At 50.1% G+C, this 120,738-nt stretch overlaps 1 protein-coding gene across 1 annotated transcript; it reads left to right on the top strand.

Annotated features, from left to right (window-relative positions):
- Window positions 1–16,419: 16,419 nt before the first annotated feature.
- On the top strand, window positions 16,420–117,961 carry GALNT14 (polypeptide N-acetylgalactosaminyltransferase 14). The gene is made up of 15 exons (XM_082480851.1): window positions 16,420–16,651; window positions 54,340–54,509; window positions 77,206–77,304; window positions 86,524–86,591; window positions 89,131–89,196; window positions 90,955–91,076; window positions 95,603–95,690; window positions 96,370–96,454; window positions 98,473–98,576; window positions 103,168–103,294; window positions 105,896–105,988; window positions 107,326–107,409; window positions 108,589–108,733; window positions 116,269–116,388; window positions 116,966–117,961. Exons 1-15 carry the CDS (start codon window positions 16,526–16,528, stop codon window positions 117,122–117,124), a joined length of 1,656 nt encoding a protein of 551 aa, XP_082336977.1. The 5' UTR covers window positions 16,420–16,525; the 3' UTR covers window positions 117,125–117,961.
- Window positions 117,962–120,738: the final 2,777 nt, after the last annotated feature.

Here is a 120,738-nt window from a genome sequence, read left to right as displayed (position 1 = left end):
TGGCAACAGGACAGGTTCTACTCTCAAGCCTAGCAGGACTCAAAAAGCGGCCAAGACTTACAGGAATGACAGGCATGGCTGGAGTGGTCATAGCCTCAGTGAAGAGCTGTGGCAGAGACCTGACGTCTGGCTTCAGGCAAAAGGGAAAGAGCTGTCCTCTGGGGACAAGTTACCCCAAGACAAATCACCCCAAGATCATGGGGCTCTTGCCTTTGGACTGCTAGGGATGACCACATTTGGAGAAACACCAAGGTGGTCCAGGTTTGAGATCAAGTATTTCTGCCTGTATGTGTATTTCTTTCGGGGAAACCAATTAAACTGTGAAGGTCTACATGCTGTTGAGACACTGCAGCGTAGTTCTCTGTCTGAGGCCACATCTCTCCTTTTCACTAATTTTTGCAGTGGGGCCAACAAGACTCCTGCCTTACCTAAAAGCATGTTACAGTCTTTTGCTGGGAGGTATTGTATTAATCTAAGTAGCTACTGCACAAACCACCATCGTGGCTGGCCAAGCTGTGCCAGTGGACTTTGGCCGGATGCTCTGTGTAGAATGAATAAAGTTGCTTTGGTTTTAATTATTAAGCAGTACACGCTATCCTAACTCCATGACCCACAAAAGGGACCTCTAAAGGGCAAGTTGTTGTTGCGCTGGAGTTATAAAAATGAGGACTTTGAAGCTTTTGGAAGGAAAAGCCTGTTTCCTGGCCTAAAGGCTGGCCACTGAGCAGAGTGGGTGCAAGGAGTCCCAGTAGCGCAGACCTTTGCACAGGGCAGTGATGGGAATGAAGAGGCAACATAGGAACGTGGAGTCAAAGCCACTGCCAAATCCAAGTGTCCACCAGTCCTCGGTTACCCCCTCTGCAGTCCCACCAGGGGACCCAACTGAAACAATGGGATTTCAAAATTTGCAAAAGTTAAGTCTTTTTTAACTTCCTTTGCGAGCTTTTCAGGCCAATGTTTCAAGCTTTCTGCCCAAACACGGAGGACTGGGAGATTTTTCTCCTGATGTTAGTCCTGCTGGACTCTGGCTGAATGCAGCCCTGTGAAAAGCTGGAGTTTCCCACAGGTGTGACGTTTACATCCAGATTGAGAAAAATTAAGTGCAACGCCCCCCTTTGTTACTATTTACAGTGCCACAGTGCTGAGGGGAGGAAGACCAGGTCCCCAGGATGCTGGCTGCTGTGTGACCTGGAGAGCAGGACTTGCGGTCTACTTAGAACAAGAAGTACTTCTGCAGTGCCCGGGGCCGGGGTGATCTGTCTGTGCTCAGCCTGGGGCTCTGTAGACAAGACTTGATCTGAAGCTCAGCCCCCTGAAGCCCAGCCCACCAGCCCCTCTTCCCTTCGCGTACCGGAGCCTTGCTGCTGTGAGCCAGGTTTTTCCCATAAGCAAGACTTCTTTCCCGCTGGCACCTAGGAGCTCGAGTTATGATGATCCCCTCCTGAGGTTTGGGGCTTAGCAAGAATCCAGCGATCGCTGGGCAGTTCTCCTGCACCCCACTGTCTGCACGCACGCCCCCGCACAGACCCACGTGCACCGTGTCACCTCCCTCAAAAAATCGTTGCAATACTGTGCTGAAAGCAAAGGGAAAAAGACGACCTCTATTTTTTTTTTTATTTTTCTCCTGCTCAGGGAGCAGCTCCTTGCAGAATGAAATGCTAACGAGCGCCTCTGCCTTTCCTTCCTGCTGTGTCTTACACTGGATTAGACCTGAAAAGCAGTATCACCAAGCTTGAAGTTCAATTTATCAGTGCAGTCAGGATTGATTTGTTACACTACCTATTCTGGGGAAATGAATGTCTCCATCGCGCTCCCTTCCGTTGCAGGCAGACCTTTGTTTTGCTCAGATCAGCTATGTAATGTAGGAAGCTGACTTTCCACAGATAAAGGAAAAAAAAACCTACAAAATCCTGACTAATTCTACCCAGCCTGGAAGTGCTGAGACTGATGCCACTTGCAAAGCACCCGCCTGGCGTTATGGTGGCTGCAGATACCAGGCAGAAGAAGCGCTCTCCGCCTGGGCTTATCTCCCGCTTTTTTTTGTTGTTCAAGAAGTGACGAAAAGTGCCATAGAAAATTATTCCTGGTGAATTACACATCTCCTTTATCACTATTAATGTTATAGCTGGACGGTCAGGTTGGTCCTTGGAGCTGAAATTCATAGCAAGAGTCAGGTTGAAAACAAAGTTGGTTTTTGTACAAATTTTCAGCTGTTTTGTGAGACAGTGAAAATGGAATTTGCTACTGCTGTTGAGGAGGATAATTTTCACTTGTAATCTAGCACAGGGTATCTCCTTTAAGAAAGCATGCAATTAAAAATCCAGTTTTCTCCTGAAGCCCATTTTGATGGAATATTTACAGCGAACAATGTACAAATGTGGGAATTAGATTTTCAGATTCAAAAGACTCAGAACGTGGATTGCTATTAAGAGACGTATTTTAAAAAGACACATTTTTTTTTTTTTTTCTAACAATTCATGTACGCATCTTATGTTGAGGGAAGGGTTAAGAGCCCAGCACCCTGCGGGAACATGTGGAGATCCTCACGCTCCTGCAAACGTGGCTACGAGAAGGATGTCTATAGCTGGTGCTCATTAAGCGAGACGAAATGAAAGAGGTAGTTGCTCTAAAGTAGCTTTTTTTTCCTCAGGTAAAAGCAGGAATTCTTTCTCATAAATACGCTGCAGCTAGACATAAACCACTTATTGCTTGAAAGCAGCTCTGCGCTGCTGAAGAGCTGGAGCTCATGAGTGAGAAATTGGGTCTTAAGCAACCCTGACCCGGCTGCTCTCAGCCTGGCTGCTGGCAGCGGCGATGCTGCTTTTTGCCTGGGCTGAGGCTACAGCAGACTCCTGCCTCTGCAGCTGAAGGCCTTGGTGTTTTCCAGAGGACACGAGGAGCGGGGTTGTGCCTGAGATAGCCTCTGTACCACTGTCTCTCTCTTCCTGCTGCCCCCTTGAAAACCAAAGTCTTAGCTAGGAATACCACACCAGAAGTTGGGGCCATGCCTGCTCTGCAAATCTCTAGATCCAGACTTCTACTAGTGTGTTTCCCCTAAAAAAAGGCGATAAGAACTTTGGAGCACACAGCAAGGACACCCCTTCCAGAGAAAGGGTTATGGAAATGGCCACGGGCCATTCTGGATGCAGGGAATACCTTGGATGGCTGCACATCTTTGGGAATGAGATTCTTTGTTGCTCCTTCTCTGTAACTTGGGTGTTTGTTGTCATTTGTAGTGTTTGCTTTTAAAAGGAAAAAGAAAACAAACTCAATGTCACAGACTCTTCCTACCTGCTCCTTAATCTTACACGCAGCTCAGAAAACCCTAGTTGCAAAAACTACTACTCTTAGGGCATGGGTGCATATGTGTCAACAGACAAAAACTGAAGGGCTGGTGTGTTCCCCCCCTGCTCCCCTGAACAACATTAGCTCCAGTTGTTCATTAGCTCCAGCTCTTCAGGCTGAAGTCTGAATGACAGAATGAGAGAATGGTCAGGGTTGGAAGGGATCTTCGGAGATCATCCAGTCCAACCAAAGAAGGTTCGCTTAGAGCAGGTTGGACAGGAACGCATCTGAAGTCACGCAGGAACTGGCTCATGTCAGACCATGTGTCCCATCTCTGGGGTCTGACCACATCCATGAAAGTGGTGGGACAGACGACTGGAGATCTTATTTTGACTTGGAGCCATGCTGGTCACAGACTTCTTTTCTGAAGCCCAGGTGATGCCTGTGCTGAGCACATCCATTGTGCTCAACTTCTTTCACCCCAGAGGGCCGTGCTGCCATCCAGCATGACCTGGACAGGCTGGAGAGCTGGGCAGAGAAGAACCTAATGAGGTTCAACAAAAGCAAATGCAAGGTCCTGCACCTGGGGAGGAAGAATGCAAAGCACCAGTATAGGTTAGGGGCGGACCTGCTGGGAAGTAGCTCTGAGGAGAAGGATCTGGGGGTCCTAGTAGACAGTAAATTATCCATGAGCCAGCAATGTGCCCTTGTTGCCAAGAAGGCCAATGGAATCCTGGGCTGCATAGGGAAGAGTGTGGCCAGTAGGTCGAAGGAGGTCATTATCTCCCTCTACTGTGCACTGGTGAGGCCACAACTGGAATACTGTGTCCAGTTTTGGGCTCCCCAGTTCAAGAGGGACAGGGAACTGCTGGAGCGGGTCCAGCAAAGGGCAACTAAGATGATTAATGGATTGGAGCACCTCCCTTATGAGGAAAGGCTGAGAGAGCTGGGACTCTTTAGCCTGGAGAAGAGAAGGCTGAGGGGAGACCTTATTAATGCTTACAAGTATCTAAAGGGTGGGTTGAAGGAGGATGGAGCCAGGCTCTTTTCAATGGTTCCCAGTGACAGGACGAGGGGCAACAGGCACAAGTTAGAACACAGGAAGCTCCGTTCAAATACACGGAAACACATCTTTATGGTGAGGGTGACAGAGCACTGGCACAGGCTGCCCAGGGAGGTTGTGGAGTCCCCTTCTCTGGAGATTTTCAAGACCCGCCTGGATGCAGTCCTGAGTAATGTGCTCTGGGCAATCCTGCTTTGTCAGGGGAGTTGGACTAGATGATCTCTAGAGGTCCCTTCCAACTCTGAAACTCCGTGATTCCGTGATTCTGAAATGACTTCAAATTTGAATGGGAAATAACCTCAAAACAGAAAAGTAAAACTTCCCATCAAATGAAAGTTTGACTTCTGGACTGACTGCTCTCTACTGGAGAAATGTTAGCCTGCTGTTAAGATGCTCATCCTTGGGGACTGTGGAGAGCCATGACTCCTGGCCTCCCAATGCTCATCGGGCAAATACAGACAACAGAAATAACCCTGAGCACCTCTGAAGTAGTTTGATCTGAAGGGCTCGCGATTTTTGAACAGCATTACTGAGAACTCAATTTCCACTTCAGCCTGCGCTTCCCACTGGTGCAGGTCAGAGCGCAGAAACAAGGCCTGGGCACTTCACAGCCTCCACCGTCTGGATCAATATTTTCCAATGTGCACAAGTTTCCAAGAGTTTAAACCGCTGAGTTTTGCAGAACTTTAATTGTATCAAATGCAAAACAGAAAAGGGTACTCTATCAAACTAACACATAGCTAAGCACATAAAGAATGTAGGGGATGAATTAACAGAAAATAATTCATATGCTGCAAGAATAAATTGCTGAGTCCAGTCGAAGGAACACCTATTTCTTTTTAATCTATTTTTTTTTTTAATGGTGCATAAGTACTTGGAAATACAAAATAGCAGGAGAAATTTGGAGGAAAGGCCATGTGGGGGTGCCATTCCTCAATCGCACTCTTTAAATTATGTAAAACATTGCAATACATTTGAGGAATGTCAAAGAACTATCAGCTCCAACCACCTGAAACAGCTGAAGCAAGCTGAGAAGTCCACATCACCGTGCTGAATTAAGGTGCCAAAACCTGAGCTATGAACACAGCTGTCACTGGAGAGCTTACCGTGACAGGAAATCATGCCCTTCCCACTGTGAGGCAGACATTCATCCTTTCTCAAATTATTTAAAGCAACTAGAGGCAACAGATCCTCAGGTGGCCCAGACTGTTGCATACGCGTGAAAGTTAGGATCAGCTGAGAGTGTGTTATGGTTTGGGAGACCCATAACAATTTTGTTGTCATTTAGACAATCATTCTATCACCCAATGACCCCTCCCCGCCTGGGAAAGGGAAATTGGGAAAAACGAGGAAACCCGGGAGCTGAAGTATGAACAGATTTAATAGAATAAAATTAGATAATTAACATTAACAGCACTAAAGAACTGATATTGATCCCGACACCAATCCAGAATATGCAAAGATTATACTCAGCCAATTATATCAGTAGGAAGCTGTGCACTCCCAGCAGTGGACAGCAAATGTCGGACACTGCGAGCGCTATGGCTTCAGGAGGAAGGGAAGGCCTCAGGGCTCCGGCACCAGGGCACGAAGTTCTCAGGATGGCAGCCATCAAGGGAGAGAGAGAACTTCGCAGCAAACTTTCTAATTTATAATGAGTGTGACGTTGATGGTATGAAATAATCCTGTTGGCCAGCTTGGGTCAAGTGCCCGGGTCTCGCTTCTCCTCATCCCTGCACCTGGCTAGCTTGAAAATACTGAGACCTTGAGACCCACACACGATAGCTGGCTGTAAAGTAAATTTTTTCACAGATTCAGACACTGGAGTCTTCTAAAAGTGCAGTTTTCCCAAGTATTAGAAGAGAAATTAGTCCCGTGTCTCTCAAACCAGGACAGAGTGTTTCTCCTCAATGACTTGGCTTACAGAATCATAGAACAGCTTGGGTTGGAAGAGACCCTCAAAATCACCTAGTCCAACCCCCCTGCCATGCACAGGAACACCTTCAACTAGATCAGGTTGCTCAGATCCCTGTCCAGCCTGACCTTGAATGTTTCCAGGGATGGGGCATCTACCACCTCTCTGGGCAACCTGTGCCAGTGTTTTACCACCCTCAGCGTAAAAAACTTCTTCCTTGTATCTAGTCTAAATCTACCTTCTTTTAGTTTAAAACCATTACCACTTGTCCTATCGCAACAGGCCCTGCTAAAGAGTCTGTCCCCATCTTTCCTGTAAGGCCCCCTTTAAGTACTAAAAGGCCATGATAACGTCTCCCTGGACCCTTCTCCAGACTGAGCAACCCCAACTCTCTCAGCCTGTCCTCACAGGAGAGGTGCTCCAGCCCTCTGATCATTTTTGTGGCCCTCCTCTGGACCTGCTCCAACAGGTCCATGTCTTTCCTGTGCTGAGGGCTCCAGAGCTGGACGCAGTACTCCAGGTAGGATCTCACCAGAGTGGAATAGAGGGGCAGAATCCCCTCTCTTGACCTGCTGGCCACACTTCTTGTGATGCAGCCCAGGGTACGGTTGGCAATATAAGAAGAGCTGCCTCTAGTTAGCAGGTTCTTGAGGGCAAAGCCTAGTGAGAAGGTCTGATTGTTGGTAAAGCTGCATTTCTAAGAGGCTGTGGTGTGTGTGGGGGGGGTGCTTGTGCCCTTCCCAGCATGGGTCCTGGAGCTGAGCTGGCTGTTTTGCAGGGGTGAGTGGCAGGGTGAAGGTCCTGCAGCGTCAGCTAAGGCTGCTGTTTGTGTTAAGTCAGTGTTTCTCCCTTGCTGAATAACCCTGGGCTCGGGATCGCTGTGGTGAGGGATGAGGCTGTCCTGATGTTCGTAGGAGGTGGTTGCAATAGGGTTGCAACCCCTTTTGCATTGCTCTGGTGTCAGGGTGAAAGAACCCCAAAGGTGACCAGGCCATGGGACGGCACAGAGGGTGGGAGGTGGGCACGCGGTGTCTCTGTCAGTAGCCCGGCTCTTGGGCACTGCAAGGCTACGCTAGCCTGCCCTGACATACTGTTGCCCCCCAAAAAACTGAGGATACTCCTGGCTGCTTCTGGACTGTGCAGGGCAGAGCCAGCCTTGGACCTGAGCCCCTCCTTGCATCCAGCACACGGAGGAAGAAAACGAAAGGATCCGTCCTCCCAAGTCGGGCTTTTTGTACAGCTCTTCAAACCTAGAAACCGCTCCTCTTTCCCCCGCCGCTAGGCTCAGCTTGCGGCAACAAAGATTAAAAGCCTGAATTCCTGTAAAGGTACTTCAATGACAGCCAAAACAGGGTCTCTAGAGGAGATTGGCTCTTGCCTGGACTGAGGGGAGTTTGAGCCTTAGCAAAATGGACTGATGAGAAAAACATAGCTACTGCTGCAGAGATGAACTCGATAAAGGCAGGCAGAGCACAGGGAGGGCGTGAGACGCCGTTTCAGCATTAGCTTGTACGTATAGCTGAGTTCTAGGTCTTTAGACAAGACTTAATCTTTTCTATAAACAAATAACACATTCATTTACATGAATAATCCACATTTCTTATGCAAATCATTTCCCTGCTGCTGTTTCTACTGAGAATAATATTCAGTATAATTACCGCATTTATTTAGCGAATCTATTTACGCGGGGTAGCTCCCTGTCCGTGAACGCTCTTCACCAGAGAAGCCCAAAGAGCAACAGGGGAGCCCAAGCTGCCAGTCATGTGCGCCCTCCGCTTTCTATTTTCGTTCCGATGAAGCATTTTGGGACTGTTGGAGATGTCTCGGCAAGAGCAGAAGGATGTCAGCATCCTGCCTCCGTCCCGGGGAGAGCACCTGCTGCTAATGGAAGGCAGCCCTCCCCTGCTCGCCAGCCTGCTGTGCTTGAGCTCGAGCTAACTATAATGAGGCGAGGCACTTTGAATAATAACTTTCCTTTGGGTATAAGGCTATCTTAATTTTTTTGGTGTGTTTAAGTTGGTAATTGCCACGGAGTTTGAAAATCTTCCAGGTTTTACCACTCTTAATTATGTTCTCATGCATATGCATCGTCTGCTTGTTGCGCTCATTACTGCGAGGAGAGCAGAACCCGAAACGGCGGAGCGGTTTCCTCCAATTATCTCCCCTGAGCAGAATTTCCTGTGAAATACCCCTCCTGCGCGGGACTGCCCAAGCTGTTCGGAGCACATCTTGCTGTCCAGAGCACATTTTGCTCGGTGCGGTTGAATCAAGACCTGTTCCTTCCCTCGGGTGTCTCGCCTGGGTTGCTCCTGCCCGGGATGTCCCCTCGCTCGTAGCACCAGCTGCCAAAATGCTTGTTCAGGGGAAGTTATTGCGGTGTCCTAACGGAAAACGTTTCAACTTTCTAGGACCCCGATTGCCTCTTTACCTGCTCTGTTTGCATCTATTGATCGCTCTGGTTCAACAAGAGCCTCTGGGACTAACAAATTCTAACAGGTTTGAATGCATTAATGAGGTGTTATGCGGGGAAGGAAAAATAATGCTGTTGGGCTCCTAACTTGTTCTCGCTCAATAACAGCAAAACAAATGTGTGCAATTAAACATTACTTTGTTTTCTAAGCGGCAGCCTTGAAATTTTGTCCTGCTAGTTGGGGAAATCAAGCTGCTGCTTTGCTTTCTAACCAACAGCAACGATTTGGTGACGGGAAATGAGAAGTTAACCCACCTGAGCACGTTCAGGGTAGGACATTGTTCCCTTGTAGGTAGGCAGGATTTGTGGCGCCATGCGTGTTTCCCTGTAGGAGATCACAGTGGATCCCCCTGAACAGATCAACGTGGAGCAAGCGCAGACCTTGACATTATGCACTCTTTTTGCAGAGCGACTGCTCGCTTTTAACTGGTTTTCAAGGAGATGCGGGGTTAGTTGGTAGCCCCTTGGAGCTTTTGCACTGAAAGCAGGAGATTGCCCGATCAAATATAAATCACTCCGTCTTTATACTTAAAGTGTTGGATTGTATATGGAAGATATGCCTACTCCTAGACACTTCACCTAAATAATGGGATCGAAATCCTAAGAAGTTAGGTGGTCTGTGGCCCGCTCTCAGTTTTTGGATCCCTCAGGAGAGGGGAGGGATGAACAGTCAAGAATTTTTCCTGTGAAAAATATTCTAGGAAGAAGACAAGGGTAAAACTTTTCATCCAGCTGTGAAAATGCTCCTTCCCACGAAACGCCTGGTGCAATATTACATATTGCCAGCTGTGTTAATAGATGCCTAAATCCCAGCTGGCATCGGGCCACGCTTACATATCACAGAAGTAGGGATTTGGCTCCGAAGTCTGCTTAACACCTGCACACAAAAGGACAGAGGCATTAAAGGTGCTTTAAGGACAAAGCTTTATTTTGCCTAATGCGTTCTCTCACCCACCACCTGACTCGTTCTTTATTCTGTTGAGTGTCACCTGTCCAAACCGCTTGAATGTGTCTAAGGGACAAAGTCCTGCAGCTGGCTAAAAGGACTAACTTAGCACATTCAAAGTAACAAAAGGTTTTGGTCTGAATTCCGGCAGGGTTCTCCACTTTCTCAGAGGTGGATGGAGGGTGCGTGGGGTGGTGCGCACACGCGTGCGTTCACACGGGAGCACGTCTCCTTGGGAGGCAGCGGAGCAGCTCTCCTTCCCCTGTAGTGTTAGAGCAGCACTGGGGTCCCCGGGGGAGCGTGGGTGCTGAGGACTGCAGCGTCCCCAGGACCTTACAGGCTCAGGTGCTGCTGGTCAAGACTCATCTGCCCTGTGCTATTGTTTGCTTATTGATCGTTTGCTGCAATTTGGCCTGTAAAACTATCATCTGCTGCCTTTTGTCTCAAACGCCCTTTTGTGGCCATTTGCAGTGGCCGCCACTGGTTGCTGATGCAGGGATGGGGAACTGGTCAGCTGCCCCCCAGCCAAAACACTGAAAAAAACAGGTTGTGGGATCAGCAGCCACCGCTCATCCATGGGTTATTCCCAGAAAATGCCTGTGTTGGAGAGCATCAGGAGACACTATCGACTACCAGAGATATCTGGAGACAGACAGGACCCAGAAGATTTAACTCTATTGTGGCAATAAACTGAACAAAAGCAGGGCTGGTGAAAAGCAACCAGTGAACAGTACTGAAGGTGGTCACAGTGGAAGAGCGCAGTCCAAGGGATCTGTTCTTGTGGTCCCTAATATGTCCCCTAGCCACATGCTAAAGCCAACGTGTCTCCCTTCAAATCTCCCATTGCTCTGGCCCGTGTTCCCACACCTGCTTGTACTGGCACCATTGGGCACCTGGAACTGCTGGGAGCTAGTAAAAAGGCTGCATCTAATCCAGAAAAACCTGTGCTCCAGCAAATGGAGACAAAGACAGGGGACAATGTGAATTAAACACAAGTGCAGGTGGGTGGCCATTTGATTGCCGGCGCTAAAGATGCGAGACAAAATACCTGGTGGTAGGCAGGAATTCCCCCCCCCTCCCCTCAAATCTTACTATGGAGAAGTCTTTGCGTTTGTCCCAATGGTGAGGGAGCTTAGTGCTGCCTCATCCATTGGTGCCACACAAGCTAGGCCGAAGGTAGGACCCTGACTTGTAGGAAATGCAGGTGAATGTTGGGATCTGTGCTGGAGCCCATCTACTCAGGGAACAGCTTGCGATCCTGCAGCTGACTTGATGAGAACTTCAGTTAAATGCTATTAAAGTAGCTCTCCACTTTATTTTATTCTTTTTATGCATAGCATTTCCTGACAGCTTAAACCTTTAATTAACTGGAGATGCCATCGTGGAAAGTTTCTTCTAGAGAACACTTGTGGTTTAATTAAAAAGAAAAAAAATATCTTTTACAGTTACTGAAAAAGATCTGCTTGCAACTCCAAGAGTGGCAAAAAGCCTGCAGGAATTCCTCCATTTCCACTTCTGGTTGCAGCAGTAGGTGCGGAGGTGCAGAGCGATATCATCGCCCAAGTGGAGAAGGTGAGTGCTTCACGGTTTCGTGTTTGACCCTCCGGTTTAGGCTGCAGCCTAAGGACAAGATGCAGTTCTGTTATCTTATTGAGGGAAAGGAGACAGCCGGCTATAAAGCTTTTACTTTTTTAAAGAACTTTAACTTACAATTCTTCTGGTATTAGGCCAGAGCTGTCTCTAACATTTGTGGTCTTCTCTGAGGGCACACAGGGAGAACATTGTTCAGTGTAGGCACTGCTCTATTTTTTGGCAGAGCTTACCTGCCACAAAAATGTGGGATAATGTTCACAGTATCTTCAACAGCCTTCATGGAAGCTGCTTTTTGGACTTGCTGGCTTCTCCCCTTCTTCTGCCGACATTTACTGGATTAGGAACAGACCGAGTGAACTGGAGGCTTTTTGAACAGCTGCGGATCCCCAAAAAGGAATTTTTTGTTCCGGTATTAAATATAAACCTGGAAGGGTCACTGACATGACTGCTTGAACTCGAAGCACAGCTCCACCCCTAGACACGTAGCAAATGGTTTCTGAGTCATCCCCTGGGAGCAGGTCGGGGCTGTCGGGGTGCTGTCTGAGCCAAGGGCATGTGGTGGCTTGCTCTCCTGGAGGCCTGCACCCAGGCTGGCACCTCAGCTGCTGGGTGACGGCGGGACAGCTGGGCTTCTTGTGAAACATGCCAACGCTCAGCACTTGCCAAAACAGCTATTTGGGAGCAGCTTCGTGTGGTCTCCCTCCTCTCCTGGCCCTGTCCTCAGCGTGGTTAGATTCAGTAAGTGTAGCACACCCTCTTCTACGGGTGGGACGCGAACTTCTGGTTTAGCTTCTTTCCCCAAGCCTGGAGCAGGGACTGCAAGGGCACCATTGACCACTGAATGAAATCCATCTCCCTGCGTAACCACGTATTGCCGTGTTGACCCTTTCAAACACTGATTTCTTATTTTTGCAAACAAACATATTCTTTCTGCTATATCTGCTACCTCAAGCAGCACCTCTTTGTGGGGAAGCGGCACTGCCATCAACAGAAGTGAGAGCTGAGCTGCCCCAAACCACTGATCAGACCAGATCTTCCCCTGGCACCTGGACTCCCGTGTCCTAGAAGCCCTTTTCAGCCAGAGCTCAATGGGGTTGCCCCATCTTGCAATAATTAGTGATGTTCAGCTGAGACTCCTCCACATCCCAAGTTGGGGGTAGATTTTGATCCTTTCCTCTGATCACTTCTTGAGTGTATCTATTAAAGCCCCTTCCAACTTTCCCAGAACAAACTGCAAACTGTTTGCGATCCTTTTGGAAAAATAACGTGTTTTTTCTGTGTGGATGGGATCTTAGATATGAACTGAACTCAAACCCAGGAGTATTCCTAGTAAAAACTGCACTGAAGCAGTGCCCAGCTGGTTTGTAGACCTGGTGAGATGAAATTCCCTTGAAATGTGCTTTACAGATGCCCTTGAAATAGCAAGGAGAGCTACTTTCCCCTACCGCCCTCTCCTTAAAGGCAGGACCCCGAAGGGCCATTGCCTGCGGCTGTGATTGTGAAGAGTCCCCCTTCCACTCAGAAATAATGTCCTGTTTTTGCTCTCATGAAAAAAGCGCTTTCACAGAGTGAGAGAATGGCAGGGGTTGGCAGGAACCTGTGGAGATCATCTAGTCCAACCCCCCTGCCAAAGCAGGGTCACCTGGAGCAGGTTGGACAGGAATGCATCCGGGCGGGTTTTGAGTACGTCCAGAGAAGGAGACTCCACAGCCTCTCTGGGCAGCCTGTTCCAGTGCTCTGTCACCCTCAAAGTAAAGAAGTTTTTCCTTATGTTCAGCTGGAATTTCCTGTGTTCCAGTTTGTGCCTGTTGCCCCTTGTCCTGTCGCTGGGCACCACTGAAAGGAGTCTGACCCCATCCTCTTGACACCCGCCCTTCAGATATTTATAAGCATTGATGAGATGCCCTCTCACTCTTCTCCAGGCTAAACAGACCCAGGTCTCTCAGACTTTCCTCGTAAGAGAGGTGCTCCATTCCCTTGATCATCTCTGTAGCCCTCTGCTGGACTCACTCCAGCAGTTCTTGAACTGGAGAGCCCAGAACTGGACACAGTACTCCAGATGCAGCCTGACCAGGACAGAACAGAGAGGGAGGATGACCTCCCTCCACCTGCTGGCCACGCTCTTCTTAACGCACCCCGGCTTTGCAATGCCAATACCAACAAATGCTAAAGACCCATTTCCTAGACTGTTTTTTTTGTCTCTGGCTGTACTGTTGGCTCTGCTCTCTTGGAAACAGGTAGTATGTTATGGACCACACTGAGATTGGCAGATGAAAAATTAGAAAAATGGGGAAGATATGGGTATCAATAATACAACAGAAGATTTTTTTTTTTTATTATTGCCATGGTTTTAATGGAATTGCAGTAGGATTTTTATACAAGTCTCTGAAAGTCTATGACTTCAAACAACTCTGAACCTATGGATTTGTACTCTTGCTTCGTTCTTGTTTAAATAGCTGTGATGATCATCTGCTCGATATATTATCTGTCCCAGCACACAGGCACGCGGTCAGGAGGAGCAGCCTTTCTTGGGGATCGTATGCATTGCTAGAGCTCCTTGAATCTCTCGTCTCCTCATGGGACACCTACACAGAGCAGCCACAGAGCTCCAGCAGGCAGGGATTTGTACAGTGTCACCGTGGCGCCGGTGGTGTCACCTTCCTGGCTGGTGTAACGGCAGTGGCAGCGGAGAAGAGTCAGGCCTTTGCCCATTATCTCTGCCGGGCACAGCGGGTTATTCATCACCACGCCGAGCCCTGCCAATAAAGCTTTCCCTCAGCAGAGGGAGTTGTTTCTCAAGGTAATAAGATAGCATTATCTGATTGCATTTTCGTCAGGTATGTCCTATTTATTACCTTACCTGTAATCTAATTTGTAATGTATTTCCCTGATATTTTCTGTATTCCTTCCCCCCCGTATCTTGTAATAACTTCTGCTGAAAGTCTGACCTACAAAAAAGACAAGGTTTTTAATCCAGCTCTGAATGATAACATCCCCCCATTCCCCCCCCCCCCCCCAGGTGCGTTTATCGGGAAAAGCTTTCCTAGCATGGAGAGAGTTCTGGTAGGAAAAGCTCCGCACCCTCTGCAAACATGTCAGGGGGACACTGCATTACAGCAGCTGAGGTCACTTCATCCCAGCCAGGAAAACGCCAGCAGCTACTGTCTACCTGTGGCGAGATGATCTTTTTGGTCAGAAAGCCATTCCTGCCCCAAAGGGATTAGAGGGAGGTATGTGAGAGGCAGCAACCAGCCTCTGCCAATAGCTGGAGTGAGCACTATGTAAGAAGCCATGTGAAAAGCCACCACTGATGAGCCTCAGCTGCTGAAAGTTGCTCAGGTGCTTCACCTTAGCTTTCAGAAGAAAGCATAAAGCACCAGTCTGGGGAAAAGAGCAACACCTGCATCCACCTGCAGGTCTCCTGTAGGCTGGGCCTCATGGTAGCAGAGCTGGAGTGCAATGGTCCAGCTACCCTGAGTGTGGGGTCTGAGGAAGGCTAATTGGTGTGATAAATCATGCACATCATGGGAAGAGGTGGCATTTTCAGGCTAGCATGGGCTTCCCATGCAATGTCTGGCTGGTGGCTCACGAGGGCACAATGGCTTTCCACTCTCTTCCCACTTGGTTAGTTCTGGTCCTGCTTGCCTGCACCACTGCTGTTGCTGTGAAACCAAGTTCAACCTAAGCCTGCCTGCTGGACCTGGATTTCATTGTTCTGGTAAAGGCATTTCTAAGTCAGACGGCCTTAAAACAAAGAGAAATGTCCCTTTTTTGTGGATACTAATGAAATTTTTATCTGGGCATCTTTCTGTGAATGTTGGGCCTGAGAGGCATGGATTATGTTAGGGGAGAAGGGCTTACTGAGCCCTGGAAATAAATCAGAGGAGGACAGAGGATGAAGATCTCAAATGATAAATTAACAAGTGACAGAAAACAACCGCAGGAAATAATAAAACCAGGAGGAGCGTGTGGGAAATGCATAGGAGATGTTGTTTACAACATGTGCATTGGACTTACCAGCATTTGACATCTTATCTCCAATTCATTCCATATGTTACTTTATGTTTTTATGGGGTTTGTTCTATAGTTTTTGTACTAACGTGAATGACTCACATCTGCTCCAATACTTAATTTATTCTCTAATGTCTTCTGCAAGGGATTGCTCAGCTTGTGCAATACTTGACGGTGGCAGGATCGGAAGAGCTGCGAGTCAGGCAGGTGAGCAGGGACAGACTGGGCATGGCAGCTCTTTCCTGGAGTCCTACTCTGTTGGTTTTTTTCCCCCCTTAGCGATGTCTGTAATTCCCACTTTGGCTGCCCTGTGTGGCCAGGCTTGCTGTGCCGGAGCTGTGTGTGGGAACACCTCACGGGACAGGGATGACGGCTGAGGGCCATCCCCGCAGGACCACGGCCCGGTACAGAGCTGCTGCCGGCATACCGACAGCTGATGATTATGATTTTATTTTTTAAGTGTTCTGACAGCTCCGGAGACTCACGTCTTCTCTTCCAAATCCAGTAATTAAATTCCACCTACCTGAATTCCCCCTGCTGTTTCAATTGGATAAATTAATCTTCCCGTCATGTCTGAGCCTCCTCAGTGTGTTGTTGCACGGTGGCCTCCCCCTCGCCCCGGAGCCGGACGAGGACCGGGACCGGTCCAGGCCAACTTGGCGGCGGCGCTGCCCGGCCCCGAGCATCCTTTCGCGCTCGGCTCGGGGGCGCTGGGAAGTGGCCCGGACCCACGCACGGTGCGTGGGAGGGGAGAGAAATGGGCGTCCCCGCTTACAACCCCCCACCCCCCTTTCTAAACCGCTGTGCTCATTGTCCCCATCCCCGAGTGGCCGCATCCCCGCCGGCGCGGTGCGGTGCGGTACCCGGCGGAGCGGGCAGCGCAGCGGCGCGACCCCGCAGCTCCCCCCGCCGGGCCCGGGGTGGCAGCCCGGCTCTCCGCACCTTCCCCCGGCGAGCGGCTCCGGCACCGGCTCCAGCCCCCTCTCCTGCCGGCGCCTCCTCCTCTTCCTCCTCCTCCTCCTCCTCCTCCCTTCCCCTCCCCTCCCCTGCAGAGCATGCACAGCCCGGGACTCGCATCGCCGGCTCCGCGGCGGGCGGGCGAGACCCTCCTCCCCGCCTAGCCCGGCTCCCGCTGACCCCGGAGGCGCCCACCGCCCTCCCTACCCCATTCCCGGCCCTTCATCCCACTCCCCCCGCCTCCCCCCTCGCATCCCCACCGGACTTTTCCCAGCCCTCCCGAGGATGAGGCGGCCGACGCGGCGGCTGGCGCTGTCGGTGCTGGGGGTGCTCTGGCTGGCCGCCCTCCTCCTCTTCTTCGGGGCGCGGAGGAAGTTGGAGGCGGCGGGAGCCGAGGGGCGCCCGTCGGAGGTAAGGAAGGGGCGGCGGGGCCGGGCCGGGGCCGTCCCGGCGGGGCGCGGGCGGGACGCAGCCGCCCGGGGAAGAAGTTGCCGGCGGTTTTCGGGATTCCCCCCACTCCCCCACCCCATCGCGCTGCCCATAAAGTTTTGCACCGGCTCTGTGTCTTGTGTGTGTGGGGGGTCAGGCCCTTTCTTTGCCCCCTTCCCTCCCCCGCCCCGCCCCCCCCTCCCCCCGGTGAATTAACCCCCTTCAGTCGCGGTGCCCCTTCCTCCGCACGCCCTCGGGCAGCGACGATACCAGCCGTCCGTGTCCCTCCCCCCCGCCCCGGTTCACCGGGGGCTGCAGCCGTCGGGGGTGGCGGGGCGCCGGCGGTACCAGCCCTCTGCCCCGCCGCCAACTTCGAGCATCCCCTCGCTTCGGGCGAGCGAAGGAGCGGGGCGCTCCCCGAGAAAACGAAGCGAGTGTTTTGTTGTCACGCGTGGAGCGCGGGGGGCTCCTTTCCCCCGTGGGTCACGCAGCGTTTCCGAGCCCTCTCCTAAACCAGAAGGGCTCGGTCCCGTCCCCTGGCCGAGACGCGAGGGGAGCAGGCGGAGAGCGTTTAGGTGGTCCGCGGTTGGGGCACGTCGTGTGGCAGAGCCGCAGGTCCAACAGCCGGGTTAAATCACTGGGGCTTTTGATGACTGGCGGTGTTTGAAGACAGGTAGCACGGGTAGGAGTGCTGCCCTGTAAGCCTCAGCCTGGGTGGGAGGAGGGCGCATTTGCAATCGCGTGTTTCTGTGTCATGTGCGAGACCCCAGAGTACATTGGAGTGACAGGACAGGGAGAGATGCGAAGAGCATCCCGTTCGACACAGGGAGGGAAACGGCGGAGTTTCGCTGCCCAAAGGCTGTGAAAAGCAGGGAGCTGCAAGCAGCTTCGTTTGAACAAGGTCCTGTGTCCTCTCCTCTCTAACGGCTGAGAGCAGCCTGAGCTTAGCCGAGGGTTAACTTTCCAAAGGGCACGGATTAGATGCTGCTCTTAGTTATACTGCTGTAAATCTCGAATAAAGTAATCGGGGTTAGAGCCCAGGTCTCGAAAATCTGCTGAGATTAAGGGTTACCACAGCAGAGGAAGGGTGCAAGCCCTCAGCCCTGTTTTTGCACCAGTGACGCCCAACAGAGCGTTTGGCCCGTGACTTAGAGTAACTATACGTGTTGGCCAGGTCTTCGGAGAGTCTCGTGTGTTTGCCACCTCTACAGCTGAATTAACGACCTGATTGGAAAAAAAAAAAAAAAGTCAGAACTCATAAAGCTTCCTTTGATTTTTTCATCCGGAGGAATTATTGGTTTTCCATGTTTTTTAAATAAAAATGATTGAGGAGGTTTTTTCAGGCTTTCAGAAATCTTTCAATCCTAGCAGAGGGGAATGAATCTGTGCAATTTCAGGTCCCAAAATAAATAATTATATATACATTTATTTATTTATTTAAGCAGGGAAAGGTAATAAGTCACTGAAAACAGAGTTAGACGGCAAGCGCTTTCTTAACCGTAACTATGCTTTGGTGCCAATAGGTTTCTATTGGAACTGCATTCTTAAAAATTGCAAAATGAGACCTCCCCTGTTTGATGTGAGCTCCTACATTCTCCTTGAAATGAACCTTGCTTCTTGCTCAGCACCAGCTGCAGCTGAGTTGCTGCTTCATTTTGTGGCTTGTTTTGACTCTCCGCTCCCGTTCACGGCTCTCCCCTACCCCGAGGTGAGGGTTGCTGATGCTGTTGGGGGCTGGGCTGGGCTCCCACAGCTGGCAAAGCAAATTTCTCCCATCACACAGGATCAGGCCCTGAGTTTCGAAGCTGCAACCTCCGAGTTGCCATAACTCTAGCAATTTGACTGCTAAAATTGCCTCTCCTTCATTTTCTCTGATTTTTCCATCAAAACAGTTGCATCCCCTTGAGATCCATAGAGTGCAGATTCATTTTTTTTTTTTTACATTACATTTTTTGGCTTCGGAAACTGCTTTTGAGCAGTATGAATTATAAGCTGGTTGCGAGCGCGGGGACGTGGTGTCACTTGAGTTAACCCCTCTGAACGGCTGCAGAGCTGACTTGGGTACCAGAGGTACCAGAGAGGAGCCTGGCAGTGTGTCCCATTCCCCTGGCCAGCAGGATCGCCTGCCGATGATGAAAACTTGAGCAGTTAGAGTTGTCCTCCCAAATTCCTTGAGAATCTGGAGGTAGTAGGTTGCTAACAGCAGTGCAAACTTTGTATCACAGCTACGGTGGAGAAATGGAGCAAATCCACATCAAGTTTCCTGGCAGCGCTTTCCGACCTGGTTTTTTGGGTTTTTTTAGCTTCCCCCCCCTTCTCTCTCAGTTGAGCTTTATTTCTGCAGCCATATGCACACCATATATCATGCCTCATGTGGATTTAACCTTTAGACCCTTCTAGTTAGACTCCAGCTGGTAATGCCTCCTCCTGCCCGTGCTTGTCTCCCGGCAGGGCTCACAGCACGTGGCCGGTGCTGGAAGGCTGCGGTGCCCGAGCTCGCCGGCCGGCTGCGGCACCTTGGTGGCTTGCCAAGGGCTAGCGGCAGAGCTGCTGCTCATGGAGCTGCTGCCCTTGGCTGCGGGGAGGGCTTGTCCATATTTTGGTCTGTCGTCCCCGTCCCCCCCCGCCCTTTACCCTGTGCCCGATCCAGCGCTCAGCTTCCCGAAAGGAATGTGATGTTTTTCCTATAGCCGGAGAACCCTGTGTTGGGGTTGGCAAGGTCTCCAAGGAGCAGGTCCTCGGCGTGAGGGGGCTGCTGTGGTCTTTGAGTCCTGCCTACCCCCAAAACATGCTGCCGGCTTGGTGGCTCACGGCCCCGGCAGAGGTCGGCGTCGGGGCAGGTCTGACAGCGGTAGCTGAGCTTTCCCGAGCTGCTTGTGCCCAAAGAGGTAGACACAGCCGTGCATTGTAATTAACTTGGCTTCACCCCCTCTTTCTTTTTTTTCCTTTTGTTTGTTTTTTTCCCTCTAATCCCATCTCCATGGATCTCTCTCTCCCCACTGCCTGGTGGCAGGCAGGCTCACAGGGCTCCCCTTCTTGCCAGCCCTTGCTCCCTGCAATCCCTGCTGCCTCCTTTCCCTCCTCCTCCTCCTCCCTGCAGCCGCTGGCGGTGCGTGCTGGGGCTGCCCGAGCAGGCTGAGGCTGGATTTTAGGGTGTGGGACTCCCTCCCGGCGGTGGGCTGTAGTAACCTTGCAGGGCTGGTAGCATGTAGAAGAACATAACTCGCTCCATTCAGGACCTTGAAGCTGTTCCTGGGATGACTTCCCTGGTCCCTCCGGTGCCGTTAGTACTGCTGTCACTTAGGGTTTGTGTGTTTTGTTTTTGTTTTTTTTTGTTTGTTTGTTTTTTTTTTTTCTTTTCCAAAGGGCAGATCAAGCCCTATTAGTGCAGTAAGCAAAACTTGCCCTTGCCCTGCCCTCTGTAAAGCCCTATACATTGGCTGAGAAGAGGAAGAAGAGGAGCCGTAGCGGCGTGCCGGCCTCTGCCGGGGCGCCGTGGCCTCGTGGCCCGGCCGGGTGCCTGGTTAGCAGCCGTGGGCTCAGCCCGCAGGAATGCCGAGTCTGACGGATGAGGGGTGTAAGGACACGGGGCCGTTGGGGTTACGGATCAGCTGGGACTCGTTGATGCATCCTGCCCTCCTTGCCTTTTGGCCGAGGATTTCGAAACACTTTGCAAGCATTAATTAGTTCCAGCCTGTCTCCCTGCCCCGGTAGTTTTCCGGCTGGATAAACTGGGACCCGGAGAGGTTAATTGAACTTTGTATCCTTCTGGCTCTTGTTGATTCCAGAGGAATTGGAGTCACTCAACCCTCTTGGAAAGTCAGGCTGCCGGTGACCCACCTGAAGTCACACAGGGAGGTGGCGTCGGCGCTTAGCACGTGCTCCCCTAATTTGGACTCGTGGCCCCGCACTGCCGCCCGGCATCTCCCCCGCCTCCCTCCGATCCGGCCCTTTGCTTTGCTTTGGGAAGGGGGGACACATGCACATATAAATTAATAACTTAATTACATTAAGAAATAATGAGAGGAACTGATACGCGGGATTAATTACAAGCAAATTCCCCAATTGATTTGTGAGGAGTATGTGTCGCTGGCTCTGCAGGGATGTTCCGTGCTCGTGCCGGTGCCCTGTGCCAGGCTGCAGCTGCGGGGACCTGGGTGATGCTCAGGAGGGAGCAGGAGAGGGGTGGGTGACAACCCCATGGTCATCTCATCATCTCATCTCATCTTCTCCACATGGGGAATCCGTATCAGACCGGCGCGGGGAGCTGGCTGTACAGCAGAGCCCTGTTGCGGTGAGGGGCTTGCAAAGGGCCTGGGCTCCGGCGCTCGGGGCCAGCGGTGCGTGCAGGAGGGGCAGGAGGATGTTTTTTTTGTTGGGTTTGGGGTTTTTATTTCTCTTCTTTCCCTCCTGCGTGCTGGCTTGCTCCCTTGGATGAATGGCTGAAGCGCAGCTGACAGCCTCCGGAGGGAAAGCGGGTCCGTCGTGGGCTGGATTGCAGGAGAAAGGCTACGGGGGAAAAGTTCCTTTTATAAAAAAAAATGACCCGATGTACTTGACTTGTACTACCGTTTGCAATGCAATGCAACAGCTCCTTTCTGAGCGTGTTCAAATGCAGCGGGGGGATGGCTCCGGGATGGGAGGCTCAGCACCCTCGCTGCCTGCGGGAAGTGCTCCGAGGTGCTCAGCACCCTGCAGGATCAGACCTCCGTGCGAAGGGACGCTTGCCAGCTCTGCGCTTCTGTGCCTCGCACCAGCCTGCGCCTCCTTCTGCATCATCCCCGTCTAGAAAGCCTCAGCACCTGGAGCTCAGCTGACAGTCTCCAGATATTAAATTCCTGTCAGTTTTACAGCAGCAGAGCCACTTAACAGATTAAAATAACTGTGTATCCTGCAAAAATTCAGATCTTAACAATTAAGGGATTGAAGTGGCAAAGCTGTCGGGAACAAAAAGGCAGAGCGTTTAATACCAGGGAAGCTCGGGTTGGCTGCGGGCTCGGCTGGCGGCATCGGTAGGGTCGGGATGGGAGAGAAGAGGAAACTTCTGTCATACTTTACCAGTGAGACGTCTAGGAGCAAACCCAGGCTTTCTAGGACGTCCGAAGCTTTGATAGTGCAAGAGATGGGGTGGGATTCAGATGCTGTTTCCTGCCGGTGTATTTTGTGATGGCTGTGGAAATATAAAACACAAACCCATGCCCAAGCTGTCCCCGTCTGTGGGACCAGATGGGACAGGTCTGATGCATCAATGGGTGCCGTTTCTCAGATGTTCACCTTCCTTCTGGTGGGCCTGGGAAAGGGGTTTTCTCAGCACAGCCACCGCCTCCTCCTGCAAACGCCTGTGTCCTCGTGGAGCAGGAGCCGGGAGAGAAGTCCTGCCAAAGGCAGCACCCAGTCACCTTGCCTACTCAATCAGCCATGGACAAACAGGCTGCCTTGTACATCTCATTTAATTAATCTACCGGCTGCGCATCAAGGCGCGTTCTGAGATACCTGTGAAACAATAGGCACTCAGTGAAAACCCTGTTAATTTTACCCCCGTTACGTTCTCATAGAGCTCCGTGTTGCAGCTGTGACTGATGGGGGGCATAAATATTGATTGAACAAGACCTGTTGGCTTTGCATAAGCGGTGGGTGTCGGGATGTCCAGGCGCCTTTCCGAGCTCAGTGCTTTTAAAAAAACGCCAGGGAAGGATGGAGAGGATGGAAGGATTACGCTGCTTTGCTTGTAAGAATCTAAATAAATTTCTGTGCAGCTGGCATGTGGCTTGTTGACAAGAGGTGTTGAGCACCAGAAGAGGAAAAATACTTTTTATTCTGCTCTAGAAGAGTAGAAATAGCTGGAAAAGTCCCGCTGCTGCGCTCTGAAGGGGTGTCAGAGGTGGTGATGCTCCTGGGGTGAGCTGGGCTCAGGAGTGTCACGCTCTCTCTTGTAATCAGCTTTCCCTGGCAAAATCCCTGCGGAGCACCCTGTGTGCTGCCGGCGGGATCCCTCTGGGCTGCAGCGTCCTTCACCAGCTGGTGTGGCGTGGTGGTGTCCCCTCGGCAGGGGATGGGGAAAGGCCCTTGCCCCTGCAGCTGGGTTTTTAGGAGGGCTTAGCTCTGGCTTGTGGCCCTGAGCCCTTGGTGACCCTCAGGGATGGGCTCGACAAAAGAAAGTCCTGCGTTTGAGCAGGGGGGGTCTCCAAAATCAGCTCTGTGTCCGCGTGCTGAGGTGTCATAGGCACAGCACCTATGTTGTGAAGTGTTGAGAAAGATGCTGACTATCAAGGAACATGTTTTTTTTCCCATTTATCCTTCCACTACCTCGGATACGTACAGGGGTGGATTATTTACTCAAAAGGCTGTTGTCTCCTCCTCGCTCTTCCTTTCTATAAGAGAACATCATCCTGATTTATTTTGATGTGCTCAGAGCCCAGGGCCTGCCTCAGCTGGGTTTGCTTCCTTGTGCTCAGCTGAGACATGCCTTGTCCCTTGCTCTGCAGCCTGATCCGTGCCTCCCCGCGCGGGCAGGGGGACGTGGCACACGGGGTGGCTGCGGGGTAAGGGCTATAAATGGCTGCGCCTGGGGAAGGCTGGTCTGCGGAGCGTTTTATGGCGCTGGGACTGGAGTTTTTCTTTCCCTGCGGAAGCCGAGTGGTTGGTTGCAGGCGTAGGAACCAGGGCAGGGCACGCTCTGCTGAGCTGCTGTGGTTTGGCAGGCGTGAGCAGGGTGAGCACACGCACTGGAAGGGCAGCGCTGGGAGAGGCAGCCTTGCAAATAGAATCATAGAATGGTTTAGGTTGGAAAGGATCTTGAAGATCATTGAGTTCCAACCCCCCTGCCATAGACAGGGACACCTCCCACTAGACCAGGTTGCCCAAGGCCACGTCCAGCCTGGCCTTGAACACCTCCAGGGATGGGGCCTCAACAGCCTCTCTGGACAACCTGTTCCAGTACCGCACCTCCCTCAAAGTGAAAAACTCCTGCCTAATGTTCAATCTGAACCTGCCGCCTTCTAGTTTAAAGCCATTCCCCCTCTTCCTATCGCTACATGCTCTAGTAAAAAGTCCTTCCCCAGCTCTCCTGTAGGCCCCCTTTAGGTACTGGAAGGCCGCAATAAGATCTCCCCAGAGCCTTCTCTTCTCCAGCCTGAACAGCCCCAACTCTTTCAGCCTCTTCTCATAGGAGAGGTGCTCCAGCCCTCGGATCATCCTCGTGGCTCTCCTCTGGACATGCTCCAGCAGGTCCATGTCCTTCTTATGTTGGGGACTCCAGAGCTGGATGCAGTACTCCAGGTGGGGTCTCACGAGAGTGGAGTAGAGGGGCAGAATCACCTCCTTTGACCTGCTGGCCACATGTCTTCTGATGCAGCCCAGGATGCAGTTGGCCTTCTGGGCTGCGATCGCACACTGGTGGCTCATGTTGAGCTTCTCGTCAATCAGCACCCCCAGGTCCTTCTCCTCAGGGCTTCACTCCAGCCGTTCCCCGCTGAGCCTGTATTTGTGCTTGGGATTGCCCTGACCCAGATGTAGGACCTTGCACTTGGCCTTGTTGAACTGCATGAGGTTGGCTTGGGCCCACCTCTCCAGCCTGTCCAGGTCCCCAAATAGCATCATCTTATATGCCCCTATAAGTGCGGGTGCGGTGTGATTGTCCCAGGCTGGCAAATCCCTGGGTAGCTGAATATGGCGTTTAAGCAGAGGTGTTGTGAGCTGGGTGTTTTTCGGATGCGTGTGGCCAGTGCGCACAGCCCACGGGATGCCGGTTTGGTACTTCTGGGTGTGTTTGCCTGTGCTCTGGTCTCTTTGCCAGTGGGAAAAGCAAGCTTGGGAGAAGCCGTGGAAACGCAAAAGCAGCCTACTGCAGCTGAGAAAGAGGAGGCACGGTTATAACCATTCCCTTCTGTGAGGGCAGCCCAGCATTTGGTGCGATAAAACCAATTACGGGGAATGTATCTGCGGAAAAAGCAAAAGTAGGATCTGTTTAAGAAAGACGTTTGCATGAAGGGGTAATTATGTGTAGCCTAACGACAAAGGGTGCAGTGGATTGACTATTAATTGGAGTAGCGTGAGCGGGAGATTGCTTGCGTTAGCTGTGTGTTTCTTGCTGGCTTCCTCCTGTTTAAAGAAGGAAGGGGTGAGGAGCAGATGATGGGGGGGGGGGGTGTTTGCTCTCAATCCACTTTCCCGTGCAATGAAAAGACCATTTCCCCCCCCTTTCTCTCGCAGCGAAATGTTCAGATTTTGCCAGCGACACTTAGCACAGTTGCTTACTAAGCTGCAATTAAATTGATTTCCCACCCTCTTTCCCCTTTTTGGTTCCAAAATCTCAGCAGGAGTCAGCGTTGCGGGAAGAGTGAGCCAAGGAGGAGATCTTGGGCCCCATCCTCTGCTTGTCTAAATCAGTGTTGCTGCATTCTTCCTATGTATTTCCATAGGAGCTGGGGAAGGCGGGCTTCCTAGGTAGAGGTTTTCTCATATAACCGCTGCTCTGATGGGGTGGGCAGCTCTGGGTCGGGCTGGATCAGTCTATAGGGTACCCGGGAAGGCGCCTGCCGTGGGATGGGTGTTGAGTTTCCCAGGGGGGCTGGGGCTCTGGGTGCCCGTGGCATAGGGGCGCTGGGAGGTGGAAGATGATGATTTCTTATCATTAAAGCGTGCCTTTGGAAAATGATCGGTGGCGACAGGTTCAGCAGGAGTTCACTGCTTTGTTTATGGAGGCGGCATTAGTAGTACTAGTAATTTGCCTTCAATGCTGCTGTTTGGAAGCTCCTTGTGAGCCTTAATTAACCCTTACTGCGGCCCCGAGGGAGCGAGAGAGGTGCAGCGGTCCTTTGCATGTCACGGAGAAGCATTTCGGGAAGGGACAGTGTGCCTGTTTCACTTCTCCATGGGGAGGACATGCTGGGTTGGGGACTGTCCCCAGCCAGAAGGGATGCAGAGGCGTTGATGGTGGCAGCCATAGGGCTGGGGGGAGGGGGGTGGCAGAATGTGTCCCCTGCCAAAACCTGCCTTGCCACACATACGCAGAAATTAGTGATGATTTACCACAAAGCAGCGCGATCTCAGGCTTTGTGATATTATTTGGAGGAGCAAGTGAGCTAATGATTGCATCTCGTCTCGGAAAGGACCATGGGAAGTGCAGTGCCAGAATAGAATTGATTCAGCAACCAAATAGGTTCATTTACAGACCAGGCTGAAAGACAAGGGAAAGATAGATTTTTTTTTTTTTTTTTTAAATTATTATTATTATTCCTCCCCCCCATCTCAAGTGCGACTGAGGGTTTTAGCCTTTTCCTCCTTGGTTTTCTAGTGGAAATACCAACAATAAACCAGATTGGAAAGTGATACGAGGAGAGCAGGGTTTGTGCAGTGCAAAAACAAACGAGCTCTGAAATCACCTTCTATTCTCTAAACATTATTTGCGGAGCCAAGGAAATTGAGACAGATTATTCTTTTTTTTTTTGAAGCCGTTGAAGGAGTAAGTCCAAAGGATGTAATTTGGCCCAAGCCAGGAGAGCAAGGCTGCTTTGTCCTGGCTTTCTAAATAGCTTTGCCTGCATTTAGACACACACCATTTCCTCCTCAAGGACCACTGTTGGCATCCGCCGGTTACAAACACACCTCATAACGCATTATGGAGGCACATGGCTCGCAAATAAGACACGACTATGTTCAGTGGCGCGGGCCTCTGTTGCAGCCCTCCCCCCCTCTCCCCCCGAGCCAGGGGGAGTTTGTGCACATCTTTTCTTTCCTGTGCATTGAATTTTTAGTTGCTTGTCATTATGTGAGACAGAGAAAAGATGGGAGGGAGGAGTTACAGGTGCGAGCAGGTTAATTCTCAATGGCTTGGGTCAGTTCTTTTTATTAAACATTGATTTTTTTTATTTTATTATTTTTTTAAAGAGTTTTTTCCTCTGAGACAGGGTAATCTGCTCTACCCAATGGGTTGATTTGGAGTCCTTCAGGATGGAATAATATCTTCTGATATCCTTTGGGGTCTGCCTCAGGGGATGTTTGGGATACAGCCCCTTTTGCACTTTGACCTCACCCACACGAAGTGGGGAAACTCGGGGGCTGGGTGGGGAAGGCAAGTGGTTTTTCCAGTGGGGTGGGCAGCGGGAAGATGCCGGGGGGCTGCTGGAGCAGTCTGGGAGCTGAGCTGGAAGGGAAGCTGTCGTCTCGCATGGTCCTGCCTTTCGGCAAGAGCGGAGCTGGCCAGGGAGGGAGCGGGGAAGAGCCGTGGCGTTTATAATGCCCATTGCATTTTCCCGGCGTGATAATACGGTGTAATTTGGAGAGAGAGAGACTCAAACATGCATTAACCAGCCATCTGCTCCTGCGACCGGGATCAGAACGGATGAATATCCCTACAGCGCTCAGAGGTAAACTGTGTACGGTGTGTCGGCTGCGTACGGCGTGCTTCTCATGGTATTGCGAAACACTTCATGACGCACCCTCCCATCCCACCCTCCCATCCCGCAGGAAGATCTCTGGTTTAGGTCTCTTAAGTACGAGGAAAGAACTGACCACTGCGCAGCCCTGGGGGATTGGTGCGCAGCCCAGAGGTGCCCCAGTGGTCCTGTCTGCTGGCCACGGCACGGGAGGAGCCAATTTTGGGGTGGAGGAGATGACGAGCGTTACCTGGGGCTGGTCAGCAGTGGCTCTCCCTGCCCCGCTGCCATGGCATGGAGCAAGGGAGGGATGGATGGACGGAATGACACCTTCTGCAGCAGAGGGTATGGCATATGTCTTGGGACGTTGTTAGCAACTATTCTGCTGTGGGGCTGAAATTCTGGGAAGCGAGAAGGAAAATCAATTTGCCTTTTTTTTTCTTAAGTTTTCACATTTTTTACCATTTAATTAAGTACCCTTGAAAATACTGTTCTGGGTGTTTGAAGACCAGGACTAAAGTTTTGAAGTGGAGCGTGCTGCTGTACCTATCACCGCTTTAATTTAGCCCCTGTGAAGAGGGTGTAGTTTGAATCCTGCCTGATGCAGGGAGGTACAAGGCTACCCACACCTTGTGCTGGTTGGCCTCTGCTCTCTTTTCAAGCAACTATTTTGTTTTACTCTTTACTGCTCCCTGCTGACCCCAAGCCCATAGATGGAGGACGACGTTACGCACTTCCACTCAGACTTCTCTGTTGTGCTCGAAATCCGCTGAGACTTCAGTTGCTGCGGTCTTAGGAAGTGTCAGGTATTTGTGCAAAATTAGGCTTTGCAAAGGCTTCTCTCTTGGCTTGGTTTGGTAGCGTTCTAGGGGGGAAAGTGGAATATCTGAGCCTGTTAGGCTGTCATCTGCCTGATTTGAAGTCCCAGCCGCAGAGCTTGGAGAAGGAAGGACGTCTCAAAATGGAGGTCGCCAGGATTTCGTAACGAGACCAAAACTCATTTTTTCTTCCCTGGTTTTGTTATTTGAAAGACAGCCTGGTTCTCCCCGCCCAACCCTCAATCCCCCTGCAGTAGAAAACCAGCCAGGACATTTTTGAGTGAAATAGCTGAAATTGGAAATTAGACTTGCAAGTGACAAAAACCGAGAATCGGATGATGAGTGGTACATTGGTGGTCCCTGCTGCTGCTGCAGGGGACGAGGCCCCCATTACTGTGCACAGATACAGATGTAGCTCCTCAGCTGGGACTTCCTGGATGCACCCGTGCTCTCAAGAAACGTGACGTTTCCAAAATCAAACGTAAAATACAAACGCAGTCTACCTTGCAAGGTGAGAGCGAGCTCCAGCAGGAGTCTGAATGCTGGGGAAAGTCGTTCAGATCTTGTTCTTTCCCTGAGGCAGTATGAGGCCCGGGGAGGTGAGGACACCTTGCCTTCCGGGGGCAATGGCAGAGAAGGAAAGTCAGCTCCAATTTGGCCTTTGCAAGCAGAAGCTCTGCTGGCGCGTGTGAGGCAGGAGGAAAATGCGTCGGCACTCGAGGGCACCGACCGGCTGCTGGGAGGTGAAGTGCGGTCAGCCTTCCCCAACAGGCACGAGTGGCGTTCCGCAAAGCGGGATTTCTTTGCTCTCGGTGCTTTACGGCATCCTTCGGAGATCAGCTCCTGCTGCCGGCATCAGGGCCAAATCCAGCGTCCCAGAAGTGAAGAAACGTCTCTGCTATTTAACCAAACCCTCATACGTCCGCTGTTTAAGCGGGGCGTTGTACTTAGGCGGCGGTGGCAGAAGGAGGGCAGAAGGTGGTGTCGAGGCACTTTGCCGTAGGTGGAGCAGCACGTGCAGGTCCGGCACAGGGGTTTGTTTGCCTGTGCGATAGCTGGAAATGAGCTCATTAAATAAAGTGTAATTCGCACCTTTTAATCTCGGCGATGCCTGCGTGCGGGCACCTGTGTTTTGGATAAAAGCTTATTCTGCTTCAATTAATTTTATATCAATATAAGATGAATAATTAAAGGTGTGAATGAAAGGCCAGGTAGTTATTTCCCTTCCCTCTGTGCTGAGATAATGGGGAAGGTGGGAGCACCCGGCAAGGCGGGTGTTAGTCCAGCCGAAACCCGCCAGCACCGTCTCACAGCCAAACGACTCTGAGTTTCTCGATGTAAATATCAACTGGGTTCAACTAATTTTTTGATGCAGATCTCCTGGTGTTAACACCGGTTTGGGCGTTAGCACCAGCTGTGCGTATGGCCTTGGGCAAGCCAGTGTCTCGCTTTCTGAATGCAGGTTTGGGTCTCAAGATGTTCTCCCCCTCTTCAGGCAGAACTATCGGCCATTATGGTATCTGAAGGATAAAGCAGGTGAATTTCCACATTTTTTTTCCTTATTTCCAGAAACTGTGTTTCAAGTCTGTAGGGCAGGAGCGGCTGCATTTCGTAGGCATTTTGTTACAGTAGGCTGCAATAGATAACTGGCCATTTCTGCATCAAAATCACGGGGAACTTTTCAGAATGACACCAATCCAATAAAAGAGTGAAAACTTTTAAAGTTTTTTAAAGCTGGGGAACTTCTTCCTTTGAGAACGGACTAATGCTTGACCTGAAAAGTATGATACACCTCCAGTTCTGAGGTGCAGCTGAACTCATGCTGTGCTCAGGATTCCTTTTCGTCCCCCACTAATCCTTTCCCAGTGCATGAAACGCAGGAACGGGAGATTAATTTGCTGAAGGTCTTTATGTTTGCTTTGTGTTACAGGGACCCGAATTCCACACGGGGCCAGCTTTCACTGAAGGAGGCTTTAAAGCCACCCGGTTCATCCCAGCACGTGCTTAAGGGCTTTTGCCGCGTGGGATTCGGTTTTGAGAGAACGTACTGGGAAGCCAATGCTCGCTTTTCTGTAAGTGGGGCTGATTTTGGATGCCGTAAAGAGGATGGTGAAGTTTGATAACCTGGCAGCGTGGTTTTAGTGCCTTCCCTCGTGCTGCCCGGCTGTGCTCTTGCAAGGAGCCACAGCGTGATTACAAGGGCTGTTAAATGCCCTTAATATTCATGCTGTTAGAGAGAGCGTTACCCCTGCAGGCTCTGCTGTCTGCTGCTGTTTGCAATAGCTTCGCACTGATGATTAAATCACCGATGCCGCATTGAATAGTGTGTGAAGCCCCTCCAGCCAGGAGATTCAAAGGCAGAGTTAAATCTCTCCCGTTTGCCCACCTCCTTTTTTTTTTTTTTTTTTTTTCTCCATCTCTTAAGTGACAGCGTTGTTTAAGCAAACAAAATGCAGAGGGAAGGGTTCAGAGCCATGAAATGAGATGGGAAATGAGCCTCTTGCAGTGAGGTTAAGAGAACAGGGCACGGGCGCTGCGAGGGAAAGGAGCCGGGGGGTCAGGGCAACCCACGCATGATGCACACGCCGCTTCTCCTGCTCTTTTCAAATTTGAATGGGAAAAGCAGTGTGCTGAGTAAGAGAGAGAGATATTTATCTATATGTCTCCTGATATATACTTGGTAGGGCAGCAAATGGGGGAGCGGCACAGGATGCTACGGCAGGGACACGGGGAGGCTTTTGGAGCTGAAGCCAGCAGCTGCTTGTCGGGAAAGGGCCCCAATCCATCCTGGTCTCTTCTGGGTGATAGGGGGATGCTGCTCCCTGTTGTTTTTTTCTCTATGGATCAGTCGGCCTTGGGCTTGGGGAGCGTCCATTCCCTGTCATGCCCGTGCTGTTGTCTCATCTCCCGGATCTCCTTGGCTGGCACCAGGACACAGCCGTTTCCCCATCAAAGTGGGGGCTTCAGCCTGCTGGGTATTTTAGGGAAAAGAGCCAAAAGCAGTTTCTTGGTACCCTGCTTCACTCGTTCGGCGGCTCCCCATCCCTCTCAGTCCTCTGAGGCCGTGTCCTCTCTTCCCTGCCTGCTTCCCTGCTCAACCGCAGGTATCGCAAGTGGGTGGCTTGTCTCGGAGGTGTCCTGTTGCTTCCTGTTCTGCCCCAAAATGTGCAGCATCCATCTGGCAATAAAGACTCTGATGGAGCTCATGGGGCTGGGGGCTTTGAAAGCCCCATGGGCGTCTGTGAGAGGGGTGCTGAGCCGAACATCCTTGTCCATGGAGAAACACTGGGGGCTTTTCCGAGGCCGCTTCCCGGAGGTGCCGCAGTGGCCTCAGCAGCCCCTCTCTTCTGCGGCGGTATTGGCAGGGAGAAGGCTGACACCTCCACAAATGACTCCTTTACGTGGCTTGCTTTCACGGGGTCTCGGTGAGAAGAGTCCTGACGGAGTGGCCATTAACGAACCTGTCGGTTAATCGCTCCCCCGTCGGTTTCGGTTAGAGAGAGCAGCGCGGAGGGGACGCCTGGCTGAGCGCTGGCAGGAGGCTTTACTCAGGGTTCACCGAGCCTCCATTGATTTTTGAGCTTGTCACGCTGTTCATTAGGAGAAGGAGAGCGAATTAGGTGCTTAGCAGAAATGCTCCAAGTTGGTCCTGATGGAGCAGGTTTCTCCGCTGCCTGGTTAGGGGGGAAAAAATCATCTTGCCTAAATCTCCGCTCCTTGAGCACTCGGCCTCAAACCTTCCAGGGTGCCCAGTAGGACGTCTGTCCCAGCATCGCCGCATCCTCCCAGATTTGCCACAATAAGAATGAAGAAAATTGCGCTGTTGGTGCTCTTGGTTCGTGGTTTTGTGCCCCGTCCCTCCCTCTTGTCCTGCCAGGATCCCGTGGCTGGGTCCCCGTTGCACGTTGGACTTGATGCGTCCCTTTTTCACACGGCTCATGCTGGAGCTGCACTGATCGAGGCAGTAAATCAGGCTGCCGGTGCTGTGGAGATAAATGATGGCTGTAATGTGAACCGAGGGGGAGCAGATAAAAAAAGGAAAAAAAAAAAAAAAGGGAAAAATGGGGAGAAAAAAGTGTACTCAGCAATGGATGGATTAGGAAATGACATACCTACCTCGACCAAGGCCCCTCGGCACAGCAGCATCGTCCCAGTGATGACTCAAGTTGCTGCAATGGGACCTGCTGGGGAAGGAAAAGGGGGTTCCCATGTGTGCAGAGCTGTGCTGGCCCCCCCGCCTTCACCCCCCCTCGCTTGCTGACAGTAGCTAATGGATGGAGAAGATAAGGATGAAAGCCGGTATCCGCAGCGTGTGCCGAGGCGCGGGACTGAATAGAGGGCACCAAATGGAGCTAAATCGTAGACCAATTTATAGTCTCGCCGTCTACAGCTGCAAAGAAGGTTTGAGCTGAGATACTATTGTTTGAATGTCTCTGCAGCTCTTAAGGTTGCAACCTCTCCATTTGCTGCCTGCCTTAGCTGGGTTTCCCTTTTTTTTTTTTTTTTTTTTTTTTTTTAAATTTTAAAGCTCTTTCCTGCTGGTGAAAGGCTGACAGCCCCCAGGGCTTAAGTCTTCTACTGCTTTCTATAGGCAGCGGCGGTTTCTGGGTCCCTGGGCTGCCCAGACCGTGTCCCTCAGCCCTGGCCCACACTTTGGGGTTGGAGAAGGGGTTTGCAGCTGAGTCGGTGGTATCCCCACTGGTGGATAATTATCCACTTGGAGCTGAACGGAGCCCGCAGCTCCCCGTGGGCTGCACACCAGATGTCGGGTGGCAGTGATTTAAAGCCTCTGTCATCTGGAGACAAACTGGTGATAATGATTCTCTTTTTATAGACAGGGACTTCGAGGCACGGGGAGATTTAATGGGAGGATGCTTTGTAAAATAAGCTACTTAGCTAAGTTTAGTGAAATCTTAGCCAAATTAACTAAAACTGAGCTAAATTTAGCTAAAATCATGGGAGAATTGTCATTCTTGATGGGGAAAAGGAGAAATCAGAGGAGAAAGCAAAAAGTTAGTAAGGTTGATGAAGTTGTAACACTGGTCAGTAATTCAGGAGCTTGCCCCCAGCTTGAGTATGCTGCTGAGTTTTGGGCATCTCACCGGGCTGGATCCTGGGTTGGAATAAATTAAGGTGGCTCATGGAAAGTTCTTTGCAGGGAGAGAGAGGGATTTCACCAGTGGACTTTGTTGCTGCCGGACATCTGCAGGGTTGAGCACCTGATGGCTGGCAGCAGGAGGATTTGACACCTACGTGGCCAACCTCTGGCACAGTTTTAATAATAAGAAGAGAAGAGATGGCAAAAAAGAAGTCCCGTGACTCGGGATGGTCTCTTGCTGGCAAAAAAAAATGGGGGGAAACCATCACTCATAAGGGAGCTGCTTGTAGCTAACCAGTGTGAGGATGTGTGCATCTTCCTGGACAGTGTTGGAGGCAAGGTACTGGGTGAGGTGTCTGGTTGGTACTGAGGTTGGATATGGAGGAAAAACCAATGCTGCTGTAGTCCTGTGCCCTTGGAAGCAAAATGTAAGGAAGGCGAGATGAAAAGCCTCTGTAGCTGAAGGAGGAGGTGAAAGAGGATGAGGTGAAATTCAATTCTACAAGGCTGGCTGTCGGCCAGGAGGCTGTGGTGAACTTCTGCCATGTTCCTTGGGATCTGTCACGACCGGGAGCACTTAGGAGCTATTTTTCCTACAGCAGAGCTACGTCTTTCTGGAGGTGTTAAGCTGTGAGAGACAAGACGGATTGCTGCAGATGTACAAAGGGCTTGGATGTACGATTTCCCCTTTATCCCAGTTTATATTGAAGATAGTTGTAAGCCCTGTGGAAAATTATGCCGGGTAGAGAATCCAGTCATGTGTTAGTGGCTTTCTGCCTTTTAGCTTTTCCCAGAGGCAGTCCCAGTGAACTAGCGAAGGGGAGTCCGTCTTACTGGCCGGCAGTGGTGAAGCCCATCCGTGGGGTCACCGTCTCCTCCTCCTCCTCCGCTGAGGAAAGCTGGGGAGCTGATGTCCCCTGTGGATCAGGGGGGACTGGAGACGTGGGTTTGTGGACCGTGGCATGCCTGACCTGGCTCTTATCTGCCGGTCTGTTTTCAGCCCTTGGAGCCGGCAGAGTTGTTGCATCTGAGTGGTACCGATGAAATCAGAGCCAGGGGGGCTGATGCCCGGTGAAGGTGCGTGGCAGCATCCCTGCCTGCAGCAGGGGGGGTGGGGACCACAAAATGGGACCTAAGGCTGACCCCAGAGCCTGCACTGCTCTGGAGAAGGGAGAAGGTGATGCAGAGCTGTGAGCAATGCAGGGGTTTGCCCGGCATCCCCAGCTCGCTTCTGGGGCAGGAATTATTGCAGCGCTTTTGGGAAAGTGGTCTCGGAAGAAATACCCTGGTGCAGGCAGAAATCTGAATAATCTATCAGTTTTCGGGCTGCTCTGATAAATTTTTGTTTTCAGAAGTGAGAAACAGGACACGCAGTCTTTTTGCTTCCTCCAAAAACAGTCAACCCCCAAAGCCTCCCCCTGCCATTAACACAGTGGGTAGGGCAAGGAAGAATTATTATTATTTTTTTTTTAATTCACTTTCATTAAATATTTTATTAAGAAACATTCACCTTGGCCTGCCCAAAAGCACTCTGTTTCAGTTAATGAATTTATTTCTCCCATTTGGAAACGCTCCACCGACAGCAGTCCCCTGCCAGCAGGGCAGAGCCCGGCGCTGCTTTCTTGGGGTCCCCGGGGGTGAGCCCGGGCAGCGTTTTGCCGTCGGCAGTGTTCTTTTGCGGGTGCGGCGGCTGCTTGAGAAGGGACAGAGGTACTGGTGGACAACCACATGTCGTTTCAGTTCAGGAGCTCCTGTGTTGGGAGTGGGGCTCAGTTCCCGCATCCTGTCGGGAGCACAGCGCAGTCGGGGCAGCTCTCGTGGGTGTCGCTCTTTTAGGTTTGTGGGTAATAACGAGCTGCGGTGTGAAAGAGCAGTTTCTTTTAAAGCAGTCTTTTCTACAAAAATTCCCTTGAACTTAATGAAGACTTAGAAAAGTTGTTCCTGAAATTTTTACGCCAGCATATAGATATCCATAAAAGAGCCCTCCCTTAAGCTGAAGAGAAAGGAAACCATTCATTTTAGCGTCTGTGCATTTATGGATTGATTTTTACAGAATCCTATTAGTTTCACTGCCAGTAAATGGCACTAGGACTCTATTTCAAACCAGAGACTGTCAAGGGAAAGAGGTGGCATTAAATATTATCCCACCTGTTGCTGTTTGGATATAGCTCCTGCTTGTGTCTGAGCAGAATATAATTGCGGAGACCAGGAATGCCAAGTTGATCTCCTTTCAGCTCTTTGGTTAATGAAATCATTAGGAACCAGGGTAACATAAGAGGCTGGCATTACACTGTTTCAACAGTCTGTTAAATAGATCTGATCATTTTTGTGCAATGCATCCTTAAAAGCAAAGAAATGCTCTGCTGTAGCCATTACCTGGTGCCCACTTTTGAGAAAACGATGATTTATAAACCTCTTCCTAAATAGACAAGTTCCATAGAACGAAAAAAAAGCAACCCACCCTGTAAACCACAGACCGCTACTCCTCCCCATATTGCAGATGATTTCTGTTTTTTTTTTCTCCTCTCCCCCCACCTCCCCCCTTCCCCCTCCCCAGGGTAGAAGACAGAGCATCCTCTCCCTGCCCAGAGGGCTGCTGCCAGCCCGGCTCTACCTGACCGCGGCTGGCACAGCGACGTGTTGCAGTGGCCATTTACACTTTACCTTCTCACGGTGTTCGAGTGGCTGACAGCCAGATGGTTTCATAAACAGCCACGTCTCCTTGGGCTGAGGGTAGCTCACCTTCCAGTGTCATTACCAGTCTCTCAGATTATAACAAATGAAAACATGCTATTAATGTAATTTCCATTTTTCCTCTCCCTATTTAAGCTCCCTGCTTTGTGCATGTCACTCAGCTTTGGTACTGCAGTGCTTTGATTTTTGTTGATAGGTGGTTTTACTTTTCAATTTCAGCTACATTTGGTTTGCAGAATGTGGGGACTTCGCAATTAATACCAAAGCTGAGTCGCACACATTGAAGAGAGGCAGGAAAAGCAACAGGCTAACACTTTAATAGAATCATAGAATAGTTTGGGTTGGAAGGGACCTTTAAAGGTCATCTAGTCCAACCCCTCTGCAACGAGCAGGGACGTCTTCAACTAGACCTGGTTGCTCAGATCCCTGCCCAACCTGACCTTGAATGTTTCCAGGGATGGGGCATCTACCACCTCTCTGGGCAACCTGTGCCAGTGTTTTACCACCCTCAGCGTAAAAAACTTCTCCCTTGTATCTAGACTAAATCTACCTTCTTTTAGTTTAAAGCCATTACCCCTTGTCCTATCACAAGAGGCCCTGCTAAAAAGTTTGTCTCCGTCTTTCCTGTAGGTCCCCTTTAATTACTGAAAGGCCACAGTTAGGTCTCCCCGGAGCCTTGTCTTCTCCAGACTGAGCAACCCCAACTCTCTCAGCCTGTCCTCACAGGTGAGGTGCTCCAGCTCTCTGATCATTTTTGTGGCCTTCCTCTGGACCCGCTCCAACAGATCCATGTATTTCCTGTGGTTCCAGCAGCACCGGTAGAGAAGAGAAGGTGCCTGGGGCTCGATGGAGAGGCATGTGGCACGGCGAGTGGGGGACACTGCTTCTCCGTGGGCGTGTCAGTCTCCCTCTTGGGAAAAGTGTATCTGCTATCCTTTACCGGACTGTTTAGAACAGGCAAAATAATATGAAAGTAATATATATATATGTATGTATGTATGTTTTCCTATATATAGGTTTTCTGTAGCTGGAAGGGAGAGGATTGTTGCCAAGATCAGCGGTGTAGCCTCAGATGCCGTGTGTTATTTAGGGAGCTGATGCCGCTGGTTTTCAGCCTCCTGATCACAGACACAGACACGTGTCTTAAAGTCGCTTCTCCCGTTTCACCTCTGTGGGCTGCCCAGGTTGCCCCTGCATTGAGGCAGTGGAGGCCCTGAAGATGTCACTCCAGAAGGAGGAAAGGACCTTTTTATAGGGGGGATTGGAGGAAGAAAGGGAAGGGATGTTAGGAAAAGAGCCTGGCTCTGAGCTTATCCTCTCCCTGGCTCTTACCCTACTGCTCGAATCCTTCACCCACTGCGTCTTGTGGGCTGTGGAAGGAGACAGCCGTGGGGGTGGATGGCAGTGTGCGACCGACAGCCTCGCCGGTGCCCCGGCCACAGCAGGCACCTGCCAGCGCAGCCTTGCCACGAGTTTTTCCTGCTTTTAGTATTAGGGAATTGTTTCTGGGAGGGGAGGAACACGTGGCTCTCTTATTCCTGGGCAGCCTCGGGCTTCCCCGCTGGCCTGAGCGAGGAGTTCCCCTGCTCTGCCTGGGGACCGGTAAAAGCCTCGGTAAGCCAGATCAGCGCTGAGCTCTCAAAAGCGGTGCAGACGCTTCGAGCTCACCCTTTTTGCCGTGTGTAATTTACGAGTGCAGCGGCGACCGGGAGCCGCGTATTGAGTGGGTTAGTGCCAAGGCACCTTTTAATTGCAGGGCTTCACTCCTGGCAATAACAGGATCTGGCTGTAACATTCGTAGCCTAAATTTAAGCCTCTCCCAAGACCTCTGAGTCTATTTGGAGCTGGGATTTTTTTTAAAAATATTTTATTTTTTTTTTTAAGCTTGAATTGGGCTGTACCCAAAAAGCTGCCACATACACCCGCAGCTCTGGGAGAAGCCAGCGGTTGGGCTAACAGTTTATAGCACATTCCCAGTGGGTTTGCATCCCATGGAGAGTTTCTGAGCTGCTGTGGGCAAAGCAGTCACTGTCTCTACACTTTAGCTGCCCCATCAGGACGTGGAGGAGGGATGGGGAGCCCTGGGTGAGGCTGTGCTGTGCCCTGGGGGCACAGGGCAGCGGCCGAGGGGGACCCCCTGCACTAGCCCCGCTGCTCTGTGCTTCCCGACTGTGGGGAAAAATGGCCCGGGAGCATGGCAAAAGCTTGCTTTGCCATCTGCTTCACCCACTCCGAGGGTTAAAAGCAGCTTGGTAGCTCCCCGTATGAGGCTGTAATGAAAATTATGCTCAAAGCAGGGCTAAAATCCCATTCCTTTTGCCCTTTAATTATTTAATTTATTTTCTATATTTAACACGCTTGCTCTTCGTGAGTCAACTGAATTCTTCTGTAATATTTTTTTTCGCTCAAATATTTATCCGTGTTGGCGGAGGGAACATTTTAAAATGAGCCTTGCAGAACTTGCCCTAGGTGCCCTAGTGTTTCTTCTGGCTTCTCCTGCTATTGAGCCGGAGCCGTTACTCGCTCCACATTTCCCACGTGTTTTCCCTGCTGCTTCTGATAACAGATAAAATGTTAAATCGAAACACAAAGAAGAATTTTAATTTTATTCCCCGTGTTCACCACTTCTGTTCTGGAAGGCAAGGGGCCAGTGGGCTTAGCCTGGTGCTGGTGGCAGAGCCCCGCTCCAGTAGCGCTGGGTGCCTGTTCCCATTCGGCATCGCTGGTGCTGGGCGGAGGGTGAGTGATAAACCACAGCGAGCCTGCCGGAGCTCGGCCGTGGTGCTGGAAATAGCAGAGCCCCCGCCAAACCCCTTGTGGTTTTGTTTCCCGTCTCAGTGTGGAAGAGCATCTTGTCCTGATGTACCTTCCTCCCACAACCCCCGTGCCTTTTAGCAGCCTGGACTCATATTTTAGAATAACGAGGCTTTTGCTGCTTGTCCTTTTGTAGATATTTAAGTAGCGAGGCGGAGGACAGGACTGTTGAACAGCCTCTCCCAGGTGATTTGGGTTTGTGCTTGGGTTTTACCGTGCTGCTGGTGGAGGTGAGTGATGCTCGGGAAGCGCAGCCGGCCCCGTAGCAAGCACCGAGGGCTGGAGCGCGGTGAGCAGGTCGGTTGTGTCGCTGGTGAGCCATGGGGTGGTCAAGCGGTGAGGGCAAGCAGGGTGCTGCCACATGAATCCCTGGTGAATCTTGCCTGCTGTTTGTTCCCTGCCATCTCAGAGAGGTGGAAACGGTGCAGAGGGGGGACACGGGGTGATCGAGGCTTCTCTGCGAGAAGTAGGCTTGGGCTGCTTAACCTGGGATGGAGGAGCGGGGTTGTGTTGAAGATCTGGAAGATCGTTAATGGCAGAGAAAGGGTGGATGGGAAATACCTCCCATCTCTTCCTGGACAAAAGCTGGAGTCATCAAAGGAAGCTGTCAGGGGCAGGTTCAGTGCGGATGGATGCGGGGTGGTTGTGGAGCGCCCTGCAGCAACATCTTCTGGGCGCTGAAAGCTTGCGTGGGTTCAGCGGTGGCTGGGCAGATGCATGGGAGAAAGGTCCGTGCAGGTGTTAAACAAGAAGATGGAGTGTGCTGGCAGCCACGGGGCGCTCAGAATTGGTGTCCCTGTGCTCACTTGCCTGTAGGTTGCCCCAGGTCTTTGCTGTCGAGACTCGATCAGAGATGGAGTATTTAGGCAGACGTGACCCTGCACCGCTGCCTTTCTGAGCAGCCCTTCTGTGCATGGCTGTCACCCTGCTCCCCAGGGGCCAGATTTCCCGCTCCATGCCACCAGCGCATCCCCATGGCAGCTCTAGCAGTTCAGTTTGGAGGCTCTTTGCAGGGAAGGGTGCGTAAACGAGCAGGAAAAACATGGTTTGCAGGCATATACATGCACGTACACGGATATATTTAATTTACCACATCCCTGTAAGGAAACTGGGGTCTGGAAAGCTGAGGGTGGATGCGGGAACGAGCAGCTTTGGCAGGGAGGGAGCTGTGGGCACACCGGTCCTTTCCACCTGGGCAGGAGGGAAGTCTGCCATGGGGCCAGATGGGTACCCTCATCCCTCCCCCTGCTGTTCTGTACCTTTTTGGCTGGCTGCGTTACACCCAGCTGGGTCTGCGCGGTGGCTTCAACCAGGACACACTAACCCCTGGGCAGGGGCTGCTGCACTGTGCCCTGCCTGCACCTCACCCTGCCTGCGCTGTGCCCTGCCTGATGCTGCTCACCGGGCAGAGAGCCCAGGAGGAGGTCAAAAGTTGGCTGAGAGGAGGAAGCCTTTTAAAATAACTTGTTTCTGTTAGCTTCACTCTTTTTTTTTTTTTTTTTTTTTTTTTTTCCCCTCCTACTTTTTCCCTGCTCCTCTGAACACCACCACGTTCCTCAGCTCAGCGGTTTTAGAGCCAGGTGGTACAAAGGGGTACAACCGCGGCGGCTGTGCCTGGCTGGGATGAGACCCCCGGCGGAATGCAGGGAACCGGGCAGATGCTGCCAGTGCCCATCCGGGGCAGGAGGAGGGTGCACCCCTGCTGCCGGGGCTGCCGTGCATCCTCCTCCAAAGCGCTAAGCGGTGTTAGAGACAGCTTACCGGGGACCGTAGCACTGCACAGACCATTAGTCTTGCTGAGTACCGCTATGATCGTACTTAGTGCTGCCTTCCTATCTCTCGTTGCTGAACCGTAGAGCACTTTGCAACGATTAATTCAGCGTGAGACTCTTAAGTGAGCATTATTGCCCCTGTTTTAGAGCAGACATAAAGGTCACTGGCAGACCAAGAGTGGAAACTCTCTGCCGTACAGATGTTCACCAGCACAGTTTTCACAAGCCACCGGTACCTCCCCCTGGCTGCCTTTTGTCTTGGCACTTTTTTAGGTCCATTTCATTGCCTTTGAGATGTTCCTTCTGCTGCGAAAAGAGGGGATGCGTTCAGCTGCTCAGCTGTACCCGGTAGTTTGGGATTAAGACTCTCTTTGCCTGCGTAGGAGAAAAAGTCCTGGCTTGTGTAACCAGTTATTTCTGGTGTGTCTCTCCAGGCGTCTGCGTTGATGTGGGCAGCAGCAGCATATGCTGCCGGCTGCAGAGGGACCAGTCCCGTCCCCATCTGCGTGCAGCCTTGCTGGGGCTGCGGTGGGCGACGCAGCTGGAGCTCTGCGTCCCTGCCTTTACTGGGACCGTGCACGAGCCGGTGGCAGGTCACCCAGCTCTGAGCTGGGAGCCTGCGGTGGTGTGTCCAGAGCTCTTCGGTGTCTCATGAGAATTTCTTCTCCTTTGGGCTCCATCAAGGGCAGAAAGAGTATGAAAACGCTCAGCCGGAGCTTGTGCTCTGGAGGTGCCTTTACAAGTAGTAAATCAAATATAAAAGCAGTCGGGTGGGGTTTTTTTAGAGCCATCTAGACCGGTGCTGGTTGAGGTGCTCAATCCTGCCTGCCTTGTGGCTGGTAGGATGTCTGCACTGACTTCTGTGTTTCTGGGAAGGGTCTGTGGAGCAGCACATCTGCTCCTTGGCAAGTCTTCTCCATCCACAGGGTTTCTGCTCCCCACCCTTCCTTCCATGAGGTGGTGTGGCTTTTGCTTGCTCTGGTGTGTCTCTCAAAGCCTGAATGTACCCCCGAGCCCTTTCTATCACCATCTTCTCCCCTGTGTTTGAAGGCATGCCATGGCTGGTGCTAAGGCCTCGGGGGAGCGAGGGGAGGTAGAGGCATGCCTGTGGCTGGGAGGAGAGAGCTGCTGAGGGATGTAGGAGGAGGTGAGGATGGAGAAGTGAGCCAGTGGATGCCCACCACTAAGGGAAACAGTGTCACCAATTTGGACCTCAACTTGTGCTTTCAGGACCACCCAGACAACAAAAGGGTTTTATTTCATCTCCAGTTATACAGACTCGTGCAGGAGTGGTGCAAGAGACTTTCCTCCGGCTGCGGAGACCCTCCCTGCTGCTTCCACTCCCCACCACTCCTGCTTTCCACTGGCAAGCCCAACTGGAGATGTGGCTCCTCTGCAAGGAGAGTCCATTCCCCCTGCAGCTGGGGGCCATTGGACACTCTGTGGTATATCCAAACTTGTGGGCAGAAAAGCCACGTTAGCCTGGTCTCAGCCATACCCTTCCTTTCCTCTTCTGCCCGGCTGGAGTTTAACAGCATCTCATATTCCTCCAGCTGGGAAGACTGGCTCCTCATTTCTTTGCTGCTCCTGTCAGCAGCAAACGTGACCTCATTTGTATTATCCCAGCCCTGATCCCACCTAATCCTTAATGCAGGGCGCTGCCAGCAAGGGGAGTGTGTTGCTGTGGGAGCAAGGGGGATCAAAGGCATGTGGGATGGACTGTGGCCCAGCCGGGTGGTGGGGCTGCTTAAAAGTGGGTCCAGCCTTTGCTCTCCACTCCTCGTGTTGTGTGGGGCACTGCCCTTCTGCCCGCCATGGCTTTCTGAGAGCAGGGACCTTCACCTGTGGTAGATATTGCACAGCTTCTGGTGGGGCTAACGTGTTCACCCAGTGCAGAATGCTCTTAGTTGAAGAGAGCATCAGGCTGTTTCGGTGCTGACTCTTTGAGTTTGGAGGTCTTGGAGGTGTTGCCTGTCAGGTTGTTGCTGGTAGATGGGTGGGCAAGCCTTGGGTGATGACACCTCCATGCTGCTATGGTCAACGAGTGGAGCATGCGTTGACTTGCCACTCAACTGAGCTGTCAGAAGCTGTACCATGCCCGCAGCTGTCACTCCTTTCGAGGCTGGTACCACTGAAGCATCAAGAGCCAACAGACTTAGGGGATCTTATTTCTGCCTTGATTTGAGCCCTGCCACAGGCTTCTATCGTGCTTGCTCTGCTTACCCGCATGCGTGGTGCCTTGTCACATCGTGCGCTAATACGAAATGCCATCTACAGGAGTGCTTTACTGTCTGCATTAAAGAGGACGAGGTTTGGGGGTTTGCATTGAGGTATGTAGCAAAGCTTGCTGTCTCCGGGTGTGGGTTAGCCGCGGTGTGCGGGGTCGTGGTGGAGCTGAGCAGGAGCGTGCCGGGAGCTGTTAGCCATGCCACCTTGCTGTGGCAGAAGAAACATCTTCTAGCGTCAGCCAAGGGGGCTGGTGCATGCCCGGGCAGGAGCATCATCAAGACTTCCACACTACGTTTTCATGACTGATGACTCCAAAAATCCTCTTTTCCTTATTGCAGTGAAATGTGTGTGTATGTGTGAGAGAGAATCGGTGCCAAAGGCAGATTTTGTTGTTTTTTTTTTTTCCCCGATAATAACAGCAAAGCTTGGTGCCTGGTTGCTGGTTTCCATCCAAATCCCAATGCTTTCAGGAGGTGTTTTGAGTTTGCTGCAGCAGGTGATTTAGCAGTGGGTTTGGTTTTTATTTTTATTTTGAGTGGGTTTTGTACAAATTTCCTTTTTTTTAGGGGGGGGGGGGCTTCTAGAGATGTGCAGAAATACTGATCAGATGTTGCCAATGTGTTAGGGAAAGGGGGAAGAGAAGGTTGTCCTGTGTCTCTGGGCTGTGACATAGCAGTGCTTTTTGAACCAGCGTCCTCCTGGGTGTGAGAGCTCCAGTGACAGGCCTTGGTGGTAACACAGCTGTCCTGCATATTACAGATGTTGTTTGCTACAAGCCCAATTACAGCTTTGGTTTGGGGTTTTTGTGGTTTGGTTTTTTTTTTTCTTCTTCTTTTTTTTCCCTCCCTCCTGTTTCCCTTTTGCAACTCCGACCTTCTTAGCAAAGTGGGGAGCTGTGCTCATGCCTTCACAGGAGCGCAGCAGGAGGGGGCAGTGGGGTGCGTGTCTCCATGCTCATTTGCCTGCTTCTTTTTGGGAAGGACGATGCTGCTCAAGCCTGTCCCTCAAGGGAAGCAGGTGGCTTTTGTGGTGGCAGAAGGGGGGCTTTGCTCCAGATGAAGCTGTGATTTTTTCCCATCACCGTCTCTTCTCTCCCTGTGGGGATGATTCTGGGGGCAAATTTACCCTAAAACGTTGCTCGATACGAGCTTTGGACCCTGCTGCCAACTCTGTGTTGTCCTCAGGCTGTCCCTGCTGTGTGGACCTGGGGTGTCCCACGCCGCTGCTCCCATGCCTGGTCACAGCTCTGCTCAGGGTTTGTTTGTGCGAGCAGCAGCGCTGTGTGCTGCTGGAAGGTGGCCAGGCTCTGGAAATCTGCCTGTGATCTGCCCGGCCAGGTCACACCAGCCGTGCCCTGCCTCTGGTCTCCCCCAGCCCCAGCTAAGCCCGCATCGTCCCAAGGCGCAGCACTTTTTTGAGGCTCCCGCAGCGCACGTTCTTGCGGCCGGCAGGGACCAGCAGTCCTTCCTCAACAGGCTTATTTATTTTCTAACTCACCGTACCTTGCTATGGTGCGTTTCTCACTAGCCAGGGTTTGGGTTTTTTTTTTAATTCCTATTACTGAGCTGAGATAGGAGAAGGTTGGGCTGACACATATGCTCTAAATTATGCAGCTGTATCTCCGGTGCTGTCAGTCATGTTGCTCCCAGGCTCGGGAGCTTGCAGACGCTCCAGCAGCAGGTACCTAAGGATCAAAGGTTTAGATCAGTTCTTGCTGTCACAAATGTTTTATATCTAATTTCTCCTTGAGGAGAGTTGGGGGGAGGATGGGCTGGTGGCTGGGTAGTACACGCACCCTGGAGCATCATCGCTGTGACCTGAGCTTCATCTCCCTCCGTCTGCATGTTGAGGACCAGCTCTGGGTTACAGAAACACCTGCTTCTCTGCGAAATGAGTGTGTGTGTATGAGATGAGGAGGTGGGTCACATTGAAGCCTTGGTGCTTTTTGTTGGTGGGATGTCATCTGACAGGCGGGCACTGGCGGGTCCCGCACTGAGGGTTTGCAGGATACCCCACAGGTCAGTACCCCACGGGTTGGTACCCCACAGCCTGTGCTGCCCCTGCCAGCTGCAGGCAGCCTACCCCTGGCTCCTGCATCCTCTCCATGCAGGGTAGGGCAGCCCACACGTTTTCTGGTGGTGCTTCTAAATATGTCGGAGAGGTCGTGCTCTGACCAAGATTTTCTCTGCTAGTACCAGGGTAGCTCCACCGACGCAGCTGCTTGGCATTGTTTGGGCTGGGCTGGTCCGTAGCACGTTACTACATGGTGTGCATCCACCCGGAAAGCTCTCCAAGAGGATTTGGGGGATTTTGGTTAGTCACCAGCAGTGGTTTGTCCTCCGCTCTGCAAAGAGTGAGAGGTGGGAAAGGAAAAAGAGCCCTTGTGCCGGAGTTGCTCAGGGCACATGATGCTCCCTGGGGAGCCTCCCACCAAGCGGGAGCCTTGTGAGTGAATTGTAGGAGCAGGGAAACTGAGGCATAGCTGGGGGGAGCCCAGGGCTTTTCCAGAGCTGGAAATTGAGTGCAGGAATGGGGTTTTGACTTTTCTTGTCCTTGCCGAGATCCTTCCTTGGAACAGCTTGTGCCTTGGTGCCCGCTTGGTAAAGCTCTGCTCCTCAAAAGCAGTTAGCTGACAGAGGGCAGGGAAAGGCAGGCTGGTGGCTTCCTGGAGACAGCTAAAGCCATGCCTATAACTGCCTTGTGTATTTGCAATTACTGTATTTTGCTCAAATATCTATTTTTCTAATCTGTAGGTTTTTTTTTTCCCCATGTTAGTGTAAACCAAGGTAAAATAAAGGCTGAGCTTTCCCTCCCTTGGCACTTTTCCCTTCACGTTAACACGCTGCTGTTATCCATCGCCCCTCATTGCTGTTTGGTTTGGAAGGGTGGCTGCTCAGGGAAGGATAGTAGCATTAGTTTCTAAAGCTGTGTAAAAATCCCCATGGAAGCAATTACCAGATGGATTACCCCTGGCTTTGCTGCTGCGGAAAGGCCGTGTCGGGTCGAGGATGCCGAGTGTATTAACAGCACGATCCCTTCCTTGCTCGGGAGGTGCGGTTCGGATTAGCCGCCTGCTTTTTAAAGGGCTGGGTTCAGGGCAGGACTCCGGCTGCGGGCTCTTTTACCCTCCCCTCCCTGCTCCCCTTTCCTCCTCCTTTTCTCCCCGATGTGCCCCATCCCGGGCTGTCCTCTGGCATGTGGGACACGCAGCTCTGTGAGGAAGGGAGAGACCTTCTCCGACCTCCGAGATGCTCAAGCTCTGTGGTTTGGTAGGAGCTTTGGCTTTTACGCAGAAGGATGAGCAAAGCTCAGCTGGAGACCGAGCGCAGCTATGGGCTCCTAAGTACTAAATCATCTGCTGCTCCTGCTGAAGCCTGGGCAGGCTGGTTTGACCTTCATGGCTGGGAAGCAGCTCATGTCTGTCCTGAAAAGGCACAGAAGGAAGACAAAACACTGTCCGTGCAGGAGCTTCCTTTCGCCGCTCTATTTACCCGCCGTGGGTCAGGGCTCTTCCCAAATGTGCCTGACCTCTGATGATCCTGAGGATGAGCTGAACCTGGCTGGTGTGCGGGGGGACATGGAATGCTGCCTTTGTTTCTTTCTCAATTAGTGCCCCGTGTAACTGCCGCTGACCTTCAGGGTAGCAGCTCTCGGGCTCGTCCACGCTATGCAGCCAATGGGTGGTTGGCACTGAGTGGTGGCAACGGGCTGTGGAGGGACTGCCCGTGGTGCTCCGGTTAATGCGGCACAATGGCTGCAAAGATGCTCTCTGCCATCTCCTGGCACCCCAGCAAGCCCAGAGCAGGGTGACAAGGGGACCCGCTCTGGTAGGGCCAATGGCGCTTGGGGGAGCTGGCATTAGGGAAGGATGGAGAGAGCAGGTGTCCCACCGCTGATGGGAGCAGCAGCAGCGGCACCAGTGGGAGACTATTGACATCGACATGGGGAGCTCACCACGGAGCAGAGCCATTGCCAGACCAGCGGTTTTCCACCCTTTCTTTTATTTCTTAAAACCTATTTGGTCTTGTTTGCTGTCCAGAATTACTGTTTGCAGACCCATTAGAAGAGTTGGCAGGCGCCAATGGGCTTGAGCTGACCTCGCTCATCCTTTCTTGGGGGGGCTGTGGGGGAAGGCAGAACATTTTTGATGATGGCTTGGGAAGACCAATGCAGCCTGAGCACAAGCAGTTGAGAGCGGGGGAGCTGCAGGCAGGGGGAGGAGAAGATGACCAAAAATCCTCTCCATCCTCCCGCTTGGCTCCCGGCACAGACAGAGCTGGGTCTTCCCTTTGCTCCAGTCAGCAGCTTGGTTTGTGCTGACCTCCTAAATATTCAGCTCATTATACAGTGTAACGTATAAATAAAACAGAAGCAGGCAGCAATATTCTCCAGGAGGATATAATCGGCTTCCTTTCCTTTTTAATTATACAGGATTTGTCTCCATGTGTCAGGCTATCCTATGAGCTAATGTATTATTTTAAAGAATTAAAGTCTATGTTCTTTATGCAGCGAGGCGCTTCTGTACAGCTGCGTGCGTGCACCTGATTTTGGGGGTCCGAGAAGGAAGAGCATCTTTCTAAGTGGGAACACAGGGAATTTTGTAGCTGGATATTGTTTCTAGAGGTCAGTGGCCTGGATCCTGTGCTCCTCTCCAGCATCGCAGGGAGGCAGGAGGTTCCTCAGCATATTGGAGATGATGGAGGTCACCACGGGGATTCCTTGGGACCTGGCTGGGGCTTGTGATGCTGGCCGGGAGCGTGCATTGCCTCTCCTCCCGCAGAGGCAGGACGGTGTGCTGATGCTATGGCCAGCAGATAGGAGCATTGTCCATGTGTGAAGCTCGGGCCCAGGCTGCCTGTGGGATGTGGGGGTATATTTTAACCTGGCACTGCTGCCGGCACAGCGAGTGCTTGCTGATAAGCACGGTGTGAACTCTGAGCTGACTTGCTTTCTCCTAAGGGAAGCCCTGGAAACAAAATTTGGCTTTTCATCAAAGCGATGAATCTGTCATCTTTCTCTCCTTACAAGTCGGAGTCCCCTGCTCCTGATTTACAAATAAATTCCCCATTTTGGTGGCGGCCCTGGCCATCCGTTTTAAAATTAAAGCTTTGGTGCCCTTACTGGAAAAAGCAGCAATAATTCTCCAGCGGCTTTTCATGCTGTTTGTGTTTGTCTGGAGACTTAAACAGATTTAAACCTCTGGAGGGTGTTTCGGACCCTGTACATCGTTTACCGCAGATGCGGACAAGAAGATACACAAAGAGCTGGTTCTAGCTGTGATCAGCTTAACAATGACACAGCTGCCGTTGCCCTCGGTCAGCGCCTTGCACTGAACCAGTGGCCAACAGCCTGTGCTGGTGCTAGTTGAGGATGGGGACGTTCAGAGGAAGGCACTGGAGACCCTTCTCCAGAGCCTGAATGGGGATGTTTCCACCCAGGCAGAGGTTGCAGCTGTAGTTCTTGAAGATCAAGTCTTCTTCCAGTTCCTGAAGGTCAGGTCTTTTCCATGGCCGCTTTCCAGCCTTTGTCAGTCCTGTTGCCTGATGCAGCATGTGTCTTGATTGTGTAAACTTATGTGTGTGACACAGGAGAGGTCCAGACAGTGCCCACACAAGAGTGTGCATTAGAGGGTAGGTTGGAGAGAGACAGGTAAAGGGAACTGGGCAGTGGGCAGGGAGGGCAGCAAGGGTGGTGATAGCATGGTCTTGGCCTCAGGGCCAAGTGAGAAACTGGGAAACTTGCTAGAAGGTCCTCAGGGATTCGTGTTCCCTGCTGAGCTAGCAGAGGAAGAGGCAATGCTTCATCCTTTGAAGATGGAGCAGCGTGCCTGTGGATGTGCGTGAGCAGGGAAAGGTTGTTGGCAGTGAGAAGCTTAATGGTGAGTGCTCAGAGCTTCTCCAGGGACCCCAGCTGCAGGACAGGCTTTTCTGAAGAAGTGCTTTGCTTTAATTAGGTATCCGCATTAATATTTTATTCAATTTTTTTTTTGTTCTTTCTTCCCCCAGTAAGAGGGGTCAGAGCAAACTGAGATCTGCAAGCCTCCCTTGAGAGGCATTAAATCACCTCCAGGCAGTGGGAGATGCCGGTTCTCCTTGGGATAGGGTGGGATCCTGGCAGACATGGGTTTGCTGTGCATCCCTGTAGGGTCCTGGAGGAGCTGCCACCAAGGTGCACCTGGGTGTTGTGCCCAGGTACCAGTGCAAGAGGAAGAGGAGCTTTGCAGCCCTCAAGTAAAGCAACTGGAGCTAAAATCCCCATGGAACAAAAGACTAATTAAAGGTGGATGATAGCCGGGGCCCAGAGCTACCTCCGTTTCCGATACGTGGTTGATGTTAGCACAAAGCTGGAGAAGACGGCACTGAGCCAGTGAAGCACTTAAGCAAGTACTTAACTTCAAGCATTTAAACAGGGATTTCTGTGGGCTCCTCCAAATGCCTGGAGTCACTTAGGTTTGTATTTATCCGCTGGATTGCCTTGGGGGCTCTGCAGTTTAGGGAAGGAGATAAGAGAAAGGAGGTATGGGATGTGACCCTTCCAGGGTCTGTGCCGGTTTGGTGTTGAGCTGTACCTGATGCACTGGAGGACATGCTGCAGGATGGGTATGAAGCCTGTCCTCCAGAGACCCACAGCCTGATTTTGGCACCACCACATACTTTTCAGACAGAGCAAAGGGCACGGCCATGGTGCTCTTTCTGTCTCCCCCTTGTATTTTGGGGATGAGGCCATCGGGATGCACTGCACTGGGTGCACGGGGCTAAGCCAAGCTGCTGGGCTCTGGCATCGGGAAAACTGCACCAAAGCTTGACTGAAGGATTGTGTATCTTGATGCTCCATCTGGGCTGTTTGGGGAGACAGGGAAGAGGATGGAGGCAGCGTGTTCTTTCTCCTCTGGGACTGCTGACCCTCTTAGTGCATGCACTGGCACCAGGGGACAGGGAGGGATGAGCCCTACCATGTTTGAAGTATTATAATCCTTTCAGATGGCATTAGCGCCTCGGCCAGTAACAGCTCTATAATTGAGCCTCCTGCTTGCAGGGGCCTCGTGCTTCAGCGAGACGTTTAAATCTCATTTGTATAATGCCTGGTTGCAATTCCCACTGAAAGATTGCCCTCCGCCTCCGGTGCCCCTGAGCTGTGCCGAACATGCACACGTGCTCCAACTGTCTGTCGGCAGAAGAGCGGCCGAGCACGGCCGGGCAGCAATGTGCCGGCTGGCATCTGAGTTTCTGGGTTTTTGCTTGTTTATTGGAGCTTTTGCTAGGCTGAGGTATTTTTTAATTTCACCTTCCCCTCCTATTTTTTTAATGCCTGAATCCCAGGGAAGGCAGGATGGAGGCTCAGTAGCAAGTGTTCCATCTGGGATTGTGTAGGGATGAGGTTTTCCAGGGGAAGCTGAGTGTGAGGGGGGCCGAGGCAGAAGAAGATTTGGCTGCTGCCAGGCTCCCTTGGGGTCATCATTGCACCTGCCCAGGCAAAACCCCTTTGCCTGGCCAAAAATTGGGGCTCCCTGGCAAACCCCATCGGCTCTGCCCTCCCGCCGGGCTGCTTTGGGTTTGCTGCCTCCTGAAAGGATGCGCATGGTGTCGGGCCGGTTCACCTCGGTCTGATGGCAACACCCAGCAGCCCCAAAAGGAAAATGGCTTTTATTTTAGCAAAGGCTTAAGTTCTATGTTTTAAAACAGTGCCACAAAAGAAGAAAGAGTCCGCTTTTGGCTTGTGCCGCCCACTCCTTTTCTTCCTGGGCAGCTGGAGGCTGGCCCTGGGGACCAGCATGACCTGCCTGTCCCTGGTCACCACCGGCTCCGCTTGGGCCAGGCTTTTCACCTGAAATGTCCTTTCCCCACCAGGCCACCTCACGGCGACCAGGGAATGCATGGGACCCCTGCACGGTGTCCAGCCTGCTCTGGCCTCTGGTGCTGGCGAGGGGTGCCGGGGGCTGCCTGTGGGGACAGGCAGGAGGGGGCCGAGCATCCCGTGGGGACGCTGCGGGCCTGCAGCAGCCGCCGCCGGCTGGGCCGCTCGTTCCTCCTTCCCGCTCCAGCGATCCCCGCTGTACTGTAATCACACAATTATTATGCCATTAAAATGTCATATTCGCAGAAATCCACATAAACAAGGCATTAGCAGTTGCCAGAAAATTGTAGTTTTACTGCTAATGACCTGCTCTCCCCCCGCAGCACCACTCCTCTGTTTTTTTTTTTAATATTATTTTTTCCCTTTTTTTTTTTTTTGTTTCTGAGCTGTGATTTAAGAGGCAGATGACGAATTACATCTTCGCACCGAGAGGCTTTCAATCTTTAATGTACAGTTGTGGTGAAAAGCTGCCTCCGTGCTTGTTCTGGGGGTTTGCCCTTTGCTGGCGAAGCGGTGGGCAGTTTGGTTTTGGGGGATGCCTTTAGCGAGTGGTTTTTGGGGGGTGCTTTTAGGGGGCTGGTAAAGGAGAAGGCAAGCCCTGCTCTCGGCTGGGCGCTGGTGTGAGACGGGGGGTCCTCTCCATGATGAGTTTTCTCACTGTCTCCTTTCCTGGGGGGCGTCCCTCTCGTTGACCCCTTGGGGATCCCCCCGATACAGCGTCTGAAGGGGCAGCGCTTGTTTGCCCAGAATGGCCGGTTACCCCTTGGATATTTTTTTCCTCTCTTGGCTGCAGACTCATTGAGTCTCTCGAACTCTTTAAGCATTGACTGTGTTTCTTGTAATTAATATCGGCCATTAAACTGCAATGTTGAAAGAGAAATTACCTAATTCCAAGAAAAAAAATGAAAATTTATTACCAGTACATGAGAGAAAATGAATATGAAAGTTTGAGAGAGGAGCCCCGTAGAAGATAAATAGAAAGGCAAGTGGAGTATTGACTTGATCCTTTTCTAGTGCAGGGTAATTTGGCTTCTAAAGTGAGTTAGATCATAATAAATTAAATTTAGATTTCTGCACATCAGTTAAATAACTCCCAAGACAGAGTTCTGGTGTGAGGAAAAGGTGATAATACATGGCGGAAATATTATAATGAAGACCTTATCCAGTAACCCGTACCTGATGTGCTGTCCCTGGGTGAGCAAAGGGGATTTCTCCCACCGCTTTAACTCGCTTTTCCCGACCCTGATCAAGAGCTGAGAAACAGGCGAGTCCCTGTGTGCGGGTTGGGAGGTCTCCTGCCTCCCACCGCTTGTGTAGCTGGGAGCTTTTCATCCGAGGCTGCTGCCTTGCTTACCCTCACTGCTTTGTGCAGGTATTTTTTTTGCAGAGGTCGGTGCATGCCGGTGTCTGAGCATGCCTTTCAGTTACCTTTGCGGGGAGCTCAGGATGGAAAGCTGAAGAATGCCTAGTCTTCAGAAGATTTGGACAGGAGATGTGGATTGAAAGCAAATGACCAAACCCAGGCACCTACTTCTGTCTGAGAAAGTTAACCCCATCCCTGGGCTTGTTTTGTAACTAAAGCTCTTTGGCCAGGTAGTGGTTAAAATAACTCTTTAATCTCTCTTTGACATCTATTTGCTATTGATCTCAGATGTGTATTTAGCTATCGATATTTAGAAACCATCCTACTGATAGCTTTCCTTGACCGAAAAAGGAGTGCCTAGGTGAATCAAGGTGGGCTGATGTCTCTCAGATGGAGATTTCATGGGGGTATTAGTTATTCACTGCACTGTGAACCAAGAATGCAGTCCTTGGAGGCAAGGTATATCCAGGGCAGGGTAAGAAGCAAATTCTGTGGGATAGGGCACTGGTATTGGCCCGTGTATCCATTTACCACTGGGATCCCCCAGGATGGTAGTGGGGGTAGATGGATGCTGGAGAAATGCTGCCCCAGACCTCGAAGCATGTGCCAGGACCCTCCCGCACGCCGAGCCCTGCTTCTGCTGGCCTGGCCAGAGCCTCGCTGCCCTTGCAGCATGTGCAGAAGCTCTGGTTTTCCTGGAGCCACGACTGCCTGCGGGAATTCACCAGCCCTCCTGCTTGAGCCATCGGATGCTTGCCCCAGTGCACCCTTCTAGCTGATCCAAGGCTATTGGGTTTAGCTGACATTAAAAAAATATATGTACGTATACATCCAACAGCCTTAAGTGCTATGTGGCTGCTTTCAAAAGCCATTTCTCTTCTTATTAAGTTTGATAAAAACAACTTTTACTTTTCTTCGCAGCATTAAAATTTAGGGACTGCAACTGCGCGGTGGTTGTTTTAACAGTGCCAGACCCCCCAGGGTCATCATGAAATCTTATAAACGTCAGGCTGTTGGTGACTCCACGATGCAATCGGCTCACTTTTCCCTGATCTTTTACTGCAGCAGTAAATCACATTTTGCAAGATGCCTTAGAAAAAACATAAAAAATATTTATCACCCTGTGTACATCGGTCCTCCTGAAAGCCCGCGAGCAGGTTACGTACATCCTCCTTGTAAACCTCCTGCAGTGACCTTACTGGTTTCATAACTTTCTCTCAGCTTTGAATAACTTTCTCCCAGTCCTGAATAACTTTCTCCCAGTTGGGCTGATGGCTCAGGGGTTTCTCCTGATCTTCCATGTACTGGGGTATGTGCAGGAGGAGTTCCTGCGAAGATCATGAGGTCGCCCCAGGGGAGGATGAATATGGCCCTGTATCTGGAACCCCCTGCGTCCCTGGGCTCTGTCGGCTTTTTGGGGGTGCTCGTGTCGCTGTGACCCAGGACGGTGTGGGGCATTGTGTGGCTGGAGGCACCTGTTTTGGTCCTGCTGCTTTTCACTTGCAGGAGCCGGTGCTCCCTCCTCCCCTTCCTATGAGTAGAGAAAGCGCGCTGCCAGATGCAAGTAAAATCAATTACAGGATAAAAATCGCCCGTTTCAAAAGCTTCATTTTGCGCTATTAGCAGGCAAAATCGGCTTTGAGACCGTGTGAACTGAGGAGGGGGAAAAAAAAAGAAAAGAAGAAGAAAAGATCAATTATTGGATAAGATCACAATTTTCTTTAGGGCTGAGATGTCTGTAAATGTTTGCATCTCTCCGTGTTACACGTAGGCTGAGATCAAAGAGGTTGTGCTGCTGTAACGATGAGATCTTATCGGCGCTGCATTGTGCTCGCTGGCTCAGGCACTGTGCCGCCAAGGGATGCTCAAACCCCTGACAGCATCACGCTGCTGAGGGATGCTTAAACCCCCCGACAGCACCACACTGCTGAGGGATGCTAAAACCCCCTGATGGCACTGAGCCACCAATGGATGCTTAAACACCCCAACAGCTGCTGGAGCTGTTGGGTAACCCCAAAATGCAGCTCCTCCATCCTTTTAGAGCGGGGGTGGCCTGCATGGGCACGTGCTTGCCCGCTCTTCTCCCAGCGGTGGGGCTGAAGAGCTCTGTGGGAGAATTGTTGTGGCAGAGATGGACTGAAATCAGGCTGGGAGGACCATGGACCCCTTCTTCCAAGGTCCCATTGCTGGAGCCAGCCCTGGGGCCAGGGTGTGGCTGTGGAAACGTGGGATTTTGCTTGATGAAACTGCTCCTGTCTGATGGCTTTTTCCCACCTGAAGGTTTACAGGGGAGAGGGGGCTTGTGTTGTAAAGTGGCTGGAGAGAGATTAAAACCCTAACAAGACCTTTGCGCTTTTATATTTCATGAGACCATGCTGTTTGAGAGGGGGATCCACCAGAGACCTGAATTTGGTTTCAAATTAGTCATTTTAAATTCAAATTGGCAGGCTCTTTTTGACATGCTGTTTGAAGACCTAGGAAAAAAACAAAGCCTGAAGACCTAATGAGGATCCTTGTTAGCCTGCTCTTGTGATGCTTGCCCATGCTGTGGGGCCAACTGACCCTCCAGTGGGGCTTGGGAGGACCTCCAGAGCGGGGTCAGGCATCCTCTGGTCTCTCCTCTCTCTAACGGGGCTGACTTTGTGCGCACAGGGCTCAGACGTGGACTGGGACGACCTTTGGGATCAGTTTGAAGAGCGGAGATACCTGAGCGCCCGGAGGTGGAAGGGCGGCGAGGACCCATACCGGCTCCATGCTTTTAACCAGCGGGAGAGCGAGAGGATCCCCAGTGACCGCGCCGTCCGCGACACCCGCCATCACAGGTTCTGCCTCCCCCCTGGTTTCTCCTGATCTTCCTCACGAAACTTCATTATATGGGTGGATAGTCCCATTCCTCTTCAGGGCCGTGATTTTGGGATGCTAGGTGGGTCTGGGCCCTTCCCCCACGCCCAGTGGGTGCACTTGGGATTGTGTCTGCCTGGATTGTATTTTTAGGATTGAATCTTTTGCTTTACTTGATTTCTCGGCATGTCTAGCAGTCCTAAACCTATTAATTAAAACCTGTATAAATTATTCCAGGACCATAGGGAAAGAAAGGAAAAGCCTTTTTTTTTTTTTCTTTCCTCCAGAAAAGTAATGGCTGTGCGAGAGCGCATCTCCACGGTGGGCGAAGTCTTCACTGATGCTGGGAACACTTGCTCTGCATAGGATGCAATTAGACAGTGCAAGGGGGATAAAGTGACAGTTGAGCACTTATTTTGCTCTGCAGAGAGAGGAGTTAGTGTGGGGAATAAGGGACTATTGGTGAGTGAGGGGGAGAGGAAGGTAAGAACTTGTTGTGTTATGGCTGCTCCAGCACCATTGGTGTCAAAAGTATCCTTCGACACCCGAAGGACCTTTTGGGAGAGGCAGGGAGGATTGCGGTGAGGGTTGCCCTGTGGCACCCACGCTCCCTTGCTGCTGTCAGCGTGAGAAGGGCAGGGTGGGAGTTTTGGTGCACCCTCACTTGCTGTGAGTGCAGCTGTAACTTCCCTCTGGTCACCACTCCAAAGTCATTGGGGAGAAGCTGCCCTTTGCAGCTACAGGTTGTTGATGGTTGGTGGGGTTAATTGTTAGTCTGCTGGATGGAGCGATGCCGAGTGTCCCACTGGTGTAGAAAATACCCCCAGGGTTCCCTCAATGCAGTTTTCCTCCTCGTCCTCTGAGGGCACAGTGTATGCCTGACGCCCACCGGAGGTCCCCAGCCCACAGCCAGTGCAAGCCCTTCCCAAGGAGCTGTGCCTGGCATTACATCCCAGCCCATGGGCGGCAGCCATCCTCCCCTGCCTTCTCCTGGGAGCCTTCTGGGGGAAGTCCTGCTCTGGTGGGAGCTCCGTGCTGGACCCAACCATGGCACCTTGCTGCCCAGGCTGCACCTTGATCCCAGGTCAGAGCGACTCGACACCTGGCATCTGACCCGACTCTGAATTTCCCTTCTTCTAGGCCAAAAGCAGTACTTAGGTTGAGGTGCTCAAAGAGCACCAGTGCTCCAGCCCTATAGCAAGCAATGCGCTTATTTATTTATTTATTCTTTTAGCTCCTTTTCATAGTAAGGACCAGATGCTCCTTTCTCCAGAGAGGAGCTGTCAGCCCTGATGGACGCCTGTTATAGCTGAGCAGAGAGCGAGTGTGCTATTCCTGGAGAGAATTAATGCCAGGGATATTAACCATCTGCCCTATTAAAAGTGAAGACTGACTCGGTTGCCCCCTCGCCATACCCCTGCTGTGCGGTGGCACCCACCTTGTTCCCAGGCGGGTGGATGCGGTGCTGAGTGCTCCCACGAAAGAAAAGTTCTCATTAAGGAGGAAGCGAGGGCACAGCATGTGGGAGGGGCTGGGGCTAATTGCATTTGCTTCCAATTTCCTTAACCCGGTAATTGGATTCTGATTTATTGAATATGTCTGAACAATGCTGCGATGATGCACCATTAGCCGAGCATTAGAGTGGCCACAGAGGAAATGGGGCTGCTGGGAGATCTGGGGGAGGCAGGCACTGATGGGTGGGATGGAGGAGGGAGAAGGGTCTGGGCATGGTGGTCAAAAGGGAGAGGAAGGTGCAGAGTTTGCAAAGCCGTCTCTGGAAGGAAATCCTTGCTCATGGTGCAGGTGTCCGGGGAGCTGCTGCAGGCGATGCTCTGGCACTATCATGCAACCTGGAAGCGGGTCCTGAATTGCCCTGTGGAGCTGGGTGGGAAAGTATGGATGACCATGGCTTGCTCTTGGAGCAGGAAGAAATTGCTGGTGGCTGTTTAAGAAGAACATGCAAAGAGAGTCCAGCTTGTGGTTGACTAGGAGACGTCCCTCCTGCAAAGGGGAGAGCAGAGTAAGGCACACCGGGTTAGCGTGAGAGGTGGGGAAACCCCCAGGGCTCACGCTGTATGATCTGAAGGCTGTGCTTAGAGACTTGGTTCCGATGGCAAACCTGGCGTAGGCCGCTTTGTGTGAGCCAGACTGGAGGCGCTCGGGCTTTCTTGTATGATAGTGAAGCCTGAGAGTTGGACCTTGATTCTGCTCCAGCTGACCTGGGGGGAGGAGCATCCTAGCACGGACCCCACAGCAAGGGGCACCACCGTGCCAGGAGCTGTGCCGAGGTGCTTCTGCCCAGCTGCTATTCCCCAAAAGAGTTCATGAGGGGCAGGAGACTTTGGAGGGGGTCTTACCCACCTCTTGAGCACATCCCCGTGGGCAAGTAGGCTCTCCTTCAGCTTCTCAGCCAGATGTTGCCTGAAACCGTTTGCTCTGCTCTCCAACCAGGTTTTCAGTGTGTTTGCTCTCCATCTCTTATCCCCTCTGTACAACATTTGGCAGAACCAAGACTCAGAGACCTGCAGACCACAGTAATGCCCAGAGACCAGCACCTCGCAGTACTGATGCTCATGCTGGGGGTGCTGCTCCTCACAGCACCTCTGTGGGCTGTTTTTCACCAGGATGGTTGCAGAAGATTTCCTGGAGTTTTATTTGCTAATCCAGCCAAGCATCTGGACTTGCCAACAATAGCTGAATATACAAAATCTGGCAAGGGCTGAGCAGCAAGCTCCTTGCCAGAAGGTCATGGAGAGGGCAAATACTTTCGGCAGGGTGGGATATGGCACTGACAGCCAGTTGCTTAGCAATGTTTGCTGGATTGATTTTGTTTTTAAATTGCAGCTAATGGGATGGTTTCAGATGGAGGGGAATCACGGTGTGCCAAGGAATCGGAGCTGGAGAAACCATGGTGGCTCTCCTTGCCTGACTCTGGCCAGCACAGGGCTGCAACCTCATACTCGGTTTATGTGTGATTTCAGCCAGGGAAATGCCATGGCTGCTGTGGACTGCGTCATGTCCCTCAGCCTGGAAGATCTCATAGCTGGAGCATTGCTCCTGGTGAGCTTCCTGTATCTCCCTGCTGTTGACTGCATCCTGGTTGGATGTTGATGAAGCCCTTGGACTGCATGAAGGGATGTCTTTTTCCAAGAGAGGACCATGTACGGTCCTATCGTGGTATATCACATCCCCACCAAAAGTCAAGGTTAAAAAGTCCCCGTGACCACAGCAGCAGGCTGGACCCATATCTAGCTGGTGCATCCACGGCATGCACAGCCGGCTCATGCCGCTGGAGTGGGTGGCTAGCCCCGCTCTGCTGCGGTAGCCACATGCCATTGGGATTACCTCATTGCTACATCCCACCTTCTAAAACTCCCACCGGCAAACCGCAGGACCAAAACAGCAGCGCGTGAGTCAGTGCCAGGCGGGTGCGCGTAGGGAGAGGAGCTGAGGTTTCCAGTATTGCTCAGTGGCTTGGAAAGCCAACAGGGAGGATGCGTTGCCTCCAGCCAGAAGATTTCGTCATGATGGCTCCTGGGCTTTTTCCATCAGCAGCAGACAGCTCCCGGGGAGGCCGGTATTCACCATGCGGTTGCTCCATATGCTGCTTAGGCTGACCTCCGCCTCCCAAACGCTCTGTTGGGTTTAATAGATGTGCAGATGCTGTTGTGGCTGCCAGGCTAGGCTGGGAACACGAGTAACGGCCAGCACTGGCCTGAGCTGGGGTTTGCATTCACTGGCGGCAGCGAAGCAGAGAGCTGAAACTGGGGACGAGGAGAGTAGATGAGAGGGTAGTGGCCAGAGGAGAGGTAGGAGCCTCCAGCAGACTGCTCTAGCTATTGCAAATCACGTCAGCCAGCCTCAGGCATCCCCCGCTGCCTGTTTTCCTCTATTCGTCTTGCTTTTTTCCTCCGCGGCACCGGTGTGAGTTTAGCAGTGCTGTCTCAAGAGCTGTTAGAGCAAGGAGGCCAGTGATGGAGCCCTCTCAAATCCCGGCATAAGGCAATAATCGTGTGAATTTTTGAAGCTCCCTCCCTCCCCAAGTCCCAAGTGCTTTACAAGAGGCCCTACCTACCCAGCTAAGCTTGAATTTTAAAGCTGCTTGAGGGGCTGCGTTTGTGTGCATATGTGCGTGTCTGAGAGAGAGAAAACAGCTGCTAAAATCATGTTGCGATTGAAATGTGAGGCTGGCAGGCATACTGGCAGATACGAAGATCAGGGGTTGCATCGTCTGCTGAGGATGAGATTATCCTGGCAGCCTGGCATCCTGGTCACGCCAACTTGCGCCCCCTAGAAAAGCTTTGCCCTTGTAGTCTGTCCTGTTGCCTTTGCAAGGAACAATACCACACCGTAAGGCTTCCTCCAGGTTTCCTCACTCACACCGCAGTGCGGTGCCAGCTGGAGAGTGTCTCTCGGGTGGGAGAGCTGCCCAGGGCTGGTGGCTCTGCTCACGGGCACAGTTCATAGAGGGATGGTAAGAGGTGATGCCTGTGACGTTCCCCTGGGGCAGAGAGCCGCTGCCTTGAGTTCTCAAGATCCAGAAAAGTCAGGATTTCAGCCCTGAAGCACTGCATGCTGCAGCGTTGTGTTGACCCATTAATTGCCTGGTGCATCACAAGGGTGCAGAGGCTGCACGTTCAGCATTACGTTTGAGGAGCTCTAGTTGGGGTAGTTGAAAATACCTGACTGCTTTGCATGGAGATGGCCACGAGGAACACATGGTCCTGTGAGTGGTCCTACCTCTGCCAGGTGTGGTACCTGTGTACATGGGTACGTGGGGCTGAGCGTGCATCTCTGCCACTGCACACCTTCCCCGTGTCCCGTGTGAATGTGTTTGGTGAGCAGCACGTGAAAGCCTGTGTAGATATCCGCATACAGATTGCGTGAGGGCTGCGCTATCACGTGCGGGTTTTGAAGTGGCTCCGTTTTTGGCTGGGTTGATGATTGCATCCCAGGAGTGGCAAGCAGTCAAGTGCACTGAGAATATTGTAATATCTTCTTGGAAGTGAAGAGTCGAAGAGGAGAAAAGTAGATTTTGACAGCATTACCTTTGGCTTAGCGTGTTTATGATCCCCCTGGACTTCTCACATTGCCTTGTCTTCCTTCAACTTCTTTGCCCATTAGACCAAAACCACTTCGAGATGAATCAAGGTGAACACTAGGTCTCAGCAGCTAGGAATGCGTTTTGTACCCCACATAGGGATTTAGGCATCTTATCTTTCTTGCCTGGTTTCTTGAGCGTCCCCAGAGGAGGAACTTAATGTCTGGAGAATGACATGTGTGGAAAACCCCATCTTATTCCACAGGCAGGACAGAGGTGAGGCTCTGTTCTGCTCTGCTGTACTCAGCCGTACCTAAACATTAGACCTGAAGAAGCAGGTAGGTACCTAGCAGGTGGCCCAACACCCTTTGAATTTGAGGGAAGGTTTGCAGGGATGTTGCCGGGATGGATGTCGAACAGTTGAGAGCGGAACTGAAACTAGAGGTTTTCCTGGTCTGCTGTTGCCCTTCCCTTTGCTGACTCCATACATTTCTCACTGTGGCCTCTGGATTGTAGCTGAGCTAATCTGGTTTCCTGCGTAATGCAGACTAAGTCCCGAGGGATTCTGTTATTTTTAAAATTTGCTTATTCAGGCAGTGTCTTGCGAGTTGCTGACTCAGGATGTGCTGTGTTGTAGACCAGGACAAGAAGTGGTACGGGTGTGTGTGCACGTGGTCTCCGTGTGCCTGATGCTGCTGGGTGCATCTGCTCGGGGCGGAGGGGTGGTGGGACAGTAGGGAGCGGGGGATGTCTGAGCAGAGGTGCCCAGTGTGCAGGGGGTGTGGGTGGACCTCTCTCCATGAGGATGGATGGAGCTGTACACTCTAAGGCATGAAGGAGGGAGCCTGGCGAGGAGGATGGGGGAGAGGGTGTGCTCAAATGCTTCCATGCCTCCGGACTCAGCATGGGCAAAAGTTGGAGGAGGTGTCCCCACACTGCCAATGCGTGTGCTGCTGGCTTTGCTCTGCCCTGCACTCTCTTGTGTGGGCTGAGAGGTCCCCGTGTGGGAGCTCCCCCAGGAGACGTGCATGGTGCTCAGGGAAGAACAGGCTGGCAGAGCTTTGCACAGGCTGGAGGGGGCTGGATGCAAGGGGGTACGGGTCTCTTCTTGCTTTTGGGGTTCGTTATTAGCTGCTCTGTGACTGCCGGCAATATCCCAAAAAGCTTTTCTGTCCCTTGATCTGTCATTCCAGTGGTTACACTGTTCTCTGGGCAAAGCCAGGACATTTGTGATTTCATTACAAATAAGATTTATCACATTTTGGCAAAATGCAGTATGGGTGAGGGCTGTCCCTGCATCTCTTGCCAGCAGAGGATACTCTGAGGGTGAATTAGCCAGGTAAGAGGAGATCACCCCTGCCTTTGGTCTTGGTACCCTTATTCCTAGACAGGAAGATCACAGCGTGGCCCTGCAGGTGAGCAGTTACACAAATAAATGGTGGAAAACACATCTGAGATGAAAGTATCTCCATTAGGAAACAGCATGATTGCTTTTGTCTCTTGGACACCAGACCCCAAGAGGTTAGACCTCGACATTGTGTTTTTCCATCATCTCCTTAGGCTGCGATCTCTGGGGATGAAGATATGAGAACAATCCATCAAGTAGGGCGTAGGTTGGCGTGTGTCTTGGGGATAAACTGGAACGGCCTGAAGTGGCCAAGGTTTTGTTTCTGCCGTCAATCAGCTGGCTTTTGTGGCTTAAGTTTGAAACTTTCACAGGCTGGGCAATGTCTTAAGAGAGAATTGCTCGTGCCTCTTCTGTGGAACCTGGTAGCCCTTTGGCAGCAGTAGAAATAGCTAGCACAGGTTGGTTATGTCAGGGAAAGTATCTTAATACGTTTTGTATCTTCTCTTAATGCAGTTCAGCAGCTGAAAGTCAGTAAAAGAGATGGCTTTGGGCAATTAGCTCGCCAATCACCAATCAACCATTTGAGGTCCAGCCGTATCATCTGTGCGGTAGGGGATCGTCATGTGCTGGGATTAATTTTCTTTTTTAGGGAACTGTCATTATTATCTCTTCTGGTCATAGTTACCCTGTTTGCAAGCTCTTCAGCCCACCAGGAATTCAGATGTTTGTTATACAGGCTGGTAACTAGCACAGTCAGTTGCCCTAGCTGGGAAAATTTGCTGTCTGCTAACAAAGGACACAGTATGGAGCTCCTTTTATCAAAACCCACTACCTATAGTTTTGTGCTAGAGTTTATACCTGCTGTCACTCACAGTTTGGACCTACGTGTTGCTGGAGACCTGAGGCTTTTGAACGAACTGAAGTGTGAAGCCCAAAGTGCAATTTAGAGGATACAAACTGGGACGGTCACATCTGGCCAAAGACGTAAGGGTGAGGCGTTGTTTGAGTAAGGATGTGCACTGTGTCCCCCAGGCTACCATGCAGTGGTTATTTTGGCCTCCCAGCCCTTGTCAGACAGCTGTACCAGCATCTCATGGTTGTGATGGCCAGTTTGTTCCCCGTTGCTCCTGGGCCAACACTGGCTTTTGCACGCCGGTTGAATAAACCTGACCCACCTATAGGTGGGCTAAAATCTGAATCTTTCATTCAAAAGAGCTCAGTTCTGCACTTTGTACATTCAGTCCATCTGGAGTGCTCACCACACATAGTGGCATTTTGCACGTGGTTTTCTGGGTGTATTTGAACTTGAAACTCCAAGGAGATTTGAGGAACAGGTATGTGATCAGAACCCAGAAAGATTGTTTTCAGGTAGCAGAGAGAACAAGGAGTACTGAGATTTGCAATTGTTGGCAGCTAAGAAAGGAGAGCAAGACAGGTCTTCCTTGCTATTAATCAGAAACAGGTGCTTCATAAAATCATAGAATAATTCAGGTTGGAAGAGACCACAGGAGGTCTCTGATCTAGCCTCCTGCTCAAAGCAGGGTCATCTATGAAATCAGACCAGGTTTCTCTCTCGTTGCAGAAACCACTGAGCCCTCTGGGGCTACTGCCTCTCAGGCTTGGCCCAGCATTTTGTAAGATCTGACATGATTTACAAACCTTGATTGCAGCACACGTCATTTGTAGTTCTCCCACAGCTGCCTGTGTTTGTGTAATGAGCTTGGAAGGTGCTTGAGTAGCCGTCCTTGCAGCACTTATGTTACCCATATCTTTCCTGTCTTGCAGACACAATAGGCCTAATTCACTCATAGAGGGTGCATTTAAATGAGAGGAGGAGTAGGTGCACATTGAAGCACGCTTGCTAAAGCCTCCTGTCCTCGCTGCCTGCCATCTTTACCGGGATTGATTGTTATGTCAGTAGCAAATCTGTGTTTCAAATCTGTGTACTGCTGTCTAGTCACCCTGATAGAGGTGCTGAGGCGACTGGAGACCTTTGTCCATGTGATCAACAAGCAAGAGTCTGTGCTGCTGCTTGGGTGATGTTGGTATGTCTGGTAGCCACAGGTCATTCTTGGTGGGACAGCAGTGAGGGGAGTTCTCTCTTCTCCTCTTTTGGAGTTCATGACCTGAGAACAGTACACTTAACTACCACACTCATGTATCTCTTCTGGCTTGACATTGCAAGGCTCTGCTTGTGGTGAGGTTGCTTGGACTTCAGCACAGTCCCCACAGTGTTTCAGTATCCACTTTTCATGCTTGCTCATGCTCTGCAGCTGTTTTCATGCCCTACTTTCCACTGTGCATCCTCTGCAGTGCATCCAGTGTGAGATGTGGTGACCCTGATTCCTTGTTTCAAGTTGGAACTGAACTCCTAAACTTTTCTCTTCCCTAAGGCTTGAGAAAACTTGGTCAGAGACAAAAATCCCATGGAGTCTCTACTCCATGATGTTGCCTGAAAGTGGAGAAAAATATTCATTGGACCATTTTAGCACTTCAAAATAAGTGTTTCATGTTCTCCTGCTTCTGCTGGAGCTGGCGTCTTGTATAGATACGGAGACACCTGGTAAGAAGTCAGTAGCTGCACCTACACTTTCTGGAGAGCTCATGCAGGAAGTGTGATGGGTCTCTCTGGGGACTCACCGGCTGCAAACTGGGCTGGAAATGCACCATCCTGGGAAATTGCTGGTGTGTGTCTCAAGTCCCCATTCTGGGAATGACTGTGGCCACCCCGACATGTGACAGCGTCTGTGGTGTTTTCTGCCCCATGTTTGTTGTCTGGTGACCCACGGAGGTGGAAGGCTGGAGGACCAAGCCAGCTAGACCTGATGACAGAGGCTGGTGGCTTCAGGGGACAAAGCTTGATGAATGTGATGATCTTTTTTCAAATATCTCTTTGTTTTTAATGCCCTCTTCTGAAGCTTTTTGTTTTGTTTTGTTTGTTTGTTTGTTTTTAATTTGGGGGGGGGGGAGTAATGATGAAAAGGGGCAGCATAAAATGGGATTATGGTGGGCTTGTGGACTGAGAGGGATTGCATCTCCCCTGATGTGGCTGCCTTTGTCTGGGCTGGGGATTGTCCTTGGGTAGCACTGCTGGCCAGAGTGTCATCCCAACATCCCCTTGTCCTGAAGAACATGTTATTCCCTCCTCAGATGTGATGGGGCTTCTGCCACACGGTTAATGTGTTCCCCAGGCCCCACTGACATCTGGACTGCCCTGTGTGACTTGCACAGACCTCACTGGGGAGGAGAGAGGCTTCAAAGTGCCAAGACCCCAGCCCAACCTCAGATTTTGCTCTGACGTCTGTGGCAGCCTGCAACGCCTCTATGCCCTCCAGCCCCTGCCTGATTGCTCCTGGAGCTGGAGGTGGTGGGTCAGGTCAGCCAACAAGCGACTCCTAGGCAGAAATGGAGGGTAATCGTTACCACCAAGCTACTTGCATCACAGCAAAAGGACTGACACCCTGTTGATTTTGGAGGTGTTATGTCTTCCTCATCCCATCAGCGCAATGGCTCCCCTCAGGTTTTCGGACCACAGCTCAACTGATCCCAGGTTGTGAACTCTGCCCTGGTGTCACAGGCTCTGATGCTGGATGTTTGCGACCACCAAGTGGGGCAGGATCTGAAGCACCATGAGATGCCACGGTTTTGCATCTGGAGGGGTTGCCTAGAGAAAGGCAGGCTGAGAAGCTTTAATTAAAAATGGTGCTGGGAAGGGATGGTGGGGGTGGGGGGCAGGGGCTGGTGTTTCTTCAGAAGCAGGGTTGGTTGTGTCTCGGTCATGGATGCTGTAGGGAAATGGCAAAAGTGATGGTGCTTATTCTGCAGCCGTGGATTTGCAGCCCTATTCCTCCCCCTCCTTTTTCTTGAGTGAGAAAGATGAGGGCGACGGAGTTGAGGAGTGAGCTAGACGGTATAAGAAGCTGATGGAAACGTATAGGCGGGTGTTTTGAATGCAGGAGGATGTGTCAGCTAAGTGGCTGCGTTGCTAATTTTTTTTCTGGAGGGCAAAACTAGTTATATCTGAAAGAGCTGTGCTAGGAGTGTGAGTTATGGCACCTGTCTGCACAGTGAGCAGAAATGGTTCCCGAGATGTGTTTTCAGCTAAGAGGTGTTTGCAGGGCAAAGGGGATCGGCAGCACAGGTACTGGGGGAGCCCATAGGACCTCGATGTCTCTGTGACTCTGGACTGTTCCAGCAAACACCATGGTATAATATTAAATTTCCTACTTGCTCTGCTTTGTTTCTCCAAGTTGTCCCTTATCCTAGCCCCACAGTGCCTTGCTGGGTAGGAAGAGCATCCACATGGGACGGGCATTCTCCCTAGAAGGTTCCGAGGAGCTCACTCAGGAGCAGGCACAGCCTCCATCCTAGTTTTCTTTTCCCTGGAGAACACCTTTATTTTGTTTGGACTGATGTTTTGCTTGCCAAAAATTGCTGTTTCAGAGGGAAAAAAAAGCTGAAAACAGTTTCTCCCCTCTCTCCAAGTGATAGATTTCCTTCACCTAAATTATGTTGGTTTTGTTTCCCCGTGAGACAGTTCTGGAAATAACCCACCCACCCGTCCATTGCATTTTGCCAAGAAAAACGTGTGCAAAAAATAGTTCTAGGTCGATCTGAAATGACTCTTCCCTCGTCCTTTTCCAGTTCCTCCATTTACTCTGCTTGCATCCCAGCCCTGTTCTTAGCAGCCTCATGGGGAGATGTTGTGTGCTGTACCCCGCGATGAGGACTTCTGTGCAGGCACTGGGGGAACCTTCTTCTCTGCAGTCCCTGTGGGAATTTGCTTCAGCGGTCGGTTGCCTCCATGAGAACTGGTTTGTTGCCAGGGTGGAAGAGTTGGGGAGCCCTTGGGGTTTCCCTCTTGTTTTGTAGACCGGGGCATTGGGACAATGAGGGAAGAGACTGGCTCAGAGCTGGTGCTGGCAGCGGTGCCTGGGGAAAAGGTGCTCCAGTGCCAGAGCTCCTGTGAAGCTCTTGGCTGAGTCTCAGTGCCTTCATTTAAAGCATCCCCTGGACCTGAGAGTGTAGACTAGGCCGAGCAGAATACGTACAGCCTTTGGAGCAGGGTTTTGCCTCTGTTAATATTCTACGGCAGGTTAGTTTGTGTTGAGAAGTAACCGCTGGTTAGATGTACTGTTAGCCCAGAGTTGAGATGCTGTCTATCCATCAATACCACGTGTCTCTCTCCAGCCTCCAGTCTCTCACTCGGTCCCTTGGGAAATGGCAGAGCTAGTACTGCCAGGGCTAATTATTCCTCAAGACAGAAGACATGTGATAAAATATTAACCTTTTTCAAAAACAGAACCCCAGTTAATTAGCTCCACTTCTGTGACACGCTCACCCAGAGATAAAAGCTTGTTCCCCAGATATCTGTCTGTGGCGCGGTGATCTTTCCGCATGTCCCTGTGACAATGGGGGAGAGCTAGGAATTTAATAAAAGGCAGTGACCTGCCAGTTGCTGAGCCCCGAGGATGAACTGCTCCATTTCAAGGTGAGTGATGTCCGGGCACAGGCACCGCTGCTTTCATTCCAGAGGCTGAAGCTGGAAATGGAGACTGAGCAAGTAGCGGGATTCAATCCGCTCTGCTCCACTCCCCACACCTGGGTTACATCCGTGTTGTTGGTGCCACATCTCTGGAGCCTGAATTTGGGGGCTATGTGGGTGGGCAGGGCTTGGTAGAGCTGAGTGAATAACCATGTTTTGGTTCTTTGGTTGTTTAAGAAAAAGAAAAGCCAGGAGTTAGCAGTTTCAGGATAAAGCAAAAGCAAAACTCTCAGTGAATCTAAAAGTGAAAACACAGGAAAACTTAAGGCCAAAGGGATCTGTTTTTCTCATCCTGAAAAGGAAAAAATTTCATTTAGATCTCAAATGTTTTTGACACTTCTAGTCATCTAAAAATGACAAGCTGTATTTAAAAGCAAGTGATTTTGAGTATCAGATGAAAAGTACAGGTTGGGCTCCTCTGGAACAAATGATGTGCTGGAGTGGAAGTGATGCTGGGATGCGCGTCGGCGGCTACCGGAGCCGCCGGTGGGATGATGTAGCACTGCCGCAGCGGTTGCTGCAAGGGAAGGGGGGGTGTCTTCCCACCAGAGGGAGGGATGGGGGTCTCTGATAGACCAGGATTGACCGTAGCCCTGGCTGTGGCCCTCAGGATGGGGGTGCCAACACCAGTCGATATATGGAGGCATTGGGTCTCCTCTTTAAACTTCACTTGCCTCCTTCCCTGCAATGGACAGAGAGGATCCTGGGGTTTTTATAGGGAAGAGAAAACCTTGCTTGTCTCGGTCCTCATTGCAGAGAGCAATGTGATGCCCTCCTGAATCATACTGGGGCCCGCTGGTGACTTCATGATGGACATCGCTTCATCACCAAGTGCTTTGGCGTTCTGAGGTGCCATTGATCACTCTCTGCAAAAGCCATCCTCTGCCTTTGACGGCTATAACATATTGACCACCTGTCTTATAGTTATTACGTGCCATCGATTACTTTGATAACTTGCTCCAAGTAATTCTGACAGAATGAAGTTGTTTGTTTAACTTTCACGCTTGTCTCAGTATTTCTATTGACCCAATATGTTTGCATAGGTTGAAATCGAAGTCGAGTATTAGTAAGCGATGGAACTAATTCTCCAAGGCTCACTACTATTGATAATTAAGGCCGTGAGACAGTTTCTTCCATCAAACTCTTGTTTGTTTTTTCAGCTACCCACCACCTTAAAGTCCTACTCCATCAACTGTAGCAAAAGGGTGATCACAGGCAATGTTTCAGGGCCTTTTGGGTGGATTTTTGCTGTAAGTGCTGCAGATCCCCACATGCTTAAAGTATTTTTGAGCTGTCACAGTGTGGAGTTGGGTTTGTGCTGTTCCAGTTATGACTAAGGAGGCGTTGTAAGGATGGGGACTTTCACTGCTTTGCTTTGCCACATGGTGCAGGAAGCTCTGGTCAGAAAGCATCCTCCCTAATGAATCTTTACAACTGTGATTCTGGCCCTCTGAAATGTAATTTCAGGTTGTCCTGGCTTATAAAGATCTTTAATAAAGGATTGGTGGCTTTCCAGGAAGGTGCAAGGTGCCAGATTTTGATTTTACTTTCACCAAGTGAAAACCTTTGATATCAGCTCTGGTATTCCAGTAAAAGTGGCATCAGAAATTTGGCCGTGATTTAAAATTCTTCTGAAAACAAAGAAGGTTCTTTTTTTTTTTTTTTTGTTTTCTTTTTTTTTTTTTTACTTTTGTCGGCTTCTTTTTTCTGTTTGCCTCAGTTCTGAGGAAGGAAGGGTGGAGGGAGTCAAGAAGCAAGACAGACCCTCAATCTGTGTGGAGGGCCCTAGAAGTCTGAATTATTCATGAGCTGCTTTGAAAATAAAGACACACAATCTAGTTTAACTTGTTTTTAAATGCAGCCGTGCTATTCTCTCCTTCCTTTTTAGTAGGTTCTTTTTTTCCTCTCCCCTTTTCCAAAGACAAAAATTCTGCAAATTTTTAATAAATTATAAATGCATCATCTCGTTGGTTTTGAGGTTTGCAGGCAGCAGCAAGTCATGTGCACAGAAGGTTATTTTTGCCTTCTTGCATTTCCTCCTTTCTTCAAATTTAGCTGTTTGATTAATTTTTTAGATATCTATCTTGCAGGGAAAAGAAAGAAAGAAAGAAACCGAAAGAGGCAGTGAGTTAGAGAAAATACTAATTGTGCACTAGCCAAATATAGCACTATTTCAATTTCCAGAAGCTATGTTGAAAAATGTCCTTCTTGGTCAACCCAAGAAGGCTGACCTCCTCTGATCAACCCACAGTTGAGTTGAACCCGGGTTCCTGTTTGCAAGTCCCTGCCCTGGTGGGCAGCGTGTGTGGTGGTCCCCTGCTAAGGCTTGGAGCTGCTTGCCTTCAGACAAGCAGCAGCTGTGACCATCACATTGAGGGTAGCACATCGACTTCAGAAGAACACAGAGCCTGAGAAACCCTCTTTCATCAGCAGCTGCATCTTCTCCTGCCCTTGGGAGGGCTCTTCTCTTTTGATCGTTTTCTAATATTTTTGTGGTATCGTGCTGAGGAGGGGAGAGGTGGGGACTTGGACAGGTTCCTCTGGGAGTCTAATCTACAGCCAGAACTGGTTCAGCGCCCTGGCAGCGTTTTCTTGTTGGTCTTCCTTACAGTTTTATCCAATTACATCTAGTTAAAGCCTGCTAAATAATTCCTTGTCAGCTCTGATGCTAACCACCACTAAGTATTTGTTGCAGATGTGCCTCCTCACCTTCAGTCAAGCCCTGGCACAACCCCAAGTCATCTGCTTAACTGGTGGTTCCTCTCTTTGAATCGACCCCTTTTCTCCCTGCCCCAGCAGCCACTCAGGATGTTGCATGCGACCCTGGGGATTTTTCAGTCCCTTTTTGGGAATGCAAACCTGGGGTGTGTGCCAGTCCAGCACAGAGAAATCCTACCGACCTTTCTCAAGGATATTTTTTCACTTTGGCAAGCTGAACTTCAGCTGGCGTTCCCTGCAATCACATGGCATCACCAGCTGACATCTGACTCCTCATCCCTTCTTCTTTCCTTTTGGCACCGCTGCTTTCCAAAGTCCTCTGCCTTCCAGCTGTTTTTTCAGCCTTTCTTTGCTCTGGGCTTTTTGGTGTTTTGGTAGCACCAACCTGCCCACGGTCATGGCCAATCTGAGGTGGACCTTCAGGACCAGGATAGATTTAGAGAGTCTGTAGCTGGTGGCAATCTCTGCAGCCACTGCTCTTCCTATAGTGCCACAAAGGTCATGTATGTGCTCTGAGCAGTTTCATTCACACTCAAATTGTTGTGTGTCCTGGTGGAGCACTCAGCATCAAAGCTCTTGGTGTTCCAGAAGAAACCCCAGAGCTTTCTTGGCGGGTTTTTGTTCCAGATCTGACTCCAAGTGCAGGACGTGCAACCAGCGGGTGCTGGAGCCATGCAGCAAAGTCAGCCCTCCTTCCAGTTGGCAGCCTTGCTAGTAATTGTCCTGATTGAAGGGGTGCAAAGCGTACCTGGAGAAGGAGATGCTGGCATGTCTTGGGAAGACAAAGTAGGATTTTGAAGGTCTCTCAAAGCTGGGTGACAAAATATTTTGAGGTAACGTGCGGGAAGGATGGCTTGGGAAAAGCCAAGAAGAACTGAGGGTGGTGATGGGAGGTGAATGTCATGAAGAAGGCCACTGCCCCCTCTGTGTGCTCCGGTCATGCAAATACTGAATTGTCGTATCCCATTTATACTGTCGTATGAGACTGATGTATTGACTGTAACGTGAACAGCACTCCTTGGATTTTCCACCTCTGGAGGGCATGAAGTAATGATTTTTTGAAAGGTACTCTGCAGTCAGACACAAGTCACTGGGCTTAATGCATGGATGACTGAGAAATGCATGGATAACTGGGAAAAATGCCAAAGACCGTGTTACCCAGAGGTCAGGTGAGACAGTGTATGGTCCTGTCCAGCAGTAAGATCTATGAACTCGTTAGCTTCCATACAATTTGACACATACATTGCTGTATAGCTCTAAATCCCATCTCTATTTTTAGAGTATTTTCATAGAAGTCGCCTGTAATTTTGCTTCAGTTCGAACCAGGGTTTAGGCACAATGGTTTCCCACTGGCTGGGGGCTCTGCCACCCTGAGAGGTTGTCCTGAGAGGTATGACCAAGGTGTCCATATGTCCTGCCATCCCTACAGGCGTGCAGAGCCTGGGCATGTTCAGTACTGGCTGTGGCAAGGCAGCTGGGGCTCTAATCCCTTCCCTCCCACCGGTGACCGTTTGCTTGCTTATGGTGGGTGGCTTTCTCCCTCCCTAGGGCAGTAATTTTTGTTTTCCTCCGAGAGAGTAATTTTTCACACCTGGTTGGTTGTCAAGAATCGTTCCAGTTTCCTCTGGGGTCCCGGAGGGAGGAATTGCAGTGACTACACCAAGAACGCCCTGCTGTAATAGGTGAAGCAACTCAGCCCAGAGAGGGCTGACCTGATTTTCATGATAAAAAAAGGAAAATGATAAAAGAAAGTTCTCCTTGTTTTTTCTTTCCTGGACTTCCTCCCATTTCCAGAAGCAGACTGGCTTCTGTCCCTTTGGTAAAGTACTGATGTTTTCAATATCTCCGGTCTTTCTGCTCCCCGCGCCCTGCTGCTCTGTCTCTCCGGCTAAGTGGGGTAAGAGCAAAGTCCCTGGTAATCATTGACTTACTGGTGTGTAGCCTGAGCAAAGCTGTAGAGGCTTCTCTCAGGCATGGATGACTCCGTCCAGCCCAAGACCAGGTTGAAGCACAGGCTTGCTCTGGTGCTGACTGGCTGAGTCCCTTCAGAAGTGTGCACGAGGCTGTTAAGACCTCTTCTTTCAGCATGGGTATGAGTTTGGAGCTTTGACATTAGTATTAACTCTTTCTTGAAGTTGCTGTGAAGGTTTGTGTAATATGGGTCACTCTTTCTGTGAGATAAAAGGAGTTTATATGTTTTTCCTCTTTCTCCACCAAGTTCTTCTCTGCTTCTAGAGGAGTGTCCAAATCCATAAAATGCAGCTCATGGCAGTTACACTGCTGTGGTGTGACTCTTGCATGTGTCTTCACGAGTTAGTCAGACTTGAAGAAAGTCATCTGAAACCCAAAGTGCTTTTAGGTTTGTCCCTCGGTGGTGGTGTGAACCCATACTGTTCCTGATGGCAGGTGCCTGTCCTGTGGGTCGATGTGAGACGGAGAGCCCTGTGGCTGTGGAGTGGAGACAAACCCAAATACTCTTGGTTTAGATGTGTAGTGATGAGAGCGGTCTCCCATGTGTTTGCAAGGAGGAGAGAGGAGCCAGGAGGGAGTTTGAAAGATGGTGTAGCTCCATCTGATGTGGCTGGCTGTTCAAAATAAATATGCAGAGAGTGCTTTGGAAGTGGTGAGCTGTGTTGAGAGAGAGTTTGGACTTCATGGAAAACGTTAAAAATTCAAAGCAGAGCTGCTGGCAAGTGATGGCTGCTGAAGCAGAAAAGAGGGATGAGCAGAAGCCTGGCAGGGAGGGCTGTGGCTGCGGGATGAGGATAATCATCTCTTGAAGGATATTAACGAGGCACAGGAAAGAGTGAGCCTGAGAGGCGGGTTTGAGGAGACACAGTGCAGCTCTGGGGGCACTTGATGGCAAATGTCAAGGAAAAAGCATGCTCTGGATGAGTCCAGTGATGGACCCAGGAGGGGCTGGGGAACCGGGTCCCTCTCTGTTCACACCGTTAGTCTTTACCATGGTGCTGCATAGTGGTGTTTCCAAGATGGGCTTTCCAGGATGGTTGGGTGAGCGGTACTATGAATAAAGTCTGCCACTTTAAACATAAGACAGGTTGAAATACCCTGGGAATGGGTGTGCATTGCCGCATCGGGAGGACCTCTAGGGATGCAGGGGTGGCTGTGTGCAGAGGCCACCAGGGTGTGATACCACATCACTCACCAGGAGCACCAGGGTCAAAGCAGCCCAAGGAAAGTCTTCAGAGTGAGGGACTTTGGAGGACTGTGAGGAACACTGGAGTGGCCAAAGTTTGGGACTTTGTGGGAGGGCTTTGCAATTCCTGCAAAGAGTGCAGGGCTCTGTCTGTCTACTTCCTGTCCCTGCAAATGGGTGCGCCATAATTTATTCCTGAGCTGCTAATGGCATATTGGGAGCACAGAGATGAGATGTGCTGCTCCTTCCACCTTGAAGGAAGTAAAGCAAGCAGCCAGTCCAGGCTGGGATTTTCCACGGGTGATTCCTAAGGTGTCTGCAGCCAGAATGCCCTGGTCATAACTTTCTGATTCTTTCAGAGGGCCGTGCTGCCATCCAGCGTGACCTGGACAGGCTGGAGAACTGGGCAGAGAAGAACCTAATGAGGTTCAACAAAAGCAAGTGCAAGGTCCTGCACCTGGGGAGGAAGAATGCAAAGCACCAGTATAGGTTAGGGGCGGACCTGCTGGGAAGTAGTTCTGAGGAGAAGGATCTGGAGGTCCTAGTAGACAGTAAATTATCCATGAGCCAGCAATGTGCCCTTGTTGCCAAGAAGGCCAATGGAATCCTGGGCTGCATAGGGAAGAGTGTGGCCAGTAGGTCGAGGGAGGTCATCCTCTCCCTCTACTGTGCACTGGTGAGGCCACAACTGGAATACTGTGTCCAGTTTTGGGCTTCCCAGTTCAAGAGGGACAGGGAACTGCTGGAGCGAGTCCAGCAAAGGGCAGCTAAGATGATTAAGGGATTGGAGCACCTCCCTTATGAAGAAAGGCTGAGAGAGCTGGGACTCTCTAGCCTGGAGAAGAGAAGGCTGAGGGGAGACCTTATTAATGCTTACAAGTATCTAAAGGGTGGGTTGAAGGAGGATGGAGCCAGGCTCTTTTCAATGGTTCCAAGTAACAGGACGAGGGGCAATGGGCACAAGTTAGAACATTGGAAGTTCCGTTCAAATACACGGAAACACTTCTTTACGGTGAGGGTGACAGAGCACTGGCACAGGCTGCCCAGGGAGGTTGTGGAGTCCCCTTCTCTGGAGATTTTCAAGACCCGCCTGGATGCAGTCCTGAGTAATGTGCTCTGGGCAATCCTGCTTTGGCAGGGGAGTTGGACTAGATGATCTCTAGAGGTCCCTTCCAACTCTGAAACTCCGTGATTCCGTGATTCGGAAATGACTTCAAATTTGAATGGGAAATAACCTCAAAACAGAAAAGTGAAACTTCCCATCAAATGAAAGTTTGACTTGTGGATTTGCAGGAGGAAATAATAATTGTTTCTCCAGCTGGATGCTCTCTCTGGGCTTTATAGGGCAGGCCAGCCTAGCTTCTGTCTTGTTTGGGTCCCCCAGCTGCTGTGAGCTGGTGGAGCAGCCCGCGTTGCAGGCGCTTCAGCCTGGCAGCGTTCCTGCTAGTACTCACGTCTGCGAAGATTGCTGCCCAGTCCTGCTGCAAGGTTTCAAAGTATGCAGCTTTGCAGGACTTCAGCCTGTGAGTTTCCACACGCTGCAACTCTGAGTAAGGCAGTTATCACTCCCCCCCTGTCTTTTTTTTTTTTTTTTTTTTTTGAACAATCTAAAAAACAAACCAACCCTCCAAATTTCATTGGTTTCCTGAAAATGTTGTAGGGGTTGGTTTTGTGTTGTGTGGTTTTTTTTTTCTTGTTGGCAATTGGGTGACCTATGAAATACCATAAGCAGCACAAAGCGTTTATCCAGTGACAGCCCGAGGTAGCACAGGCAGCTCTTAGCGGGTTTATTTTCATTATTACAGCAATTTTAGGGCTGCATGCTGCAATTTTCACTTGCAGTGAGGTATTAAATTGAAATTACCCCAGATGTAATTGTCACACAAAATAATTCTGGACATGCTGGATTTAATGCTTTTCCAAGCTGTGGTTTTTATTACCCAAGCAAGTGCCAAAAAAACACTTGTAGTCAACAACTTATACTGAAATCTGCCTTCTGAGGAGCCAGGATGTTTAGCTGCAGTTACACTGGGGAAGGAAAGTAAAAAAAAAATAAGGGACCAACTGGAGGAAAGTTTGGGAGCGCTCCCGAAGGAAGGGCCCAGGGGTAAAATCCTGGGCAAGGGCAGATTCAGGGCCCCGTAGGGACCCCGGAGGAGCCCTGGCAGATGCAGCAGCCCAACCTAACCCTTTTCGGGCTGTTTTTTGGGGAGGCGAGTCCCACCTGCGGTGCAGTGCTGGTCACAGAGGCGAAGCGAGGCTGGGGGTGCTGCCAGGTCCCTGCCCGCTCCGTAGCGGCAGTGCGGTCATCAGTTCCGACTTTGGGATGCAACGAGCCTCATTAGACAGAAGTCCAGGGGTGAGCCACAGAGCCAGGGACCACACTCTGGAGGTGCTCATATACGAAGTTTCAGTGTTTTCCTTACATGTATTATATAATTAGGCGGATCGGGTGCGTAGACATCTGGAGTTTTAAAATCAGGTTGTTGTCACACACGAGAAGCCTTCGCCACAGCGCTGGCAGGCTCAGCCAGCGTGCCGTATCCCCGGCACTCCCACTGGTGGGTGATACAGCACGCATCTGCTGAGGCTTTACTTATTAGCTTCTTAACTATTGTAGTAACGTAAGTAAAGTATTGATGACTTTATGTTTTCCACACTCTTTCGTTCTTTTCCAGAAATAGCTTCCCTTGTTTGCTCCACGCAACCCTTCCTGATGCCGTGCTGGAAGTGGGTGGAAGGACACGCATCTGGGAACGGTTAGGGAGATAAATGGTGTATAAATAGCACGGGGAGAGCAATCGTCGTCGTCTGTCCCTGCAGCTCCACAAAGCAAGCGAGAGCTGAGCCTGAGCGCGGCAGACCAGGCACCGAGCAGCAGCAGCGGCTTCTTTCTCATCATTTCAAGTTGGGAAAGCTCAGTTGAAGTTGGTTACCGCATGATAGAAGGGGCCACAGTGACCCAGCTCAGGGCATGACCCGGTGCTGTTTAGTAATTCAGAATCCCTCTGCTTTTAGCATCCCTGAGATGTAACTTTGATGAATGAGGGTGTTGTCGCACGGGGCAATGTCACTGAATTTTCTCCTGCATGCGGAGTGGCCGTGCAACTTTAGTGTCCTTTGAGGATGGACCTAGAATTAGAATTGGTTGAATGATGAAGTTTGGGGGTTGGTGACTATGATGAAAGAACAGGGTTGTAATGAGAAATCTGCTTTGGTCAAGTTGAGGCAGGATTTGGGAAAGGTTTTGATGAGAGAAGGCAGCGACCAATTTAGTGTGAGCTTGCAAATATTTTGTCCCACCCAAGATGTCTTTTTTTTCTTATCTTTGGAAGTATTTCGCACTCTTTTTTCCTTTCATTTATGTCTCTTTGTAAGTAATCAGAAATGCAATTTCAATTGCAAAATTCAAAAAAGGTGAAAAAGCTCATTAAAAAGAGTATCTCAAGCATTTGGGCATTTCTGAGGTGCAACATGCTGTGCTGATAGCATAAACCAGCAACATTTGGCTACTGCTGCTTGCTTTCTCCTCCCCATCCCCGCCTTAATTTTTCCATCTGTTTTTACTTCACCTCTAAGGTACTGTTGTCCAGGGCTTTGGGGGAGCAAACTGATGGCATGTTGAAAGAGTGGTTGCTCGGTGCCCTTTCCTGCTTCATTTGAGGGTGATAATGGTAGCACCTGGGCAGTGAAACAACAACAGGCGAGTGGTGCATGGATGGGAAGGGGCACAATGGCTGTGATGAGGAGCTCCTCAGGCTAGGCACAGGGTGACCTACTGCCACTGGTGTGTCATCTTAGGCCATCACAGGGGCTGACAGGGACCTGGAAAGAGCAGCACAGATATAAGATGTATATCTGGATTTCCTGAGCTAGGAATATGTTGGTGTCGGTCTATAAAAGCCACGAATTTCATCAGCTAAAAGTCAAAGTAATTACAGAGTCTACGACGTTTTCTCCTGGGAAGGAGGCAGCAGGGACTGTGGTTGCAGTTGTGGGTTTTCACCTTCTGCAGGCTGGCTTGGAAAGTGTTAAATCCCAATCTTCCCTGTAGTCAGGTTATGCCATTAAGCCAGAATGAATAAGGAAACAATCAATTTAGAAGCGGGACTTGGCTTACTTTGCAGCCAGCTGGTGGAAATTGCTGCCTCGGGAGGTGGGAGTGAGGCAGCTCAGAGCTGGAGCTGCAATGATGCTCTTACCTCTGCTGCTGCCACCAGCCGGGTGGGTGCAAGAGTGCTCGGGCCCTTGCCTCAATTTAAGAAAGAAAAAGACCTTGTCATGATAACCCGGTACTTCTGATGACACCGAGAGCCCCATGAAGCTCAGAAAGCCACTGAGGCAGCGTAAGACTTGCAGCTGGCCTTCTGCAAGCACCTCACCTGTGCCTTACCTTTGGTGTGAAGGACCTGTTTCTCATCCCATCATGCTAACATCAGTGAGGAGTATCTTTGCTGAAGGTGGCATTGCCCCAACTAATATAAAAAGGGAGGGCCTTTATCTTCAAAGGGAGGGCCTTTATCTTCCCACTGCCTGTTGATGTGGGAGGCTGGTGGCAGCAGGAGGGTGGGCTAGCTGGGGAGCAATAGTTAGAGAAAAGGGCTGCAAGCTGGGTGCCTCCTTTCTCATCCCTTCCTATTAATGACAGTTAAGCTCTTCTTGCTGCTTTAATCCTCCATGACTGACTTGGCAGTTTCTGGACTCCTTCGGAAAGGATTCATGCAGAAAAACTTTTTTTTTTTTTTTTTTTTTTTCAAAATAGCGGCTGGAGAACCATCTACTGATGGACTCTGCTGCCTGCGTTAATGAAGTGAGCTCCTACTTTGAATTCCAGTGCCTGAACGGCCTTTTCCTTTCTCCCTCCCCAGGTGTACAACTTTGCACTATCGCCAGGACCTCCCGCCAACCAGCATCGTTATCACCTTCCACAACGAGGCCAGGTCGACCCTGCTAAGGACAATTCGGAGGTAAGAGCTCCCAGTCTGCTGGATATGCTCTTATTTATAAAAGCTCTTAAAAAAAGAACTAGCAGGCTAGAGGTTTTCATGAATAAAGGCAGAATCTGTTTGCACTCACTGCAGCTATGGGGCTGGATGTACCAGCTGTGGTCTCAAATGATTACCGGGAAAAATTAGCACGAAAGGTCCTCTCTGAGAAGTAGGTTTTGCAGTGGGATGCTTAGGAAAATAAGTAGCAGGGTCTAGCACGGGGTACTCTTGGGGCAGCAGCAGAAGATTAGACAGAGTCAGGGATAAGAGATTTTATATCCAGCTGGGTATCAGTGCTCAGCTGTATTTTGTCCCAGTCCTCTAGGGACGGCTATTATTCTGCAGATGTCTGCTCCGGCACTGCTGTTTGAGCTTCTCCAGTGACCCATCAAGTGCCAGAAAGGCTTGCTAATTGAGAAACCCTAATGGTGCACATGCAGACTAGATTTTTCAAGGACGGTTTCTGTACTCCTCTGGATACACGGTGGAGCGCTCTGGGCATGCGGCCATTCCTTCATTTGTCGGTTTGTTCTTGGCTGTGTTTTGCTGTAGTGGATAGACTAAAGGCTTCATTTTCACTGCAGGTTTTTGAAATCAGTGTTTAATCCCAATGTGTGCCTCGAATCTGCAAGTTCTCGTGTCTCGTGAGGTCTATCTCCAGGTCTCGGCTGGTGGGTTCCTCCATAGCGAGCTTGGGTGTGCTCTGCTCTGTGCCAGTAATAAGTGTTTTGCAGGTGTGTTTCATGCCCACATAGCAAAGGTTTGTGCTGTGCTTCAAGCCATGTCAGTTAAACTCTGGCATCCCCAGGGACCTCTTGCCGTTGTTGGTACTGGTCAGTCTGGGGTTGCTGGCTGCAAAGAGACCGCAGCTCTGCCCTGTTCACCATCATGTCCTCACTGAGCTCTTTTCTGCAAACAGCATCCCTCCTCAGGTGAACACGCCCAGTGCCACAAGTGAGTTTGACAGTCCTGAAATTGAATTCCTGCTTTGCTTTATGGTTTCATGCCCAATCCCATCTCCTTCGCTTTATACTTAATAACCTATCACTGCTTTGTCTCTCTAGGGTGTGTGGATTTTGAGTGTCATAGCACTGACGCTTGGTGCTGTGTACAAGCTTCTTGATCCTGGACCTTCTCCTTTATCTTTACAGTGCCTTGCATGGGTTTCCCGTCCTCCAGAACCCATTGTAACAGAGAGGTCAAGGCAAAGTGAAGTGCACTCCTCTAGCCCCTGAGATACAGGATGCTTATAACATGTAAAGGGCAGAGATGGACTTTAATCTCATTTCTTCCCATAACTCGGTACTTGGCTGTCCTGGCAGGTATGATCATGAGTGATGTCACCTGAGAGATGTTAGACCCATGGTACTGCTCGTATGCCTGGATCCCCCATATCTGGCTTCATTAAGGAACTGTCCATTGCAATGATGGCAAGGTTAGAAATACAGGTAGTTTGAATTTTTCCTTCTTCCTCTAGCATATTGTCCTCTGAAGCTTCTGATTTCCAGGTATAAAAAGACTTTCTTGCTTGCTCCTCCTCTTTTCTTTGCTTGACTTGATTAGTTGGCTTTACTGCATTCCTTACCTGGTTGCGTGTGATTTCCACCACAGCTTTGCCACTGTGCACTGCTCCTCCCCACTCACGTGCCCTGGCGATTCCAGCACTCGTGGTTTGTCTGTGGGGAGGTTTTTCCCCAGCTCTGGGGACCCTTCTGAGCCCTCTTTCTTGGAGACTGCTCTCCAAACGGTGCCAGAGCCCTGCAGAGCATCCCACTGAGCTGCACCACAGAGATGAGTCTGGGCAGGGAGGAACCGAGATGACAGCCTGTGGGTCCCCATCTCCCCTGCCTCTCCCTGGGCTGGGATCTTGAGCTCTCCTGAGCTGACCATCCATTTTCTGTTTCCCATGGTTTGGAGGTGGCCTCCTGGAATCAGGGTTTGAAGTTTTCCTCCTGGATGCAGTACTTAGAGGCTTGCTTTGATCCAACCGGCCCTAAGGGTACGAGCCCTTGGTGGCAAGTTGTGACGGTGATGTGGCTCCTGCTCTGCTCCTCTCCAGCTGTGACTGTGCACATACTGCCATCTCCCTGCCTGTTTTTGGACCCAGCTGAGAGCTCATCTGCCTTTTCAGCCTCTGTAGATTAATTTGCTGTGCCTTCTGACTGCTCTGGTCCCCCGTTCCCCCCCCCCCCCCCTCCCCTCACTCAGCAAACATTTAGTTTAATTAGATCTTCCAGATAACTCCATCCCACGATGGCTGTAACAACATGGATCATTTTCCATGGCTAGTCACAACAAACTCTGTCCTCCTGACACTGCTTTGTGCCTTTTGGAGCAGTCTGTGGCCACGTGTCTCCAAGTGTTTTGAGCACAGCAGTGAGTAAGATGGGTACCTCTTCCACCCTGTTCTTCCCAGTACATCTCCACGGTGCGCTCTGGGTATAACCCAGGTGACAGATGGACAGACCGAGGAACAGAGAGGTGATTTGTCTGTGCTGGTGGAAGATTTTGGGTTGGAAACCTGGTTTCCTGAGTTCCAGCGAGTTGGATTTTCCAGCCCCATTGCAAAAAGAATGTTCTCAGTTAACCACCGTGGTAAGAGCAAGAAACAGGGCAGAGGGACATTGCTTGGGTTGTCCAAAGCCATGGGGTGAGGGGGCACCATCCCTCCAAAGGGAGCACTTCTTACTGGACCCCATGTAAACACAGAGGGGTGGCAGAGGGAAATGCTGGTGAAGGCACCTTGTAGCAAGGATAGACATCAGCTCCCACAGGAAGGACCACATACGTGATGAACAGGGGGGATTTTGCTATTCCTGCGCTTTTCTTAGGTGCTCGAGAGCTTTAATTCTCACTGAGGGCTGAGGCTGAGCTGTATCGCAGGCTCAGTATGTTGCCGTCGTTTCTTGGAGAGGATGAGAGTGCTCTGACCGGTGAAGCAGAGGCACCAACACGTGGCCTCTGTAGCACCCCTTACGCAAGTCACGTTGCGAGCATTTGTGACAGTTCATTTATGAGCAATTTGCGTCGTCAGAGCTATTGAGAAAAGCTACTGGACTGTGTTGAATAATGAATTAATTTAAAAGTTTCACAATCTTTTCTCTGACCATTTGCCAGCTGGAAGAAAAGGAGGAAAAAGAAAAACTGAATTAATCGAATGCCCAGATCTCTGCAAATGATGTAGTCAGCGTTTATAAATGCGTATGTAACTATGCTTGTGAATATGTACAAGTGTCCGGGTAGTAGGGGCTGGATGTCATGAGAAAGAAAAATAGAAAAGGAGAGAAGAGGCCAGAAAGGAGCAGATGGTGAATAGCAAAGTAGCTCTTGAGATATGTTTTTTTTTTTTTTAAACTGTGCAGACAGCGAAGAAACTGCCATTGGGTTGTTGTTTCAGCTACTCACTTTTTGAATGACCTTGGTCAAGTTTCTTATCCCTCTGTGGTTTGGTTTCATGTATTTCAAGCTCTGAGGCTCAGTGTGTTTGAGACGGTGAGTCTCCAACAGTATGGGGATGGGACCGTGCAAGTAAATCCAAGGAGGGAAGGCAGGACCAAGGGAGAGAATAAGCAATACAGAGGCATTTGTTTTTAAAAAAACACCACAATTTCTCCTTTTCTCTCTTTCTATCTTGCGCTAGCCTGGATTTAGGAAGGGAATACAGCTCATTGCCCAGCTCTAGCTACCCAGCTCCTCCAGAGGCAGAGCTTCAGGATTTTCCCAAGGCCATAGCAGTCACTGGAGAGGAAGGAGCAGCGTGGCCAGGAAAGATGTGTTCCTCGTCACCTGGGGCTGGGCTGGGTGCTGGGGTTCTCAACAGTGATGGGTAATAGTGCCTCCCCATCATGTAATCCCATGTGGTTAGGGGGATATACTCCATGCCTTGCTTATGAGAATATCATCCTCTTTCCTTCCCATCCCTCCTCTGCAGGCATCAGCATGCTGACATGCTGAGATGCAGCCACCACTGGGTGGGCAGTCGTGCTTTCAGGGCTTGACGCAGTGTTGGCATCCCCTGCCGAGGTCTGCAGGGAGCAAGGCTTGGTGTGTGTCCCTGAGAGCATCCCTGGGAGCGGTGGGGAGAGAAACACTGCCTGCCCTGGGAGGCAGAACTGCAGGCAGCCTGGGGTGACGCTCTGCTCCTGGACCATTCCAGAGCATCATGCTGTGACTTTCTCCAGCAAGGAAATTTTGGGAGCTTGACGGCAGGTCAGCGCTGGCGCAGGCTGGGCAGGAGAGGAGTGTAGGAGGCTGTTGGGCCGGCAACCTGCTGGTCAGAGGGTGAGACAGTTCCATTTACTCTGCTGAGTGGTCTTTATTTATTTATTCTTCAAACTTGCAGCTGGGGAGCTCGGAACAGAAATAAGGAGACTTAATTATTTACCTCTCACTGACAAACCAAAACACATCCTTTGGCAAAAGTCCTGGTGCGAGTGCTGTAAATACTGCATCAAATATTTAGATGATTAATTAGTGAGGAGAATATCATGCCTTTCATTTTCTAGTGCTGGTAAGTGAGAGAAGTGATGCCCTGGACAGCCAGCACCTCGCAACCTTCCCTTCGTGCCACAACCTTGTCTGCATCCAGACACATCTGAGGGAGCGAAATGACAAAGCCACGCACCTCCTTCCTTAGGCAGCAGTGGCACTGTATAGAGTCTGTGCCATAACTGAAACGAGCCTGATTAAAGAAGCAAAAACAAGCCAGGTGTTGCGCAGAAACTGTATAATTAGCACTTTGTGCCAACTATTTTTTTTTTCTTCTTTTTACTTAAACCCAGGGATTTTTTTTTTTCTTAATTTGCTAATCATCTCTCGAGGTGACTAAGTACACAGCCCTCCATGCGCTTTTACCTTTTGATGTTAACATAAGAGAACTCTTGAATTTCAAAGAGCTTGGTGGGTATTTGAAAGAATAAAATGCGAAAGCCGCAGTGTAATCAAAGCTCATTATGGTTATTCTTGGTGTGATGTCTCTCTTCCTACATAATTAGCCATTTTGGGTTGTTGAAGCAGTTCATTTTGGCGGGCATTTTCTCTCTGCGTTCTCAGTCTGATTTTGATAATTGTGACCCTTGGCCCTTTCTACACTTTATTATACTCCCAAAGGTTTGTTTTTTTTTCCCCCCTTAACAAGTCCCAGTATGTTGCCATGGAGAGAATTAATGGGTTCATGAGTTCCCGAGGATGGATGTCCACAGTCACATCTCTAAAGCAACTGGTATTCTGGGCAATGACCAAAAGCATACTGACCTTTGGTCAGAAGAACTGAACTCCTTCCTGCAAATGTTTCCCATGTCTTACACGTCAGGGTGGCTTTTGCACTGGTATTTATTTGGAGATGAAATTGTTGAATCCAGTGCTTGCCTCTGGGTAGGTAGAAAAGGATCCCAACAAACTGTTGATGAGGATTAAAGAAGAACCATGCGATGAAAATTTAAGGTGAAATTCTCTGTTGTTACATCTGCATAACATCTGCTAAATCCTTTGAAACAAAGAAAAATTCAGCATTAACTTTTCAAGATATTTCAGCAACGAATCTGTTTTTATGGGATTGAATAAGCGTAAGCACTTTCTGGACTAGAGGCATGAGTTTTCATTTTGATGGTAACAGGTCTTTCGGCGATTTAAGGGAGAAAGTGTTGTAATCTCTGGCTCAACAGATTAAAAGCTGTTTTGATTTGTTAAAATATGCCTATTGCTGTGGTATATCTACCTATGTTTGATTTGGGGGAAAAAATTCTATAAATAACAGGGGGACTTCAAAGCACTGTAATATTAATTGTCTTTTGATTTTATCCATATAAAAGGAAAAAAAAAGCCATGCACACACACAAAGAAAGAAAAGAAAGTATAAAAAAAAATCAAAGCTGAGCAAAGGCACAAGTAATAGAAAAAACTCTGATTTTTTAGAAGTGTTTTTATAGTTTAACTGGAAAAAAAAAATCCCTGTAACATTGAAAACGTGCTGTATTCGGTGCCTGTTTCCTGTCCTCCCTGAGGAGCACCGCAGGAGGGGTGTTTATAATCTCCTGTGTTTCCAGCAGCATGGGTGCGTTATCCTGTGATTAATAGAGCATAGGTAGAAAATGCATTGGAGACGTGAATTTGGCTTTGCTGAAAAGCCAGGGTGCTTGCTCTGGGCTGTGTTGGGAAGCCGGCTGCGGTCACAGTCTCTTTGCGCCTGCATCAAGCGTCCCTTAGCTTGGTGGCAGTTTTGGGGCTTGCAGGTGTCTGTGCATAGATTTGCAATGAGCTCAAAGCCTGCTGAAATCAGTGGACACCAAATCCCTTGGAGCTGTGGTAGACCCAGCCTTTGGACCACCCTCACCAGGGCTTTGTTCACTCGGGATTTGGGATAGTGTCATGCTGTGGTTGAGTCCCACAAGGGAAGTGATGGGAGAGGGCTGTGATGGTGCTGAGTGAGGATGCTTTTGGTACTGTGGTGTCTGTCATTAACCCCATGGAAGGATGATGGTTCATGGAACTGGGGTAAGCCTTGGAGAGGTCCCTCCCTCATTAGCATGTGCGCTGACCTTTTCCTGCTTGCTCTGGTCAGCCCTCACCATCCCACAAATGGCCATTGTTGGACATCTTCCCTGATTGATGGGTTGGCAAGCCGAGGCACAGAGTTGGCAACAAACGGCTTGACCTGGGAACAGTGGTAGCCTGCAGCCAAGCTGAGACCATGCTGCACGTCTCAGTAGCCCAGCACCTTGAAAACGGTCCATGCTGAATTTTCTTCCATAAGAGGTGCCCTGGGTGAAATTCCTCCAAGTCGCTGAGTACCGCTATGAGCCCAGGTCTGAGTCTACAGCCCGGTGCAGCGGTTTTGGTTGAGTTTTTCTTGCTGCTACCAGCAAAAGCAGAATCGGCCCCTTTGGACCGCCTTCCTGTAGAGTTAAGCCCTGCATTGCACTTCTGGCAGGCGAATCTATAGGGGAGGCTGGGCGGAGGCAGGCTTTGAATATTCGGGTTGCCCGCTGCCTCCCCCTCTCCTGCTCTCAGCAGGTTATTTATTTATTTTGCTGGCTTTGTTACAAGTCTGCTTCTTTCCTGCAGGTTTCACCAAGTTAGGTTTCCAGGCAATCAGCGCTTGTTAAATATTCCACTGAGCGTGATATTGCTCTCCTGTCTCTCTGTACTGACGCTCAGCTGCGGTAATTTGCTGAACTCAGCTCTCACATATGGGGATTTTTTAAAAATAACAAACCTATTAATAATAATAATTAAAAAACACTTGACAGGTGGGAACAGCACATCTAAATTGCTCTGTGTGCCCCAGCGGGAGGAGGGGCATTCAGCCACTTCTTCTAATACTTTGTGCGGGCTGCGGGCGTTGGCGAGGCAGTGTTGTCTAACCCTGCGTGGTGCAAGCCTTAGTGATGCTGGGGTGGCCACAGCAGCTCCTGGCTTGTTAGGGCTCCCACTGTAGCTGTTGCTTAGGGGGCAGAGGCTTTCTTCTCCTCCTCACCCCAACCTTAACGTGCAAAGCATCTGAAGCAGGGAGGGAACCATGGCTTTTGCCAAGATCCTGAAACGGGAGGAGGCTGGGATTGTGTTTCCAGGGAAGGTAGTTCTGAGCTTGGAAGTGACGTTGAGGAGCTCCACAAGGGACATGCCAGCCTTACCTGCTCTGGTCTGAGATAAACCCCTCTTTTTCCAGGATTTCTGCTGGGGAAAAAAAACAAAAACAAAAACATAACAAAACATGGAGGGAGGATCGATTTCAAGCATCTGCCTTGGGATGTACTGTTCTTCTTCCAAAAAAATCTGGCTCAACTCTTTCTCTCTCTGGAGAGTTGTAATTCCAGCACCTGGTGGGGTGGCGGTACACCAGCGCAGGCAGCGGGCACCTGGCTGTGGTCATAGATACTCCGAGTCCTCCTGGGTGGGGCGGGCTTGTGATTTTTCATCAAGAAGGTTTCATCAGAGAAATGCAGCCCTTTGGCTGAATGTCCTCAGATATCCGAGGATGATGCTGTGAGACCCCTTTGGGTCTCTGCCAGCTGGGCTGGTGGCTCCCAGGCCCTTCAGAGCCCCCTTGACCGGTGTCTGGGCCAGTGACATGTTTTTCCAGACTTTGAGGCTTTTTACTGGAGCTTTGGGAGCCTGAGAGGCCGGGGAAACCTGATGATAAGCATCTGGAGGTGTCAGTGGCTTCAGTGGTTGTCTCTCCTCTTATGCCAGCTGTAGGTTTGAAGGTTTATCCTATCCCAGACCAGAAGGCAGACTCAGGTGTGAAATCTGTGAGGCTTTTAAATCCTGTTTGAAAAAGGAACCGCGCTCAGGATGAAGGCAAAGGACTTTAAATTCTGGAATGGCTCGTGCCATAACTGGCGTTATCAAAGTCATTGTGAAGCCTTTAGGAGATTTTTGGGATACCCTGGGGTTTCTGCTTCAAGAAACCAGCCTTTACCCTTTGATGGGGCAGGATTTTACGCAGATGTAATTCTGCCCACCTCTGTGCTTTGCGAGAAAGGGGAAGAACAGGTCTAGACTTTTTAATAATAATAATAAGAAATACCTCAGTGGCATAATTAAGGGAAGATTGTAGCTTTCAGCCACGTTTCACACTGTCTGCTCACCTGGAGGGAGCTGTGAACCACATCCTTCAGCCCCTCTCTTTCATTAAATAGGCAGGCTCCAACCCTGCTCTTATCCTCTCGGCAGTCTCCGAAGCGCAGTCAGCTCACGGATGAAAACAGGAGTTGTCCTGCCACGGCTGTGAGCACTGTAAAGATGGGTTTGAGCTGGGTAATTTTCTCTCTGTTGGCCCTGCTGTCGGCAGACACCATATCATTAGCCCCGGCAGAAGGTGGTGGGGTGACGGCAGGAGAGCTGTAAGCCCCGTTAGAAAACTTGGTGCAGTGTGCACGTTGCTGAAAAGCCTGTTTCTCCTGGCTTTACGTAGTGCTCTGCTTTTGCTCACAAAGGTGGTAAAGGGTGAATCTCAGCTATTTCCCAGGAATACCAGGGGCTCAGCTCTTAGATCAGGCTACAGGAACCTGATAGCTGGGCACTGTAGGTTACTGGCGGGGTGATGGTTTCTGGGTCTCATCTAGTATGTCCTTTCTGGAAATCCGACCCTGGTCTTCTGTGCTTTGGCAGGGATCAGTTCCTAGGCTTTTCCGCTCCATATGCTGGGTTGTTGAGTTGGTCAAGCACTGTCACGGATTTTCTCTCTCCATTCTTTAGCGTGCTGAACCGCACCCCAGTGCACCTCGTCCATGAAATCATACTTGTGGATGACTTCAGTGATGATCGTAAGTGACCCTTTCTTTATTTAAAGTGAGGGGCCAAACCGAAAGAGACTACAAGAGGTGGGGGTTTACACAGAGAAGGGGGAAGAGTTTATCAAAGCAAAAGGAAATTTAAAGCTCTGTAGGTGTGAAGCGCAAACCCCGCTGTGCCAGGTTTGCATCACGGCGTGGAAAATTCAAATTCCAAATGATCAAACCTCTTCTCGTGAAAATAATACAAGAGAAGTGCATGGCAAATCATTTTTACGCCCAGTAGACATAAATCCAATCCTTACCCGGTCGTATCCTGCTGCAGCCATGGTGTGTTTGATCTGGCTTTCAGCTGCAGCCGGGAGCAGTTCTGGGTTGACACCACTGGAATTGCACAGGATACTGATAGTCTGACCCTCCTAATGTATGCATACATTCTGCATATGTTTACGTAGGTGGCCGGCAACTCTTCACTGATTTCTTTTTCATCCTCTTTTTCACCCGTGTAAAGCGAATTTCCTGCATGGGTTGCCCATTTCTGAGATGCGCCGTAAATAGCGCTGTACACCACAGACAGCCCACGTCCTCCTGCCATTCCCTCTCGGTTAATAGTGTGACTCAAGTGAAATCGATAGGTCCAATCTCTAGCAGAAGGTGGTAGCTGAAGCCCCGGGGGCTCCCAGGGAACTACCCCAGGTAAAGACCTTGCCCGGAGAGATGGGGGAATGGAAGAGCCAGGGGTGGAGAGTAAGTGCTCAAAAAAACTGACTTGGGCATAAAGGAAGATGATAAAATACACTTCGGCTGAGCGGTCCGTGGCACTTACATTTCAAGGAGCTGCAAAATGTAGCCATTTCCTAGGAAATATGAAAACACAGCCAGAGAGGTTTAAAAAAAAATATGGATCTACGCTTTGCTCTTGAGTGTTATAAATAGGCAATGCCTCAGAGAGCATTAGGGACAGATTTCACATGAGACCCACTTCTCGGCATCAATGCCTCCCTGGGGAGTCGCTGAAGCCAGTGGAAGGGGTTGCAGTGATTACGGTGAGCTTTGGAGCTGCTCCAGTGCCAGGGGGGCCGGGCTGGGGAAGCCTGGGGACCGGCAGAGCGTCTGTGCCGGAGACGAGGAGCAGGTGGCAAGGGCTGGAGCTGCCCTGGCCTACAGCAGAGCAGGTTTTTTGAAGGTGGAGGATGTAAGTACCTGGTATTTGGCCACACAGGCAAAGCCTTGCCTTCCTGAAAGGAGAAAGGTTTGTAGAAAGGCAGCTCCTCTGTCGCAGCGTGCCCAGTGGCGTGACCTGGGGAGAAGAGCGGGGCTGGGTTTAAACTGGTCCCGGGGCGCCAGGGGGGAGCCTGTTCCCTGCATAACTTAAACCAGCCCCTCAGCTACTCAAAACCAGTGCTTCTCAGCTGTCTTACATCTTCTTTCCTGTGATAGTTTGAGCCTGCTGGCATCTATTCTGCATGCATTTACATAAAATACATGTATTTGCATAATACGCTATACACACATGGTCAGTTTTCTCCCTGCAACCCACCCCAAGCAATCGGTGCTTTTATCTCGTGCCCGGTTGTGTCTCGTTTCTCACCCCTCTCTGCCCGCTGACCTTTTATTCACTGGGATGCAGTTGTTCTGCACGCGGGTTCCCGCTCTTCCCAGCAAATCTCCATCGTAGGTCCGTAGCCGACCCCTGCCACTTCTGCTGCCCTGGGGTATGCGGAGCAGCGCAGCTCTGTGCATGAGTTGTTGGGGGTACGGATACGGCCTGTCTCTTGTCAACAAATATTGCTGGAGGGGGTGAAAGTGCTGGGAGCTGCGTGCGGGTGCAGGGGGTGGGCAGAAGGGATGGGACACACGTGTACGTGGTTATAGTGCTGAGGAAGAAGAGGCAGAGAGGCACGAAAGGGTTGCAGTGGTCACGGCATGGGCGTGCGGAGGTGGAGGGGGCTCTGCTGGGTGTACCTGCCTCTGCACCCAGCTCTTGATGGGAGAATTCAGGGGGAGGAGGGATACTGGGGCAAAAGCAATGGCAGCAATTGTGTGTGGGATCACAGGACCTCCCGAGCGTGTGGGTGGTTGTGGGGCCTCTCTGCCCCATGGAGCTGCTGCTGCCCAGGGCATGAGGAGCCCCCAGCTGCTCCACACGGCTCTCTGACCATCACTTTCTCCTCGCTGAGGGGTCACAGGACCGCCTCAGGTGGCTGCTGCCCCAGCGCGCAGACATGCATCAAATGGCTTGTGTGTTGCTTTGCAGCTACCAAAAATAGTAATTTGCATTAACGTGCAAAAACTCCGACTCTGATCCCAACCACAGCTCTTCTATGCTGACTTTACAGCATAATTTAGCTGTTCAAGGTGTAAATCTGCTGGGTCTACACTAGTGTTACGAAAACTGCTGCTCTGCCAGTGCTGATTTACACTGCGCGAGCTGAGGGGTAAGATGGTGTTGGCCATCAGCCAGTCCACAAGAGGGTCTTTTCCCTGCTCCCAGTTTCCCCTGGGACCATTTCTGCTGCCAGAGCCACCATGAGGGCTGAGGGTGACATGTCCTCCCTTTGTGTTTCCCAAGCTGACGACTGCCGCTTGTTGGGCAAGCTCCCCAAGGTGAAGTGCTTGCGGAACGGACGGCGAGAAGGTAAGAGCTGCCTGCCCATGACCAGGGTGGGAAACCCAGATTTCAGGAGGTACGACAGCGATGGAATGGTGGGGGACCTTGGGGGTGTGGTTGACGTGGGAGGTCAGCAGGTCCTAGGGATAGGGGCCCTGATAAAAGGAGATGTGATAAAGGGCTGGGATTTTAAATGGATTCCCCCTCTCTTCCTGAAAAAGATGGGACTATTAAGATATCCAATGAGGCTCAGCTGTAGCTTATTAGCCAGAAAATTAGAACAGCCAAAACAAAGCCCCGGGTCTTATTTTTAAAGATGTTTGCTCTAATGAAAGAGAGGAGATCTGCTCCTGCTGCTTCTGTGGAATACTTTTTTTTTTTTAGTTAATTAATTATATTTGAATGATTAAGAAGGGCTACATGGAGGATGAATGTATGTCCTACTGGGCTGCTGCTGGCAACCTTTTGAGACATTTTCCAGCTCCACATAGTCTGAATGGGTGTTTTCAAGTCCTGCTTTGCAGTATTAGGAAAACAAGAAACAAAGAAGTTTTTTCATGCTGAAAATCCAAGGCATGAGTCCAGGTGTGTATCAGGTTGGAGAGACTGTGGAGCGGAGAGAGTTTGTCTGTGGATCCTTCTGCAGAGGTTTTCAGCTCTGCAGGTCTGGTGTCAGGGTGGCACCTGTGGGTGTAAGAGACATGTCTATGTTGGCAGGATAGGGGAGGTCTTCATGTGTATACACCTCCTTCTCGCCCTTCTCTCCTGTATTATTGGGCTACATGTATGCTCACCCCTGGCACTGGATGAACCTGGAGGTGTTGGTACTCTATAAAGCAGTTGGGATTTGGGAACCCAGCCTGGAGGGCTTACCTCACTTAATACATCGCTGAAGCTGTGTTCCTCAGGATCTGCCAGGGTTTGGGGAGGGCTGGGGTGGATACAGCAGACCATGCCTACCCACAAGATCATACAAGTTGCAGAGAGATACAGGGACCACCTGCATTGCAGGAGGTGACCTCAGCAAACACTGCATTGCTCCAGGCTTTGTTATTCTGCCCCTCTTTCTTCTGCTCAGAGGCTGTTCCTTGGCCCCTTTCCTCTAAGGAATTTTAATATGAAATCAGTGACATCCTCCTGCGTGGACCTGATGTGTGGCTGCTCCCTGAAACCCTTCTGTCTCTCTCTATCTGTTCCTATCTCCCCTTGTATTACCACTGTTTCTTCTTCACCAAGAAGTTCTGCTCCCCTTCCCCTTGAGCAACCTGCATGTCCTGTTTACCAACAGACCACCTCCTGTCTTACACTGCAGTTCACTTGAGCATCGGCCGCAGGCAAGAGGGGTGTTGGAAAGCCAGTTGACTCCTGTCTAAATAGGCGGTTTCCCAGAGAAAAGCCACCCTCAGCTCCCCTGGCCCATTCCCCACTGACTTAAATCTATGTTAGATTTATTACCTGCAGGGGGTTATGAAAGCGTTTTGAATTGTGTTTTGCCCCAGAAGGTGACAGCAGAAATAATTGTGCAAATTAAAGATTGGCATAAATGCCATAAATCATTAGCCTTGGTGGAGCCATTTATTTGCTTTGGTGACCTTGGGAAATGGTTGGCGTGCCTTGCAGAGCTGGGAAGGAGGCAGCGAACCCAAGCCATGTCTTGTCCAAATGGGATTTAGATGGGCCAAAACTCAGGAGATGCATGAGAGAGTGCAGAAGACTGTGCTGGAGGAGCCTGGGGACATTGCCCAGCCATCTGCGTGGCAGCTGACGTGGTGTGTCCCTGAACAGGTCTGATCCGGTCCCGAATCCGGGGGGCAGATGTGGCACAAGCAGGAGTCCTGACCTTCCTCGACAGTCACTGTGAGGTGAATAAGGACTGGCTGCTCCCTCTGCTGCAGAGGATCAAAGAGGTGAGTGCTCCTGAGAGACCAGGGCCACCCTCGAGGGATGCATCGCTGATGTCCACCTTCTCTTCCCTCTCAATGAGCATGACCACCCAACTGTAACCATCTTGCATGCAGGCATCTGAGTAAGAAAGTGATGAGCTTTTGGCTTGCAAAGTGGCCTTTGCTGGTCTTCCTCCACCCAGCAGCCAGGTGGGGTTGTCCCTGTGACAGGGAGAGCATGTGGGTGGGTGGGACAACGTGCCTCCCAGGGCAGTGGGGCTCTAACCTGCAAACGCAGGTTGAGTGATGGAAGGGGAATACGTGGGCAGTGCTCCAGCAGAGTTTTTAATTAGGATCATGTAAAATGCTCGGTGCTGATGATTTAAGGGAGTGACGGCTCCTTGAATAGGGGCCGAATTTAATTTCATGCAAATTAAGCGCTAATAAATTGATTTAATAGGATTTAAATTCTGCTGATTTCAGAGCAGACAATGACATTCGCCTTTTGCCGGCGGCGACTCTCTTGCCAGACGTGCGCACAGAGGCTCCCGGCGTCTTGTCACTTGAGTCGGGGAGCTCTGTGCTGGTGACCTGCTGGCACGATGCAGGGGGTGACACCTGCAGCTCTGACATGGACGCATGGTCCTTTCCCTTCACTGTGCCTCATTTACCCGTCCTTGCTACACCTCTGGCTCCCGATTGCTAGTATTTATTACTCAGTAATTTTAAAACTACTGAATTATGTTGAAATAAGGGCAGCTGAGGAGCAAGGGGAAGCCAAGGTGGTGGGTTACGGAGAAACCTGCCTGGCTGGTGTTCGCGCTGCCTGTCGTCCAAGTCATCCTGCTTTTCACACCTCCATACGTGATAGCTGTGCTGGATGGGCTGTGCGTCCCCTGTGGACAGCAGTGATGGGACAGGGGGAAGTAGGGGCACAGCACCCAGTCAGGTCCCTCGGTGGTGGGTGAGGACAGTCGGTGCTGCTGGTGCTTGTAGCGCAGCCAGCACTGGAGAGGTCCCAGCCTGGATTTGCAGGTTTGCTGGGCCACAGCGCTGCTGATAAACGGTAATATAACGAAGATGGCCTTTTCATAATATCGATCACAGCTCCAGTGGAATTATGAGAACATGTGCTATGAAACCCCACTTGAGCCTTGTAGCTGGCCTGGCCCAGGGTGGGATTCACCACTAAACTTTACTGCACCTCTTGTTTCTCTAAGCTTATTTTAAGGCAGAAATTCCTTGTTCTCTGCCAAAGCTCTGCTGTATTTCGGGGAGGAATATCCAAAGCAATTGCCTCTTTCCCAGGCAGAGCTTTTGATGTGTTTTGGCAGGAGAAGGGCAGTGGTGGCAGTGGGAAGGGATCAGGCAGAGCTGCTTTCCCACACAGCTCCATCACTGTGCCCCATGTTCTGCGCCCGTGGGGTAGGTGACTGGATGCCATGTGTGGCATCGCCATAAGAGTTTCACTGCATGCTGGTCTGAACATAGCGTCACATGCAAACGTCACCTCCGTGAACTTCTTTTTATTTGCTTTTCTGGGTTTAATCTTTCTCTGGCAGTTGGTAAGCTTGTGCTGCTGCTCACGGTGCACTTACCCTGCCCAGTGTCTTGCAGCCCAGCTGAAGGCACCAAGAGAAGACCTACTATGTACGAAGGGTGCTGAGGGACTCGCAAAGCAACGGGGGTCCCACTTGCTTTTTAACTGCTCGCAAAAGCTGCAGGATAAGGGCAGTGGGTCCTCTGTTTCCTTCTTCCCAGGGCCACCGTGCCCATCCTTTCCACCAGGGTTAAAATATTGATCAATGAAGTGTATGAAATGTTACTGCTGCCACCTTCAGGCTGTGCCAAAGAGCCGGATTCCCTGTCCGACCGCTGCCGTGAGGATTAGCCGCCTAGAAAGAGCATTTTCGTACCCTGTTCCTCCTAGGAACAGTCTGCTCTGAGCTAATGTCATTTAAGTTTCAAGCAAAGGAGCGGCGAGTGCCTCGAAGCACACTTGGTGCTTTCACCACCCGCCCGTCGCTTCTCGCTTATTTTCTCAGCCAGCGCAGCTATTCCTGCGGCTTTTCGTGGTGGGAAATGCCTGAGCCCACATGTGCCACCATGCACCTATGTGAAGGTGCCCCTCACGGCCCATGTCGAGCTTTCCGAGCAGCCGATGGCATCTCCCCCCTCCGGGTATGGACAGCACATGCCCAGCATATGGATTTGGAAACAAGCAGAGCTAGAGAGAGTCTAAGAACGAGTGAAGGGGTGTGGGGGAAAGAGAGGGGGCCTGGGGGGTCTCGGACGTGTGCCCGGGAGGGTGCGTGTCCCAGGGAGCAGCAGCAACGGTGGGTACTTTGCACCAGCCTGTTTGTGAGCGTATGACGATGAGTGCGTGGGCACACGGGCTTTTGTTTTTACTTACAGAAAAATTATCTCGAAAGCCATTAATGGTGCATTTTGACTGAATAACTTTTCTAAAAATGTAATTATCCAGCCCAAGGTGTTTTTTACAGCACGACTCAACGAGCTTGCCTCAATCTGAATTTGCAAATGGCACTGGAATGGTGACTCCCCCCCCCCCCCCCCCCCCAACCCTTTCAGCTCAAGCTTCCCCCCCCAGTTTGATGCTCTCCTGGGACAGGGGGAGGGAGGTGAGGGGCAGCCTGCCCTCTTGCGTTGCCTGGTGCTGCTGTGGGGCCAGAGGAGCAACCATGGCCTGTTTTGCTGTCTGTTACAAGGTCATGATGAGGTTGGGAGACAAGCTGGAATCAAGGTACTCCTCCAAAGTTGAAATGTATCCATTTTCTTCAGGACCATTTTCAGAGTTTTTTTTCCTGTTGGTTTAGATCCATTATTTGGTTGGTTTGAGAAGTGTATTGGAGAAATACATTCTCAGATTTTTGAGAATGTCATATGAAAGAGGATTGGAGATTTGGGTGTTATTAATATTAATATGCCCTGGCATGGGAGGGTATAAAAAAAATCCTAAAAGGTGAAGCTGCCTATAAAAGGTTTGCACAACCCAAAATAAATCATAGCAACAATGCTGTGCTCTTGAGCATGCTGTGCTTTTCTACTGAGGGTCAGAGAGACCCTTGTGAAAGCTGAGTAAATAGAAATGTCCCCAGGACAGGGCAGGGAAAGTGAGGCAGGGAGAAGGTTGCACCGCTGAAAGCTGCTAGCGCTCTGCAGTAATGCGCTCAGCCAAGAGGTAAAGGGGGTTTTCTCGCAAGAAGCTGTGCTGTGCAATGAGTATAGGCATGGAATTGAAACTGAGGATGAGTGTGGGCTGGTTAGAAGTGCTCACCTGTAAGATGCTCGAGGGGTGAGTTTTAAATTACTAGATAAAATCCTTTCCCTGTAGTGTTCGGTATGCAAAGCAGATGCTGTGGCAGTTTTGGGGGCGTTGTGCAGCAGCTACGATGGGTTTGAAAGGCTCATCACGCTTGGACATGACTTGAGTTTCTCCACGTAGGTACAGTGGACTTTGCCCTTTAAGTGGGATGTTTGACTTGCTGAAAGTCATGTTAAGACTCTTGACTTGACGTTTTTACGGAAATATCAAGTATTTGTCATGCTCATTTGGAAAACCTGAGCTCTAGTCCAGCTCCCAGCTCATGGCCTTTGGTTGCCTCTTCCTACAGCTGCATTTGAGTACTTCTTTGTTAGGACTAATTTCTAAAACAAAGTCTTTTCTGAGCGAGAGAGCAAGCCTGTGTGTGCTCAGATGCTTTCCTTTGCATGGCTGTGAAAAACAATTTGATCTGGCAAGGGTAAATGCTTGAAGTTTGAGCTATAATTGGAGTTTGGGATTTTTGTAAAGAAAAAGGGAGATAAGAGACCAGGCAAAGCTGTCAGAGTCTCTTCCTCCTCTAGATATTTTTGTTCGTAACTGTTTGTATAATCTCTTTGACCATAAGAAGATGTTAATTAAATCACCACCAACTATTTAAAATAATTCAGGTCCTTTTTTTTTAACCCTTTCACACCTTTGGCAAAACTCTAACTGTATCCCTGTGGTTTGTACACTTAAAAACTGCCTGTATTTAAGCTGCTTGACTGCCTGTATTTTTCCTCTGTCATTTCAACTGCCTATTTGCTGCCTGACTTCTGAAATCCCATAAAAAGTATTTAAGGGAGGTGAAAGGGGAATACATTAGTGAATTTGCAAAAGGCAGATGGAGCTTTGCATCCAGCTGAGTTTGGCGCCGAGTACACACACAGCCTGTGGAGGGAGAGACTGCAGGTGAAGCCAAAGCCGGTGAGAGATGCTAGCTCAGTGGCCCAGCAGCACGCAGTCCTTTTTCCCGGGAGAGATGGTGCCTGCCTTCCCGGGCTCCCGGCAATACCTCTGCCACTTGGTGCGGCTGCCGTTAATTCCTTGGTTGAACTGATGTGATGGCTGAGGAGGAGGAGGCAGTGATGGGCGCTTGTCCCTGACAAGCCTGAGTGACACCAAGATTTGAAGCCACCTGGTGTCTCCAGGAGTTTAGAGCATCCCTTGAGCAGTTTGAGTGGTGTGATCTGAAGTCACTGGTCGTTTTGCTTCTGCTTTCCAGGATCCCACCCGAGTGGTCAGCCCTGTTATTGACATCATCAACTTGGACACTTTTGCCTATGTGGCGGCTTCCTCTGACCTCAGAGGAGGTAAGTCCAAGCCATGTGCATGCCCTGTGGGTGTCCATCCTGTGGTGTGAATGTGCACTGGCCTGAGGAGCTGGTGACTCTGCACTGCACTGCTGGCTCCTGCTATCTTGCAAAAAGTGCATTAGCACTCACCAGCTCCCCACTGGCTGTTCTCTGGCTATTTTAGAGACAGGTTAGTGTGGCGTGAGGAATGGTGTTTGCTACAGTGGATAAGGCGGTCAAGCAGGAAAGAAGGGTCATTTCAAAGCCACCCTTGGCAGTGCTGAAAGCTGGTCTGCTGACAAGAGGAGATGGGGGATGTCTAGGCAACAAATGGAGGATGCGACTGTAGCGCTTATTAGTATGCCTGTGCTATTTGTAGCACACAATATCCATCAGAGCGTGTATTTTTGTGCACAAGGGGACAAAGCGAGGTTTCAGCAGCAGCTGTAATTCTGACTTTTCCTGCCTTTGGAGTGCTTGACTTTGCAATTGAAATGCAATATGTTGTTTCTTGCTCATGTGCAGTACTAAAATATGTTAGTCATTGGACTCTTGTCCCAAGAGCTGCATCTCCATGGCTTAAGTCATTTAAAAGTGGGGAAAATACTCCATCAAACATGGCTTCAGCAGCCTGCATTGCCTACTAATCCATACCTATTTCTAATTTCCCCACGGTACTTCTCTACTTCGGTTTTAGGTTTTGACTGGAGTCTGCATTTCAAATGGGAGCAGCTTTCCCCAGAGCAGAAAGCCAAACGACTTGATCCCACCGAACCCATTAAGTAAGTCAAGAGGGGTAAGGAGGCACCTGAGGAACGTGGGGCAGGACAGGTGTCTCATCTGACCTCTTGTGTGTCACCATGTACCATAGCAGTGTGATATTCCTTCCAGGACAGCTCTGAACTAATACCTATAGTGAGCTTCTGGCTAGCTTGGGATTTGCAGTACAGTTTTGCCTCCCAATACTGAATCCTGAGGGTGCTACAGAAGTAGAAGGGGTATATTTATAGTTATTTGTGTTTTGGTAGTGCTAAGAAGGCTGAATATGGTTAGGGGGAGAGCCCAGTACTCTAAACTCCTGCTTCTCTTAGGTCAGCTATCACTGAAAAATAAGGCAGTGTCCTCAGCCCACTTGATGAAAAAGTGGTGTCTAGTCATAGAATCATCATAGAATCGTAGAATGGTTTAGGTTGGAAAGGATCTTGAAGATCATTGAATTCCAACCCCCCTGCCATAGGCAGGGACACCTCCCACTAGACCACGTTGCCCAAGGCCATGTCCAGCCTGGCCTTGAATACCTCCAGGGATGGGGCCTCAACAACCTCTCTGGGCAACCTGTGCCACTGCCTTACCACCCTCAAAGTGAAAAACTTCTTCCTAATGTTCAATCTGAACCTGCCCTCTTCCAGTTTAAAGCCATTCCCCCTCTTCCTATCGCTACATGTTCTAGTAAAAAGTCCTTCCCCAGCTCTCCTGTAGGCCCCCTTTAGGTACTGGAAGGCCGCAATAAGATCTCCCCAGAGCCTCCTCTTCTCCAGGCTGAACAGCCCCAACTCTTTCAGCCTCTCCTCATAGGAGAGGTGCTCCAGCCCTCGGATCATCCTCGTGGCTCTCCTCTGGACACGCTTCAGCAGGTCCATGTCCTTCTTATGTTGGGGACTCCAGAGCTGGATGCGGGACTCCAGATGGGGTCTCATGAGAGTGGAGCAGAATCACCTCCTTTGACCTGCTGGCCACACTTCTTTTGATGCAGCCCAGGATACGGTTGGCTTTTCCAGCCTTTCCAGATCAGTGCTGCTCTTCTGGACCTCACTGAAGGCTCCTCAGAAATTCAGGATGTGCAGGAGAGACAGCGAAACTGAATGGGAGAGATGCCATCTGTCCTCATGCCGTGGGATGAAGGGAGTCCCTCATTCTGCTGAAAAACCCTCCTGGCAGCAAGCCGAGTGCTGGTGTCTGCATCCCCAGCCGTGAAGTGCTGGCGTGTGCGGCATGGAGGAGACCAAGTGTTGGGGGAGGCTTAGTGCCTCGGAGAGCTCACAGGAGAGCAAAGCATTGCTTCTCCTTAGGACGCTGCTGTTAGCAGGAGCTCTCGCTGGCTTCCTGAAGGCTCACGTTGCTGGTTGTCCTGCCACCTAGGGCACTGTGGAGACTCGCCTGGGCACAGCAGTCACCCCAGCTCCTCCCAGGCCTCCTCTAAGGCATCCACACTGTCTGCAATTGAATGGAGATGGGACTTGTGCCAGTAAATGGCATGTCTCCTCGAGCTGTCTTCTGGGTCTGCCCTCCCTTCCTCCATGGACCTTCTCTGTGCAGTTTCTGTAGTTAATCCAAAGAATGAAAAGTAACCCTGTTTTGAAATAAAGATCACACAGCTAGTGATGGCTTTTAAAAAGCCCTTCTGAATTGGCTCTGCCTTCCCCTCCCCAGTGGAATGGTGCTCTTAATAGTCTGGCTCCAGGCAAAAAGCCCGTCTGAGTGAATAACCCCCTGAGCGCTAAGTGCATTTTTGATGCTGAAGCCTACAATCAGGGCTGTGAACTTTGGGCTTGTAGGAGTTGTGCTGACGGGTGCATTAGCCAGTCATTAAGTGCCAGGCAATTTATGATTGACAGCAAAATACGAAGGCAGCTGAAAGAAAGGCTCAGATGCTTTTTGAGGTGTGTTGTTGGGGAGAAGGAGATACATAGGTAATGTCATGACAATGGAAGAGGAGGCAAAGGAAGGGGCTGCTTCTGTGCATCCAGGTGCTGCAGCAGTGTTTGAGAGTATGTCCCCTCTTCCCTTACCCATTCTGCAGGACTCCCATCATTGCTGGGGGGCTGTTTGTGATCGACAAAGCCTGGTTCAATCACCTGGGGAAGTACGACAGTGCCATGGACATCTGGGGTGGGGAGAACTTCGGTGAGTCACTCTTCTTCCTCCTACACCTTGCTGTGTTGGCTTCTCTTCCTGAGTCATGCCAGATACATACAAGGTTGTTTTGGACTTTGCTTTGAATGCTCTGCATGGTTTCCCTCACTTACATTCATAGGTTATGGTCTCAGCTGAGTAAGTGATCCAACAATCATGAATGATGGGAAGTGAGCAATTGTTGGTATTTGGGACACCCTGCCTTCCACGCTGCTTTGGTTTTCTATAGGCAAATACCCTAAACCACGGAGTTTTCAGCTTTGGTGTTACCGACAGATGAGAGAACACCACATGCACCCTCCTACTCTTCCTGATCTTATTTTCTCATTAACAAAGCGAAGACGTGTCTTATTCTGTTGTGCGACAACAGCATTTTGAAGCTACGAACTGAGGCATCAGTGCCTCCCTGAATTTGCAGAGTGCCTGAAACAGTAGCTCCATTGGCATGCTGCAAGCAGGTGGCAAAGTACCGTGGCTGCTTCTCCATTCTGGTATTGCTAAGGTGGCTGAGTGCTGCCAAGCTCTCCTTGACACTATCGTTTTTCCTGCATGAAAAAAAGGTTAAGAGCTGACCTAAATTCAGTCACCTCTGCCCATTATCACGGGGCAAGATGGGCGTTAAGAAATCTCCTGCATGCAAACTTGAGAGGGCACATGAAAGAGGTAACAGCCTGTCCCTTGTCCCCCATGTCAAGCGGAGCTGGATCAGGCTGGGCTGTTCTCTCTTTGAAGCTCTAGTGATGCTGCAGATCAGAGCAATAGACTGTATCTGTGAAAGAAGAGGGAGGCACTTGATGTCAGGGAGACAGATCAGAACCTGGCTTTAATAGCTCGCACCCCTGGGGAGTATGGCTAGCAAGGAAGGAAGAATCTCGTGTCTCAACACATACAGCGATGCTGTCAGTCATCCAAGGGAACAGATGCTGCTGCCTTGCAGTAACAGTGCAGTAACCTGGCACTGTTGTTTCCTTCACATGCCTTTTTTCCTCTAGCATATTTTCTTTATTTATATCTCGTTATGCAGTAGGATCTCGCTCCTTCCTGCTTTCTCTCTGTGGGTGGGTGTCTTGCCACCGGACTGACCCAAAGCATCTGCTTCTCTGAGCGGGGTGGCTCTGAGCAAACCTAGGAGGGAGCAGCAGCCCTTCCGCCTCCCCTGCTGGATCAATGGCCCAAAGAGAATGTTCAAGAAGGGAACTAGACAGGAGGAGAGGGACTGCCGCCCTGCGCCTGACCCGTCCTCCGTCTCTGCTCGTCACTCTTCTCTGACAGCAGCCAGCGCAAGCTGCTCCTGGGAGATGAACAGTGACGGAGCAGCCTGCCCTCCGGGGAAGCTGGATCCTGGCAGCTTGTCTGATGCCCTGCAATGGCAGGCATTGCATTCTTTACGTGTGGTTATGGCCCATCCTACGGAGCACAATGTTTCTCGTACTGGTACTTGCCCCGGGGAGGCTGCTCCCGACCCCATGTGCTCTGGCTGTGCTGCTGTAATGCTGCCTCGGGGCATGGCCGCCAAAGGCCATGTGCAGGTTAACACTGCAACAAAAAAGTGCAGGTCTGCATAGCAGCAGGGCAGATCCCATCTTGCCCATCACCCTGAGAGCAGAAGCGTGCCCGGCTCAAAGCTGCACCTCCTGCAGGTGCAGCAGTCGATGGCAGCGTCTCCCTCCTCTCCTTCACACACAAACACGGGCAGCTGTGACCCCGCTGGGCCTGGTCAGCTCTGGGCAGGTGATAAAGGGCAGGAGCTGACTGAGCAGCGGCTCATTTTGGGCACTTGCAGTGAACTATACTTTTTCTGGTAGCTTAGTCCTGAGGGGATGCAGGACTCTGGTCCTGGGGAGCATCGCCGCTGCCTTTAATGTTATTGACTGGGCAGCTAGAGTGGGCTGGAGACTTCAGGCAAAACAAAAGCAAGTGTGTTTGGGTTAGGAGGAGGACATTGTACGTGTTCTACTTCTTAAATTTTCTTAATCCCCTTGTCATGGTTTTGGCCAGACTGGACACTGAGGCAAACCAGTGAGGACACCCCTGTAGGTGATGAGTAATGGGAGAAGGCCCTGCAGGCCAGCAAGAAGCGCTAAAGGTATTTTGTCAAGCTAAGGCCAAGCCCAGTGCGCCCCAATGCATACTGCTCGCATCTCTCCTGGGGGTCGCTCGGTGGGGCCACCCTCACTGGAGACATCCCTCAAGGGTTGGGTGAAGCGTGCTGTTGGTTCCTGCTCCCCTCGCTCATCTGAGCTGGCCCCATGCCATGCCTTCACTGGTGCCTCAGTTTACCTCCTCCCAAGGCATTAAACTCTTGGCTGCCTGCCTAGAGACCTTGTTTGTTAGCTGCCACGGATGGCTCCGTGGGTCATCCCTACCTGCTGAAACCTGTGCTTTAATTGCCTCTGCTGGGACTGGAGCAGGGCCTGCAGGGTGCAACATGTCTGAAGCAGAGAGCTCAGGCTCCTCACCATCTTCTGCCTCCCCAGCACTGTGTTCTCATTCCAGTTCGCAGTGCACAGAGATCACCTCAGCCTACCTCTTCATTAGGCTTTAAATTAAGAGCAGGAGAGGACTGAATGGTGCCGGCCTTTGCCTGGTAGCGCTCCAGGGAGCTGCTCTTCTCCTAGGCAGGGCAGAAGGACCAGAGGAGGGGAAGGCACGACACAGCAGCCACACTGAGGTTCGCAGCTGCTCAGCTGATTGTCCCCCTTTATCGGGCACCCTTCTGATTTACTCAGCAGCGCTGGCAGCGTGGCTGGTGATGTGACACAGAGGCAAAGGAGAGCGACAGCCATGTGTGAGGGCAACTGAGTGCAGCAGCTTAGGGTGGCCGCATCCTGCCATAATCTCATTTCCCTGCAGCTGTGATTAAGGTTGCTCCCAATATAGCACCGGGACACAGCACAAGGGCACGTTTTATTGGCCTGTTAATACCCAGCACTGGGGAAAGTGGTGAGGCTCCAGCTGCTGTTGCAGCCCTTGCCTGTAAATACAGCAGTGGAGGGAAGGGGAGGGGATTTCTGGAAAGAAATGCTTCTCCTCCCTGCTGTGCTTTCCCACCCCAGCCTTTGGTGGCCCCTGCTGCCAGGGCCAGCTGTTGAGGATGGGCTCAAGCCTTGAATTTTGGACCCGGGCATCAAGGCAAGAGGGCTTTGCGGCTGTGCCAGCCTCTCATTTCCATCAGCTCAGGAGCAGGCAGGCGTGCTGGTAGTGGGGAGGGGAGCGACAAGAATCTGGCTTCCACCTCTGCAGCAATGTGCACCTCGTGGCTGAGCCATGTGCGCTTCAGAGTAGGTGGCTTTGGAGGTCTGGGCTCCAGTTCTTCTTTGCTCCCCGAGGCTGTGAGTTGTTTCTGGAGGGATGGCAGCTTTGTGGGCCAGCAGTGTCTGCCCCTGGAGGTGGAGGAGTCCTGTCCACACTCCCCAAATGGCCTTCCCGACACAGGCACTTGTCTTGCCAGCATCTGATCTGGAGACAAGTCATCCTTGCACTGGCATATGTGAGGGACAGCCAGGAGCATGAGCTGGCAAAGACGATGGGTGGCCTCCTGTCTGACTTCTGTAGTTAAATGTGTGTGTGCTGGGGGGGAGTGAAAAGAGATTTGTTGTTTTGGAGTAGATATGTGCTATGTATAGCCCTAGACTGTCAACAGATGATAAAATAGGATGCAAAGAACTGCATAAGCCTTTTCTTTTTAATTTCATTTCTTTTCCATGCTGGTTCTGTCTAAGCATGACTCTCTGACAATATAGTTGCAGATTCGTAGCTTCACAGGCATTAGGACCAGATGGGCCCATTAGATCAGCCATTCTGCTCACCCGTCCTACCTCACTAGCTAGGATTTCATCCAGCTCCCTGCCAAGAGCCCCGTTACTTCTGGTGTCAATTGTGCCACAGGCTCGTCTTCCTCCAGAAGGGCCCTGTGGACCAGCCAGAGAGCTGCTTAGGGCAACCAGGAGACATTTCCCGTACTGATAGCTTATCCAGATTTTTGGGATAGTCCCTCCCACCACGGACCTTTGCTTTTGGGAAGGTGTGTGCCTTGCTGGTCTGCAACATCAGCACTCACAGCCCAGCATATGTGCTGGGCAGGGTAAGCTCCTATCTGTTTTGGGACGGGTGATGGATGTACAGCTCTCTGTTCACTTTGCTGAATAAATGGTGGATTCATAAAGATAATGACCATTGTAGTCATTAATAACAGAATTCATGGCCTCTCCTGATCAACTTGACAGCCCTTTGTAGGGAAGTGACTCTGAAATAGGCAGCGCAGAAGTAATTACGGGAGCACAAAACTGGCAAGATGATTCTGCGATGTAAGCGGGAGTGCATGAAAAGGGACCCACTTACTGTCTCGCTCTTGCCATTGTGATAGCACCTGCTGTGCTACAGGCAGGTTTCTAGTGCACTGACTTCAAACAGATCGCAAGAAGCTTTGAAATGCAGTTTTTTAAGGGAGTTGTGCCTAGGAAAGCCCCTCTGGTAATTGATTTACCCCAGTTTAATGTGACAGGATGAAGTGAGAGGTAACACCAGGATCCAGCCTGCTCTAGGACAGAAAGATAAAATGCTGAAGCTGCTTTTCTTGTAGAAATCTCTTTCCGTGTGTGGATGTGTGGAGGGAGCCTGGAAATCATCCCCTGCAGCCGTGTTGGACACGTCTTCCGGAAGAAACATCCATATGTCTTTCCAGAGGGAAACGCCAATACATACATTAAGTAGGTGTTTTGTATTTACTTAGCTTTTGTGAGGTGGAATAAGGTGCTGCCTTGTAGGGAGGGGAGAGCAGAGAAGATGGGAAGGAAGGTTTGTTTGGAAAATTTTGAAATATCCCTGGGCAGGAATCTCCTGAACCGAAGAAAATCAAGCCAGTACAACTCTCCCTTAGGATTTCTACAGTGTCGAGAATATGACAGAAATAGGACACTTATATGGTACCTTTCATCAGCACAGAAATGGAGGCACAGCCCCAGCATCTCGTTGAGCACTAGCTACTGTAACAGCAAATGGTTTAGACCCTAAGGTCGTCAGAACACATTTATAATGACCTGAAATCGGGCTGCCAGTGATGTCTGTCAGTACCCCGTGACCTTAGCTGAGGGCTGAGCGTGGCTCAGCTGAACCAGAAAATTTGGTTCCCGATGCCTCTCGGAGAGGGGAGCTGAGCAGTGTGCTGGAGCGGGCGGCTTTGCCTCCAGGCTGGTGCTGCCTCTCGAGCAGAGGCAGCAATGGGCTGCACCTCACCGGGGGGGACACTGAAGGAACTGCCAGCGTGTCCCAGCTGAAGGGGAGCTGTCCTCACACACAGGAACATAGACTGAATCAGGTACTAAAATGGCTGGCTGAAATGGGCTCGGATCTTGGAAACAGCAGGCAAGGAAGGAGGCAGTCCAGAAGTGGGAATTGGCACAGGGAAGATGATGGGAGCGGCTAGTGAAGTCAGGAAGGATTTCCTCCTTTTTTAGAGTGTAAGGCTGAAGGTTGTCCAGTAAGTAAATGACAGAGAAAAACATCGGGAGCGGTTATACTTAATTCGGGGCTGTTTCTCAGCTAAACTGCATTTCTGTGTGTTTACACACCAGGCATCCCTTTTAGTGTGGCTTTCCTGGTGTTATAAAGAGCCGAGAACTGTATTTGTGAAGACCCAGCTGCCTGCAGCGGGGTTACCTCTGACTCGGGCTCTCTGCAGCTTCCCCACGCTTTGCATGGGACACTGAATTGGGGGAGTGCAAATTACATTTCTCAGTGATATCTAATATGCCATTTCCAGCCACGCAATATGTGGGGCAGGAAGGGGACCATGCCACCTTGCTTCAAGAAGATGGCAATGAGGGGCACAGGGTGTTGCTGGCATCTCAAGGAGGAGGGCTCTTGCTTTAACTAGTGAAATGAGACTCTTGCAGAACAGGCTGGGATGTGGCAGAATCTCCACTGCCCGAGTCGCTGCAAACCTGAGTGAAAAGGCAGCATCTACGTTGCATCACCTGCAGGAGGAGCAAGGGGAGCTTGAATGGGTACGGCTCTTCTGGCTGCACCCCGAGCACAGGCGCACCTGGACTTTGAAGAGGTCTGAATCAACATCCACGTGTGAGCCTCCGGCATTTATCCCCGTGTTTCTTATAAACCTGAATGAGATCAGGAAGCCTAAGAAAAAAAATCCTGCACATTGAGGAAGATTAGATACAGATGTAGATGTAGACATTGTGACTTTGGCATCTCTTGAACAAGAGCACTTAGACTATTGCAGTGGCCTTAGAGAGAGAGAGGAAAAAGCACCATGAATCAGCAAGGGACTGAAAAGCATTCTAGAGAAACATATCTGTAGGTATTAGGAGCTGGGATTTTATTAACCTTATGGTATCTATCAGCCTTAAACTTAATGTAGTGGTATATAGACTGAGAGGAGAAGCAGCTTCTGGCAACCTGATGCTATGTGGTACCTCTATTTAAACAGAGATGTTAACAAAAAAATATCTCCGCCTTTCTGCCAGGTATTGATAATTTTTTTTTCCACACAGCTTCTTCAGTGCAAGAGACAGCTCAGGCTCTAGTGTAGTGCTGGCTTCACGTGCAGACTATCTCCTGTTCTGGCCATGTAGGGCTTGGCTGGATCAGAGCCTGCCCTGTGGCACCCACAGCCCAGTGGCAGATATTAATAGCTTGGACACGCTGGCCTGCCTTGGAGCAGGAGCTTGGAGGACTCCACTGACCTGGGCAGGGATGGGCAGACCCACATGGAACAACAAAGCCTTTTGCAAGGAGAGTTAGAGCCACCTGAAGTCAACAGAAGATTTTTCTGAGGCTCATAAACCTTCTGCAGACACCTGACTGATGTGGAAGACTGACATTTATGCTACAGCACTGTGTGTGGTCAGGGTGGTTTCTCTTAAGTTTTGAATGCTGAGATTTGCCTCAATGAAATCCAGGGGTGTCCATACAGAATTGGCGCAAAGGAAATACTTGCTTTCAATCTTTGGTAAATTTGGCACCAGTTTTCAGAGCTCCATTCCAGCCTGCCATGGAGATGATGCTTAAGAGAGGCTTCAGTTCTGAGTCTGGTGGATGCAAAGCATCCAACTGAGTTTGAAATGGTGAATTCTTCACCCAAGCTTTGACCAGTTGTGTTTGGTCCCTGGACTAATGGGGAGGAGGAGTACCTTCTCTAGCAGTGAGAGGTAGGCTGGCTCAAAGGTGGCTTGGGTGAAGTCAAAGACCAAGTTGAGGATGGGAGGAGGGTGGGATGGATTAGGCAATGCATTTTAGAAAATGTCACCTCAGAGGCTTCCTTGGTTTCACCTGTCTCTCGTTGCCTCTTTCAGAAACACCAAGCGCACAGCGGAGGTGTGGATGGACGAATTCAAGCAGTACTACTATGCGGCTCGTCCCGCAGCCCAGGGGAGGCCTTATGGAAAGTAAGTGTCTTTCTCCGCTGCCTGTGCCCTGCCTGCTGCAGCGGGTGTTAACAGTGACGTTGCCCGGCTGCGGAAACCCGCCTGCGTTGTTTCTGTAGTAACGCTCGATTAAATGCTAATGGTAGGCAGATGCTATGAGCACAGTAATGAAACACATAAACAGCTAGTTTGTATGCTGTGCTAGTTTATCCCAGTGAGTGAACCGAATCGAGGTGGGGGGAAAGCCCCCTCTGCCTATGTCCTGCCCTTGGCATTAAGTACAAGTACTTCTGGTCCCGGAGCGGAGTTTTTGGGAGGGAGAGTCCAGAGGTCTTGCTGGCAGCTGAGGGGCAGGAAACCCACCAAATTTGGGGCCCACTAAGGCTTTACTGGAAAGGAGCAAGTGCTTTGTATTCAGGGAGTTTGCCATTCATTCTGTGGACAGTCAGAAATGCCTTCCTATCAGGAGGACTGTACGTATTTGTGTTAATTTCTCATTTTCATATGGTCTTCCTTCCTTAGAAAGTTTCCTTTGGACCACAGCGGGTTCCAAATCCAACCCCAAATTCATTCTGGCTACTCTTCAATTTCTAAGATAAATGAATTGAAATCCTGGTGACTAACCTATTTCCATTGAATTCGTACCATCTTCTCGTCCGTCAGCATGGACTGAAGCAACAGCTCTGTGCCACTAAATATAGGAGGATGTAGAGAAGGTAGACTATGCGAAGGGAAGGCACTGGAGGCTTCCTACTGCTCTGTAAATGCCAGCTCATAATACCTCCACGCATAGAGGCTGGCCCAGAAGGCAACTGGAGTTTGGAGAATGTCACTGTACAGCATGATCCCACGGCAGAAATTTGACCCTGGTTAATGAAAGAAAAGTATTTCACCGTGTGATTAACTTCTGCTGACTTAAAGGCATGTTTAGGTGCTCTTGTGAATCAAGGCCTTCTGTAGTTCTGTAAACTAAGTAACTTTTTATAGCATATATTAATTTCCTGGTACATTAATATATTAAATTAATGCTTATTACATAAGTAGATAGAATACATTTTTTTACTAGTAATTTTTAAATTACTGTATTTTTCCATAAGCCTTTCATCCACCAACCTCCAGACTCCTTGTTAAAATGGCAGTGTGTCATCATGCTGTTTTACCAAGTGAGACCTCCAAAGAGACAGAAATCAAAGCAACCGACCAAGCTCATGCAAAATATAGCAGAAAATAGAGCTGCTGGTGCTCTTGTGTTTGCTGTCTGTGCATAAATGTTTGGCTTCTTCCAGCCTCCCTTTTTGGTGCATTTAGTCTCACCTTCATGATTTCCATTGTATCTCTACGACATTTTCTTCCCACAGCGTCCAGAGCCGAGTGGAGCTGAGGAAGAGGTTGAAATGCCACAGCTTCAAGTGGTACCTGGAAAATGTTTATCCCGAACTTCGGTATGGATGTGTGATCTCCACCTGTCTCTAGCAGGCCAGTGCGATGCCCCGTCCCTCCTGCCCCACCGAGCTTTCCTCTGCCCCTCCGGTCCCCATACCTCCCTCCTCCCCCAGAGACGCAGGCACCCCCTCCCTTGGGCTTCACAGAAGGGCATAGTGAATTTTGTGCTGGCTTTAAACACAGCTTGCTCACAGTGTGACATGATTCATTTGTGATCCTGCTTTCTCTAAGCAGTCTTACAGAGTTCATGGCTCTTTGCTGCAGGGCTGGTGAGGGGCAAAGCGCCACTTATTTCTCTTAGCTCTTGGGCCTTCCTCAGGTATCCTCCTGCCTACGCTGTGGGTATAGGCAAATAGCCACTTTTCCCTTACAAAAGTATCCCAAGGTGGAAAATCCACCATAGCTTCCGGTGGGTTTTTTCACTACTTAATGACTCTTGCTTACAAAAAAAGCACCTAATTTCCAGTCCTTTCACACTGTTCTGTGATACTCAAGACTCCCCTGTTGTGAAACCATCCACTCTAGGAGTTTATGACCTGTATTCAGGTGGCTTTGCCTTACTTGTAGCCTAATGCTTTGCTTAATATGGACTTCTACTGCTGCTTTTGCTCAGATCCCTTTTAGACACCAAAACTGCTCCAGAAATCATTGCATCCAGTCCCTCAGCCACTGTCAGGAGCCATGCTCAGAAAGGGTGCAGAGATTTTGGAGATACCTCTAGGGATCTGCTGGTGCGATGGCCGAGTGCAGAATCACAGTGTGAAAATGATTTATAGCTGTTTTCTTGCTTTTTTGCCATGTGTGGCATTGTACAGCAGCATTCACATGGAATGCCAGGGCGCTGTGGCGGTTTGTTATAAAATTCCCCACTCCTGTAAGCTGAAGGCTGACCTTCAGCCTGCTCACAGTCTGTTCCTTGCTCCTCTGTTTGGCTTGTGCAATGTTATTTATTTTTTCCTCTTATAAAGGCCGGCCATCCATCTCTGAGTGCTGCTTCTGCAGCGTCCCTGTCCATTTACTGCTCTCAGTGCTTCAGTATTGTAATAGATCTTCCCACTGTCATTTTCTGAAGGTGAAATGGCGTGACTGCACCCTCCTTACTCCATCCACTGAGCTTCCCTTTGGGTACTCTGTGTGCCTGGGGGAGCAGGGATGTTGTTTTCACACTGTTCCCGCAGGATTCCCGAGGAATCGCTCTATCAGACTGGGATGATCAGGCAAAGGCAGAGCTGCCTGGAGTCGCACAAGTCTGAAGCCCAAGAGTTGCCAGTCCTGAGCTTAAATCCTTGTATCAGCAGCAAAGGCACAGCAGCAACAGCACAGGTAAGATGTGTTGCCTATCCCCGGTGAGGCCAGCTGTAGAGAAGACTCTAGGGCAGCTTCAAGATGATTTCCTAAGTTTGCTAAAGCTCTGTTGGAGGATTACCTGTTCTGCCAACCTCTTTCCTAAGGTAGCATGTAGTTAAACCCTGGTGAGTCCTCCTTACCTTGGTGGAGGCCCTGGGCAGCAGCAGGGACTGGTGCAGGAACCACAGTACGGGGTGGACCACTTGTCTCCGTGCTAGCCTGTGCTGAGTTCTTACTGCTGCTCAGGAATGCCACGAGCCATTCATCTGCAGAGATTAGAGAAAGACAAAGAGAACTATAATTTCCAGCGTCTTTCAGCCTTATTTCTTTCAAAATGCACTGAATCGCAATGGTATTTATAACTTCATAGTCTGCGTTCTCTCAATATTAGATCACCCATTAAACTAGTGAGAATTTAATGAGGATGATCTCATTTTTTTCAATCTCGTTTTTTTCAGTCTCACTGAGACGAGAAAAAGCTGTGTGAATCACTGTTCTCAAAAGCATATTCTAGGAAATGTTAGAGCCAAGAGCAGGCACATATGCCTTCAGCAGAGTCACTGGAGCAAGACTCTGAAGACACAGCTTCAAAACCTGGCTTTGCTTCAGGCTCCCTTTGTGATTTTGGGCATGTCAGTAAGTTCTCTCACTGTTCCCATCTATAAAACAGGGAGGATAACAGTCACTCACTTCTTTGGGGTGCTGTGAAATAATTTAATAGGCAATGGTGTGCTTGCTTCCACTTGACTGTACATCCTTAACCCTAACGGTTACACATCCAAACCAGGTAGCTACACATATAAAAGGCCCAGCCTGGAGATGCTGCTGAAAATGTCCCTAATTTGTATGTGCAAATGAAGCAGGTCATTATGTGCATCAATTTTGCATGCAGTTGCATGCCTGCCTTTAGTCAGGAAAATAATATCTGTTTCACAGTCTGGTAAAATCAACAATAACTACTTGAATTTTAGGCAGTTCAGAAAATATAGTGAATATAACTGCAAGCAGCACATAGTTCCAGTTCTTACGGTTTAACTGGTTGCCAGGTTTTAGAATTCTTTTTCTTTCTTCCACTGCTGCATGGACTTTTTACACAAACAGCAACAGAAGCGAGCTGATGAGAGCAGGTCATTATGTTTTGCAGGGTCAGCTCTGCTGAAAGAAAAAAAAAAACATGCTTCAGTGACAGTTGTGACTTTCAATGAATTGGATGTTTTAAAAAAAAAATCTGGGAAAACCAGAACGGAAAATGCTGCTGCAAACTAGCATTTCAAAATGAAATGGCATTGGTCTTTCTGAAATATCAATTTGATGTGATATTTTAAAATGAGAAGTGTCATGCCAACAAGTTGGACAACACATTTTGTTTTGACGTTTCTGTGCAGTGAGTTTTTGGAATTTTTCATACCGCAAACTTTTCATTTTTCCATTCTGATTCTGCAGCAGTTTGCAATAGGTCAACACTTCCCACTGGATGACAATTCCATTTCTTGTGCACGTTCAGGACTAACTCTGCAGGGGAACAGAAAAATGCCCTAAAACAAATTGCTGAATAGCTACACTCAATACACAGGCAGGAATAGAGAGAGACCTTTTCCTTTGATCTTGCTCTGTCTTTCTAGGATAGTTTCTCTGTTACTTGTACCCACAGAGAATATTTCAGATGAAAACAGGATATTTAAGTTTTCATCGTGAGTAGAAACTTATATCTTAGTTACACAATTGTTACAAGACCATCTGAACTGGTGGATGACATGGGGGCTATAGTCACCAGGATGTGTAGGATACATTATGCAGCAGTCCTGAATGCTACTTAGTTTCGTATTTGGTATACCAGAACAGAGCAATAATCTTCACATTTAACATACTGAAGTCAGTCTTGTTTACCCTAAGCTTCATTATTTGAAAAATAGGCTTAGCTAAATCAAAGCTGTGCTTTCCTGGCATTCAGTAAGTGCTATGGAAATATCCTGGCCATCCAGATCCTTTATTATCAGTGTTAGTAGCATTAATTTGGTCACTTGATTGCCCTTCTATAGCTGTTTCCCTACTAGGCTTCCCAAGCCCTTTACCACCATTACATGCATAAAGTCCTAGGACCGGGTGTGAGAAGATCTGAGCTGTCATATATCATCATGGTTTGAGAAGAGAGGAACAGGAGCTGTCAGATGGCTATCAGTTGCTCTTTATTTTAGTTTTTTCTATCTGTAGTGCAGGGGAGGGGTGTTGTGAGCCCTCTGACCACATCCACAGTTTGGGTAAATTGAGAAGAGTGACAGCAGTGAAATTAGACAGGCTTTAAACCCCTAGTAGATCTCACAGACCCTCCCTGGTGGTGTCTGGTGTTCGTCCTGAATTACTAAAAAGGGCACTGAGGCATAAGAAGACCCCTCATCTTTGTATAGGAGAGCTCTATTTTCTCATCCCTGGGATCCACTTGGCCCTTCCCTCTCCAAAAGTTCTGGTGATAGTCAGGGCATGCTCTGTCCCCTGGGGTGGCTCTCGGAGGGACCTGCTCTTGAGTTAGTGACTGGCAGAGATCTTTGTGCAGTGCTGCCCATCCCCAGGACACAGCAGACTCTACCTGTGCTCCTGCCCACCAGAGCCTTGGTAATCTATGTCTTGCTGTGTCTCATTTGTGAAATTAACTGATTGATTTAGTTTTTCACTAGAGAAATGCATCTGAGGGAAAATAATTGATCATAATTTTATCCTGGTCTGTCTGATGAAGACATGAGTAGTTGGGTTTTTTTCAAACTAAGTGTCAGTTGATATTAGTTCATACATCTTTGGAATAGACATCTGACTGGGATTTATTTAAATTGTTAGCAGTTCCAGGAAACCTGACATACTTTGGATAAAAAAGCAGAAGACACTTTAGCCTGGGTACTCACACACACTTTACATTCGTCTTGCGGCTAATGCTTAAGTTAGTCATCTCCTATACAAGCGAGGAAACAGCGGGAATGTTGCAGCATCCGTTTCCTGGGCCTGCACCCCAAAATCTCTGGGTCTTGGAGCTGAGTGGCTGCCATTGCATTTGGGTGGCATGTCCTTGACTCTAATAAGAAGGAAATGCAATGTGATAATCTGCCTGATACGGCATTGAAGCTTACCACAGTTGGCTCGAGGAACTCTGTGGGCTGACTAGATCTGCACTTGCTTTGGAGAACATTTAAAATCTATCCAAACTAACCTGACAGTGTCCCTCCTGAGACACCTCAAGCATAAAAATTCACTTCTGACCTTCCTCCCCTCAAACGTCTTTGTTCTTCTCCTCCATGGGCATATCCTGCCCCAGCTGTAGGCCATTTGGAGCTGCGGGAGCCAGGCTGAGCCAGCAGAGTAGGGAGGCTGGTTGGCAGCAGCATCACCTCTGTACCTGGGCTGTTGTGGGCACCTTTTGTGCTTTGCTTTCCCTCTCCTGAGATGTGTGTAAGAGCTAGTTGCATTCCAGGGCCTTCTGATAAGTGAAGGACTTTGTTATCTTTACGTGATCCGTGCAGTCACGTGCCTTGGGAAATCCTTCCCTGTGATTTTAGAGAAGGTAATAGTTGAGGGCTGAGGTTATTCCCGGCTTCTTCAGAATCGTTTTTCTCTAGCTGCTACCCCAGCTTTAGGGTACGGCTGACCTCTTGCTTGGCAGCGGAGCACGTGCAGCTCTGTCACGTAACACTGGGCTCCTATCGGGCTGCTCCTTGCTAGGCTAAGGGGCTCCTTTCTTCTTCTGTCACCCAGGCTACGCCAAGCGGAAGGTCATGTTTTAAAATAATTTCCTCAATTCACAGTGATGCTGAGTTACAGTGATAGGTGCCTGCTCAAATGATGCTAAAGCCTTGAAAAATAGTCACAAGCCTCACGTGGGGGTTAGTGTTATCCGAGGCTTTGGAGGAGGGGGATTACTGGTTGTGGTGAGCAGCTGGTAGCTGTACTCTCCCAGTCCACCCCCTTCCTCCTTTCTGCATGACCACTTCATCGGGACCTGCTTTGGTGGGACGTCTTGATCTCAGTTTTACCTCATGTGTCTGTTTTTACTTGGTGACAGGGGTCAGCTCTCAAGCTCGTTGGCACCTCTTCGGGCCAGTCTGCAGCCCTGAAGCCATGGTAGCTCCCTCCTCTTAGTACCCTGGGCTGCCCCGTTTGCCACAAGCCCCGGTGTGCCAAGCCCTGCTGTTGTTACCGCTGTGCTGACCACGTGAGTGCTCAGCGTGCCAGGCTTTAGAAGATAAAATAGTTTCTTATAGGAAAAAAAGCAAGAAGTTTCATCCCAATTGATACAAATAAGGGAAGAGATGGGGGAGGTTAAAAATTTGCAGGGCTGTTTGCCTGTGTTTTAACTCAAAGCCTTTCATGGATTCTGTGGTGTTCAAGTGACTTCCCAGCCCACCTCCCCCGGAATTTCTTCATTTTCTGCACCATTTTCTCTGGCTTTCATCTAGGACTAAAAAGAGACAAGACATGATTAGAACTGGATAAAATATTTTCAATAGGACTGGCTTCTATAAGAAGCCATTCTGCCAAAATAGAAGACTCGTGTGAAAATCTGTCAGTTTAGATAAGGACAGCAGCAGGACAGCCTGGGGGCAAGAGGGCAGGATCCAATGTCAGCTATCGAACTGATGCGTATATCTAGCTCTGAAGGCCTCACTTCTCATGATGAACACCAGCTTAGGAGAGATGGTTACCACCACCCTGTTTATCCCATGGTGCTTTGTTGAGTGAGAGGATGGTCCTGCTTTGAGAGGATGTGAATATTGGGAAGGCTTGAACAGAGCCTGGCCTGGAAAAAAAGCTTGAAGAACCTCTGAGAGGAGCAGTCCTCCATGAGGTGCCTCAGTGAAGCAAGGAGGTTAAGGGGTCAAAACTAAAAAAAACAAGTCCCATGGCCTGAGTTAGTTGGGGGACTCAACGTACACACGAGTTACAGTATTAAGTTGCTGCTGCTGAGGAGCCTCATGGGTGCAGCTCCAGCCCCATCCTGAGCTAAAATGACGAACAATTGGTTAAAAATGTAAAGCAGGTTTTCAAAGCAGCTTGTAGGAGCACAGGCACCAAGAACAGGTGTTGGAGCTGCCCCGTAGGGCTTGGTTCTTCACAGATGCAGGACTAATTTGGCACTTGATTTCCCAGGCTGGTGGTTTACACAGCAGCTGACAGCGTGCATGGTTGGGATGTGTGGAACGTGTTCACTGTAGGATCAGGTAAACGCTGCTCCGTCTGACAAAGGAGAAGTGGTTGCCAGAAGGCCCCTTGGGTGCAGACTGCGGCTTTGAAAATGAATGCTTGTTATGTGCCGAAATCCTGGGCTGCTCTCGCTGGCAAGCCTGTGGGCAGGCTGTTCAGAAAGCCAGGTTGGATTTCCATTAGCTGGTGGGGAGTAGTAGGCTAAGAAATGTGGGGTGTGAGGATCACAGTGTGAAGTCCTTGTGGATCTGGGTCTGCTGTGCAAAAGCGTGTTTTCCCTTTCAGGTGCCTAAGAACCTGAATGAAATTGGATTTATATTCCTGGGAATTAAATGCCTGTAGCTGTCTGTTTTGAAGTCAGGGAGAGGAGTTAAAGCTGCTGACGGTGACAAATACCAAAGGGGTGGAAGCGTTTCCCTGGTCTAATAACTCATGCTAATGCAACCCAAAGGCTCCACCGTTCAAAGTCAGGGGGAACTGCAGGTTTCCCAGCTCTGAGATCAAGACAGCCATTCTTCACTTCCCGCTCCAGCACTCAGAAAGGGTTGCAGTCTCCCGGGAGCACCTTTTACCCTTCATTTTTTCCAGACCCAGCCTAAACTGCCACGCATCTGAGCGCTGCCTTCCTCTCCGTTGCCAACACCCCTGCTTCACTTCACTCCTCCTGGGCCTCTGGCTCCTCTGTACCTGAGCTCTCAACTGTTTTGCTTTCTCTCTGCGCCTTTTCTTTCACAGCAGCTTTCCCAGTTCTTATAGCCTGTCCCCTGTCGAGGCATTTGCCTTGGCTCTTGGGGCCTGTTGTGGAAACCGTCTTGCTCCCAGGCTTTGCTGTCTCCAGCAAGGTTATTGCCCTCTGCTAGCAAAGCCAGCCTGCTCTTTATCCTCTAGTCCTGCTCTCCTGCCCTGCCACAGCTCAGCAACCTGCTTTCCGTTTGCTCCCACTGCTGCTCACCTGACTTCTATCTCAGAGCTGATTACAGAATCGTTTTGGTTTCAAGAGACCTTTTAGATCATAAAGTCCAACCATTAACCTAGCACTGCCAAGTTACCACTAAACCATGTCCCTCAGCACTACATCTACATGTCTTTTAAATACCTCCAGGGATGGCGACTCAGCCGCTTCCCTGGGCAGCCTGGTCCAATGTCTGACAACCCTTCCGGTGAAGTATTTTTTCCTAAATTGATCCTGTTTTGCACCCTGGCTAGAGGCCCTTGGAAACCCCTTCCAGCCCTGCTCTTTCTAGTTTTAAAGTTAATGCCCACGCAAAGTTATAAGCTAAAAACTTGTTCCAGGAGTCACTCTCCGGGGTTATGTAAAAGCATGGTTTGTGGTTTTCCGTAAGCAAAAGCGGCTCTTGCCTGCTCATGTCCACATACAAATAGCAGGGAGGTGTCCTTACCTGGACAGTCTCAGATCCTCAGTAGGTGCTTTCAGTAAAATGGGCGCAGGGGAAAGACAGAAAACGTTCGACTGGAATAAACATTGGAATAAACTTTTGTGAAATACTCCTGGGCTAAGCAGTGTATCTGTACATTCATGATGCTTTCTCCAGCACATTTAGAAATCCTGGTCAAACTATCAGCCTCTTCTATTTTTCTCCCAAGAAAAACATCCGTGGGTGGAAAAGATGATAATCCCAGAAAGCCCCTGTTGTATGGTAAACTTTACACAGGACAAAGAGTCTCTGCTCCCCCAAAGATTTTTTTCCTGGGCTGAGGAGCTGATAAAGAGCAGGTGAACATGAGAAACAGCATGAGAAAAAAACCCGTCCAAGACAGCCCAGGGTGGCAGGAATAGCTGTGGTCATAGCAAACCAGTACAGCAAACACTTCAAATTTGGTGCCACTCCTTTGATAGAAAGGGGAGCTTTACCCCTGGTTTTTGTGATATTTGGGAACAGAATCCCAGGAATAACAAACATTTCCTATATATCACCTCCTCTCTCCTGCTGCTAGTTGCAAAGCATTTCTTCTGCACTTCCTTGGAAAAAGAAGATTGCACATCGTGTGGTTGCACATTTCTGCCTCTTTTGCCATTCCCCTGTTCCCCCACCACATCCCAGTTCTGGGAATGAAATCCTTTGCCTTGCGAACTGTTTTCTTTCAGCAGCTTTCATAGACGTACACGCAGTCCCGCAGCTACATGTGCAGTTTTGGGGAGTCTTAAAACATCCTAGTGATCTGTCCCGGTGCCTCTCGAAGTCAATGAGGTTTGTGCTTGGTTTCAGAGGGGGCAGGATCCAAGACAAAGTGTTTGCTTTCCGGTAGAAGAATACCAAGAATCAACCCTGATCTCTCACCTTCTTTCTTTTTCTTCCTCTTTGCAGGAATGGACGTACACATACAACCACCAAGTCCGCCAGCAGCAGCTGTGCTTGTCTGTGTACACCCTCTTCCCTGGTTCCCAGGTGCTGCTGTCACCTTGCAAAGAAGGTGACAACAAGCAGGTGAGCCCTTTCATTGATCCCCCATTTTCTGTGGAGTTCCCTTTCTTTCAGAATAGTATTACTGAACATTTAATCGCTTGTGTGCTCTGACTTCATTTGGGAAGCACAGTCTATCTGGGAGTACAGACTCTGGCCTGTTCAGCCCTTTGCCTCTTAAATGAGTGTGTTGATAAGGATGTCTATTAGTGCGGGTGGTGATCTGGATACTTATCTGCAGAAGTCAAACCCAAACTGGCAATTTAGTTCACACGGGCTGCCAGTCAGCCAGCAGATGCTAAAATTTCTCTGCAGTTAATCATTGAGCTGGCATTTGAACCAGTGACCTGGGGAAAAAGCTTAGTAATATATTATCTTTCTGAAGCCAAGCAGAGACAGAGCTTAAATGAGTGTGCTTCTGATGGAAGAAACGCTTAGTGTGGACTCTGCTGGGTGTGGGCTGGGGGACCTTGTACTTCCCAGCATGGGGCCACAAAGCCTTAGTGACAACTGTCTTCTTGATGCTGGAACGGTATAATAAAAGCATAACGAGGAGGAAGTTTGTTAACCCATTTGTCCTCTCTTGTGTGTCTCTCCTCAGCGATGGGGTAAAGTTGGGTCACACATTGAACATATAGCTTCACGCTTTTGTTTGGACACTGAGACAATTGGGGACACGAATGAGAGCACCAAAGAGCTTGTAATCAACCCTTGTGAGAGCACAGCCATGAGTCAGCGCTGGGACATGGTGATGTCTTGACCTGCTGGAGGACTTACACAGCAGGGATGGGCACTGAGACGTGGCTACACACGGCCAAGATGCACCACGTGGAGCTCAAATGCAAAACCGTTGGGGGTCCTTGTGTATTACGGGACAGGAGAAGAATAATTCAATGAGAAATAAGGACATGGCACTCCAGGTTGAACAACGGATGTTGTCTGCGAGGCATGCAGCTGGTATTGGCCTGTTGGCAGTCATACGTTGAAAGAGAAGGGATGGGAAAAAAACAAACTTGAAATGTTTTAGAGGGGTACCAGGGCTCCTGTGATGGTGTGCACAGTATTTATTAATCTTTCTGGAAACACAGGTAGAAGAGCCTCAGAGACCAAAAGGAGACTTGGACTCAGCAAAACAAGCATCTCAACAGCTTTTTGGGTGAGGCTGGTGCGCAAGGAGGGATGTGCCGAGGGATGCTAAGAAACCTCACTTGAGATCAACTGGAAAACGCTGAATTATCTTTGCAGTTTTCATTGCTGTGGATGAGTTTGTCTTCTGCAGACAACGTGGGTGGAGCCGTGTCGTACGTTCGAATTTGTATCTGATTCGCATACACGTTGTGTATACAGAGGCAGGGCTGTGGCCAGGATCAAACCAGCAAGTAATGGGGGAGTCCTGCTCAGTGCTAACTGTACATGGAGGTTCTTGAATCTCCAAAGCCCAGGCAAACAGAGGATTCAGTGTGTGAGATTAAAGGATATAAACTTCTGTGAAGCTGGGAGGAAAGGCAGTAACATGATTATTTCTCCTCTCTGAAGGCCATGGGTGAGCCTTGTTCACTGAAAACTCCCCTATAATCTCACTATGTGTGTCTCACTGTTTCAGATCTGGAATAAGTCAAATTTTCACTTTTATTCCATAAAAGTAATATTTTTGGTAATTGAAGGTAATTGTGTCATATTTGTGTTTCCCAATTTCCTGACTACAGAAGAGGGGACTCCCATGAAGTGCTGCTACTGAAGGAACGGAGGAGGTACTTAAAACTAGAGACCACTCTGAGAAGGGAAAAGGGATATTACCTGCTTTTGCTTCCCAGGTATCTTGTAACCCAAGATGTGAAGAAAAGGTTTGGGATTCCCCCAGTCGCACCTGTGAGCAGGGAACCCTGGGTCACAAAGTATGTTTCTCCCGAAGTCTTGTAGCATAGGCAGACTTGGCAGAAATTATTATCAGGTTTTGGAGCTAAGTGATTAACCAAAGGTCATGTCAGGTACCATTGCTATGTGGGAGTGAGGTGACTGCCAAAGAAGAATCGGAGAGAAGACTTCAGAAGGGGTCTTAGGAATAGGAGAAGACTTGGACGGTCCTTTCCAGCCTGTCCTTCAGAGCAGATCCTACCACATCAACAAGTAGCAGGTAGCGAATCACCAAGAGCTGCACACACAGCTCTTGTGTAGCCACAACTCTTGTAGAGAACTTCTGCAGAACTATCAATGTGACTTGAAAAAAATACAGTTTGTGTTTCTAAAAATGGTAGTGTCTAATGAAAATCCTATCCTTTGTTCCCTGTGCTGCAAACTATAGGTAAAATACCACAAGCTTTGAGCCTTCAAGTGCTCTCAGCATCCCTTATTGAATAGCCTGCTGGCTTTCAGGATTTTACTGCCTCAGTTTCTCCTCCCTCAGTGCTGGGAGAAAGCTGTATGTGTAAATCTCCCTGGCTTTAGAGACAGAACCAGTATAACTCTTTATTTACCAAAGGTCACAGGGTATAAATGCTTTCTGTGTGCTGCAGTGATTACTACCCTAATCAAGCTCCCTTGGTGCAAACCTCAAGGGCTTCTGTTATGAAAGGGCTGGAGTAAGCTGTCATTTCATGGTGGGAGGTGGCATTGTTTCCACATCACTACTTTGCACAGGAAACAAAGGGCAGTATTAAAACGGAATGGACCCACTTCACAAAAAAGGGTAGTGACCTTCAGCTCCTGTTTATTTGAACCAGGAAATATCTTACCTACTTTTCACACTGGTGATGACAGGCAAGTGCTAGTAATTCCCTGTCTAGTCCTCACAAGGGAAAGGAGCTCCCAAGAGCTTGCAGCTTAACATGTTCACACCTATAACATGCCTGCAGCCCAGGACTGCCCATCTGCAGGCACTTCAATTCTGAAAACTTAGAGATGAACAACTTGGCATCAGTTTTTGAAGTCCAGCACCTGGCAGGTACACTCTGACCAGGACCTCAGACCTGTCTAGCTTTTTTATTTTCTGCCTAAGCCAAAAATATCTGTTCTGCTGACAGCCAAAGCTCTCTAAACAGGTAATGCTATCCTTTGCCTTAGCAGAAACAGCTACCTCACTACACGTGTGTGTGGTGGAGCACACAGAGCTGTGGAGCCTGCAGGGATGTATTCTAGGAAGAAGTCATTTGACCAACTTTTCAGCTGTCTTGCATTTTGTAAAATCCAAAAGTTATACCAGACCCCCCTATTCCAAAACATGCGCTAAGGTGATCACTGTGAACTTGTTTGGGGACAGCGGAAGGCAGACGATGGGGAAGGTGACGTCGGGCATAGTGTCCCCTACACGGGAGTAGAATCATTCAGCTAAGTCTCTTGCGGGCCCAAAAGCCACCAAGTACTTAACAAAGCTGGGGAGCAGCAGCCTCTTGGCAAACTGGTGATTGTGTCTCCTGCATCCATCGGCCATAAACCTTAGACTGCAGCTTGTTTCATGGTCCAAGAAATGACATTAGCCCTATGGATCAACAATGTTTTCGGAGAAGCCTGAGCGTATCAGCCTGACTCCTGGGAAGCTTTATATAAGCAGGCAATGGACTGGCCGTCCCTAGAGTTAGCTCCAACATGGCATTTAGCAAATCTTCTGCTTAGCCTCCTTGCAAAGAGATCTTGCATCGTGTTAGGGGAAAGGTTAACTGCTGCTGAAATCCAAGTCATACCTTTAGGCTTATTTCACTTACTAAAATACACTGGAGGCAGGTGAACCTTTTTTGCTTTGTATTTGTTACTTGCCTAGACATTTATTATCATGCTCTGAACAGATATACATGACATTGATAGGTGTATCTAGATGGGCTCCTATGCCTATACCTCTTAAGGCCTAATGTCACTTGGTAGTAATGCTTTTTGGTAATATTTTGCACTGACTTGAAAGAACAGAAGATAAAGTACGAAATATGGTTCTAATCCTGACTGTTGAGCTTTGTGGCAGCCTTTATGATCTCCAGGTAAGTCACTTCTTGTGCCTTGGAAAATTAGAGTCAGAGCAGGAAACTCAGGGCTAGAACTACTGCCTTTTAAAGAGCCAACCAAGGCTATGCAAAAAAGACCACCTTGCTGCTTATCTGATTTCCAATTATTTTGTGCTTATCCTCTCTCTGTACATCAAAGTGCCATGAGATAACAACACAAAGCATCAATGCTTGGAACCTCAGGTTACAACATGCCAATTTATTAATTCAGTAGTAAAAAGAAGGAAACTGAATTCAAAGATCTTTGATTATCCAGTGAGGCAATAGGAAAATGGGGCTGGTGGATGAAGATTGGAGGACTGTGATTCAAGACAAGTACAAGCCCTGAGCGCTAACCTTCTACTGCTTCTAGGAGTGACCTGGGATAGTTTACTTCATTTCCCTT

This window comes from Vanellus vanellus (assembly GCF_965231255.1).
Source record: "Vanellus vanellus genome assembly, chromosome: 3".
Taxonomy (NCBI): Eukaryota; Metazoa; Chordata; class Aves; order Charadriiformes; family Charadriidae; genus Vanellus; species Vanellus vanellus.
Note: the sequence above shows the minus strand (reverse complement) of the source record. Positions and strands in the feature narration are given on the sequence as shown.

What these genes read in the sequence shown, in the direction of transcription:
- GALNT14 (XM_082480851.1), top strand. Translation starts at nt 16,526, where the DNA reads ATGAGGCGGCCGACGCGGCGGCTGGCGCTGTCGGTGCTGGGGGTGCTC. An exon ending in GGATGACTTCAGTGATGATC is followed by an intron (nt 86,592 to 89,130) that starts GTAAGTGACCCT and finishes GTGTTTCCCAAG; the next exon opens with CTGACGACTGCCGCTTGTTG. An exon ending in GATCCCACCGAACCCATTAA is followed by an intron (nt 96,455 to 98,472) that starts GTAAGTCAAGAG and finishes CCCATTCTGCAG; the next exon opens with GACTCCCATCATTGCTGGGG.